Below are 129,609 nucleotides of genomic sequence, written 5' to 3' on the forward strand. Positions count from 1 at the left end.
TGCATAGTATCCGTGGTATTGCCCTAATGCTCACCGAGTCCTTGCTGTATCTTCAAAGTACCATACTGTGTATAACCTCATTTGATCCTTGAACTGACCTTCTACAGAAGATATTATTATTATTAACCCCATTTTACAGAGGAGAAAACTGAGGGCAACAGAGATTAAGGAATTTGCCCAATGTTACATAGATAGTGAGTGGTCATATCAGTCAAGGTGCTCGCCAGAAAAAGGTGGCATATTCAAATTAAGCAAATTGTGCAGAGTTGAATCAAGGAACTATTTAGAAGGATATGAGAAGGGTGTAGGAAAACTCCAAGGGCTAGTGCAGACCCCCTGGGCTGGTAGAAGTAGAGCACTATTACCTGCCCTAGTCCTGAAGGGAGGTGACGGGAACCCAGAGGTGAGGGCCATATGCAGAACAGGACCAGAGACCTTTGCTGCCACAGCCACCTGCTGGAAGGGGACCTGCGAATAACTAACCTGATCCCATTTCCCTCCTGTTCCTCTCTCCCCTCTGGGGCTCCCTATTGGCCAAAGCTGGAAGCCCGAAAACACACTGAAGCATCTCAGGCCCAGTCCTTGCAGCCTAACCTCCCTGGGGAGGATAGCAGGACGGAGAAAAGTGGAGGATGGAACTCCAGGGCCAACGGATGAAGCTGGGGTGGAGCTGGGATGCGAGTGTGGCAATCTTCCTGCAGAACCTGGCTTTTAATCTCTCACTGTAATAACAATGCCATCGTTATTGGAACAGGCTGCCCCCTTGATATGCAGGGACCTCCCCACCCAGAGGATCTTCCAGCAAAGAAGACTCAGCTACACCTTTAGCTAGAAGAGTCCCCAGATGGCCTCAAAGGTTCCAGTCCTAACTTTGATAATTTTCAACATTCTTCTGCAATCATTATATCATTATTGGAGCTTAGTTGCACCACAGGGAGGGATAAAGCCTCTCCCTTCTCCTATTATGCTCTTCTAAGGGATGCATTTCCTGTCTTGGTTCTCTTTCAGATTGCTTGAGATTGGTTACTGCATCTCAGTGTAGGGTGAGGGGTGGGGGAGATTCCTAATATAGAAAAGAAAAAAAAAAAAGTCCTACACCATTTTCCCATAAAAGGCTGTAAATAAGCCCATTCCCTCTCATGATGACAACAGAGGAGAAATGTTTCAATGTTCAAAGTTTATCAGAAGAAAGTGACCTAGAGAGAGAAATGGCAGTCAAGTGACCCAGGGGTTGCCCCCTCCAAAAGGGACTGCCATTTAGTAATGTCTGAGAAATCTAAATTCGACTTTTGTCCCCTGTATGCAATAACCAGTTCATCAGACATGCCCTTAAAGATTATTGATGTTCCCTAGAATTTAGGAATGAGAACCCCCCACCACCACCACCATCAGCTCATTAGGTGAGAAATACACTGCTGTGATTCTTTGCGAAGTCAGAACCACCCAGCGAACAAATTTGTGTTTTCAGGTTCCGTGCAGTTTGTTCTGGTACAGCACGTGTGGGTGCGGAGTTGCGCAGGCCTGTGTGTCAAAGCCCAGCTCCTCCCCACGTGGCACTGAGTGGGCCACCTCATCCCCTGGAGATGAAACTCCCTCATCTATGAAATGGAAACCATTCTTGCAGCTGCAAAAATTATGTCTATAAAGCAGATGTCACACGCTAAATGAACACACTGTCTGCCCCACACCTTCCTAAAGAGCCAAGGAATCATAAGCTGCACATCTGGATCCGTCTTTTAAAACTTTGGCCTGATAATTGGGGTGCCTTGGTGGCTCAGTCAGTTAAGTGTCTGACTTTGGCTCAGATCATGATCTCGGGGTCCTGGGATGAAGCCCTGTGTTATGTAGGGCTCCGGGCTCCAGGCGCAGTGGGAAGTTTGCTTGTCCCTCTCCCTCTGCCCCACCCCCTGCTCATGCTCCCTCTCTCTCTCTCTCAAGTAAATACATAAATAAATCTTTGTAAAAATTTTTAAAAAAATAAAGCTTTGGCCTGATAATTAAGACTACAAGACTAGACCCCTTTAGGCTAGGTGTGGTTTTTTTTTTTAAGATTTTATTTATTTATTTTAAAGAGAGAGAGAGAACGCGAATGTAGCGAAGAGGGGGCAGAGGAGAAGGGAGAGGGCAAGTGTGAGAATCCTAAGCAGGCTCCACGCTCAGCACAGAGCCCAACACCAGGCTCAGTCTCACAACCCTGAGATCATGACCTGAGCCAAACCAAGAGTCAGAGAAATCAAGAGTCAGACCGAGCCACCCAGGTGACCCAAAGGTTAGGTTTCTTTTTTTTTTTAAATATATATAAAATAGAGGGGATATTGGAGGCCCTTTCATCCAGACAACTAATGTGGGTATGCTAATTTTTCAAATAAGTGAGCTATTTTTAGGATGAATGAAAATTATTGTATAATGTTCCTATTTTAGAAGAATGATAGTATCCTCAACAGCGTTGTCCCTGAAGCCAAGAGCATTAGAGAGAGAAACTGGAGAAGCCTGACACGCACGACATTGAAAATGAAAAGGTTTTGGAAAGAGAGGGGGGCTTAGAGAGGTAACCGGTAGGAGGAGAATTTTCGCGTGGCAGAGAATGGCCCAGGTCAGCGTATTAAGAATGCTGAGGTGGGAGCGCCTGAGGGGCTCAGTCCGTTAAGGGTCTGACTCTTGATGTGTCGACGCAGGTCATGATCTCGGGGTCATGTGATTGAGCCCCGTGTCAGGCTTTGCACTGAACTCGGAGCCCGCTTAAGATTCTCGCTCTCCTTCTCCTTCTGCCCCTCCCCCTGCTTGCTCTCTCTCTTTGTCTCTAAAACAAGAAGTCGGAGGGGGTCACAGCAGGAGCAGGAGCTCCTCCTGAGATGGGAACCACTCATCTGTATTTGGAGCAATGAGTTTCGAGTTGAGCTCATCAATCCTCTTGCCATTTTGAATGAGCTTGAGTGGGTCACTTAACCCTCAGGACATCAGTGGGTGGTAATGAAGCCCCCCACCCACTGGGCTTGGCTGAGAACGCAGCGAGGTAACCTCACATAGAGCACTTCACACCGTTCCTGGCCCGCGGTGAAGCCACCATCATCTTCATAATGTCAGCCTCCTGGTTGCGGCCGCTCTCATCACTCAAAGGTGGTGAATAGTGGTGACCCTTCGGATCCCGCGACACAGTACAGCGACAGATGAGCCTTGCCTGCGATTCTGTTTGTCCCACTGCGGTCACTGAGGAGAGAATAAAGGAAATCAGCCATCTCCCCGGTATCTGGAGCAGTAAGACGCACGTTGAGTTCATTCACTCTTGTTAACACACATTAGCAGAAGAGGAGGGAGTTCTATTTTTACTTACTCTCTACGCTGATGAGAAAGAGATGTTACTTCATAGAAATCGCAATTCAGACTGAGAATTTGGTCTAAATATAATCCATTCTTGAGGCAGAAACCATCTCATTAAGTAGAAAGCTCGGGAAGACGAAAACGTTTGTTAGCTACACTTATGTCCTGATGAATTCTAATGCGAAGAGTGTGACTTCATTCCATGTTCTTAGTACAGATGAAAGAGGAAAGGAGACAATGGGGGAAAATGAACTGTGAGTTCTTGGTATATCATTCCTGTATGTCAGCACCTTCCACTATGTACTACGTACGACATGGCTTGAGGCTAAATGTCAGGGTTGGCACAAATTCTTTACGCCCACCATAAAAACTATAAAAATCTGAATTAGAATGCCTGTCTCTTTTTTAGTAGCTTGATCCTGTATAAAGTCGGAAGTATTTTTTGAGAGCGATTGCTGGTGTTTTAATTTCCTCCCCCTCCCCCCTCCCCGTTTCTTCTAATCATGGCAAAGAATGCCAGTTATGCATCTTTCCCTTTGTTCCGCTGGGACATTTTACAATATTCCGTAGTGACATCTTTCTGTTGGGCTAAGGGTGGAGCAAAAACTATTTATCTTCGGGGTGATTTCTCCACTTGACACCAGCTTACTGTGGTTAAATGCGAAATGATTTGGCTAAAGGACTCACTTAAGGACCCAAGTCAGGCTCTCGTGACCTCAGAAAATCCAATCATGGGATTTGTTCTCTATTCTCTATTTGCTTCTTTATGAAATTATATGATTATTCTAAGAGAGGCTTTGTACCAAATCCCAAAAGTATCTTTCTTATAAAGTTATTTTCCTTATTAAGAGAACAAGAGGTAGCAACCAGGTAATTTACTTCTAAATTGAGATTATAGATTCAGAAATCCTTTTTTTTTTTTATCAAAGGCTGAATTATGCCTTTGCATAAGATGCGTACATTAGAAGCATCCCAATTCACTTGGAGGTTTCATTTATTAGCACATGGATGGTGTTTTATTTCCAACACCCTGTTTCCCTTTGCAGATAGGGATTAATGACGTCCTTTCTTTCTTTTTTGTTTGGAATTACCTTTTCCTAGAAACCATAAATGCAGGAACACAGCCCTGGGGGTTTTTTTTCCCCCTCTGAGATGTCAATTTCTAATGTTATTCTTCACCCCAGAAAGCTATTCCCTAATTTTATCTACTGACTTTTTTTTTCTTTGTTGACAACACTTTCCCTCAAACCTAGTCCACAAGCCTCAGCATAAACACTCAGTGTATTGGAATACAAACGTGAAGTGAGCCCTAAAAAACTCAGCCATTGAGACAGTCTTCTTCAAATGCTGGGCCTCCACCGCACATCCGGGCAGGGCCCTGCCAGGGAAAGCAAGCCCTACTGCCAAGAAAAGCAAAGAGAAACCACAAATTGCTACTAAACCACTCCAAAATGTTCTCGTCTTTCCAACAGCCCTGAAAAGATAAACTTCCCCAAGCCCTAGGGATCCAAACTATTTCACTCAAAATTTTCACAGGATACTAAAGAAGGAGAAAAATATATGGCAGGCAGGAGCAAAATCCCAAAGCTAAGTGTCTCCCTTCTTTGCATCTTGCGTTGGCTGTCAGCCTTCTTTTATCTCCTCTCCATTTACGATCATTCTCTATTAGAACAATATGTGATTGTGTCAGAGCAATGCCACTCAAGGTCTTCCTGTCCAGGTTAGAAGTGCAGTGGGAAAACCCCAAGTCAAAGCCAAAGGCTACACTGGATGGGTTGATGACCTCATGAATAATTCCTAGTGCACATGTAGGAATTCACGGGGTTTGATACAGACAGGGGGATCCCGGCCGTGCCCGCTCACCTTGTCCCCTGAGCCTCCCGGGTGGCCAGGGACCATGGGACTCCATCTCCAGCTTCACACCATACGGTGGTCCTCCTCATGCTTTCCGATCTGCAGCCTTCCTGGTTTCTACAAGTGCCTCGAACCTGCCAGGAGGCCTGCTTCTCAACACCTTTGCACATGCTCTTCTCCCTATCTGGAATGCTCTTCTCTATGGCCCCACTCTCCAGCTGGTAGCTAACTCAGGGAGGAAGCTTTGACCTGACCCTCTAGATTAGATCAGCTTCCCTTGCTACACAGTCTTACAGCACGCCGTATTTTCCTTCCTAGTCCTTACCATGATTTCTCATTTCTGAAATCACACGACTGAGGGCAAACACTGAGCCTGTTTTGTCCACCTTTAGTATCTCAGTCCTTCGCACATAGTAAGCACTCTACTAATTTTTGTGGATGAATGAATGACAGGCAGGTAGAAAATCAATGAACTCACAATTTTTTATTGAATTCAGGATGGAAGAAATTGTATCGACTAATATTCGATATGGATGTAAATATGGAAGGCCCATTAAGTTTTGAGTAGGTGGCGAATTTGACAGCATGAAAATTCTGAAATCCCAAAGAACCATAAAGATTCATATTCAAACCCCACACCCATAACTTCAGAGGACAACATGTATAATGCTGGAAGGGGGTTGGTGGGATAGCTGCACGTTTCCTACCTGTCCGGCGGAGCCCGGTCCCTTTTAATAAATCCAGCCCCCCTATCCCACTCTGTCCCCCCCCCCCAACATACATACATACATGCAGATGGGAAATGTAGAAAAAAACACTGTAAGACCTAGAACTTCGTCTCAGAAATGTCCAGACACCTCCCACTTACACAATCCCATTGCTCCTTGCTCTCAGCCTTTCGGTTCTTCTAACCTGTGGTCCCGTTTATTTCTGTCCACCCTTTCCTGCAATCAACCCCACTCCACAGATTATCAAACTTATTTCCGCATGCTGGGATTCTAAGACTTCTCTTCTCCTCTTGGACCCTTGTAAGTTTTCTCCCAACTGGTTCCTAGATCTCTAATCTCCTGCTCTTGAAGAACAACAAAACGAAAACCATAACATCGGCCGATATTGACAGAGTGCAATGGGTCAGACACCGTCTTACATGCTGAATTCATGTACGCATTATCCTCATATCATGTCACTCCCATTTACAGAGGAGGAAACTGCAGGAGAGAGATGGAGCATCACGCTCAAGGTCACAGTGTGCAACTTGAGAGAGCTGGAGTTTGAGCTCAGGCTGCGTCTTCTAACCACCGCCTCTGTCTGTACAACCAGCCTGATGGGACTTTCTAGGATTCCACTTCTATCCTTTCCCTCCTGGAGACATCCCGTGAACTTGATATTTGCCAATGGGCAATAAGAAGCCAAATTATTAACACTAGCATTTGCAATCCACCACCAGCTGACTTCGCCTTGACTGCGCTTTTGCCTTGGCTGGCCAACCTCACCCGTCTCTGTAATAAAGGGCTCGTGTTGGGAAATAATTGGCCCTTCTCCAGGCCATCTCTCTCCAAGCTTGAACTTAGGTACTTGCCAAGTTCTTTCTGTACTTATAATATCCTACTTCCTTCCCATCCACCACTCCAAAGACTCAGCTGAAGTGCTAACTACCCTGTGAATGACGAGTTAAATGGAAATGTTGGCCTGTGTGGATTGCCCCTTCGTCCCAATCCCCGCTGGAGTTTATGTGAGAGAATACAGTGTGACTTGACTAGTCAGTTGACTAGTCAGTCCGCTTGATGTGTAAGCCTGACCACTCCTAGGGAAGGTGAGAGTCTTGCCTAAGTCATACAGACTTTACTTACATTTTATATATCAGGTAAATGTCATCATAGGGTATATAAAACTTAAGTAAGACCTATATGACTTAGGCAAGACTCTTACTTATATACATAGAAGTATATATATGTGTATATACATTTTTTTTTCCAATGACCTCCAGCCAAAGACCGCCAGAAACACACCAACAGTTAAGCAAGTCAGACTTAATTACTCTCTGAGAATGTATTTCAAAGAGTAATGTTCATAGGGAACTGTGGGGTATATTGCCAAAATAGAATTAGAAAGAATGTGTAGGATTTGAGCTTCTATCAGGTGATTTGGGGGAGGTTTCAAGGAAGCGGGGCTTTGTTCTGGATTGGGTCCTATCAGTAAGGGGAGGCAAATTCTATAACGGCTACCTTAATAAATCTTATCTAAAAGGAAAGAAGACCAGCTCAAGGCTAAACTGTAATTGGTAGAAGCAGTGGTCACACGTACTAACTGGAGGGAATATTTGGTATTTTTGTGGTTTGTATGGTGACCTTGCTTTTGTCTGTTCATAGACAAGATGATGTGGTCTTGTTGGTGTCTTGATCCATCACAGTCACAGATGATCTTGACCGATATTGGCATATTGTGAAATTAGTGACCTTCAACATGAGAACACCACAGCCTAGCTACGAGTGCCAGGCCAGCTCCTCAAGAACGCTCGATGTTGGGGGCTGCATGTGCATAAAAGACTAAAGAACTACTGTAAAAGGAATTAGAACCAAACTCTTCTGGCTGAAGCAGGAGTCTTCTCAGGCTTCCCCCAGACGCATTCTGAGTTTACAAACATTGGTCCGGCATTCATATTTCGTGACTTGCGATGGTTTTTTTCTAGGTCAACTTAGGGGAAGCTGGAACCAGAGTTCCCCTCCTTGTATGATTGCAGGGGAGAGCGGGCACAAGAGAAATTTACATGAGATTTGAAGAGGAGAGTGGAGCAGCTACCTCCATGCTCAGAAAGTTGGTGGCACACCAGTCGCCGTGACAGTTCATATACATTGTCACTGATCCCCCAGCTCACCTTGCTGGGGAGGGACAGCACCTGGGCCCACAGCTTCTCTGGCACCTGTTGGAAATCCTCTTCTGGCTTCTCTGAGTGTCCTGGATCAGGTGTGCATACAGCTACATGCAAGGGGTGTCAGCTTCTCCTGAAGGTCATTGAGATTGGGGACAGCAAGGGAACACGTGGGCTTCCCTTCATCCTCGGAGGTCTCAGCTTGTCCTTGGCTCTGCCAACTTCCCATCCAGCTTTCTGGCCCTATTGACTTCAGGTTCAACACCAGATGCAAAGGCAACAGCCTCCCACAGGCTTCCCTACCATTACCCACAATTGTATGTGGTCATTATAATCCCTTATTCTATAGGATTCATAGAAGTTCCGATTCTCAGAATAAACCCTGACTGGTGGACCACTCCAGATTCCCAGCTGAGAAAGAGATCTCTCATCCTTAGAGCTCCAACCTAGGATGTCAGGGCCATGTCATAAAGAGATGGATGACACTTCTATGGCACCAGATATGGCCAAGGGACAGGCTGCTGTCTGACTCTCGTCCTGACCTGGAGATTTAGGTCAGCATGGCTGGGTGCTTGTAGCCCATGAGAGCAGTGCTGGGATGGGAAGCTCTGGGGGGTGGGGTGGAAACGATCAACCAAGTACCATGAGGCAGGATCACCAGGATTTGGGGCCGGATTCAGCTTCTGAAGGGATCAAAGTCATAGCTGAAATGACATAAATGTGAACCAAATCTGAATGGTGGGGCAAGGATGGAAAATGACCCTGAGTAGGGATGCCAAGAAAGTAGGGCACTGATGGTCTGGGTGGGGGGTCAGGACAGAGTTAGAGAATAAGGTGTGCACGCGCGCGCACCCACGTGGGACATGTCCACAGAAGCACAGGCACAGGCTCTAGGGATCTGTGCCCAGCTGGACAGCCCTGTCCCTGCCAGGCACCGTAGGCACCAGCTACGAGCCACGTGCTACGCTCGGCGCTTCACATGGTATTTCACCAGGTCATCACAGCTACCACAAAAGACAGATTTTACTATGTCAACCTAACCGTTAGTGAAACTGAGGTAGAGAGATGTTAGGTGACTTGCCCAAGGTCACTTAGAAAAAGAAGTTGAAAAGCAGAAATTTAGGGGCACCTGGGTGGCTCGGTTGGGTAAGCGACTGCCTTCGGCTCAGGTCATGATCCCAGTGCCCTGGGATCGAGTCCCGCATCGGGCTCCCTGCTCAGCAGGGAGTCTGCTTCTCCCTCTCCCTCTGCCTGCCGCTCCCCCTGCTTGTGCGCTCTCTCTCTCTCTCTGTCAAAATAAATAAATAAAATCTTTCAAAAAAAAAAAAAGAAAGGGCGCCTGGGTGGCTCAGTTGGGTAAGCGACTGCCTTCGGCTCAGGGCATGATCCTGTTGTTCCAGGATCGAGTCCCGCGTCGGGCTCCCTGCTCAGCAGGGAGTTTGCTTCTCCCTCTCCCTCTGCCTGCCCCTCCCCCTGCTTGTGCTCTCTCTCTCTCTCTCTCTCTCTGTCAAAATAAATAAAATCTTTCAAAAAAAAAAAAAAGAAAGAAAAGCAAAAATTTGAATCTAGATCTCTTTGCTCAGATTTCCACTGTACCTCTCAAGATCCAAGTTTTCTAGGCTTAAAAAATAGACGGAAAAAAACTTTGAGCAACCTGGTCGAACTCAGTATTTGTCGAACCCAATGCCCCAGCCCCAGTTAAGGCCTCAGATGACTACAACCCCATGCCAACCTCAGTTCCCTAATTCCTGACCCACTGGAGCTAGGAGAAAATAAATACTGCCTGTTCTAACCCACAAGCATTAGATGTTTGTTACTCAGAAGTCGATAACTAATACATTGCTCTTAGATTAAGCCATGAGAAAAGAGGTGGGTACAGATTATGGAAAGCCCCAAGAAAGCCTGACAAAAAGATAAGGTACCAGAAACTGTCTTCTGGCTCTGGGGACGATGTAAAGACACAGAGTTGGTAAGGCAGTTTGGAAGACAAATGTATCCTAACCTCCTGTGTCGGATTAAAGACCCAGAGATCAAAATTCTCTCCAATAGGTTGAGAAGGAGTAATGTTCCTGTTTGGGTGTATAGGAGGTGAATGTCTTCCAGGCTTCCCTGTCCCAACCCTGGGCTCTCAGCCCTCATGAAGTACAGAAAAGCCCCCACAGTAGGAAGGGGAGGTCACAGAGAGTCTGGCTGGATGGCTGGCCGAGAAGACTCTCACTGGGGCAGTGAGACCCAAACCAGGGTCTCAAAGGGGGTCACCCCCACATCTCAGGAGTACCAGTGTCAGCCAGGGGTGAGGAGGAGCCCACACCAACAAGGAGGACTGCTGGGCCCCAGGGAAGCAGAGAGAACACAGCCCAAGTTTCAGTGGTTACAGCCATAGCACCTGAGGTCAATGTCAGCGGAACGGCCAGGAATGGGAAAGACCCACCACACACACCCAAAAAGCCAGCAGGCCGTCGGGAGTCCCAGTGTCTCCCCATGCTTAAAGTTCCCAGCCTCCCCAGCACCATCTGGGAAGGCAGGAGACTGGCCAGGAGAGTAGGGAAAAAAGGATAAAAGGGTGAGTAACCCCCACCCACAAAAGTGAATGTTACTGAAAAGATCGCTTCAGGGACTGGATTGAATTCATTTTTTTCCCTCCACTATCCAGTGGGAGCCAGGTGGGGCTTGAAAGGAAAATCCCCATCAGTTACAGAAAACTGGGAACCATATCTCAATCTAGTGTGAGTAAAGAGGTGATGACAATTCAGAAGCTATGAAAACATGTCATCGAGATTGACGGAGGTTCAAAGCTGAGTTTTGTGCTAGATCGAGGACGTGAGAACCAGAGGGGACACTGGAAATCATCTAATCCTTGGTATTTTCCTCTGTTTGTGCCTTATCTGATGGCCCCCCATGTCGCTCCTCCTCCAGCCCATAACCCAGCACATTCGGGGCTGGTATTGAAAAGATGGCATCAACTTTGCTGTACTCATTGTTTGGAAATGATAACTTGAGGAGCTATTCAAAGGGCTGTCACCAAGCCATTGCCCTGAGAAGCAGCATGCAGAAATCAGAGCCACAGCCCATTTGTTCTGTAGGTCAGAAGCCAACCCTCGTTTTATTAAAAGATGTACAGGGGATTGAGAAAGAAAAGGACCACACTTTACTGTGGCAATGTACACAAACGTCGAGGCCACATCCGAGCCCTGCTGTCCTGGGCTGTCCCACACGCAGCTTTCTGGAACGTGGTCTGGCCAGAGTCTTGGAAGAGACCTCATGAATCTCAGACTTCTTGGCCAAGCCTCTCTCGGCCAGAGCTGGCCATGACATTGACTGCAGGGCCGGTGGGCAAGGTCACCGGGCTGGTGGAATGGGGACCAAAGCTTTGCTCTTTGCATGGTCTCTTTGGCGGGGACTCGGTTCTCGCAAGCAGCCCTGGTATCTTCCGCATGGCCTCCACAGCCAGGGACACAGTGGCCTACCTGAAGGTGAGCTCTACTCACTCTCCACTGAGTTTCGATCCCGAAGTCAGAAGCCCTGGGCCGGCCAAATTCACAGGCAGAGTCAAGCTTCAGGCCCACGCGGCCTCGTGCAACACACGTACGGATGGGATGGGCGCCCGAACAGCATCTCAACGGGCCTGAGGCTCACTTCATGTTTCTCTCGATCCAGTCTTTAAAAGGCAGGACCTTGCTGAAGGCCGTGGAGAGGCTGTGGCTGCAGGTCTTGTCATAGCTCCAGCTGACCAGCCCCACCAGATGCCAGCGTGGCTCGGGGGACGCCCGTCCCGGGAACGACACGGCAGCGATGCCTCCCGTCTCTGCCGGGCAGATATCAGAGGGGGCAGCGGGGTCCCGGTTGGCACAGAACATGTTGTCTGTGACACTCACAGGGATGCCGTGCTCTTCGTGCTGCTCCTCACACAGCAGCGAGTCCACCACCCTGACCGCCCCCGAGCGCAGCGTGTCGTTCTTGAGGCCAGGGCTTCTCGCGTCGGCCAGCACGTTCCAGCCGGCCACAGTGATGCGCGACTCCTGGAAGGAGGCGCTCAGGTCCCGCGGGGCTGCGAGGCAGACGGGCTGGACGCGGGTGCTGATGCGAGCCTTGTCCAGGAGCTTCAGGATGGCGATGTCTGTGTCCAGCAGGATGGGGTCGTAGTTGGGATGCAGAATGACTGCAGAAATCTATGAATGCAAGAGACGGACAGCAGTGCTGAGCCATGACTGCACGGGGAATAAGAACAGGCAAGCCCCGCGGCTAAATAACCGGGGGAAAGTGTCTTGTAGACAGCTGCAGTGGTTTGGAGAGACTGCTTCAGGGGTCATAGAAAACAACCGCTTTCTTTGGGGGCTTGCGAAGTGAAATGCCCACTGCTGCCCAGCAGGTGGTGGTAACTAAGTGGGGTGGCAGACGGGGCTGCAGAGGATGATGGTGCCTACCCCATTCTAAAGTGGGGAGTGGCCCCTCTGCTCCAGTGACCACTGCCAGGCCAAGAGGGGGCCAGCTTTCTAACTTTGTCAGAGAACAGACTCCAGATCTGCATCTGAACCCCCTGATTTTTAAATGTTAGCAAATAACTGGTTAAAAAAATGTATGTTAGCACTACGCAGACACAAACCCCTAAAAGGCTACCAGACTGCAACCTCTGGCTCGCTGTACACGTCTCATTCATTGGGAAGCCAGTAAGACAGAGCCACACCCAGAATGTTCCACAAGACTTTTCCACAGTCTTTGCTCATTGTCCCAACCCTTGCTGGTCACTCTCTTTGATGGGGGCCTCTAGGAGCTTACATGTGTGATACATTCTAACATTTTTATGTACACGTTCTATTACTTCAACTGTATTTGGGCACATTTCCTAAGGGCTTCTCTTGTGTCAAACTAACCATGATATGCTGGTCTGTCTCTTCCACTAGCCTGTGGATTCTTCAGGGCAAAGACCATGCCTTATTCAGTTCTGTATCTCTTCCCTGTGAATGGCATACTGTGGGAGCTCAACAATGAATGGATAGATGGACAGATGGATGGACAGATAGACAGAGAGGTGGGTGGGTAGGTGGATGGAAGAGAGGGAGGGAGGGAGATAGACAGAAGAATATTATAGATTGATTAGGAGTATCTTGGATAAAACCTTTCTAAGTCCTCGAAGCCTACCTCATACAATGCTCTAAACATAATAGGTGATTAACTTTTGATGACCACAGTGATAGATGATATTTATTATAATCTTATTTTGAAAACAAAAGGGAAAAAGACTCTGTAGTCTTTTTTCCTTTCTAGTCTCTATATGAAATACTGGACGCCTGCTCCCTGGCCAGGCTCTGCCAGGTTCCGGGCTGGGAACTAACATGCCAAGGTGTCAGGACTGACAGCCACTGCCCTCCCGGTGCCTGGAGTTTGCTGAGCCAACACCTGGTTTCCAGGTTACAGCCCTCTCTCACCCGCAAGCTCTGGATGGTCTTCTCATCTCGGTCATCATCCCGGTAGAATTTCCCCAGGACAACTTTGAGGTCTGCTGTCTTGATCATGGTGACCCTCCCCAGGTCAGTTACGCAGTGGGCAGCCACCACCACGGTGCGCTCATTCACCAGGGCGCCGCTGCAGACCAGGAACCACGTGTCCTTGTGCGGGCTGCCACCATGCACCCCGCTGGCCCTCCTGTAGATGGCCGCCTGCCACGGCCAGTGCAGCCCCTGGCTCTTCGGACCAGTGACATTCTCAGTTTTCCCGCAGACTGTGGAGAAAGCACCAGCTCAGTCAGATAAACTCAAACTTTCCCATACAAAGGGGAATGTGTGGCTCAACCAAGAGAACACACATCTGGAAAGGTGAGCCCCACGGGTGTGATGACCACTAAGCATCTAAGATGTTTTCCTTTTCCCATTAAATAGTAATCAACCATCTTGACATGGTTGGCTATCAAGTCTGGGGTTAAGATGGAAGGCTTGGGATCCCAGGCACTTTCTATCAATAGGACTTTGGACAAATTGCCAAATCTCTTAAAGCCTCAGTCCTCTTGCCTGCAAAATGGGTCTTGTAATCACATTTGTCTCATAGCGTTCTTAACGAGACTGGATAATGATCTATGTAAACAGTCAGACTCATAATATCGTGACTATCGTTATAAACTTGACCACAAAGAATTAAGCCATACTGTTCTCCTTTGACAAAGAGGGTGGGGAAGGTAGAATTTAGCATGTGCCAGGCTCTTTTCCAGATACTTTCACATATTACCTCAGTAATCATCACCATAATCTCATGGCTACTTAATACCTCATCACCTAATCAATAACTACCTATTCAATACCATGGGATGATAAGCATGAAAACGGGCTCAGACAGGGTATCCAAGATGGCATAAGTAGAAGCCTTCTGGTATCGTTAATCCTTCCCCTACTTGGTGCTTAATGATGGTTCTCTCCCTTTCCTCCAAGTGAACATGACAAGAGTTATCCACAAGGAGGGGTGCCTGGCTGGCTCAGTTGGTTAAATGTTAAATGCCTTCAGCTCAGGTCACGATCTTGGGGTGCTGGGATCGAGCCCCACAACGGTCTCCCTGCTCAGCGAGGAGCCTGCTTCTCCCTCTGCCTCTCCCCTGCATGTGCGCACGCACTCTCTCTCTCTCAGATAAATACATAAAATCTTCTAAAAAATAAATAAAAAATAAAGAATTATCCACAAGGAAGAATGCCCCTCTCCAAAAAAATTCATCGAAGACCTAATGAGTTAGTTTCTCCCGAGTTAGAAGTTTAAGGCAAAGGAAGGAAGCTCCAACTGTGGAATATGAGACAGAACCAAGCTAGGGAATTAGCTGGAGGCCCCCTGGACAAGGACCCTTTCCCAAAGAGTCTTCAACTGGGTCGATGGCTTTTCACAAGCAGCCACGGAAGCCGGACGCCACGCCCGCCGCCGGGCAAGGCCCGACTCACTGGGGACGCAGGACGGGGCTCGCCCACTCCACTTCCCGGTCCGCAGGCACGTCCTGCGGCTGCTGCCCAGGCGGCGGTAGAAAGGCGAGATGCACTCATACTGGAGCTGGGTGTGCAGATGCTGGAACCCGGGGGGCAGGTCTCCAAAGGGAAGGGCTGGCTTCTTGGTGGGGGCGCCCTGCAGCTTTTGCTTGCTCAAGGAGGCCGAGTAGAGCTGGTGTAATGGCGTCTCCCTGCATGGGGGCCCAGAGAGAGTCATTGTGGCCCCTGTGGTCCATGTGCCCACCCCCACGTAGACATTTGGTCACAGCAGGAAAAAACATGGCTGTCTCCTTCTCTGTGTGTCTCTCTCCCATTTGCCCCTTCCCACCCCCCCAACCATGCGCATGCGCACGCGCGCACACACACGCACACACACTTCCCCTCTACCACCGAGCAAATTCTCTTGCACGCCTCAACCTTCATTCTGTTCCTCCGTTTCCATTTCTGGCATGCCTCCGGCTGCCTACGATTTTAACCAGAGGATAATATCTGGCATAATAGCTGCTATCCAAGGGACTGCTACCCAGTCCATGCGCACAGAGAGAAATTAACTGTGAAATTAAACAGGAAAGGAAGTTCCTCTGAAGACCAGCATCTTTTTTCCTCCAAACATTATAATGGGGCAATATCAGGAACTGACTTGAACTAAACCATGTGGATACAGTAGCTGGATTTCGCAATCAGCGTCTGTAATTAGCACACCTCAGAGAATAGGACCTTCTCAGGGCACACTGATTGGCAGAAATACAGAGCAGTGTGTGTAAATGTGAAAAGGCCTTTTAAATGAGTCCTAGAAGCTGAAGCCCCCCAGAGACCACTTGGGGATTCTTGGGGGAAGATGTACACACGTTGGACAACCTGCGTTCATTTTAATCAGCACATAACAACCACTAACTGAGAAGTCAGAATTCCTCTAGGAAACGGTGTGTTCGTCTCTGTTTAATGAATGGGAAAAGGAAGGCTGGAGGGGGAAGTGGGAGTAGAGAAGGGCACACAGGAAGCTAAGATGGTACCCAAGGCAGCACTGAGCAATTACGACTCCCAACCTGGTGTCTCTACTGTGCCATCCGATGTCATCCGAAGAAATCTCTTTCATGTGTCTGTATAGCGCTTCCCTCAGAGCAAATGTTCCATTCACATTGATTTCATTCAGTGAATCTTTAGCTCATGTTTAGAACAAGGTCTGTCGTTCAAGGAGCTTCCTAACTGGCAAACCAGCTCATCTTCTGGTCCATCTGTTGAAAGACTACAGTGCCTTCTGGGGTCCTTGGGTGACTGGGCTGCTGGAGATAGGTATATCCATATTCCAGCAGCCTATCTTCCAGAAAGATCCTTAAAACCAAGTGTTAGTCTTGCCTTTTCATCCACATGAGCCACCTGGCACCTTGTCACCTAACCTTCCATTATAATTGCCTTAAAAATGCAAAGCCCAGGGGTCTTTTTTAGTAGTTCAGGGGCTCCTCTACAAGATGTTTTGTTGGAAAGAACAGGTTCATCCCACTTAGTGGAGAGTCCAGCTCCAGGCAGATCATAAAGATCAGGAAAAGATGGAATCTGTATTTCACTGTCACTGTTCCCAAGGAAATGCCTTGCCTGAAACGGGAAAGACAGAGATAGAAGGAAATATCCAGAGCAAAGGTGAGAGATTGATGGCTATCCTGCTTTCGGAGTATTTGAGGTCACTTGGCTGGGGTCAGTTCTAATCACTGGGATTCGTTGTTACGGGTCCCGAAGGCGATAGCTGCCGCTAACCGCTGCTCATTTGCGTGAGTGGTTGGCTAAAGCCTTTACATGGGGCTAGGCTGCAGCTTCGCGCATACGGGAGCAGACCCTGAAGACGCTGAAGACTCTGAAGATCCTGGATTTGCATCCTGGATCCACATTTTGCAATGTGACCTGGGGCGAGTTAATTAATTTCTCCGAGCCTCACTTTACCCATCCATAATAAAACTGGTAATAAAACCGACCAGAAAACGCTAATAATAGTAATACCTACCTCAGAGGTTGTAGGAAAGATTAAACGAGCTAACAGCGTGGAAAGCACTCAGAAGAGTAACTGGCACATGGCGAACACTCAATAAATGCTAGCTAGCTCTGTGTGCTGCATCTAATCCGTACAGCAATCCCCAGACTGGCGTTTTTAGGATTGCCCTTACTTTTCAAAGGAGGAGACTAAAGGCTTAGCAGTTTAGCAACCTGCCCAAGAATACAGTGCTTAAGAAAGACTGAACTCGGTCTCGAGCCATTATTTGTCAATCTTGTTCATTCATTCATTCACTGTTTGGGATGGTTGTTTTGGGTGGGGGGGTGCCTCCCCTGCAGCAAGCATTGCTCTTGGTCCCAGAACTTGAGCATGAACGAAACAGAAAATGTTCAGGTAACTTTTATTTTTGAAGGGTTAGGTAGAGACAGAAATTGAACAACAACAACAACAACAAAAACCTAGGTAGGATGACAGGTAGGGCTGGAGCTAAGCTGACATCTGAGGCACAGAAAATGCAGGAGAGCAAAGAAGTCAGCTCTGCAGTCAGGGTTGAGGTGGGGTTATTATTCTTCTTTTAATTGATCGACTCTTTGAGGTTGATGATGGCTTTGTTTTTATGTAAAGTGTAAAAGGAGAAAACATTAACCAGTACTATAACATTTGGGGGGGTTCTTTTTTTTTTTATGTTCAGCTAGCCAACATATAGTACATCGTTAGGTGTTTTTGTTTTTTTTTTTAAGATTTTATTTATTTGACAGAGAGATAGAGCCTATGAACACAAGCAGGGGGAGTGGCAGAGGGAGAGAGAGAAGCAGGCTCCCCACTGAGCAGGGAGCCTGACGGGGGCTCAATCCCAGGACCCTGGGATCAAGACCCGAGCCGAAGGCAGACGCTTAACTGACTGAGCCACCCAGGCGCCCCTAGTACATCGTTAGTTTTGGATGTAGTGTCCAACGATTCATCAGTTGCATCCCTCAGCAGATGAATGGATAAAGAAGATGGGGGGTGGTTCTTATTTTCCAAAGGATGGTCAGGGAAGGTCTCTCTGCCAGGTAAAAATTGAGCAGGGAGCAGACGGCAGCATGGCTTTAAACCTCACGGAAACGCAGCAGAAGCAGGGTCCAGACAGAAGGGCCAAGGCTCTGATGCAGCACTTTGGGGGGAGGGGGCGGGGACAAGCTGGGCAGCCCGTGGGCCAGAGTGGAGGGGAAGAGGAGAATGGTATGAGATGAAGTGAGAACAGTTTCTCCTACAAAACGAGGAGAGAAGAAGCAGAACCGGGCCGATTCTCTGCCCACCGGTGGTCCCCACCTCTGTCTTCCCAGGAGGAAGGCCAGGCAGGCATATCTGAGGGCTCCCATCCCTCACCGGGGCTGGTCATTTATCTCTAGTTCCTGGGTGCCAGTGGCCTGCCTCATCTGGTTGATTACCACCAAGAACATCTTGGTTGCATGGTTGCCAAAGCTGGTTGCATGTGGCAGGAAGGCCACCTCCCTAGAAGCTGCCCTAGGCAACACACAGCAATTTCAGGAAGACTCAAGTATTAAAATCCAGTTCCTCAAAGGTCATCTTCAAGTCTCAAGATCCACCAACCACCTACTTTCCCACGATCCCATGAATTGTGTCCATGTTCCAGCAGTTGCTACCTCTTGGCCAAAGGCAGCTGGCTCATCAGCCTCCCTCTAACAGGCCCTATTCTTTCATGAGCAGTCAGCATTGAGTGTCCCTAAAAAACCCCAGACTGTCTTTGGCCAAACACAAGTGGGGAAAAGGGGCGGGAAGGGACACACGCATTCCCCTTGAAAGCAGAGCTCAGGTGTTTCGACCTCACCTTGACTGAAACTGCATGGGAAGAACTCTGCGTCTCACCAAGTCTGAGATCTTTGGTTCTCGGCAGGCTAGAATGAAGGAGAAAAGAGGGCATCAGCTTTTCCCATATTAACTGCTCATGTTCATTCAGTTCAGATTCATCCCTGACCACCCTTTCTGGACACCCCGCAGAGGTCTGAGAGAGGAGGTATGTATGCCAGCCAAGTTTGGACAGCTCCCGAGCAAAAGAGCATGCTGCCTTTCATCGAAATTGACAACCCCCTCTGAAGAACCCCCATGGAGGACGCACCTCTGAAAAACCACTCCACCCAGGTGATGTGAAACCCTGGCAGTCATTAGACTGGGACTCTCTGTTCCCACAAGTATCATCAGTGAACTTGATGGAACGTGGAGTCACAGTCAAAAATGAAGGTTCTAAAATACATCCCAACACAGGGAACTACAAGGCTCTCATTTAAGACCAGATGGGCAGTGTCAACCATGGGTAAGTCTTGCGTAGCTGCTTCCTCTAGTTCCTTCCTCTGAAACCGAGGCTCTTAATGATTATTTGAAGGCACCTCAAAGCCCAGGCTTAATTTTGCTGAAGTGGCTTTTTCTTCACTTTCCCAATCAAGCAGCCAACATTCATCTAATTAGTAAACTAGAGAACTTTGGTTGTTATTAATTTGTAAGAGAAGAGTTGACAAAAATCTCCAAGGACATATGAAACACTGTTTCCATACTTAATGAAATCAAGAATCAGAGTCTGTGCTGGTGGGGATGAAGGTCGCTTCTGGCTAAAGTCTAAAGTGATTTATTCCTTTCACAAACCGTTCTCTTTTATTTCTTTTCCCATGAGTTGGGTTGTTGACAAACACCCAGAAGGGAAAGTGGAGGATTAAGGCAATTATCTGGGTAATCTAGGCCAAGGACATGCTTTTCTTCCTAGGAAACAGCCAGATAATTGTGACCTGCCCCTAAAATACAGGGGCTGTTGACCTGGTTCAGTAAAAAACTACGCATCCCCACTGCCAAGGCGTAAGTTTCAAGCTTCTCTATACAACGTTCCATGTTTCCTGGTCCCAAACCAACCTTTTCAATCTACTTTCCAGATTCCCAGTTGGCCCCACTTTGAGTTTACCATGATCCTTTCACTTCTGCCTATACTCCTTGTCTTGTTTTCCTTTGTCTTATGATGGGAATATCATCCCAACTGCTCTGCACCTCTTGCAAACTCTTCCCAGCTTCCCAGATTGGCTCGGCTCCTACCTGCTGCCTACAACTGTCCCTATTTCAAGCAATATTGATTGCTCCTTTCTCTCAACATACACTGCTCATCCATTTCCTCTAACTCTGCCTTGAATGCTGGAGGTCTTGCTATCTTATTAAGATGTTTTCCATTATGTTAACATCTTAAACCTCCCACCACACAGGCTGGCAGGGATAGTGTGTCTATTTTGTTCTTTTATTTCCTGCACCAACTTCCTATTTCATAGAGAGTAGATAAATGTAGCTACATTGGAGCCCATTGACTGCCTCAATTTTGTTGTTGGGTTTACATATATAAAACCCAGCCCTGTCATCTCCCCTAAACTGCTCTGATAACTTTGTAACTCTTCTTGATCACAGTGAGAAGCTGTGATTAGGATAAGCAGGTCCTCTGGAGGTCCGAAAAAGAAGCATATGTTTTCAGGGATGGCCTTCCACCTAGGAGTGATAGATGGTTCCAGTGAGAACCTAAGAGGGAAAGGCATTTTTTCAGGGGCTCACACACATGTAGGGAGCTACCAAAAAGTCCAGCCACTCCATCTATTTCTGTGGAAATATACTTCACAAATACTCGTCAGTTACCTTTTAGGCAGATGGGCTGTTTCCCCGACCACTCTCCATTCTGCTGGCAAGTTCTCTTCTCATTGCCACTAAGAACGTATGAGCTATTACAAAAGAAGGACACGATGGTGCCAATTTTTGCATAGCGCCCGTTGATAAGCCCCGGGCCTCCTGTTACTTTCTTGTACCCATTGACTGGGCCCCCAGGGTCTGAGCAGTTACTTTCTTCAAGGACTAAAAGAAAATAAAAGGGGGGAGGGGAAGAGCAATTAAAAGTGTGAAGCATTCCATTTTAGAACCGGATCTTTTCATGTTTCACTGAATTAAAAATGCAGCGATGTGGAGCCTGCTAACGATGGTGCCCACAGGACTCAGCAAGAGAAAACTCATAACAGAAAATGCATGTGTGAGACATGTCCTCCCCTTGCTTTAACGATCTGTTCTTAAATTGGGAAGTATTTCATTCCCCCATATAAATAAATTTGACACCACAACTGGCTCTCCTGTGACCTTGTTCATTTCTTTCTCAAGCTGTGGGAGCTGGGCAGGCCTGGACAACACGAACATTGCACCTAGATTTTATGATCAGTACACAGGGATGATTATTTCCCAATGTCGTATTATCTCCTTCATTCCCTAAAGCTTAGGCAATTAAACAAGAGTCTTCAGTTTCCTATTTGTGCTGTACCCAGAAAGCAGAACTTACTAGAAACAAGGCTGCATATATGAAATGAATTTAAGATTTTATATTTCATCTGCAGGGACATGAGTGTGCTGAGATGTATAGTTCGAAAATACTAGAAGATGATAGAAATTCAGAGATACAAAGAAGTTCCCCTGATCTCCAAAAACATGCTTTCCATCTAAACATTTAACAATATCCATTGCAAAGGCATTTCTTTTTTTGAAAGAAAAAAAGATTTATTTGAGAGAGAGAGAGGGTGCACACGCATACAAGTGGAAGGGGCAGAGAGAGAGGGAGAATCTGAAGCAAACCCCCTGTTGAGCATGGAGCCTGATTCAGGGCTTGATCCCACGACCCTGAGGTCATGACCTGAGATCGTGACCTGAGCTGAAATCAAGACTCAGAACTGAGCCACCCAGGTGCCCCACCCCCAAGGCATTTCTATTCTCTAACTCGTGTGGAACAGCTATGCAAAGTAAAAGTGGCAACACCAACTATTCTGAGCACTGAACAGATATTAGACAAATCCTGGAAAGATTCTATCAGATAACATATTTTTCTCAAATGGTTTACAGCACAATGGTGAATATTACTCGCCTAAGGACACAGAGTAGGGCCCCTGAGGAATTCAACCTTTAATTACTGCGTTTGGGTACCAACTGCTCTGTAAGCCTTCCTGGTCTCTTTTTAATCATTTCTTCTAAGATACAGTCTCATCCCTATGAAACAGTCCCCAAGCAATGGGATCATGCATCTGACATGCTTTTCTTCCCGTAACTGTCCCGATTACCTTTTAAGCAACTTGCATGCTTGCCTCCAGGCAAGAAAAGAATCTCCATTCATATAACACTTCTAAAATATTTGAGAACCGACAATTAGTAAATTTCCCTATGTGCAATTTGGCAAGGTTGCTAATATTAGCCAAATTACTCGTTTGTCTACTCTAAGATTGCCCATAGACCATGTGGCAGATGATTTCAATGATATTCTGTATGCTTTTGGGCTACTTACTATAAGCAGTTTCCATGGCGGGGGACTCCAAAATCCCATTTTAATTGTAAAAAAATGGACCTCACTGAGGGAGTCTTTCAAAATACCAACATGGCATAGGGAGGGCAATGCACCTTTTGAAACATCAAGTGTACTGAGAAAGCCCCCTGGAAAGTACTTGCATTTCCAGGAATGCCTCTATGATGGGGGAGGGGGGCAGGCAGAGAAAGCATTCCATGTTGCGTCAGTGATGGGATACCTTTTTTTTTTTTTTAAGATTTATTTATTTTAGAGAGAGAGAAAATGAGTGCATGAGCAGGAGGAGGGGCAGAAGGAGAAGGAGAGAGAGAGACCCTCAAACAGACTCCATGCTGATCACAGAGCCCGATACAGGGCTCGATCTCATGACCCTGAGATCATGACTTGTCGCAAAACCAAGAGTTGGTTGCTTAACTAACTGAGCCATCCAGGTGCCCCAGGACTACCTTCTTATAGTAGAGGCTCACTTAATGCTAAACATGTAGCCCAGAAACAACCAGCAGGAGCCCACAGCTGCAATTATCTCAAAAACACGGTGTGTCATACCTGCAAGTTTTAGAAAATGGAATTCACTGCCAACATAAAAATCAGGAGATTGCTCACAAAAATCTGTTTTACCAGCTTCTGACAAAATTCAGATCTGGAAACCCTGGGCTGTATTACCACACGGCAACAATCAACTGGTATTGTGAAGTAGCTGTCTGCTTCGGGGCGGGGGTGGGGGGAGCTGCATGCTTCCCTTGGCCACAGCCCCTGCCCGCTGCCTGACCCTGGTAGGGCTAGACTCCGTGGTCAGTTAGCCTATCAAAGAGCTATGCTTTGTGCAATGCAAGCACAGTTCCTCCTTCATTTTGAGTTTTGCTTGCTAGAGCTCATGGCCAAGAAAAATTCTGGTGATACTTAAGACCAGTCCTAGAATATTAAAAGAAAATGAACAACACTCCAGCCACATCAGCTTCAGCAAAAGGTAAGCAATCCCTTCTACTGTGAGCCTGAGAGGTGGGTTTTCCTCTTTTTGGAAGTAAGGACTTCCGTGGTGCACCAGGCTCCTGCCCCATGATTTCCTAAGTGCAGGATTCTCATGGATCCTATTTCTAACTACATTTAACGTGGGTTTAATCAGCAGGAATGCTGGAGAGTTCTTGAGCCTTTGGAGGTAACAAAGCTTTAGGACAATTCCGGTTATCTGTGTTTCTCCCTGAGGAGGCTTTAAAAGGAAACTTAAAGAGAAACTGAGTCAGGATGTATAAACAAGTCTGCCCAAGGCTGGGGAATTCTGCCATATTTCTAGAATTCTTAGATGCCTACTCTTTTATAATGAGACATGTCTGAACTCAGGTCACACGTGTATGTTTCAAGTAGCACATCTTTACTTCCAACTCTCAGAGAAGCTATAATTAAATCAACAGTACACCTTAAACTTGATGAGATCTTAGAATGGAGAACTGTTATTTGATTTTAAGTTATTGCTCATGGATGGTCACCACGATAGAGCTTCCTAGTGCCGAATGATGCTTACGAGTTAGGGTCTAATGGAACTTAAGACTGTATGGCTGGGGGTGTCTGGCTGGCTCAATGGGACTCTTAAGCTTGGGGTTATAAATTCGAGCCCCACATTAAGTGTAGAGATTACTTAAAAACAAAATCTTAAAAAAAAAAAACTATATGGCTAAAATTCAAGAGAAACACAGGCAATAGAAACAGATTTAAGAAGGATTCAGATGCTGTAGTTGAAAATAAATATGGCAAGCATGCTCAAGGAAATAAAACAGAAAACTGAGAGCTTCAGTAGAAGACTGGAAACCTTAGAAACTAACCAAAGGAGCAATCTAGAACTAAAACGTGACAATGGGAGAAACGTAAAGCTCAGTGGGTGAGTTTAATAGCAAATCAGATACAGCTCACGTGTGTTAATAAACTGAAACATTACTTACAAGAAAGAATTCAGAATGAAGCCCAAGAGTCAAAAAAGTGGAAAATGTAAAGAAACAGTGAGAAGCTTAATAAAGGCATGTACCTGACGTCCCTGGAGAAAAGAAACGGAGTAAAATTAGCATATAGAGATAATGGCTGAAAAAGTCCCCAAAACTGATAAAAGACATCCCCCTACAGATTCACAAAGTCCCCAAACAGATAAATATAAAGAAAACCACACACAGACCTAATACACAAAACTGCTAAAAGCCAAAATCAGAGAAAAAAATTTTAAGCAGCCAAAAGCAGAGAAAAATGGACAGGAGAAACATACTCTAAGATAATTATAGTCATATCTCTGGCTTGTAACATCAAAAATGATTTTTGTCTCTATATACTTTTTTCCCCCATGTTTGGTAATCAGAAAATGTAACCATAAAAATTTTTGTTGTTTATTCTTTTTGTGGTTGTTCGTTATTTTCATTTTTTAAAGTAGCAGGCAAAATGGTTTGGGTCCTCCCTGCTCAGCCTATAAACCTAGCATTCAGGCTGCCATGCCCTGTTTGATGCTCCCATACCCTCCACTCCCTGTACATCTCATTACCGACTTGCATAATCATAGAGTAATCCAACTTCCCTCGAGCTCAGATTGAAATGATCTTTGTCACCAGACTCTGGGGGAGAAAGAACAGCTTTCAGAATCAGAAGATACAGGTTCAAATAATTATTTGGTTCCCCAGTGTCCAGAGTAAGTACACAGTAGGTCCTCAATAAATATTTGTTAGTAGATGGAAGGGATAAAGGTTAAAATTTATTCATTCTTCCACTTAATGAACCGGAGCATGGGAAAATTATATAATTCTCCAAACCTTGCTTTTCTGGTCTGTAAAACGGGATAATAGCACTTATCTGGCTGGGCTGGTTTTGAGGAATAATTTACATAACACATAGTCTCCTTTTCCCGTTTGCCTTTATTTACAAAGCACCCAACTTCTTTTAAAAACCAATTTCTCAGGGCGCCTGGGTGGCTCAGTGTGAGGTGTCCAACTCTTAATTTCGGCTCAGGTCACGATCTTGGGATCCTGGGATCGAGCCCCGCATTGGGCTCCCCATTCAGCACTGAATCTGCTTGAGGATTCTCTTTCCCTCTCCCTCTGCCCGCCCTTCCTCCCCCCCACCCCCGCCCCCCGCCCCGGGCTCGCTCTCTCTCTAAAATAAAAATAAATAAACCTTAAAAAAAATCAATTCCCCAAATTCATACACCTTAAAAAAAAACCCACAAGGAAATCTAAAGTCTTATTATTAGGTCTATTTGGATATAAAACAAATATTACACTCTATTTTCTTGGTAATGTCTATGCATGATGGGCCTCCAGACCAGGATTCAGTGTGTTGACTCAGACTTCTGAGTATCAGCCATGGTCTCTGTACACTCATCTCTTTTAATCCTGCAAAATGAAGCCTTAAAATTGTATTCTTGTATCAAACATCCACTGGGCATCATTCCCCCTTCCCTCTCATTTATTTCCCGTACTTGCCAAAGCTGTACACTCTCCTAGCATGCTTTTGAATAGAATTCTAAGACTTCCTCCACCCGCCTCTTTCTCTCCCAGTTTAGACATCGACCTGTTGGGTCCATAGACCATCTGCATCTCATCAGAGCATGCTCCCCGGGGTTACATTTCAAAAACTACCTCTTTATTTCCCCTGTGGTTTCTCTTTTTAGAATCCTTTGTGTCTCCCCATTGAACAGATCCTTGATTCGTTTCTATTTGATTTTTCAAGGGCTTCATGCTTCCTTTCTCCTCAGTGGGATGGATGTTTTCACACAAAGCCAAGTGAGAATGTAAAACATCTGCACCCCTGGCTGAAGGAGCATCAGGGCTCCTGCTTTGCTAAGTAAAATATTCCAGGATTAATAATAAATAGCACATTGCCCTGGTCCTTTTGGGACTCAGCCTGGGGACATAAACACACTAAGTTTAGCATGCCCTTACATGCCATTTCACAAACAGAAACAGTACTTGGGGGTGCATTCCTGTTTCAGATAAACATTTAAAGAAAGGCTCGCTAGCCTTGTCTTCTTTTTTTTCTCACGGCAACAGGATGAGGTGGTTCCCTGTGATGCCACTTTACTGAAGGATAGATGGTGGCTTTGAGACGGCCCTTGTAGTGAATGCTATTGGTGCCCCACCCAGGTCCCCTCATATCCTTTTACCAGATCAGCTTCTACACATGAAGCTGGCACCTGCCACCTTCAGAGGACTGCCCTTGGGCATGGACACCACCTTGCCTATATGAAGAGCTGAAAAATGCCAAGATTTTTGTCCCCTTGTGCCCACTCCAGGGTTGCCCATAGACAATGACTGCAAGGTGTATAAATAGCTCAACTCCTATTCCTCAGGGCATCATTTACACTCCCCAGCACCCCACAGGATCGGGCTGAGTCTGGGAGTTGAGCTGAAATCACTCTTGCTTGGTTTCCTCCTCTTTCCCATCTTGCTTCCCCAACTCCCGTACTGGTTGATCTTGGGAGTACCTTCTTTAATAAATCATTTGAGCCCAAATGCTTGGCTCAGTGACTGGTTTGGGGGAAAAACTAAGGACAGCTCTATTTTCTTAGCCCTGGGCTTCAGGGCCCTTCATGCCTCCCCATGGTGGCACTCCTCAGAGGTGACAAGATGCCAGAGGGGCGGCCTTCTCAGCCCTGGGCATGAAGCCCTGCATGCCTTTCAGCTCCTGGCAGATCTTGGGGAGGATGACTGGCAGGGCATCTAGAGAGGTCGGATCTCATCAGAAGGGCCTCCAGCCTCCACAGCTGCTCTGGCTGCAGGTCAGCCCCACACCAGCAGAGCCGTTTTACCCTAAGGGTTCAGGTGCTCTGAGACAATGGGCTTCTCCACGCTAACCAGTGTGGATCCCGAATCTATCATGTGAAGAGTCGGTGCTGTCTGTGTAAAGCCAGCAACCGTTTTACAACCTGAAGGTACAGAGGAGGCCCCAACAAGGACAGACTGAATTTCTCACAAGTCCGAAGTATGGGTCTTAGACTTGCATTGAAACTGACTTAAAGCAAATAAAGTTACATCTTTCTCTCCCCTGACTGGTACACTAAGATCCATGCTGGACAGAAGGTAGGTGAGGTGACCAGGTCCAGAAGGTCTACAGGAAATGGACATGATAATGGAGACATCAGAGAATATGTCAAGATAATGTGGAGACATTTCTAGGAAACATGATTATTCAGTGCACACAAATAACACCATTTTTTGTGCCCTCTGGTCAGTCAATTATATTGACTATGACAAAAGGAAGTCCACACTCTTCATTCCTAATTTAGGAAGCGGACCCCCCTCCCCCTCCCCTTAATAATCACAAAACTCGGGAGCGGGGGAGATCCCAGCTGTGGCAAGTAAAAAGATCCCTTCTTCCATCACATTACTATCCACCAGTGTATCCTTGCTCACAAAAATACCTTTTTACGGATAAATGTAGAATTTCAATATGATACACCAAACACCCATGAATATCTGTCTTTTCCTTTTGCTTTAGTCTCGAAGCTGCAAGTTCAAATTAGAAGACAAGATCTATAAAAAGCCCCTAGGAGGTGGAGAATCCAATCACTGCTTTGCCTATTGGAAGTCCGGCATGCCTCTCTGTACAGAACGACTGGGGGAGGGCCGTGCACTACGGATTTCATGGCCTGATTTTCTTGCACTGTATACTAAGTGAGTGCTTCCTCAGCAGAGTAAGGCACTGGAAGATGTTTTCCAGAAGCTTTAACATAGCAATGTTCTTATTTAAACCCAGAAACAGAAGTGATGTCAGTTAACGTTTATTGTACTAAAGTACTTGAGATACCTCAAGGCACCCCCCAGCCTCGCTAAAGCACTTATTTAAAAAAAAAAAAATGGTTGGGAGACTTCCAAGTACCTATTCCCCAGGTCAGATTTTTACCAAAAAAAAAAAATTCAGAGGAGTGTATATACACAGTATATATATTGTTACATATTTTTTCTTTTTTTTCTTACTAGCACCAATTTATCCTAAGTGACTAGTGTCTTTCTTAACTTTGCTTCTAAAATTACATCAGAACATAGGACCCTAACCAAGGAATAAAAGCAAAGGTAGTCATGGGGGCCTTGAATGAATCTGAAAGGGGAATGGGGTCTCCGCACACACTAGCCAACCCCAGCAACAAAGACCTCATCAGGCAGAGCTGATTGAACTGGGTCGCTACCACCTAGCCTGCTGTGTTATCTGAAAGAAAACGTGCTCCTCTGGAGGGGGGAAGCTGCGTGAAATGGAACCAGGTACTAATTTAGATGCTTCTAAGAATAACCGCTGGGCATTTGCTGGGATGTCTTATCACATTTGTGTTCTCCTTGTGGTACTTTAACCAGGACCCATGTTGAAATTAATGCGGTATGACCAGTCCATCAAGGGCACGATTACGAAAGATGAGACCATTAGTGAAGGCCCAGGGATATTTCCTTAGGTTGGGACCACCCACTTTCTAACCCCTGTCAGAAAAATGCTAGGTTTTTGCTCAAATCCTTTAGAAGATTCCAAGTCTTTTAGGAAATACTACAGAGTTTGCTCAAATCCTTTAGAAGATTCAAAGTCTTTTAGGAAATACTACAGGCTCTCTTCACAAACACCACTGGGGTCTCCACTCACTTCCACCACCCCACCCAATAAAGAGCTGGGCTGGTTCTCATGCACACACACTTTGTGTGTGTGTGTGTGTGTGAGAGAGAGAGAGAGAGAGAGAGCTCATGAGAGAGAGATATCAATTCTTGGGTCTAACACTGGATCTTTTAAAATCAATAGTACAGGGACACCTGGGTGGCTCAGTCGGTTAAGCGTCTGCCTTCGGCTCAGGTCATGATCCCAGGGTCCTGGGATCGAGTCCCGCATCGGGCTCCCTGCTCCGTGGGGAGCCTGCTTCTCCCTCTGCCTCTGTCTCTCTCTCTGTCTCTCATGAATAAATAAAAAAAATAAAATAAAATAAAATCAACAGTACAATCATATTTTGAGCATCCTTCAGACAATGCAATCCTGAAATATGTTATTCAGCATTGATCAAAGGCTTACCTAATATTGTAAAGAAACAAGCAAATGCTGATAGAGCTGACCTGAGCTCCAGTCCTCTATTAAGTTAGCCTCTCAAAGAAATATTTTCATGAGGTATTTTAAGCTGAGTTCTCCCAGAAGCAGGCTGTGAGACAGAGATTTGAATGCCAGTGGTTTATTTAGGTGGTGGTCCCAGGAAGGACAAACTGTAGTTAGACAGGGAAGTTCCCATTATCAAGACAGTCACCACTGGGGGCCACTGATGCTCAATGCCATTGGGAAACTCTGAGAGTGCAGAACCTGCCTCTGTCTTATCTTACCTAAGGGTCAAGGGGTATGATGAATGCAATGACCAAATGCAATCAATCATTTGTTGAAGGATGATGGGATTAACGTTAATTTCTCAGCACCTCCTGTCTGCCCATATATATGAACCAGTGGGCTTTGGGAGCCCAAGAAAACCCTTAAGCAGAGTTGCAGGAGTGTGGGTTGGAAGCCAGTGGGTCAGCATACATATTAATGGTGTAAGCTTAAAAAAGCCCAGCTACCTTTTTTTTCCAGGGGAGGTGGAAGGATCTAGTTTTTAGAAATATTTGGTATAAAAAGAGATTAAATCTGTCATTTACAAGACAGAAGTAGATACATTTCCCCAGCACCCATCTTTAGATAAGGAGAAAAAAAGGAGAGAGGATGTAACAAAATGGGTAATATTTGCACCTCCAAATGAACTTGTGTTCACTTTCACTTAATATACAATTAGGGCCACACCATCTAAGGCATTTCTCTGTTTGCCTTTGCTGCCAGAGAACTCAGAATCAGAGACAATTGAGGCTGATCATTTTACCAGATGCAAATGTGGACGCTCCATTTCACTCTCTCGTCCCCTCTAATGTTCTCTTTCATTCATTCTTACCCTGCTTCTAAATCATTTTGATTCCTTGTAATTACTATTATTTATACCTTGCTTGCCTTCAGAAATGGTTTGATATAATTTACAAAACTGCACATCAAAAAACATACATTTCTTTTCTCGAAATGTATATGAATGAAATATATTTGTAGTAGCTAGACAGCCCCGGTTAAAAAAAACTAAGCCAGGGTACTACTTTGTCTCTTTAATAAGAGCTGAATTTCAGAGGTGCAAGATTATCTGAGAATGTCGGCAAAGAAAACAGATCCAAAGTCAACACAATTCGTGACCCCCTTACCTAGCTGGTCTTGGGGGTTGGGTGATGGAGGCATGTTGGTCTCAATTCTTAGTATACTCTTGGTATCCACCCATTCTCACTTGTCACCAAAATCAAGGAAACAGTTTGTGACAGAATTTCCATTCTGTTTGGAAAAGGCTTTAACTTTCCCACTGGGCCTTTGTTCATTCTGGAAACCTGAATGAACATGAGAGCAACACCCAGAGACAAGCACTGGCTGGGCCCTCCTCTCTTCTTCATTTCTCCTGTTCAGCTTATATTTGAGTGTAGTGTCTTTGGGTCAAACCCATCATCTTTTACCTCCATAAAGGTCTCCCCCAACCAGGCATAATGACACCAACTGGATTCCCCACCGCAAACCCTTTTTATCTCTTTCCAGCCAATGGAACTCTGTCCCCCTGAAGTTTTTCAGCCCTCTGTGGGTGCGAATGAGACAGTATCCATGCGAAATTATGCTTGGATGGCACACACTGCTATTTATTCATCTGGCAGCAATTTGGAGGCTGAGGCTTACAATTAGCTATTTGATCTTAATCAGTATTGTCCTTGGCTCCTGGTACACTGTGTCTTTCGGATACCATTTTTCCGGTGTTTGGATGGCCTACTTAGACAGCAGACACTGCCTGTGTCTAAGAGACAGGTCAACTTTGAAAAATGTTCAGAAAGTACTGGCCATTTTACTTTTGTTCAAAATCAACCTGACACGTCCTTATTTGGTGGAGTAAATGAGTAACCTACGTAAGGGGTAGAAACTTAGCTACCCTCCACCTGGTGGACCTGCTCGGTGACAGTCTTCTCGAGGCTTCCCCAAATCTCAGGTTTCTGAGTCAGCTACTGGGAATGAGGTGGGAGGTGGATAACAGTGCCTTCTGGGGAAAATGTCCCTGAGCAGTGTTTATAGTCAATTTTTCAAAATATAAGAAATACTCAGCATGGAAATCACCCAAACTAGGCAGTTCTGTTCCATTTAGCCTTGGGGATGAAGAGAATGAGCTGTCGAGCACATCTGAGTCCTAAAAGACTTTGCCCACTTAGTAATGCTCATTGCCACCGTCACCATCTCCAAAGGCTTTCCTACAGGAAGTTGTGGCCAGAAACCCTGTGGTATGTGACACTCTCCTCTGCACTTGAGAAAGGCTAAGACTGGAGTTGTTTTATGGTTCTGCCAAATAGGAGGGAAAAAATATACCAGTAGTTTATTTAGGTGGTGGTCCCAGGAAGGACAAACTGTAGTTAGACAGGGAAGTTCCCATTATCGCCCTGCCTTATTGCCCCAGTTCCTCGTACCTAACAGACACTCAAAAATGTTTGGCTATATGGGTCTGTAAAGTGACAAGGATCACAGTACCTACCCCGTGGGGACACTGAGACAATGAAATGAGACAAGGTCAAGTAAAGCACATAGCCTGGCCCATACTGAGAACAGAGATGGTAGAGACTACTGTTGTGGTTTTTAATACCTGGATGCCAGTGGAAAGGTCTTATGTTTTGTAGAGAGGAAGATTTTATCATCTGAAGCAGGGTGAGGGAGAGGTAGTGAATGCCCCACGAGGCAGGAGCCTTTAGAGAAAAGTGAGGGGGGCCTCTAGCTTCTGTCAAGGGGCTGGTGACGGTCTCCAGGCCCATAGAGGCAGGGATGTTTGTTCCCACCAGAAGTTAATTCTGCTTTGCTCTCACGTTCTCCCACTCTTCGCATCCTCCAGTCTCTTCCCTCGGTGACAGGCAGCCCACCCCCCCTCTAATGGATTACCTCTTAACCCAGAACCAAAATAAAATCTGCCTCCTGCATTAAGTCCTGCCTCAGTGACCTCATCTGCCAAAGCAAAAGCCAAGAGGGCCCTGTCAGGGGCAGGCTAGTGGAAGGAATTCTTAGTAAAACGATGGTGGGTCTGGCCCTCTCCACCCTGATGGGTGCCCCATCCTGAGCTCTTGGAGACAGTCAGGCTGGAAAGTTGACCGTGTGCCCTCACCTGTCCTCTTATTATCTACTGGAATGATGTCCATAATGAAAAGGATTGCTGACTCGCAAAACGCACCCCTAATATGCCAGCCACCAAGCATCTGACCCTGAATGGGGTATAGCAACGCTTTGGTTAGGAGGCCAGAGGCCAATGCTTTGGTTAAGAAGCCCATGGAGCCCATCAGGGTTAATGCTAAAATGTGACTTCATCTACACAGACTCAGGTTCATCCAACAAGGAATGATTCAAATGAAAAGGAAATGTTTCCCATGAATTATAAAACAAACAAACAAATACCTTGATAACTATATAAAGGCAGCTTTTCCTGTGTTCAGTAATAGTTTTTGCTTTTCAGGTATTAATCTAAAGGGGATGGCATTCCTCTAAATACACCAAAAAGGACGTCAGAGATTCATTACCATGTCAGGAAGGGAAATAGAGGGGAGGCTCAGGTGTAAGGAGGTGTATGAGAAGGCAGCAGTCCATTAGCTCACGGTCTTCTTGGGCCTCCTCCAATTTCTGAAGGCTCTGGGCTATCAAGTACGTGTGGGTACCAACTATGGGTTCCTCAGGACTCTTCCATGGAATTATCCCTCTACTGCTCAAGCCATCTCAAGCCAGACTGCTCATTCTCTTTATTGCCATGTCCCTCTAATAAAACATCTAAGTGATGGTCTGGAGCACCAGTCTCCTACATGACCCCCCGGGGACTGACATACAGCCTACCCCATGTTAAACGAGTGACTTCTGAAAAACCCCATGAGAAAAAGGGAGACTGACCCCTAACATGATGCTTGGGTAACCTACCCTGGAGCTTCCAAATCCAGTTCCTCCCGGGCATTACTCCATTCATCATTTCTCACAGCCTCATTTCTGGGCTGCCCTGGTTACAAAGGCTCCCCATCCATCATGCCCAGTGTGGGTGTCTTCTGGGATTTAGGATTCCTCTATGACAATGACATTGGCAGTGACTACTTGCCCTGTTAAAACCAGATCCTTCTGCCTGTACCTAAGTGCAGCGGTAAGCAATACTTAGTATCGGCAATGATTTGCAAAAAGCAGTTCACAGAGGAAACTTAGAAAGTTGAGGGGAGAATTCTCCTAAACCCTGGAACCCCAAGACAGGTGTGTCATAATCATCCAGTTTGTAGAAACTGGTGCTGTTCTCCCAGCCCCTTATCTGGAACATCCCCTACTTTCTGCCAAACTTTTAAATGGCCATAGCAGGGGAGGCAAAAGAGGGTATTATGCGAAATGAAATAAGACCGAGAAAGACAAATACCACACGGTATATACACTCATATGTGGAATCTAAAAAAAACAAATGACTAAACAAAAAAACCCAAAAAGCAGAAACAGACCTATAAACACAAAGAACAAACGGGTGGTGGCCAGAGGGAAGGAGGTGGGGGATGGGCTAAATGGGCAAAGGGGAGTGGGAGACACAGGCTTCCAGTTAGGGAATGGCTAAGTCACAGGGATGAAAGGCACAACACAGGGAATACAGCCAATGACACTGTAGTAGCCTCGTACGGAGACAGATGGCAGCTACAGTGGGGTGAGCCTCCCATAGCCTACACAGAAACTGAATCACTACGTCGCACGCCTGAAACTAATGTAACATCGGGTGTCAACTATGCTCAAATAAGAAAATTAAAAAAAAAAAAAATGGCTCCTATGATTCAACTCAGTGCCTTATGTGGATTATTTCATTCCATTCCCCACAAACGCTCTGAGAAATACGTGGTATTATTTTTCTGAACTTTATAAATGGGGAAACCGAGGCTCATTGGAGTGAAACGGGCTGCTCAAGGTCATTCGGCTGGTAAATGGTAGGCTAAGAGTCAAACCAAGGTCTTTGTGCCCAGAGAGCCCAAGCTCTTCACCCCAGGATGTACCATCTCACTATGGACAAAGGGGGCCCCGTCTTCCATAAATTAAGGCTAAGCCCCGCCCTTGGAACTGGGTAAAAGCCAGTCCACAATTCCATGTTTACGATGTCTCCCTCCCCTGAGAGGTCTTGGGACAATCTGCACGCAGCCCACCATAGCCCAGCATCTTCCGTCTATGACAGGAGAGGTGAGCATGACCCACTGGCGGGCTTGGCACATTCCCACTGCATCAGTGTTACTGTTTCCATGAAAACCCCAAAGTGCCTAATCACTTATTCTGATGAGAAATGCGGTTGCCCCTTTGAAGCTAAAGTATAAAGCGTGCCTCTCATCTGGGGCTCTTTCTTCCCAGTCCTTGGGACAGGCTAGTGGGAAACCTTCTCGTGCTCCAAACCCCAAACGAATCCGGATTCCCCAGTGTTCTTTAATTGGTGGAAGCTGATTTGTTTTGTTCAAAGCGCGTCAGAGCCCGCAGTGTGAGCATTGTGCCCCAAGATTTAGCCCGTTTCATCGTCCTTCATTAGGATGCAGGGGAAAGCCCGGGCATCGATAACTGGGCCAGGGAAACAAAGGCAACATGGAAACTGGAGCGAGGCGATGAATCCCTTGCTCTCCACTTGTACAAAACAAGATTCCCACCATTTACTCAAGAACTTATTTTGTCCTTGTGCCCCATACAAAGAAACAGGAAACTTCAGAGGAGGAAAAAAAAGTTGGGGGGGGGAAACTCGTGGTTTCTTACACGGTGGCCCAGGGAGGTTGGGGCCACTGAGGGTGCTGGCAGGAGGCAAGCTTGACCCCAGAGCTCCCCATGTTTTGCTCTCAGAGGAGGTCACCTGGGACCAGGGGAAAGTTGCTCCTCCTTAGGAAACAGCCGGAGGAGAGATCTGGGGTAGCAGCAATACAGACTGCATGGGGACCTTCAGCCTCTTGACGTGGGGAAAGAGCCCAGCCTGTATGGGTCGCTTCTTCCTCTTCCTTTGCTACCCCAGGAAGTCCGGGAGCCAGACCTTTCCTCAGAAAATGGAAAATAAATCCATTTTCAATTTGACAAGAAGAGACCCTCGTCTCTCAAATGTGAGTTCTGATACTTATTTTGAGGACTGGTGATTATAACGGCTCATCTTGTAAACTGGTGAAACATTTTGGGGACCATTTTGGCAATACCTCTCCAAAGTTTAAATCTAGGATGCTTTGAACTAACAGTTCAACATCTAGGAATTTCTCTTACGAAAGTACCTCTAACATATGAATCAAGAAATCGGTGTTAGGGGCGCCTGGGTGGCTCAGTTGGTTGAGCGACTGCCTTCGGCTCAGGTCATGATCCTGGAGTCCCGGGATCGAGTCCCGCATCGGGCTCCCTGCTCGGCGGGGAGTCTGCTTCTCCCTCTGACCCTCCTCCCTCTCATGCTCTCTGTCTCTCATTCTCTCTCTCTCAAATAAAAAAAAAAAAAAAGAAATCGGTGTTAGGATATTCATCTCTGCCCTCTTTATAATAATAAATTAAGTATATGGTATCAAGTCCATCTTAAGGGATTAGATGAACATATATGATGGTATATACATCCCTACAAGGGAATACTAAGAAAATCACTTGTTTTTAATGAGGTAAACCAACATGAGCTGGCCTGGGGAAAACGTCCATGATGCAGGCACTGAAAACCACAAGTTAAAAAATTGCATGTATACTTTAATCCACTTTTGTTTGAAACAGGGTTTCTCAACTTGGGCATGGCTGACAGTTGGGCCAGATCACTCTCGGTCTGAGTCTGCCTGGTGCCCTGCACAATGTTGAGCAGCATCTCAGGCCTCCACCCACTAGATGCCACTGACAGCCTCCCCCCTGCAATTAGGACAATTAACAATGTTTCCAGATGTTTCCAAAGGCTCCTGAGGGCGGGAGTGGGGGCCAAAATCACCCTCAACTGAGAATCACTGGTTTAAAATAGTGATTTATCGGGGTGCCTGGGTGGCTTAGTCGTTAAGCATCTGCCTTCAGCTCAGGTCATGATCCCGGAGTCCTGGGATTGAGCCCCACATAGGGCTCCCTGCTCAGCGGGAAGCCTGCTTCTCCCTCTCCCACTCCCCCTGCTTGTTTTCCCTCTCTCGCTGTCTCTCTGTCAAATAAATAAATATTTAAAAAAATAAAAAAATACTGATTTATCAACAACTTAGGTTTGCACATCATAGGAAAAAAGTCCAGAAGGACCACAGTAACAGTGATTCCACTGGGAACCAGCATGGGTCAGGGAAAATAATATTCTCTTTTTATTTGATACACTGCTGGACAATTTGATTATTTTTACAAGTATATCTTTCTTCTGTAAGTAAGCAGAAAATCTATTTCTATTCCAGTCCCACTCACATTCTTAAATATATACCAAGAAAAGAATGAGAATAGCTTAAATCAAGAGACAGGGAATCGGGATTCTCTTTGGAAAAGAGTGACAGGCAGATTTTACCTGGGAAGGAAAGTCCTTTGAGAGGACTAGGCAATGGGACAATAGGACACGATGACATGACCAGAGCTTATCAATTGTTCATCTGTCGAGAACTGTGTCTGGGAAACTGAATAATATGGGAACTGTGGAATTCTAGCCTCGAATTTTGAAGTTGATGGAGACCAGTGCCTTGTGCTCTCTGCTTCAAATCCTTTATCTGCTAAAAGAAACATCCCTCCACATTCCCACAAAGATTTAGGGAGGACAGACCACTAAAGCAGTATCTATGAAGTGGTTTCCCCTCATCAGATTTGGTGCAACTTAAATAAAAGATGGAATTCTCATTCATATTTGATTTGGTGCTTTTAAAGCGATTTTGTAAAACAAACGCCTAGTTCAATTTGGGCATTTCAAGGTTTACAGAATCCCAGAATACTTGAGCTTCTTGTTCATTTTGAAGCAATTTCCTCCAGGGATATTTTTCCAGTTCAGTGGTATACTCATGAGGAAAACAATAAAGTAAATCTCCCCCCCCCTTTTTGTTTTTCTAGCTAATAGGCTACTCTAGAAAACCACTAAGGTTTGTTCGGAAATTACAAGGTAAACTGTCACAGCCAATTTTTGTAATGCTTCCCTCATTGAGTTAGTTGGAACTCCTGCTGAATTTCCTAGAAGAAAAAACAAATCTAAATCTTACAAAAAATAATAAAACATTTGGTCCCCCACACGAATGCCAACAAATAATGTATCAGATATCCACCACCAATACTTTCACCTAGTTACAACAACAAGATACTGAGGAAATTGGGGGTTTTGAATGACGTTTTAAAAAGTGGCTAGAGAGAATTTTCTTGTCCTTCTATGCTGGTGTTCTGAGACCAGAAGTGATTTGAGACAGTTCGTGACTCAAGTTATGAATCAATTCATAATGACACATTTTACATTCTTTTTCATTATATATATTTGTTTTGTTTTGCTTTGTTTTCTAGATAGAATGACAATGCTGAAAAGTCCATGTTTGGCTTGTAAGCAACTCATTAATATTCTAGTCACAACTTTTGATCAATTTCTCTCCCCCCCGAACCCCCATCCCTGCCCCTGCCCTGATTTGACCCAGCTTCTTAAAGCATTTTGGCTTATTTGGTGATATTTTACTTCTCTCCAATTTCACCTTGTTTTTCAAAGCTCTAGTTATTGTGCAATTAGTTAGTTCATCAAGAAATTAAGCTCCCCCCCCCCTCTTTTTTCTCCCTCTGAATTTAAAAGGTAAAGCTCAGGATTTGCCATTGTTAAGATTCCAGATTCACTCTATACACACATTTTTAAAACAAAGAAAAGCAGCATTTCTCTTCTCTGCCTTGCACACAATACAGCAGGTTCAAACGAGACGGGAACCATGAAGCAGAACATCTTTTTCTAAGCATCCAGCATAACCACGCTTCGGTCACCTGTGCCAACCCAAAGCAAGGGATGCTTTCAGCAGAATGCTGTGTCACACTCGAGGACACACTGTTGACACCATGGCTTCTGTCTGCCTTGTTTACAAGGAAAACTCATGAAATTGATTGAAGAATGGACGAACTTTATAGAATGCTATCAGACCAGGGCTCGTTATAGGATGACCCCAAAGTACCTACGCCTGATAGTTACAAGTGGTTGTAGCAGATGCTGCTGGTGATCTGCCCTCAGATGCCTTTTCACCGCTTCTGTGGGCCCCTTGCCTTCCCCATCCCCCAGTCTACATTGTTTTGCTTCTATTGGCCTGCACCTGAGATCTCTTTGACTATTCAAGGGCTACTGGAACCACTCGGCCCACATGCATAGAAAATCAGCCATGTTCTCCTACTTGCCCAGGGCAGCCCCTGGCCAATGGCTGATTGCAGGGGGGCCATGAAAGCCCAGCTGCCTTGCTATAAAGTCAGGACCCACCCAGAGATGTAATTCACATGCCAGATTCCATTGAGGCTGGATTTTGCCTGAAATCACACCTTTGCTTGGCTTCCCTGCCTTCCCAGCCCAGCTTCCCCACTCCCTTGCCAGCTTCTCTGGGACCATGTTCTAATACATCACCTGCACCCACACTCGCCACTCAGGATCTGCTGGGCAGAAACCCTACCTAGGCTCTTATCTGTCCTCCTTTGCCTTTCCCCCAAATTCTGAATCTTCTCATTCTTCTGTACATCTCATTCCGTGCTGATAGCTGTAGTTCATGACACCTGTTTCCGGTCTCAAATTTCTGTTAGGACACATGTCACACACAAGCCTTGGTTACCAGAGACCCCTGAGAAATGACTTCTGGTCACGGTGTTGAGTTCCCCTGTGCCAAAGGCTTCAGACCATACAACAACATCCTGGAGTCTATGAATGCTACCCTGGAGCAGAACTCCAAAATTCAGATCTTACCACGGACAGGGAGTTCAGACTGAGAGCCACGGGAGGCTCTATGATGGCAGCTTTCTACTGTTGGCCCTTCTTCCATGTTTTTGAGCTCTGGATATTATTTGAGGCCATCGAAGGCTTATCTTTTTGAGGGGTACTTGCAGCAGGTGAGGTCTGGAAATGTCAACGGGAAGACCTGGGTGGTTCCAGATATCCTGACTCAGAGGCTGCCCAGCCCTGAGAACCACTCGATGGGATTGTCCATATTGCGTGCCACCCTGGACAGACCATCCTAAACATCAAGGAACAACAGACTTCACAAGTTCCCAGAGCCCTCTCCACACCAGCCCCACAGACACCCTAACTCCCACTCCAGAGGCATACTCACAGTTTTCACAGCGCTGCCCAGTGTAGCCTGCCAGGCAGGCGCATTTGTAAGATCCGGTTTTGTCAAGGAGGCAAGTGCCATCATGGAAACAGGGAGAAGAGGAACACGCTGTAAGAGAAAAGGCAATTTCCCTCAGTGTCACTGCATGGTGAGGCAATCTCTTCAAGCCTGGAGCCTTGATCAGAGTCTTGCTTGCCTCTTAAAGTCTTCTTCTTGCAATACTTTTACTTTTTTTATTGGATTCCTGCAACCATTGTTTGAGAATGCCTAAAACAGGTACATATCTGTTGTTATGTGATATTTTCAAAGGCTCCATAAGTATGCTCCTATGGTCTGAAGAGCCTAAGGCCAACACAAAGAGGTATAACACATGATTAGGGCAGAAGCATGCCTTTACCCCTCCTATAGGGACTCCAAGGGAGGGAGGCAGCCTCCGGGAACTTTTGATCATCTTTTTTCAAGAAAGCATCCTGGGTATGGAGGGAAATGAACTGGAAGATCATCATGACACCGTTGAAGATGTACTTGAGAATTTCCCAACATGCATTCCGTAAACATTAGTCCCTCGAGATGTTGATGTGTTCAACTAAGAAAGAGTTGTGGGCTTAAATGTGGTGGGGAAGTGCTACTCGTATTAAATGATAATTAACCAGATTTCTTTACTGCAAAACTTCTCAGAATGTTCCACGTCATAATTTGCACTGCATATTTCTCAGAACGCACATTAATGCCTGGCCTTTCCCAAGCTCATCTGACCTCAGAGCCTGCGTCTTTACAGAAGACTATTTTTCTACAGAGAACAACTTTGGGAAACAGTGGTCTGCGTGCTAACCACTAACCCCACATTCATTTACCCTGATATGGAAATACACCGCCTGGCCCAGGTCCACAAGCCCGTACTGAGTGCTCGTCCTGCGTGAGGCACCGGAGTCGGACATTCTGCTTACCAAGTCAGAGCTTTCGGACAAAAAATATACAAGGACTATCGCCTGAAGCATAATAGATTTGGTGTTAGGAAAGAGCAGAAAGTGTCCTAAGACGCTCCAGCGGGGGCAAAGTCACAACCCACTGGACGAAGAGAAAAGGTTTAGCAGAGGACAATGAATGGGATACAAACCCTGAGGACTGGGATTGGATGGGCAGATGTGGAGGAGCTGACCTTAGCCTGAGGAAAAAACCTGAGTACAAGCACACAAACCGGAGAACTGGAAGGCTGCTATCTACTTGACAACACAGACCAGCATTTCCCAGAGTTCTCTGGTGGGGGTCAAGGAGCCCCCTTCCGAGGAGGAAGAGGCCCTCCTGGTCCTTCCCCCAGTCCCAGGGTCACGGGCTGGTGAGCCACTGCTGCTTCTCCCGGGCTTCCCTGACAGCCAGCCCTGCTGACTTCCAGAAGACCCCCACACCTGTCTCAAGTGTGACCCTACCCAGCCTTGGCTGGCCCTATAGTCCCAAGGGCAAGGACCAGCCACAAGCTGACCACACCACAGCACAGCAACCCAGCCTCCAGAACCCCCAGACCCCCACATCCTCGGAAGGGAGCGGGCACACAGATGAGCAGTAACTGCGGAGAGCTCCCGTGAGACAGTCTAAGGGAAGGGCAGGTGGGGGGGGGGGGAGTGTGTGTGCCAATCTTGCCGAAAGGACAAGGCTGCAGAAGGATGACCCCCCACCCCCACCGCCACCACCACCTTTCCTGAGGCTTTTGTATCATACCTTCCATAGGAAGCCATAGCGATCAAAATTCACTACAACGCTTACTTGAGTATTTTTAAAAAAACAGAACTTGAAGCCTGAGCTTGGTTTGGAAAGCCGGATGCAGTCCAATCTCAGAACAGTGAGAGCTGAGGGTCCTTCCCTAGGATTGCGCATTTTGCTCATTTTGGTCCCATCGTACTTCCCGATATGAACAGGGCAGGAGTTCAAGTCAGGCTTAGAGTTACTCACAAAGTAAGTGGCATTTACCACTGAGTGAAACACTTTTAATGCCTATTTTGCAGATGCCAGAAGGAGGCCCAGGGCACACCTGCGGTTGGGCAGCTACTGAGTGCGTCCTATGTACCAGACACGGTGCTAAGTTCATCTGTTTCATCTCCCAGAACCTCCTTAGTGGAGCAGGATCTACGCTTTTTTCCTTATTCACTGATTAGGAAACTGACGCCCAGAGAAGTAGGAGAATTTACCCCAGGTCACACGGCTTCGTCTGCCCGAGCTCCAAAGCTAATGCTCTTAACCATCAGAGGCCCCCTGGAGGTGAGCCGTAGAACCAACGGCTTTGTGACCTTGGGCAAAGGGCTCGGCCTCCCTCTGCTCCGGCATCTGTACAAGGGCATCCATCATAGCTACGCTCCTGGTGAACATTTCTGAAGTATACCTTGCCATCTCTTTCTTCCTTCTCAGTGTGCAGGTTGCTTCCAAGAACCCAGCTCAGTGGGTTTTAATCAGGCTGAGCAGGGAGAAGGGGAGGAGCACAGAACGGAGAGGTCTGCCAGGAGTGCAGCCATAAAATACTACATTTGTCTCCGTGGCCGTTACCTGTGATCTCCTCAAAGATGGCACGGAAGCCGTCGAAATTCTTGGAGCTATCTGAATGGAAGAGGATATGGAGGGAAGAGCCCGTGCTCCGGATGGGAGCTGGCCGCTCATTGCCGCAGAAGCGCTTGATGATCTGGTCGCTGCTGCTGTCCCCATCACGGATCTCCACATAGTCATACTGGCACATGTAGTCGAACTCCAGGCTCAGCATGACGAACCTATGGGTAGAGAGGGGGACAGCAGGCAACAGGTGGGCCCCGGACCCTCGTGCGATCCCTGAGCGAGTTCAAGGCCAGATGATGAACAGGTCTCGGAAGAGCGGTGCCACTGGTCTGATCTGACAGAAAAAGGGTCCTGGACAATGTGAGGTCAGAAGAATTTCTTTTAGCCGAGGGGTACGTGTGTACTTGCATGCCCAGGCGGAGGGAGTCCCTATTCGTTCAGAGCATCTCTGCACATGCTGGCCTCTCTTCCAGGGGCACTTTCCACCCAAGCGGCATGGCTGGCTCCTTCCTATCCTCGGGCCTCACCTGAAATATTCTCTCCTCAAAGAGGTTTCCTTGACAACTCTTTCTAAAGGAGACCCCCTGTTCTCTTCATAATGGGTATATAAATTTAATTTATCTTCTTTATCTTCTTGATTTTGTGAGAGAGAGAGAGAGAGAGTGTGTGTGTGTGTGGTGTGTGTGTATGTGTCTGCAGGCACATGTGTACATGCCTATCTCCTTCACTAGGTAAATTTCTTGAGTGTAGGAGAGAACATCTGTCTTCTTCCACCATTGTTTGCATAGGGCCTAACACAGTGCCTGGCATACAGAGATGCCAAGCAAATACTGGTGAATAGATGGCTGAATGGATACAACAGTAAAATTTTACAACTGGAGGATGGAAAAAGGACATATGTCTTACAAAACTCAATAAAAGAACAAAATCTCTGCACATTCCTCTGTTTGATGGAAGGATGAGAAGGCAATGATCTTCTGGGTAGCACTAATTCTTGCCCTACAGAGTAGAAAAGGTAGCACTGTATCAGAATTTCAGAACTAGGGGAGATCTGATAAATCTGTGATTGCCTAGAAGGGTCTTGGGTTTGGAAATACGTGAATACATCAGATCCAAAAAGCAGAAGATGACCCCCAGCATCCAATTCCAAGGGACAGGATAGGAGGCAGCCACATCCAGACAAAGAGAGGAAAAGCCACTTTTCAGATAATTTCAAAGGGAATGCCTGGGTGTCAAGGTCACAGAATGTACATCTGTATCTTCTCCCTCATGTTTTGGAGAAGAATTAGGGAATAGGCAGAAGAGCTCACAACTGCCACCTGAAATGCTGGGACAAGGGCCTATTTCTACCACTTTGGGTAAAAAGTTCAAGTGCCAGGATTAAACACTAGACCATAGTGACAATCAATATATTTTGAATACACTTAAGGGTCTTCCTAAAAAGAAACCTTTTAACTAGCATTTTACAAAACATTTATCACAAAACCTTTTGTAAGGGAGTATAAGTCGCATTAATCATGCTTCGTGAAATGTGGTCTAACATCTAAGGACCTGACTTCTCATCCAGATGCCACTGTTAGCTCACTCTGGGCTCTGGCAGATCCATCCTTTCTCTGGATGTTAGTATCTCTGTCTGAAAAGGGAGGAGCGGGGACAAGGCCACCACCCAACAGAGACCACAGTTTTCTTCTGAAACCAAAATATGAGATATTGCAAGTTGTATTTATATCCATACCTTCGTTTGTACATGTACTTAACATAGATCCACGGCAGGCCTGCTCTGTGGTGGGCGCTGTTCTAGGTGCTGAAAGCACAGCAGTGACCCAACCCGATCCACCCAAGTAGTGCCAGCCCTAACAGGAAGGAGTTCTGATCTGGGGGATGAACAATAAGCAAGGAAACCAGAAGACAAGGTAATTTCATAGAGTATTAAGTGCTGTGAAGAAAATAAACCAGATAAGAGCATAAAAAATGACTGGGGAGGATAAGGTTTTTATACAACGTGGTCAAGGAAGACCTCTCTGTGGACTTGATATCTGGGCAGACACTTACATGATAAAATAGAGCCAGCCATGTGAAGGTCATGAGGAAGAGAGGTCCAGGCAGGGGGCTCTGTAAGTGCAAAGGCCCTGAAGCAGGAATGAGTTTGGCGTATTTGAAGACCTGAAAGAAGATCAGGGATGCTGCAAAATGGAGTGTAAAGGGGAGAGTGGTATGAACTGAGGTCAGCCAGGAAAGCAGGAGCCAGATCCTGCATGGTGAGGGGGTCTAGATTTTATTCCAAGCCTGATAGGAATGAGCAGAAGGTTTCAACAACAGAATTATGACTGGATTTAGGATTTTAAAGGATCACTCTTGTCACAGAGGAGAGAAGACAGCAGAACTGGCAAGAGTGGAAACATGGAATCCAGTTAGGAGGCCATGAGAGAATCAAGGTGAGAGATGATGGTGGTAAAAGGAGAGTAGTGGCATCAGAGTCAGAAGTGGATGCACTTGAGATTATTTTACACGTAAGAAGATAGATTTTGTGGGAGATGGAAAGATAGAAGGGGGGGCACCAGGAATGACCACTCACATTTTGGTCTGAACATTGTACATGTGCATTAGTGTTTCTGTTGTTGTTATTATTATTATAACCGGCCAGCAGGTCCTGGTTTGACTGGAGGAAAAGAAATCTATATATTTCCAAGCCTCCCTAGGGGCCTCTCCTAGGCATGTGTTGTGCTTGTCCAATCACTCCACCATTTTGGATTTTTGTTTTGGGAGAGATTTCCTTTGCATCCTGGATCTTGGAAAAGCTCCTCAGAAGCCCCTAAGGGGACCACTGGTCTGGTCCCTAAGGTGCTGAAATAATATGTGGCATTTAACACCTGCCCTTATCATCCCTGGCAGACACCACCTGAAGCCCCTTAAGCAGAATGGTGTGGCCCATCAGGTGTTCCTTATGTTAACCTCCTTCTAGAAAAGTCCAATTAATGAGCCTCACTCCCAACCCCAGATCCTCAAGGAATGAGGAAATCAGCCACTGAGGGCCAGCTTTTGTGAGGAGAAGTGAGAAGGGGACCTGTTTTACTGGATCCTTCCAAGGCAGAGTGCTATATGTTGCCCCTCCTAGAGGACAGAGAGCCATCTGAGGAGCCAACTGGAATGTGGAAACCTCCATTAATCCATCCAGAAAATACTTATTGAAAACCTGTGCCCTCGAAGATTAGAGATTTCCATCACTGCCAACCTGCTTATTGGGCAGAAAGGAAAGAACTAAGTGGACAATGTCCCTAGAAATCCCAGAGGTGAGTGGGCCACACCGCTTCCCTAGAGAGGAAAAGGAGAGGTATTTGCCAGGAGAGAGGAGATATACTGGAGGCAAGGAGAAGTTCTTTCAACATTTATTCATGCAACAAATATCTATCAAGCTCCTATGGTGTGTACTGCACCATCAAACATCTCAGCATGATGACATTTCGGCTGTTCCTGGCACGAAGATGCAGCAGTGAACAGTTCTCACAGAACAGGACTCTCTTGTGTTGTTTATCGAGAGTTACAATAAAACTGGGTCTGTTCTTTGTACTATGACATAAATTAAATATTTGTGAGGACCTCAAAGCTCCATAAGAAGAAATGGCTTATCTTCCACACCAGGGAGAAAATTGGTTTATTTGTTATGGGGTGGTAGTTGTTTTCTGAGAACATTAGTGAAAGGAGCTGATGAGCACACACCCCAATCTGCAGTATAAATTCCTTGAAGATTGGATCTGTGCCTTTTATTTCTTCCCTTTCCTCCTGTAGAACCCAGTCACTGGGTGAATAGGAAGACTTGGTAAAGATTTGTGGGTGGATAGATTGCTATCAGTATTTTGCTTTGTTGGTATTAACCTTGAGTCAAAATTACCTAAGCCCACCCTCCCCTCCATTGTAGGGCAGTGAATGACAAATATATAATTGGCTATAGTTTTCCCATGGAATCGCCAAGAGGTCAAAAAAAAGGGGGGGCTCAGTGTACATTTCCTGCTTTTTTTTTTTTTTAAAGATATATCCATTTATTTGAGAGAGAGAGAGAGAGCACAAATCCGTGAGTGCACGAGCACATGCAGGGGAGGGGCACAGAGAGAGGGAGAGAGAGAAACTCAAGGAGACTCTGTGCCAAGCAGGGAGCCCAACGGCAGGGCTCTATCTCATGACCCTGAGATCGGACCTGAGCCAAAACCAAAAGTTAGACACTTTCACCAACCGTACCACCCAGGCACTCCACATTACCTGCTTTTAAGAATAAACTGCTGATGGTTAGCCTGTGGTCACTAGGATCCAGGGCCCTCAGTCCTCTTACTGTGTTTTCTTATAACCCCAAACTCTCTAATTCTGACCCAAGGCCCTTACCTTAGCTGGATGATGAACCCAGGCTTGGCATGAATGGTCCATTCACAATGAGCATTTAGAGGGTAGCTCTCCAACAAAATCTGACCCTTGGAGGCTCGCAGAACCTGGCCACATCCTGGGAAGAGAAGATTGGGGCATGGAAATGGGAGTCAAAAGGAAAGAGATGGTAGAAGGTCTCAAAGAGCCTTTGAACTCAACCCACACCCCTGAGAACAGAGTGGAGAAGGAAATTACTTTCTCAAGCACCTGACAATATGCTAGGCAATTTGCATAGGTTAATTCACTTAATCCTCCCAACAGCTTGAAAAAAAAGGGAAGTAATATCATTCCAGTTTTCCAGCTGGGAAAATGCATAACAAGAGAGTTAAAGAAATAGCTTGTCTAGCCACTAAGTGACAACGGAGCAGAGATTCAAACCTGTGTCTGAATTGAAAGTCCAAGCCACTCTATCATCCTGCCTCTCCAAGACTGCCATATGCCAACCTGCTGACTCCGCCCTAAAAGGCTTTGGAAGTAGACACTGCGGTCTTTGTCTGAAGCCTCAAACTGCATAAGACCCCTGGTCTGTGTGCCCTAAAGGTCCTCTACCCCACAAATATGACCCCAAAGCAACTCTTTCCTGACCCCTTTCCATCCAGTTAGAAAATTTGTGTCAATTTGTTCTATATGTAATTATGTAATAAATGTGTCCCTGATGCATGACACCAAAAAGGGAAATGATCTCCAACCATTTGGACTGGATTACTGGTTTTCTGGGGGTTTTTTTCCCTAGCTCCCAACCCCTTTTTTCCAAACAAATTCTTTTGAATGCCACCAATCAAAAAAACATGCACCCAAGAAGTTCTCCTGCTTGAGGTGTGGGGGTCCAAAGCCCTCTTCCCTTGCTATCACCTTGGTTTCCCCGAGTTACCTCCAAAGAATTGTCAAGAAAACCACTGGACTGAGTCATCATTAACTTACATCGTATTTCCTAGTGTTAAGATAAGCACAGGTGTGTAAAATGCATCCTAGTTTTACAAAAGGGTTTGGGGGGAAATGTCTCAAATTGGTTTTAAAGAAAAAAAATTATCTGGGTCATATAAATAAATGATATCTCCTACCAGAACTGCCAAACTATAATCCTTTGGCTGAATGTGGCTCACTGCCTGTTTTTGTGCATAAAGTTTTATTGGAACAGAGCCATGCCCATTCTTAATGCCTTTTCTATGGTTGCTTTCCAGCTACAGAGGCAGAGTTGAACGGTTCTGACAGGAGACAGCAGGGCCCACGAAAATATTTACTATCTGCTCCTCCACAGAAAAAGTTTACAGAAATCCAGTTTGACCTCTGTACAGAGGTCTGTACAGAAATCCAGTTTGACCTCATAAAGTTTAGATATGTAGTTATAGTCAGTAACCCCCCAAAAGTATAAATTCTCATTGTTTAAAAGAAAAGTATTAACATCAGTTGCTACTGCCCCATAGCCGGATGATGGTGGTGATCTTTCTACAACGTTAGTAAAAGAGCTCAAACTCCGCTTTTGACAAGCTGTGAGGTCTGAGGCTTGTTACTTTTGTGGAAACCACTGGTGGGTTGGTTGCGCAAGTCCTCTCTTCATTTGGATTTTTATTGCTGCTGTCCTGGTCTGCCAATGGGAAGCACCATCCACCACTTTCCACCGGGGTTTCTTGTCTTGCTTGGCCTCGCTCTGCCATCCCTCTCTGCAATCCATTTCCCCAGTATTTGATTCTCCACACAGCAGCCAAAGCCACCTCTTAAATAAATAAATCAGATCACATTACTCTCTCGATTCAACCCTCCAAAGGCTTCCCACTACGCAAACACCTTCCTATAACGTCCATGGCTCTGCCTCACTGAGGGCCCAGGCCCACCCCCACTCATCTGCCTCCTCACACAGCCCCAGCCACACCGGCCTCCTTTCCGTTCCCAACTCAGGGCCTTACCCTTGCTGTTCCCTTAGCCTGGAAGGTTTGACTTCTTCCACATCTCCTTTCTTTGGGAATTAAGTTCAACTGCCCTTTCTTCAAAGAGGCCTCCCTTGACCACCCAGCTACAGTGGACCTTTGTGTCTCTGTAGTAACTGTCCTCACTCTATTTTTTCTTTTCTCCATAACACATATCACTAATTGAAATTATCTAGCTTATTTGCTTACTCTCTTTAGAGGAGCTGGGACCTTTTTTAGCTTGTACACCTAGAATGGAACCTGGCATGTAGCAGGTGCTCAGTAAATAGCTGTTGAATGAATGAATGATGATATTATCAGCCAGGCCAGGCACTGGCTGAAAGATTTACAAACGTCCTCTCATTTAATGCTCATGAGAAAACTCGGAGAACAACATTCATCTCCCCATTTCCCAGAGATGGAACACTAAGGATTGTAAGAATTTAGTGACTTCCTCAAGGCCAGATGGCCAGGAGGTCAAGACTGTAAGTGACTGTTTTAGCTGTAAAGCACTGGTTAAGAATGGAGACTTCAGGGGTGCCTGGGTGGCTCAGTCATTAAGCGTCCTGCCTTTGGCTCAGGTCATGATCCCAGGGTCCTGGGATCGAGCCCCACATCAGGCTCCCTGTTCAGCAGAAGCCTGCTTCTCCCTCTCCCACTCCCCCTGCTTGTGTTCCCTCTCACACTGTGTCTCTCTCTGTCAAATAAATAAATAAAATCTTAAAAAAAAAAAAAAAAAAAGGAATGGAGACTTCAGAGCCCCACTGCCCTTGGTTTGAGACTCAGCTTTATCTTCACCGGCTGTGTGCTTTGGGCAAGTTACTTCCTCTCTCGGAACCACAGGAAACCTGAGTCAAATGGGAATAAAGCTGACACCTACTTCATATGATTTTGTGAGGCCTGAATCAGATTATGGGTGGAAAGCCCTTAGCAGAGACATCAGTAAATGTTAACTCTTGCTGGTTGATGGCAGAGCAGGGATTTGAACTTGGATCTGTCCAGTACCAATGCTGGGTCTTGGCTGGTACACTCAACTGTCTTGGGGGCTTACTGATCCAGCCCTGTCCCATACCATTTTGAAGCAGTAGGATTCTTCCACCCCACCGGAGAGACACATTGAATCTCCCCGCCTTCCCCATCCCGGTCCCATTTTCTGAAATGCACGTTCCTTCTTCCTGCACACCTCACACGCCATCGCCCTCATCCACCCATCTGCTGGCTACGGAAGTGATCTTTGGGTGTGAGAGACAAAAAAAGAAATCTTCCTGCACAGCCTCCACCCTTTGGGGACTGGCAGCTTCCCAGCCTGCAAGGTGTTAAATCCCAGCTCCCACTGCAAACCTCCTGCAGGGACCCCAAGTTAGAACCAGCAGCAAATGCTGCCAGTCTGCTTCCCTGCAAATGGAAACTGGTCTCAGACAGTAGGGAAACTGGACCTCTCCTCATGTCCTGGGGGAACTGGTGCCCATCCCTGTCAGGTCCCCTTGGCAGGACCATTCAGGCTTTAGCCAGACCCAGGATCTCATGCGGCCTCTGGAGAGGTTAGGGCCACCATTCCCATCCAGGTGCTGGCCCCTGGCCATGTGAGATGCTAGACCCCTTGTTCCGGGGCTGTCCTTCAGAAGTAGCCAGGATTCCAAATCACATGCCACAGCTCAGTTCTTCACGATGTTTTCCTTCTCACTCTAGGTGGGGAAGGGAAGAATTGGCCCCAAGATGGTGGACAAGTTCCAACCAACCAGACACAAAGAGGCCACTTCTCAGAAATGTGCTTGGGGGAAGGGTATAAGGCACCAGGAAGAGAAGGAAGGAGCCCTACTCCCTTCCCACGTCAAGGGGCTCCTTCAGCTCCCTGTCCACTCTTGTCTCTTCTCGGGGAGCTGGCGGGTCCGGGTGCAGGGCAGACTAAGTGCACCTCTCTGTCTAGGACAGAACAGTGAACACAGATGAGTGTCCCCGCCAAGGAAGTACTGGTGGCCAACCAAGCAGGTGGTCCTGAGTCTGAAAGACCAGAGCAGGCAATGGGCCCAGAAACGTGCTCAGATTCCCTGACAATGTCTTGCTGCGGGGGAAGTGGGGTGTGTGTGTGTATATGTGTGTAGGGGGTTTTGCCAGGGAAGCCAGACTCTCCCCTGGGCTCTCAAATCCTGGACTCATCTCCAGCCCTACCACCCCCCGACCCTTCTCTGTTGCTACAAGCCAACATAGGAGAGGCAGCTAGACAGACCCTGCTTCTGCAGAGCCGAAGGGAAATCTCCATTAATTTCTAAACTGGCAAGAGAGCTGGAAGGTTCCCAACAAAAATGAACACCCCAGCATTCAGACAAAAGTCTCGCTATCTCCAGCATGGGGGATGGGGAGGGAAGAGCAAGAGACAGACACAACACACTTTAGAGACGTGGTTGGGTTTTGTTTTTTTTTTAAACTTTCCTCTTAGGGGTGTTGAGGGGGAAGGACTAAAGAAAGCAAGCATTCAGACACAGAGACATTTGCATTTCCTTCCCTCCTTCAGAGATGACTTGGAAGCAAGACTCATAATGATTAAGGGGCAGTTCGTGAAGCCAGGCTGGGTCCACACTGCCATTCAGCCTTTTACTAGCTGTGTGACCCCAGACAAGTTCTCCAGATTCTCTAGACCCAGGCTTCCTCACTGGAAATGAGAATAATACTAGTACCTTCCACCATGTTGCTGTTTTCTTTTTTCTTGTAAGGATTAAATGAGATATTTATGTAAAGCAACTAGCACAGTACCAGATACATAAAATGCTCAATAAATGGTAACTAATGGTGTTATTTCTCTTGAGTCTTGTCTGGATCTGAGACACTATTTTGGTACAAGACTCATGGCAGACATCCCATGTTCTGACCTGCTGCTCCACGGCTCCTAGGACAGTATGTGAAGGCACTTAGAACAATGCCTGGTTCATTATAAGTGCTAAGAGATGGCTTTTATCAGGGGCTCAGGTCTTAACCTGGAACAGTCACATGTCCAGGAATAATTCCATGGCTCACCCTATGATATGGCCTATAATCCCAATTAATTTGATACTTGACAGTGATTGTTTTTTTAATTGTTTGCCTCCCCCATGATGTGAGAGCAGAGACCTTGTCTGTCTTATTCATCCCTTTACAGGCATGGAGCAGGTGTTCAGTTAATTGTTAACTGAATGACTATGCCAGATAAAATCAAACATCTCCCTGCTCAGTCAAACCATTTTTAAAGCCCCTCCTCTTTGTCTCAAGTGGTCTGTCCACTCAGGTGAAATAACTGGCCAGCAAGAAACAGCATCTACCACTTTGCTGCAGAAAATCTGTCCTCCCCAAAGTCATCAGAATCTTCGCAAAAACAGCAGAGAGATAATGGAGCCAATGCAACTCAAAAGGGGCTTGGGTAGCACAGAGCATTCTGATTTCTTCATAAAAAAGGATTTCAGTCCTTTTTCCCTGAGCTTCAGTTTGGTTGATTTCTATTAAATCTGTGTTTAAGTTCCCTAATCCTTTCTTCCATTGTGACCAATAGGCTGTGAATCCCCTCCAATGAATATCTTAAGATCTCAGATAGTATAGTTTTCAGTTCTGGAATTTCCATTTGGTTCTTTTTAATACTTTCCAAATCTATCCTGAAATTTCTCATCTCTTCTTCCATTATACCTTTTCCTATAGAACCTTTAGTATATTTATTTTAGTTATTTTATTTTTTTAAGTAAGCTCTACACCCAACATGGGGCTCAAACTCATGACCCTAAGATCAAGGGTTACATGCCGTACCAACTGAGCCCTATTTTAAAGTTTTTTAAAAAATTCCTCGTCTGAAAATTCCAATATTTGATCATGCATGGTTATCTCTTCTGATTGATTTTTTCTCTTGACTGGAGATTATATTCTCTTGCTTCTTCACAACAGAAAATATATTTTTCTCTTTTGATTGGTAATATCCTTTCCTCCATTAGGCGGGGAGGATGAGGACTGATCATTTAGATCCAATCAGAAATTAACCTAGGATGAAGCAAGACCGAAGCTGATTCCTCTAGAGGGGTCTTGAAATTCAAGTATCAGAAACCTAACAAAATCCATCTTTGATTTTCAACAATCTCTGAAATCCCCACCCAACTTCCTATGCCTCCATAATTGTACGACTGGGAAACGGTGAGTTTTAGAGGCTTTGAAATCACCAAGTTTTTGAAGCTGCAAAATGACAACATCCCAAGATCTTCTGCTTTCCAGCCTTGCCCTAGTCTCTGCTTGCTCAGCACAAACTTATTGAAGGGAATGCTTGGTAGAAAGGAATGTCTTTACTCTGGGGTCTCCTTCAGATGTAAGTTCAGCCAGCCACCCACAGATGATCACAAGCCTGGCTAGCCCTGCCTCCTTCTCTGGTTGATCCCGCCCTTCACTGCCCTGCCCCCAGCCTCATAGCTGGCCCCTGGTGTGAAGCCTCCTGGATCACTACACAGGAAGAACTTACTCCTCTGGAGTTTAGATTTTTTTAGATTTTGTGTTCACAGATACTTGATGGTTTAAAGAAAACTGAATTTTCCTTGGTTTGTCAAGTGATTTCTTGCTGTTTGAGCAGCTAGGAAGGTCTTTTTCATGTTCTCCTACACCTTAGCCAGGAACTGAGCAATGATTAAGGAGTTCTTTGACAACATTAAATCCTCTGCAAAGGCTCAGACATGAATTCCCTGCAGTCAGAGCTTCAGCTATATAAACTATTTTATATATATATAAATACATATAATACGTATATATATAATGTATATAATTTTCATATAATTTTATATGAAATGTAAAATGTTATTTACCATACAATCCTTGTTCTGGGAAGATTACCTCCCCATGTCCAGTATATACTATCTTGTCCCTAGGGAATTCTACTTTATTATTTTTCCTCTCTGGCCCTACATTGATTTTCTTCTCAAAGAAGAAAAAGAAAAGGAAGAGCTCACTTCATGGCTCTGAGTTAGTAGTAATAAGAATAGTGGCCACCATTTATTGAGCATTTACTATGAACCAGGCTCCATATTAAGGGATTTACAGACCGTGCTTCATTTAACCCTCACAAAGATCCACAGAGGACCACCATTATTATCCCATTCTGTAAATGAGGAAACTGAGATTTATAAAGATTGAGTAACTTTGCCCAAAGTCACAGAGGGAATAAGAGATTCAAATCCAGATCCTACTGGTTCCAAACCCAGCAGTTAACCACCATATAATAGTCCCCAATTTGGATCCACATGGGCCTCGTTCCTTTCCTGGAAGTGTCAGGACACATAAGTCCAGGACAAGATGAGCCAGTTTTCAGTGACTCCTCCCAGATGATTCTATGGTTCCCTAGGAAGACAGCTCCATACATCAGTAACACACAGCTTTGTGGGCCTTTCGCTCTTATCTCTCTCTCTTTAAAATTTGCTCTTGATCATTCCCCATTATGGCTCAAGGACCAGCCTACACAATCCTCTCTGATATTCTAGCCCCACATTTTTAGGTATGGCTCATGGCCAGCCCCTCTGCTCTATCCAAAATATGGCTAAGAAGATAAAATATATTAAAGGTCTATAATTTCTCCCCATAAATCCTCTCTCATCTGGGTTGACTTGCTAACCTTCCAACCCCTAAATTCTCCATAGTCTCTAAGTCTGGGTCACTGAAATGTGAGCTGGAAGTGTGGCATCCTGGGTATCTCTTAGGCCCTCTCATTGCTCATCTCATTTTGGTGGCTAAAACACAGCCTGAGGGCCACGTTGAATAAGCTCCACTCTGAAGCTCAGTGGACTGGTTCCACTTAAGACATCAACTTTCCATTTATGAAGCTTTGGGAAGAAGCCTTGATTTTGACTTTAAATATCAGTGCCTCTCATAGCCAGCATCCAGATCCCAGTTCCTAAATACTATTCCGCACAAAAGGAACCAGGATTCATAGAGAAATGGCTGGTTCTAGGACCTGGACACAATCAAGGTGAACTTGAAACATTTCAGGGGGAGGGGAGCAGAGGGAAAGCAAGCAATTGCCTAAAGAATGATGCTGTAGAGCTGGCTTGAAGGGTAATTCTGGGACCATTTGAGCATCAAAAAGAAAAATGATGATAACATTACAAAATGTAGAAAAAAAATTTAAATTCATGAGTTCATAGTGCCATAAAAGAGAGAGAAAGTCAGATGTGAGAAAATGATTATTGGTGGATCCAGGTGAAGTGCCTATGAATGTACTGTTCTTTCAAATCTTTGTAAATATAACATTTTTCAAAATAAAAAGTTGGGGGAAGGAAGAAAGAATCAGCTCCTTTCCGAAGCCTGGATATTCTGAACTTACTAAACCAATCTTCCTTGGGCAAGAGGACGTGAATAAAGTCCTCTCCTGGGCTCAGTGACCTCCGGCCCTTCTCCTCTTATCTTGGGTAATACAACCTGCCAATGGTTAAAAATGAATCAATCACACAAGGGGTTCTAAGACTGTCGTAAGTTAGGCTAATGCTAATTATCACAAAGATTTGTCAAGGACAGTGAGCAAATACAGGGGCTCTAATATTTGCTCAGTACTGAAAGCTCTATAATTAAATATAAAATAGTCTGATCCTCTCTGGCATTTGCCTGTCGCTTCTGCTTCCCAGGTTCTATATGGCACCCAAGAAAAAATGCCAGGGCTCGACAGATGCTACTCAGCAGGAAGCCGTCCTTCAGGATTAAATAGCCAGAAAGGATCACTTGAGTGCCATCTACCGGCTAAAAGCTTGCACTGCCTCAGCCGGGAACAGGCCGCCAAGTGTTCAGCATCCTATTAACAGAGGCAGGCGGCACAGGGTGCAGCCTCAGGCAGGCATTCAACAAACGGGGAAATGAATTACTTCCTCCTTTGATTTCCCCTCACATTTATTCAATGCCAATATGAGGTGCAGGTGATCAGAACCTAATCCCATCATACTGATTGATGTCTTCGTATGGTCCAGCCCTGTTTCCACAGATGGACTGTAAACTCGGTGAGGGCTCATTGTTCTCCCTGATGACCAACCCATAAGAAATGCCCCATAAATGCTTATGGCTGGGATCAAATAACACACAGTGTGTGCAAAGAGGCTTTCAGAACAAGCATAGTGAAACTGAACAAGCGTAACCGAACCAACACAGAATGAGAGAGGAATCTGACAATTATTCTGTTTGTTTCATAGCACTGACCACATTCCAATTTTTTTTTTTTTTTTTTTTTGGTCTCTCCTCTCTAAATTGCAAGCTCCAGAATTGCAGGGACCACGTCTGTCTTGCCCATCATTGTACGTCCAGCACCTAGGAGCATCATTCAAGAAATATGTTTTGAATGGATGGGTAGAAAAAGGAATAATGCTCTCTGCTCTCTTTCCTAGGGACAATGACCAGTTGCCTTGAGCCAGTTCTGCTATCCTCAAGAAAACCTTGATTCTAGATATGGACACCATCTCTATCCAACCAGTCAGACTCCATATACAGCCAACTTTTACCCAGAGGCCAAACCCAAGACTCAACCAATGGGTGTTACTGGGAAAGGCACATGTACAAGATTTCCCTGGGCGACTGCTATCCTCTGTCTTGTTACTACTTGCTTTAGCACTCTCCTACAGGCGAATATTCTTCCCTTTCAATGCCCTGTCCCCCTCCTCCTTGGGATGGGGTATACTTCCCTACTTGACTGATCTGGGGCTCGGCCAGTTCGTCGATATGATGTGAGCAGAGGCCTTAAATGTGCCTGTGTGTTTGGCTTGCCCCTAGTGTTTTTGCAACCCCCCCTGAGAAGAATATGTCCCAAGGAGTTGCTCTTCTTTGGGCTAAGCCCTGAAGCTGGAGTGCAACACAGGCTAACCCAGCTGAAATCAGCTGAACCCCAACCAACCCACAGACCCATGATAAAGGAAAATAAACAGTTGTCCTTTTGAGATGGGTTTGTTACACAGAAGAAAAACGACTGGTATAGATGAGCACATTATCACCCCTACTCCCGAAAGCTTTCACTTGGAAATTCTGTCCTATGACCATAACACTCCTCCTGCCTCCATGTTCAACTACTTTATTACCACTCCGCCTACTTTTCCATCCCACTGACACCGCTAGTCCTCTCCCTTCTCCAGGCTCTTTCTGGTTTCATGTCCTCTCCAATCGGGACAACCATGTCTCAGCCAACTCTGGGATCCACCAAATGACTGGTTTTATTCACCTCTGCTCCCATGCTGCTAGAGAGCACTGCCCCACTGGCCAGGCGGCATCACCTCTACAGGAAATCCAGCCTCCACTGGATCCTCAGTCTTGCTTGGACAAGCTTTAATTTATCATGAGCTGGTGCCTCTCCTTGGTCCTCCCGTGGCCGTCCCAAACCTCTGGTATTCTCAAGTGGCAGCCATACGTCCACTCTTGCTCTCAGCAGAGATTTCGCTTCCCACTGGGGGCCCCACCAGCGGAGGTAGGATGCTACCGTGGTTAAGAACAAGCCGTCTCAAATCACAGACACTTCGGCATCTTCCTGTTTTACCCACAGATGAGCAAAGGCACAGCTCCACCATCAGCCCCTTCTGCAACTTTTCCTGTCCCTGCCTCTCCAGGATTAGCTGTTCTCCGGTCTCTAGTCTGGAGCACTCAGCCATACCCTAGTTCCCAGCCTTTCCATGGCTTCTCAGTGCACTTAGAATAACACCTAAACGCTTTACCGACTTTCCCTGCTTCCAAGGTCATGGGTGAGCCGATGCCAGCAGATGGCTCCACCCCCTACCACAACCCCGTTCACTCAGACCGAAAAAGAGCCACCTCCCACATCCAAAGGGGAAAAAACCCCAAAGTTATCTCCTATACCACGAAGGTCAATGTGAAATCTAAAACTGTGCATTATATCTCTAGTTATGTCTTTCTTAAACTTTCACTGAAAGTAGTTTTATTTCTGGACCACCCACCAGCTTGGCAATTAAGGAGCATATAGAATAATAATGACATATTTATTGCATTAGTTGAGCTTTTACTACATGCCAGACAAAGCATTAAGTGCTTCACAGGCATTATCTCACCGAATTCTTGAAACAACCCTACGAGGTAGCATTATTCCCACTGTAAAGAAAAGGAAATGAAGCTGAGCAAGGTTAAATGACTTGGCCAAGCGCACAATGCTAGTGACTGGCAAAAGTATAAAACCCAGGTGTGTCGGGGCACCTGGGTGGCTCAGTCGTTAAGCGTCTGCCTTCGGCTCAGGTCATGATCCTGGAGTCCTGGGATCGAGTCCCATATCAGGCTCCCTGCTCTGCAGGGAGTCTGCTTCTCCCTCTGCCTGCCGCTCCCCCTGCTTGTGTTCCCTCTCTCGCTGTGTGTGTCTCTCTCTCTCTGTCAAATAAATAAAAAAATCTTTAAAAAAACCCCAAAAAACCCAGGTGTGCAGCATTCCAGAGCTTGGACTCTTGATCCTTATGCTATACCATCTCCCGGAACAGCTGCCAAAGGAAGACCAGGGTTAAATCCCACAGCTAACCTACCTAGAAGATCATCTACCAACTACTAAATTAAGTTTTCTAGAACCCGCCGAAAATGACTTTGAAGTTTTAGAGCTGCAACCAAGACCAACACTTTAAAAAATTATCTGTATTCTGGATAATTTAACTCCCAGGTTCATCTGAAAATACCAATACACCCCTTCTCCTCCAGGTAGAGCTCAGGTCCTTGGCTGCAGACCACACAGCTCATCCTTTGCCTGAAACTCTCGAAACTCATGGCATTTTGCTACAGGTTGGATCAGGCAAAGAATACCAATAGTACTCCATCTTCCATCTCTGCAAACTGGAAATATCATTCATAAGAGGGAATTTGCTCAGACTGTCAGCTCATCCTGGTTGCTTCTGATTCAAACAGGGAGCATGTAACATAGGCTTAACAAAATAACAGTTTGTACATTGCTCCAGATCCAGACTCTCAGAGGGATACTCACCGTTGGGGCACTGCGGAGGGGAGTTTGAAACTGAGAGGTTAGATTTCCACTCTATATTCAGAGGATTACTGAAACTCAGAGGGGAACCCTAATAAAGATTAAGTAATTCTTAGAGAAGAAGTCGAACCCAGAAAGAATCCCTTTTCTGGGATAAGTAGCATGCTGACAATTTGATGTGGGTTCCAGGAATTGAACTCAGGAGTCCAGAAATTTACCAATAGAAATTCAGATTGAAAACACACTCCAGGACTTAGCATATTTAAAGCCTTATTCATTGCTTGCTGACCACTGCTAATACACAACTGCTTCTGAAATGGACACGAGGCATGCTGTGTGCAGAATGTCTTGGCTGCAATTAGGAGAAAGGAAAAGATTTAAGAGCAGACATAAACCTCCTGTCGCCAATTCCAAACAGATGTCCACAATCCACACCCAGCAGATGGAAACACGTCTTTGTTTTTTATAGTCTTACCTAGAAAGCCCTCTGGCCAAAGCTTTCCAGAACTCAGATTCCAACCAGCTAAACCTCAGTCTGTTGCAAGCTGAGCCTTGAAAGCAGCATGCACCAGAGGGGGGAGCTGCCTTGGGGTCTACTTACGCATGCAGTCTCCTCCGTACCAGCCCGCGCGGCACTCTGCACAGTAGACCCCCTTCACGTAGAAGTCATCCAGCGTGCCCCCCCACGAGCCATTTCGGCAGGTCTTGCAGTTTTCAAAGATGGTACAACCTGAAACATGTCCCAGCACAAGGATGTTAGATTATGCACTTGCAGGTTCTGATGGGCGGCATGTGAGAGCCACTGGACCTTCTCAGGGCCTCACCTCCACCGAGGGCCTCTGCCCCTAGAAAGGTGCCAGAGCCCTTGGGAAAAAATGCTCATTCCTAGGAAAATGCCAGAGTCACCAGAATTCGCAGCGAGGAGTCTAGGAGGATGGTCTGAACCATCTTCCAAGTCAGCGGCTGATGTTCCACATGCTTATCATGGAATATTGAGAAAATTCAGACAAGCAAAGAGCATGAAATTAAAAATACCTAGAGGTCCATCACCTGGGAACAACCACTGGTAACACACTCTCTCTGTGTATACAGAAAAACAATTTTTTAAAAATTAGACTTATCCTATATACTGTACATTCTGTTTTTGTCACTTACTTTTTCAGGTCCTAATAGAGAGTATCTTCCTGTTCCATCAAATATTCTTCCATGTCCTATACTTCTATAACCAAAGTATGCCATTGGAAACAACCCTAATGCCTAATAACGGGCTTACCCTGGAAAGTGCCGGGCTACCCCCACTAGCAGGCCACACCAGAGAGGGTTGAGTGGTTCCCAGGTAATGGTCATTTTTATAACATGGTCTCTTGGGTGGGGGGGAGGCACTGATGAAAGAGATAATCCAATCCCACTTATCAAAATGGAAAGCTACGTTCTGGCTCTGCCATTGTCCAGCTGTGTTTCCTTAAGCAAACTGCTTAAGGTCTCTGTGCCCCAATGTCATCATCTGTAAAAAAAACGGTTAAAAATTGTACCTGCCTCTTAAGGTTGTTTTAAAAATTAAATTAACATATATAAAGGGCCTGGCACATAGTACATACACCCCAAATATGAACTATGATTCTTATTCTGTGTTCTCATACCTCCACTTGGCTTATCCCTACTATTGCATATGTCATGCTCAATCTTAACTGCCTATTATCTGTTTTCCTATAACAGAATGAAGTCAGGAACTGCATCTTGTTCAACAATATATCCCCAGCACTTAATATAATATCTGCAACATAGCGAGCGCTCAATAAACACTATTTGAGTGAATGAATAAATGGACATATGGATGGATGGATGAACTGCTAATCCGGGCTTCTCAACCTTTTGAAATAACTGGCATTTCCTTGAGCTGATAGCACACTTCTTTGATTTTGGCTGAAATTACGTTTTCCTTGGCCCATAGTGTATACATGCAGCATATGACTGTGTGGTTTCTGGAGGACAGAGACTCATAGTCCTCTCCTTGCACACCACCCTGACGTGGCTTCCCTGTCCCAGTGCTTCTTCCCACCAGAGAAGAGATGCTAACATGATTCATCAGATTCCAGTAAGTCATATGTGGCCCACAACTGGGTCCCAGCGGAGTCACTATGCTTTCTAAAGGCCATCTTCACCCCCGTGCCACTTTCCCCTCTTTGGTTCCCTATCCACTGTGCCACTGAGGAGGCAAAAGGACTCAGAACGTGCACCCAGTGACCCTGCCAACCTTCTCTCTCAGCCCGGTAACTTCAAAGACTTTAGGTCCCAAGCCACAAAAACCAGCCAGGTGATGAAGGTGAACAAGGCTATCACGAAAATACACTCAGGAGCTCACAGCATTGCCACAAAAGCCAGAGGACCGAGTTCAGAGCTACGTAGCCTAGAACCACATGAAAATACACAGGAAACTGGGTCCACAGAGGGCCCCAGGTCTGCTGGAGACCACTGACGTCACTACTGACATCCCCACCACGGTGCCCCAGATGTTGGTCTGCCTGCAACCACCACCACCGGCAGAGATGCTTGGTTGTCTACCATGATGAGCGAAATAACAGAAATTCTAAAACCATGCCGAGATCCCATTTCTCACCCTTGAGGTTGGCAAAAATCCACAATGATTTGTGTTGCAACACTTTGGAGAAACGGCGCCCTCATACCCAGCTGCTGCGAATGCTAAGTGCGAGGGAGACAAGGCAAAGTTGGCAAGGTGACATATGTACCTCTCTTGGACTCAGCAATCTCTCTCCCAGGGACCTACCCCAAAGAACACTGCAAAAATATGAAATGATGTATGTCTAAGGCAATTCGCTATAGTATTATTTGTAAGAGCAAAAGGCTGGAAACAATCCAAATACTCATATACTATAGCAATCCACACAATGCAGTTATATACAACTGTAAAAATAAATGAAAAAAAAAAAGGCTCTATACTGTCAGAGAGTGATCTCCAGCAGATATTGTTAAGAGAAAAAAAGCAAGATAGTTAGCAGTGTTTATTGTAGGCTATCTTTTGTGCAAGAAGGGGAAAGATATATAAATGTATATACAAACGTATATTTGCTTATGTTGTCATATATAGAAAAGAGATGGAAACAACAAATCTATCTATATATCAAGTAGGTGATATAACACCACAGACAAAAGGACAACATCGGTTGGCTTTAAAACATAGAATTTTGACTATACATATTGAGTGGGATATATATAGTCTAAGGTCAATAAAAACCATAATCATCAGTGGTCTTATTAGTATTAATGGTGCTATTACAAACAAAATTAGCGCTATTGCTATTTTGTGCAATTATATTATGCCATAAGACAGAGCAATAAGTGATCAGGTTAGTATTGTTAGGAAACAGGCTGTCCACCATGATGGAAAAGACATACAAATACAAAATCAACAAAGTTAATTAAACAACGCTGGAATATTATTACGTTTGAACTTGAGTATAGACTCATTTTTTTTTTAAATGCCTATTTCCTAGCCCCATCCACTTTAAATAAATAAATAAATAATAGCCCTAGTAAAACGATGACAGTCCAGTAACAAGGAACACGTTAGATGCCCAGAGTGTGGCCTCAGATCAGAATTCCTTAGAGAAATGGCCGATTCCAGGCCTGGGGCAGAAGATACACAAGAAGAGCCTGAAACATCTCGTCACGTAGGAAATCAAGGAAGTTTTCAAACACTAGTGTGGTCTTGTCTGAAGAAGACAGGACACAGAGGGGTCTCCAGGGTCCTGAGATGGGGGGGAATGCATGCATGAAAATGGATCATGACTGCAATGGATTAAACCACATAAATAAAAGTACCTAAATTCATAATCTCACACACACACACACACACACACATACACACACACTCTTCGATCACCAAAAGGGACTGTTAGGGTATCAGCTCACTATTTTGAAAATTAGAAAAAGAAAAGAAGCCTTTAGGCAGCCTTCCCTTTCAGGGTAACCAGCTCTTCACTACTTAGATCCAAAGATCATTCCCAGCACCGCTCAAGGGGGTGATAGCGGGTGCCTCCTGGATGACCTAACAGGAAGCTATTGGGTGCAGTTGAGGCAGGTGGTGGACTGCCTTCTGTACAATGCAGTAAGAAGCACAAACACCACCTCTGGAGTTCTCTTACTTATCATATCATAAAACCAAAGCCCTGCTCTCACCCCAACGGGGACCGCTAGGCTTTTGAAAATATTGAAAATAGTTCAAAGACTTTAATACAACTGCCAAGGACCCCTAGTCGGGAGATCCTGGTTAAGCTCTCAAAATGACCCTATAAAATTTGGAGGTATTCCTCCACTATGTCCCTACAAAGCACACTCACCATCAGGGAATTGGGGCAGTGGGATTTCTTTTAAATCAAATATACAAAGGCTATATACTGAGGTCACTCCAATTTTCAAATTCAGCATTGCTTGCTCTCTTCTAAGAAAGAAGATGGTTTAAAAGTATCATTTGTTTACTTGAGTCCCATTTGCTTTCCACTTCTATAGCTTCCCACAAAAGAAAGTTCCTGGCAGTTACATGGGTCATTCTGTGTGTTTGTAAAAAAGGGGAAAGGCAGAAATGAGAGAAATTCCCCCAAATACACTTCTGACATCCTTTCGGTCTTCAGCCTAAGGGAAGTGTGTTGGAAACTCTGTGTCCTCCTTTTGATCCGGCCTAACAGGGAAAGGTAAGACTCCCCTGGAAAAAGTCAGATATGCCAGGCAGCAGGTAGGAAAGTACCTAGAAATTGTTCAATGACTTGCTAATCATGCTGGAAACATCTTCAGTCTGAGGCTCAGTGTCCACACAGGCCTCCAGACAGATAGGCACTTCAGTGAAAAAGGACAATCACTGTCCCCTAGATGGTGGGGACAGAGAGCAAAGGAATGCACACTGTGGCCTGGGAAGGTCCCGCTTCACCCTCAGATGCTCTCCTATTACTGGGACCAACTCCTCAAAGTCCAACTCTGAGCCAGAGCATCATGCTTGATTTCTGCTCTTCCTTTCCCCATGCAGCCAATCTCAAATTGTTGTCAATTCCACTCTCTTGCATATCTCTGAAATCCTTCCACCTCTCTCCATCCACAGGGCTTCCTCATTCATTAAGGTCCCCGTGATCCCCTCCTGCCTTCTGTCCTGCCCTTCCTCCAATCCTTTCTCCATACTGCAGCCACAGAGAAAATCAGCTCTCATGTCTTTACACAAAGATCTCTGATGTTGCTAAAATAGCTTCAGGAGATGGCCTGAAGTCATCGCACAGCTTGCAAAGCCTTTCAGGGTCTGGCCCTATTCTCTCCCTGAGATTGTTCTAATATTTTCTCTTTGTCTCTCTATCACTCTCCACGTTTCTCATCACACACACACACACACACACACACACACACACACACACACCCTTCGGCCAGACCAAGGAACTTGCAATTCCCAAAACCCGATGCTTTCTCTCACCACAGGGCCTTAGCACATGCTCTCTTCTATGGCTTGATCTCTCTACCAGATCCCCTCCACCCTGTTCAGTTTGCTGCTTCCATCTTCGGCACACATATCGCCTCCTCCAGGAAGTCTCCACCGCCCCCATAGCCATCCACGCTCCCATGGTACCTCATGCTTCTCTCTCACAGAGCTCACCGCACCGTATTGCAGCAGCCTGCTTACTTCTCCATCTCCCCGGCCAGGCTGCAAGCTTGGGAAATGCAGGGAATGTGTCTTTTATTTAAATCATTGTATTCCCAGTATCTGATAGGGTCCATAGGAGCTGCTGAGTCTTTTGTTAAATGAATGAGTGAGCGGATGAATTCACAGCCTTATTAGGGTAATGGTGACAGGGTCCTAATTCTTCTACTCCCTTTGCCTGAAGTTAGAACAGTCAGGATTATGCCGCTTTTAATATCATGGCGTCGTAGCTTCTGATCCCTGCCTGCCCAGAGGTAAGTGTGCAGCCTCTTCTCGTTCACGACCTCAGAAAACGTGAAGGCAGCCTGAGGCCCCCATTCCACACTCACCTGGGTGAATGAGGCAGGAGTCACACTCATTCTCCTCGTTCCTGCAGCAAGGGATGGTGTAACCCACTACTTCCTTCTTTCCGGGGCAGACGCACTCAATCTGATCGTATTCACAGCACTCCCGACACATGATATTCCACTCGGCTCCAGGGCAGGCTTCATTAATGACTGTGTACTCTGAAATGGGAACCAGCAGCTGAAGACAGAGGAAGGGGTCAGACCCATAAGTACTCTGTAGCCACAAAGCAACCTTGCCTTACAAATGCATCGTCCTGCCCAAATGAGAGAGAAGGCCATGGGACTTCTTTCTAGGCCGGTGTCTCCAAAGTAGGGTGGCCTAACCTGAAGGGTGTTCAAAACCATCCACTGGGGCACAGATGAAATTCTGTTAAAAATAGTTTCATTTTTATTTTTTAAATTAAAAAAAAAACAAGGAAAAGAACTCATGTTTTATCAATATATAATCTAAGTGGATATGCACATAAATAATTTATAAACAAGCATACATTTCTTGAGGGTCTATGTTCATTTCTATTTTTGCTGGAGTATATCAGGCTACTGCTTCCAGCTACATGGGTCATGCATTGCACAACTCCAAGAGGAACCATCCAACTAAACGACTGTCCAGCACAGCCCAGGCACTGGGGCCACCAAACAAGTTTGGGGAACACTCTCTAGACTAGGCCATTCAAGTTCAAGGCTAATTGCCAAATAGAGACCATGTCATTTCCTCCAAACTTGGCTCCTCAATTTCGCAGCATGCCATTTTTATCGTATCTTCAAAGCTAAAACCAACAGAAAAGACAAAAAGTATCTTAATTAGTATGTTTGGGAGAATTTCAGTGCTTTACCAGGGTGAACTCATTGGCAGAACTTCATTCAGTCCCCAAATACAACTGAGTGTTCTTTCCCATGAGAAAAAAAAAAGAAGTATTCCTTTCTGGGTAGGACTTCTGTCTGTCTTTCTTTTTTAAAACATACCTTAAGTAAATGAAAAAGAAAAACCATCTGGTAAAATCTATAAGAGGAATCAGTCGGCGGCTGCCCAGGGGAACCCAGTCCAAGAAACAGACTGAGCTTTGATTTGCTCTTCTTTCTTCCCCACTCTCCATGTCTAAAAGTTTTGCACAAAGACGATGATTGAAGAAGAAATAGGTCAGCTGTGAGGGAGAAAGTGCATCTGCTCTTGTGTGAAGCCTTCCCTTAAAACCCTGGGCAGGGATCCCCCAACATGCTTTGCAGGTCCACATAAACCCATGGTAGCATCTGCAGTGGCTTCTAACCTCTCGAATTTCACCGTTTAGCTTTCTATTTTCCTCCTGTAGATTTGGAAGTCTGACACTGGGTTGATCATCCTTAATCTGCCAGGTAGAACCATCTAGAAAAACCATCACCATCTCCTGTCAGCCTCAGGTCATAAGAACATTCTAGCATCAAAGAAAGGAACCACTTGCAGAATAAGGGACAGTTCCTTAAATGGAATAAATTTAGCTGTATGAAAAATGCTCTTATTTCTTTTCCCACAAACTTTGGCAGACCAGCCAAGATCCTCACACTGGCATTTGGGAATGATTAGGACAGATTATTGTGACAGTGTCACTAGTGAAGTTCTCTTTCCCCCACTACTCTGTGGGGCCCTGCAGGACAGACACCAGGACAGACTTAGCTGAGCTTCCTATGTTTCTGATATCAGCCGGATGACATGAATGACGTCTAAAATGTACAAAAGAACTTAATGGTTAAAAGTGAGAAAGGGCAGGAGAAAACACAAGGGTAAATCTCCATTGTATTTTGCAATCAATCCTTAGAAATGACACTTAAACATGAACAACAAAAGAAAAACAGGTAAGTTGGACTTTATCACACTTTAAAAATATTGTGCAGTAAAGGACATTATCAAGGAAGTAAAAAGACAGTCTACAAAATGGGAGATTTGTAGATTAATAAATATGGGTTTAATATCAAATTAAGTATTTGATATGGGTTTAATATCAAATTAAATATTTGATATGGGTTTAATATCAAAAATACATAGAGAACTCCTACAACTCAACCACAAAAAGACAAACAACCCAAGTTTTTAAGTAGGCAAGTAGCATGAATAGGTATTTCTCCAAAGAAGATAAACAAATGGCCAATAAGCTCGTAAGATGGCTGACGTCATAAGTCACTGGGGAAATGCAAATCAAAACCATGAAGAGATACCACCTCCCAGGACTCCAATGGCTATAAGAAAGGAAAATAACAAGAGTTGGCAAAGATGCAGAGCAGCTGCAACCCTCATGTATTGCTGGTGGGAATGGAAACTGACTGATGCAGGTGCTGTGGAAACCGGTGTGGTGGTTCCTTCAAAGGGAAACCTAGGGGCGCCTGGGTGGCTCAGTCGGCTGAGCATCCATCTGACTCTTGGTTTTGACTCTGATCATGATCTCAGGGTCATGAGATCAAGCCTTGCATTGGACAGCACTCTCAGAGGGGAGTCTGCTTGAGGATTCTCTCTCTCCCTCTCCCCTCGCCCCTCCCCAGCTCACAGGTGCACATGTGCTCTCTCTCTAGAATAAATAAATCTTTACCAAAAAAGGAAGGTAAACATAGAAATACCGTATGTCCTAGCAATTCTACTCCCATGTATATACCCCAAAAATTAAAAACAGGGACTCGAACGGATACTTGTATGCCAATGGTCATTGCAGCACTATTCCTAATAGCCAAAATGTGGAAAGAGCCCAAGTGTCCATCAAGAGATAAGTGAATAAACAAGATGTGGTCTATGATACAATGTTACTCAAGAGTGGGGGATATTACTCAGCCGTGAAAAAGAATGGGATACCGCTACATGCTACAGTATGGATGAACCATGAAAACACGCCAAGTGCTATGCTACGTGAAAGAAGCCAGTCACGAAAGAACAAAGATTGTCTTGAAAAAGTTTTGGAAATAGTGGTGAGGCTTCACAACACTGGGAATGTAATTAATGCCACTGAGCTGTATACTTTAAATGGTTCATATGGCAAATTTCACATTACATATATTTTGCCACAGTTGTTTTTTGTTTTTTTTTTTAACATAAAGAAAAGTGAGAGACAACAAAATGCTTAGAGGCTCAGGCACTGGGGTCAGACAGACCTGGGGTTGGAATGTCGCCTCTGCTACTTACTGAGGGTAAGAACTTGGCCGAGTTACTTTACTCACTCAGCCTCCGTTTACCATCCAGTAAAATGAGTACATTTTCTCCAACTCAGGGGCCTGCTTAAAGGACTAAATCAGGTCATGTCCATAAAGAGCTTAACACAGTGCCTGGTATGTAATAAGCATTCAATAACTAGTAGCTTATAAAGGAAAAGAGCACAGAACACCCACATTTCTCAAGGGTCTTATTTTTTAAATGTATAGCACATCAGTTTCTTACTTAAAATGTTTGTGTTGGTTCCCATTGCATTCGGAACAAAGCCCAACTGCTCCCTCTGCTGAGAACCCCTCACTCCCTATCCCTCCAACCCCTTTCTTGACTACGGTCTCCCACCTTCTACAAGTTTCTCAAAACCACCAAGCTCTTGCCCACCTCAAGGCCTTCACATTCGCTTTTCCCACTGCCTCTATTTCATCCTTTAGGGCTTATTGTAAATGACACCTGCTCAGAGAGGTCTTCACTGACTTTCTCACCCAAAGTACATACCCCCGCCTACCCCTCCACGCTAATCTCTACCACAGTAACCCAGTCGTTCCCTTGCATAGCCCCTACCACAATTTATACTCACTTTCCATGCTTCCACTTACTTGCTTATTGTCTATGTCCCTTATAGGACCATAAGCTAGTAGGAACCACATCTAACTTGTTCACGGCCATAGGGAAGGGTCTGGCACACAAGAGGCGCTCTATAAATACGTGTTGGATGAACCCGCCTTAATGCTAGACCTACGCTACCCTCTATTCAATAGTCAAATATTTCCATTCAGTAGGTCTGGCTTGGAACTACAAGCCAGGGGAGCTGGCTTCACCCCATAATTTCCTAATATCAGAGCTGGGGCACTTTCCATCCATAGAGAATTACTTGGAATAGATGGTCCAGTTTGCCTGTCTTGGGCCCAAATCCCTTGTCTCCAGCCCCCAGCTTGTCCAGCAAACATGCCTGTGGGGTGTGGCTCATGTCTTACCCCTCTCTCTGTTCACCTTAGGGCAAGCACTACATCCTTCTAGGTTTTCTAAGAATTTAGAAACACTAATAACTCCCGGGAGGGCAATGATAGGATAAAAGTAATTTGCAACTTTTATAAGACTTTATATTTAAATGTAGAAGGCCAAGTAAGGTCTGCTCTACTCCCACAGAGAGCGAAGTCTATCTCCCCCTAAGCAGCAGGCTTGTTCACCTCTGGCCCAGCCGTGGAATATTCTGGGTCTCCTTTTTACCCAGGAATTAATTCCCTAAAATGCCTTCATTGGCATTTCTTTTAACGTCAATGAGCAAGCTCCCCTCTGCCCTCCCAAGCCCATTATATTAACTTTATAGGTAAGGTCCAGGGCATTGTATCATCTTAGCCAAAGGGAATGATCCCCGAAAGCCCATTCTGTCTGGCAGTTCAGCCACCTGGCTCCTTTTCAAGGATTCTGTGTGTGACATACAGAACAATGGGCCCTCCCAAAGATGCCCACATCCTAACCCCTCCAAACTATGAAAGTACTGCCTGATATGGCAAAATGGATTTTACAGATGTAACCAATTTAAGGATCTTGAGATGGGAGAAGTATGCTGGATCATCCAGGTGGGCCCAACGTCATCGAAAGGACCGCTATAAAAGGGAGGTAAGGCGGTCAGAGTCAGAAAAGGAGATGTAACAGCAGAAGGAGAGACCGGACTGATGTGCTCTGAAGATGGAGGGAGGGACCACAAGCCAAGGAACGCAGACAGCTTCTGGAAGCCAGAAAAGGCAAGAAGACAGATTCCCTCCTGGAACCTCCAGAAGGAATGCAGGCCAACTGATACTTTGATTTTAGCCTTAAAAGACTCCTTTCAAACTTCCGACCTCCAACACTAGAAGAAAGAAATGTGTGCTGTTTTAAGTTACTAATAAGTCTGTGGTAATTTGTTACAACCCCCATTGAGAATTTGTGTCTTCTCAAAAAAAAAAGGTTGATCCACAGCAAGTCATTTAACCACTGAGTTTCCCCACTGAGCTCAGGGCCAAGAGTATGGGTGAAATGATGAATCCACTCTTCCGTTGCACAAGTATTTACCAAGTATCCTCGTGCCCCAGTAGGAGGCTGGGTGCTGGGATATGATGGAGAGAAAAACAGACACTGTCCCCAGCCTCATGGAAGTCACGTCTTTACAGAGCTGGCGGCTTTGGGCAAACAGACTCTGCAAATACACAAGCACCAACCGTGATAAGGAAAATGTAGGATGCTGAGAACAAATGGATGGTCATAAAGGGGCATTAGCACCAAATCTACAGGACTCACGGGCTCAGGCGGATTTAAATCAAATCACAGGTAGACACCTGTGGAAGTGCTAAGAGGAAGGAATGGTTTTAATGGTTTTGTGACTCGAGCCTGTCCGCTCTGGTCTGGCAAGTCCATCACCCTTCTTTCTCCCCGGCTTTAACAGAGACAAGAAAGTGCTCCCAAAATATATGTATAAGAAATTAATGGGTAAGTGAAATGTTCTGTAAGAAATATTTAAAGTTGACCACCTGAAGAGATTTAAAAGTGCAGTAAGCAGACAAAAGCAATCTCCTAGACTTTTTTTTCCTCCATTTATTAGAATTATCTTTGCAGAAAGGGCATATTGGTCATTTGGCTTTAGCTGCACAGATTTCAGGGAATCTCAATATGGCGCCAAAGGCCGGTTCCAGAAACTAGCATTGGGAGAAGCCCCAAGAGCAGAAGTTACTGAATGTTGTCATGTGTGTATACAAATGCACGTTAGCATTTGTGTAACTAAAGTGCTTTTATATTGTTCATGCAATTGAATCTTCAACAGGACCCAGTGAAATCGGTAACATATTTTCTTTTAAGTTAAAAGGATGTAGCCCTACTTCCTCACTTTACCAGTGAGGAAAAGCACTAGGTAGGAGAAGTAAAGAGAAATGTCAAAGCTTTTCTAGGGAATTAATTCTGGGAGGAAGAGAGGTCAGTGGATTGTGGGCCTAGGGAGCAGGTGAACAAACCTGCAGCTCAGGGGGAAACAGGCCAGGACAACCCCCAGCTTGACCAGCTACTGGAGGTGAGCACATCTTACTTTGCTTTCCACATTTAGAAACAAAGCCTAATAAAAGCAACCAAGGCGTCCCATCAGTGCTTCCCAGGAAAAAAGCACAAAGAAAACGCCCATGACAAAATCAAGCTCAGAGAGCTCTGGGCACCGTGCACATTTATTCATCCCGAGCTCTTCGGCTGGATAAAATTTTGTTTTCTTTAATGAAACACGACACATTTTAACATAAAAGATTTCTTATGAGAGCTTCAAAAATAAAATCATAAATAAAGGAATAAAAACTATTCAGGAATAACGTTAATATTTTGCTGTCCATCTTTCCAGTTGTCTTATTTCAATGGACATATATATCCACATGTAGATACTGACACATGTGGACACATAGTCTTCTTCCCCAAACTGGTAACATATAATGTTCGGTGTTAGAAACTGCTTTTTTTTTTCTTTTCTCAGATCAAGGATGTCTTCTCTTGACACTGCATAGTCTTCAAAAGTGCTTTTAAATTGCTGCATAATTATCCCATGTGTGCAGGTGCCCACCCCTCTCTTTTTTAAATCAGGGCCAGTGAAAGTAAGAGAGTCACAAAGGACTTTGGTATCCTGAGCTTAGCCCAAGTGGGCCCCTCAGCTGCCCAGGCAGAAGCCATCCCGGTGTCTCCTAACCAGGGTGGAGAGTCCAGTTATATTGGTCCCGCTTTGCTTCTTCCAGAACTCGCTTTGGAAAACGGAAGGCACTTCACCTCCTGGTCCTGCTTTAACAACAGGAATACAGAAGCAATGATGGCCAGGCTGATGAGCTGGCGCAGGCTCAGCTTTCAGAGAGGCGATCGAATGAATGAATGGGTGAAAGAAAGCCGCTGACGTCATCGTCACCATCCTCCTGTTGCAGGGTTCCTTAGCAGCCTGACAGTCTGCCTGGAGGCTCTCCAGCACTGATCTCTCTCTCTCTCCTGCTGACCAGGTGGGATACAAGGAATCCCTCAAACAGCAGGTACTCGCCTCCACAGAATGCCGGGGGAGGGGGGCGGCGGCAACTGTGTCCCCCGAAGCGTAGTCTCCAAGTGCCAGGTGCTTAACACCAGATTTTAAGGAAACATGTTGACACCGATGGCCGTTAAGGTCCATCTGAAAAACTTCAGAGGATTCTTCGGGAAAACAGGGGTCAGCCTATTCCTTACATGATTGAAACATCAGTTGTCAGATTAAAGGCCCAGGCCGAGACCACCCCAGAAGGTGGCAAAGAAAGGCACTTTCATCCTGTGCCCACTTCTCTTTGATGTTGGAACCCCTCTTTCTGTCCACCAAAACCTCCAAGTCCTCCCAGCTAACCACGTGTAATTAACATTTCTACCGAGTCTTTACCATCCGGCATTCTATAAACCTTCTGAGACCAGAGGGAGGAAAAAAGATGTTTGCCTCAACAGGGAAATCCGATTAGACAGCTTGGGCCCCTCAGTCCCAGCCCCCCTCCTCTGGTGAGATCTGCACTCCCCAGACTGAGGACAGCTCCGCAGCCCACAGCTTTCCTGACTGCCCAGGGTCTGGCCACCTGCTCACGGGATCACGGTCGATGACAAGCAAACCCCAGGCAGGCAGGACTGTGAGTCAGGGAATAGGGAATGCTTGCTGACTCCATGTCTCCTCCTAAGCCTTTGAGAACCATCCTGTCAGCCCGAGACCCTCAGTCCCAGCCTGGCTGGATTCCCCACCTCAGTGACCTCAGGCTGCCCCCTCTCACAGCTCCTCTTGTTAATGAGATAATGATAGCTGTGGAGTCAAGCTTTTCATCACCCCCTTTGGGTACCAGGAGTGATAAAACTTTTATGGAGTCCATAGAAATCTGGTTTTTAGGTATGCATACAATGGGGAGGGACAGGGAGGCAAAAGTGTTTGTCACTTGATTTCCCTGCTCACCCTTTATTAAGCACGCTGCTCTACACTGTGGCTCTTCCTTCATACTTCTAGGCACCCTGGGTCCTGGCACCCCCAGGGAAAACTTCCAAGCCCTGGGCCCATATCCGCTCATTGAATCCTCACAGCCAGCCTTCAAAGTCAGTCTGATTTTCTTCATTTAACACATGAGGAAACTGAGGAACAGACAGGGTAAATACACTGCCCCAGGTGGCACCATTTTCAGGTGAAAGAAGAAAGATCAGAACCCACCTCTTTCTAGGGCCAGAGTCTCATTCCTTCCAACATGCTATCTTGATTCTAGAGAGTTCACGTCTCTGGCTTTGCAGCGATAAGAATGCAGCATTGACGAGATGGACACATTTGGGAATCAGACCACCCAAATGTTAATCCTGAGCCTGTCCCTCTTGTATGCTGCTGGACAACTGTAGTAGACGAGACGCCTTAGCCCGAAGCCTCAAGGGATAGGTGTACAGTTGATGGGGCTGTTAACGTCATTGCGACTGAAGAAGGCAATGAGCAGAAAGGGCTTTGAAAGAAAAATTGCAGATTTATCAAGACATTACCATTTTTCTCTGCAGGATACAAAGCCATCCCATCTTGGGCTGAGGGACCGATGGCTAAGGGAGTGAAGGGGCTGAGTAATAATGTCTTCTCCTGAGGCCCACACATACGTGGCATTTTTAGGCAATATGCTCATATTGAAATCAGGGCATTCTGAGCTCCTCCCCTTGCTTCTAGATCCCTAATATCCCCTCTTCAGACACCTATTTAAATAGGACATAGTTTACTTCCTGCTGCTTCTCTTCTAGAAATAGAAATTCTACATCCATAGTCAAAGGGAACAAAACCTAAACTCGCATTTGGCAGAGCCCACAGTTGCCATTATCCTCAACAACTGTGGCGCTGGAAATCCTTGAAGGACAGCTGCTTCTGGGTTATTTCAATTGTTGGAATATGAGCTGACTGGATCTTATTTTTTTAGTAGAATTGGCTACTACGAAAAAAATTTAATAATGCGTCTAAAAGTACTTGGCAATAGAATTCAGCCAATATGACATCAACTGAAGCATTAGAATGGCTAAGTTAAAAACAATAAAACTTAAGCTATCCCCTAGAAATCCAATGTGGATTTCCCTGGACCCAAGAATTCTACAAACTATCCCCTCCCCCCCAGCCCCCAGTCTTCCACACTTCCAAACCCGTCTTTCTGAATCAGAGCATGTCAAGGCCACACAGGAGTCTTGGTCGGCCACATCTACCTCTTTGCCAATAGCTTCCAGAGTTAGTGTTCTTGACTTCATGTCCACGGTCAATGATGCCAGGCAGAAGGCAGATTTTCCTTCTACCAGAGCCAGATGACCAAAGCATAGGTCGAGTGTGGACGGATGCTAAGTGCGGATGATGCGTTTATGATGGTATGTCCGGTTCACTAAACCCTAAGCTGGCAGCAGCTCTGGGCAGGCTAACCCTCATCATAGTTACCTCCCCCAGCTCTGCAGGCTAGAATCACATGAAGGGCAACTTTATGCCTGAGGATTCCTGCCTGGCTCCACCCTTGAATCACGACAGGGGGTCAGGAGCAACATCTCCTGTTTGGGACGCGAGGCCACTGACCCAGAATCACCTACTCTGAAAAACCCCTGACCTCTCGACCTCTCAGTCCCTGCAAGAAACAACCGCTCACTCGCCCTGTTTCAAACACGGAGAAACTAAGGCACCACATGAAGAAGACACTTCCCCTAAGGTTGTAAAGTGGATGCATGATAAAACCAAGGGAAGGAAGCAAGTCTCAGAGAGAGAAACTTATGTTGACTCTTTAGGGAAGTTTTTTCTGACAGAGCCACCGATGAATAACATAGGAGGCAAAGAGGGCCTCAAGAGGACCTTGTAAGTCCCTTCCTACTACAGACAGAACGCCCAGTATTTCCTTTCGATTCCCTGTGAAACGTGTGCTAGTGGGAAGAACAGAAGGCACAGAAGGAGACATCTCTAATTTCCTGAGCATTCTTTTTTTGCAAGATGCGTCACTAAGCATTTCAAGTCAATTCTCATTTAACCCCTGCAATGAACCCAAAAGACACTATTATCTTCAGTCTACAAGTTGAAAAGTGGGAAGGCTACATGAAAGAAGTTAAGGAACTCGCCCAAGAAAAGCAGCCATAAACGACAGATTCAAACCCTGGGCCATATTTCAAACCACAATACTGTACACCCCACATATATACATATTCATACAGACACACACATCCCACATCTCTACTCTTCTGCGTACGTGTGTATTTAAACACGGACACATCCATACCAAAGATGAATCCCACAATTATGGCAAGTGAGGCCTGAATCTTCGCTGAGGTCATGGGTGACTCGAGTCCACTTAGGTAGGATACCCCTTGAAGGAACAACTGGTTTTATGCCTCACCCATTGCCACTGTAGTTACCCAGTCTGAAACAAGTCAGAGCAGAGAAAGGAGGCAGGCAGTGCTAGGGCCAAGGGAGAAGCCGTGTTGCATGACAACAAGAACGATATTTAGCTAAGGCAGGAACAAAGAAGTTCCCAGAAACAGCAAGCAACGGGTTGATGAGCAGCTCAAAGTCACGTGCTGTCTCTATGGGATACGGCCCCAGCCTAAAGAGCCCAGATCACTTCAGGGTGTGCAAATCAGAGCCCCGGTGACTGGGCTATCCCAGAGCCGGCAAATAACAGGGTTGGAGACAAGCCTCCGGGTGTGTGGTGAGGCAGGTGGAGTGGAGAAGAGACGGTAGTTGGGGATGAATGGTCCTGGGCCCCCGGGGATTAGAAGGATGCTCAGACAGTCCCCTCGTTTGGGAAGGGGAGACTGTGTGACTGTCACCAAGGATACGATCTAGCTGGGAAGTCAGGCCACAGCCCTATGGCCCCCGGGTATGCCGCGTTACAGTGGCCGTGCATTCATCAGATTCCATTTGTCCAATGATCCCAGACCGACCGCATTACTGTCAGCAACCTGAAGATGAGAAATGAGTTTTCTCAATGAATCATGCAGGTCAGTGCTGGCGAGGACGTTTCTCAACATGAACGGGGCATCTCCAAGCTCTTTCACCCTCTTGAGGAGCACTAAGCAGCTAGGGCATCAGACTTCCTGCCAGGCGCTCAGCAGAAGTCTGAAGAGAAGCTCATGTTTCACGGACTTTCAAATTCCCTCCTTCCCCTATCCTAACGGTGAGGTATTCTTCAATGTTGCATTCATTATGGGCAAGAGAGCAGAGTTTTCCAAACTATATTCCAGGGAGTACTAATTCCCCTGGATTGTATAAGGTATGATGTGGAAAGAGGTTCTGTGCTTAACCTTATAAAATGCTAATCACAGCTTTCTTTATACGGGGCTTTGCAATATCTATAAATGCTTTGTGCATAGCCAATCTCCACATCCCCCAGACTCTGTTCAACCTAGGTTTTGGCTGTTTATTTTTGCTGAAGCTCTTCCAGCATTAGAATTCCATGAAACCCACTTTGGAAAACACCAGACTGGACCATCAACTCTTTCAACGGATTGCCAGTGCCTTAAGGAAAAGGGCTCTGTCTTATTCACCATGGCATCTGCAAGCACCGAGGATCATGTCCAGCACCTGGTGGGTGCATGAGCAAGTTTGCTGAATAAATACCTGAACGTGGACACAGGAAGCACGTGTGATTTCCAGGGAAAGGTGAGCGCAAAAAGAGTGATGTTAGAAACGTCTCTTGCTGGGACACTGTGGGAGTCTCGATCCTGTGGTATGAAGAATCCATTGGGTCCATTCCTGGTGAATATTCTGGTTTCTTGCAGTTAGTAGTTCATTTCCACAAAGACTTGGGATGCTCGCTTGTTCTGTTCCATCAGTGGGCTGGACCAGGGGAGCTGGGTTTGCCCAGAAGGGAGAATCAGGCAGTCATCCACCCACTGGGAGGCAGAAAGCCAGACCAAGAAGTCCTGCAACAAAGTTTCTTTACTGGCAGCCAAGCCCCGCCCCCCCTTCTCACATCCAGGTGAGCCAAGGGCGTGTGGGAAAATAGGGGAGGAGACATGACCAGCTAGAAGCTAAGCTCAGGCAACTTGTCCTGGATCATCTCGGGCGTGTTGCACTGTTGATCCTGAGGTAAGATCCCAGCATCAGGGGGATTCATTGATCACCTGCAAAGGGATCCTATGAAGTAAGTGAAGGGGGGACTCTGAAAAACACAAACACTTCAGTTCCCCAGAGTCTTCAAATGATTCATTTGATTTGAAGCAAACTGGGCCAGCATCCCCTCCATTTAGTAGTTTTCCATTAAACTGGCTGGAAATTTTTTTTTAACCAAGCACGAATTCAGCTTATGAGGACAATTGCTGTGTCTCCCCATGAGCTAACGTTGCCTGAATGTGTTCCTCACTCCGTTCTGGCGGCAGCCCCGGTTTTCCAATCACCAAACCAACAGACCAGACTTCTACTCACACGGATACTTGCTGCCAAACCACTAACTCCGCCCTCTGAAGGAGCCAGGACCTCAGAGAGGATGGTGATAAAGACGCCCACCCTGCAGGAATAAGGGCACGTGTCTAAATGCAGAGGCAGGAGAGTGACAGAAATAGGCATCCTCTTGTGCTGCCCAGCCGATGGGGGCACTTCTCTTACCTGCTTGGCAGGTAGCCATTAGGTCCTCATTCAAGGTTGAAATGAATTGGTTAAAACCCATCTTAATTTTACTGGAAGGGGATCGTGTCTCCATCCCCTGCTATATCCATCAACTGCGTTATGCCAAAATAAGAAGGGAAGAAACGCTTTCCTTTATTCATTCCAGGCCTGCTTCTCCCATTCCACAGCCTGTTTACACATTGATGATCTTGACAGAAAAAATCCATAAAGGAGCTAAGCTACAAAGTGTTAGGGCTGGACTTGAAACACGGATCATCTTTAATTCTGTCACTTTGCAGACACATGAGTCTAATTATAAAAGCTGACGATGAGACAGAGAAATTCTCACTTCCTATGCTGAATCAGAGTAAGACACGTGATCCTGGGGACAGCTATCCCAGAAACTGGTTAGAGTTTTGGTCTGCTCAGCGCCTCCTTTAGGACATTTAGAGTGTCCAAGAGATAACCAGATTTCCCAACTAACGCCATGCTCCTTTATGATTCAGCCAGAATACAGCCAGCCGATCTACCATAGTTGGACCCAGCGCTTACTGTGACAGTGTTACGGAGTGTTTCAGGGCGTGTGTTATGGAGTCAGACTGACTGGGTTCAAGACACGGATATCCAGCCATGTGACCTGGGCAAGCACTCTGCCTGAGTTCCTCCACGTGTGATTAAATAAATTAAATGTAAAGCACATAGGACAGTGCCTGGTATTTACCATAAATTCCACAAATTATTTGGGTGGCCAAACTTGCAGTTAGATCCCTTATCTATGATAGGATGGGAGGCCGTTTGGTGCTTCTGTCATCGAGGGTGAAGACTTTGAGGTATAACCCCTACCCACTCTTCTTCTTCAACCCACAGAGAATTATACCCAAGAAAAAATGGGCTCTGTGTCTGTCTCACATATAATTGCACCCAAGACAAAATGAGAGGAGTGGAACTGAGTGGGGAGTAGTAGAAGTCCCTTTGATTAAGAGAGTAGAATATCTCCAGCCAACTCTAATTCTCTGCCTTCCTTGGGTGGTTTTGTTTACAGGTAGCAGGTTTGCTTTTTCCTACATTTTCACTTCTTTCTCTCTACATAAACCTAACACTTTGGCACAGATCTTATGATGGCTGACAAACAGAATTCCTTAAACGCAGACCAGGCTTGGAATCTGCTAGACTTTCTGCCACTGATCTGGTAGTTTTCAATGCTCCAGCTGGCCTTGGGGTCCTCTACTCCGTGGAGTTCAGGAACTGGAAAATGTAAACACTGCCTTTCCCTCACCTTTAAAACAAAAAAAGAGGAGAGGGAGCTGGGCTCTTGTGACTTTCCCATATCCCAGAGTGAGGGTAACAAGTCCTCCCCCGTGTGGGGGGAAGGGGAGCACAAACTTTCCCCCTTTATCACTGAAATGGCACCTCCCCCAACCCGCACATATCCCAAATTGATTGCAGCTTCTAGAGCTGGTCTCAGGAGAGGCAGGTAGAGAAGTTTCTCTTGCATGGGGATTGGCCGCCCCTAGCGGGGGAGGTGGAAATAATTTCTCACTTAAGACCAGTCATTAGATTCCCCCAGACACCATTCTCTTGGCCATTTCTGTCTAGCCATCTAGACATCTAGTAACCCAGATATAAGTGACTTTAAATCAAACCTTCAGTCCACACCAGTGGTATTCCAAAGCCCTCCCTAAGACTTCGGGATATTTCTGAGACACGCCCATGCCCAAAGGTGCTTTGTCCCCCAGCTTATTGACCCAGACACAATACCCAGCCTCATCCTCTGTTCCCACCAAAAGCTCATGCTCAAGGACACTTACGGGAATAAAACATTTTACCAAAGAGTGGGTGGTCACAGAGGTTCTACGTGTTCTACAAAACCCACAAGTTAATATATATTTACGTTCCTTCTTTTAAAAGTTCTGTCAAGCTACTCAACCCCCGCTCTCGTTTTTCCCCATTCAGCACTCAGCCCCCCACCTTCTGGATTTCACTCGCCCTTTCCACCCCACCCTCTCCAGAATGGCAGTCAAAATCTCAAATGCCAGTAGGGAGTGGCTGGTAACATACGTGTGGGTTGAAAAGGTGGGGTGTCTGGCCACAGAGAGGGCCAGCCTACCTCAAAGCATTCAGGTTCAAAACATTTGCAGGCGTTTTGACCCAAAGACTGCCAGACCTTCAGCTCCAGTCCTCCTTCTTTGCCACAGCCACCCAAGACAGCGCAACGGTGAAACTGGAGCTGGCAAGGACCGTCCCCTACCACGCGTGTCGTGAAGCTGCACCAAGCAGACATGTGCATCAGCATGATCGATCTATCTGTTCGATGTGTGGGTTTAAGTCAGCCAGGTACCAGGTGAGCTTGAGCTCAGGAATTAGACCGTCTGGGCTCACCCCACGCTCATCTGCCTTTGTATTCTTTTTTTTTTTTTAATCATTATTGCAGCAAAATATAAGTAATGCAAAATTTACCATTTTAATCACTTTTAAGTGTTCCATTCAGTCTCTCTTGCAATCAACACCAACATTCATCTCCAGAACTTTGTCATCTCATAGTGAAACTCTACACCCACTAAGCCCTCACTCCTCCCAGCCCGTCTCCCCCCGCCCCTGCTGGCCACTGTTCTACTTTCTCGATGAATCTCACTGCTCTATATACCTTACATAAGTAAAATCATACGGTATTCATTCGTCCTTTGTGTCTGGCTTCTTTTACTTAGCATATGTCTTCAAATTCATCCCTCTTGTAGCCTGAACTTTACTCCTTTTTAAGGTTAAGATTCCAGTATATGTATACACCACATATTGTTTATCCATTGATGGACATTTTGGGTTGTGTCTCCTTTTTGGCTATTGGGAATAATCCTGCAACGGACACTGGTGTACAAAATCTATGTTCAAGTTCCTGCTTTCAGTTTTTTTGTGAATATACCCAGAAGTGGAATTGCTAGGTCAAGTGTTTAATTTTGGGGGGAAACCATGCCTGTGTATCCTTGAACACGTCACAGAACCTCTCTAAACCCCATTTGTAAAAGGAGGATAGTAAGAGCCCTACCTTATCAGCATGGTCTGAGAATTCATACATGTCCATGTACAGCATTTGGCTCACAGACTGGGCACATCATCCATGTTCAGAGATGTTTCATCTCATAGTCCTCTGAAATTAAGGTACTCAAACTAAATGATCTCCAAAGTCACTCCCAGCTCCGAAAATCCATGATCCCACCATCAAATTATTTTCCTGGTAGAGAAGCCAAAGCTCTCAGAGTATAGATCAGGGGAACACGGTCTTCATGGTCCCCACAAAAATCCACCCTAGCCAAGATGGCCCAGTTTTCATAGCTCTCTCCTTGGCATTTGCTAACACATCCCATTCTCAACCAACATGGAAATTTTTCTTGCCACTCCGCTCCTTCCCCCTTGCTTGCTTCCCACATTCCCTTTCTCGGCCGACTGCTCCTGCCACTGAATAGCTGGGCTTCAAATTATCTTCCCCGGTTGCCTCTCTGTTTGTTCCCCACAAGCTAATGCCTGTTGGAGGCAACACTCGCTTCCATGTTAAGGTTTCATTCCCCGGAGCCACATATTTTAAATGAGTTTTTCCTCTTCAGCAGGATCCTGCTGGCAGGGCTCCTGCTATTTAGTGAAGTCAGTGGAGTCGGGTTTCTCCGCCCCCCATGCTGTTTATGTTGGGTTATCACTTGGCCTCATGTTTGCATTCTCATCCTCCAACACGAGTCCCGTGCTGATGAGCAACAACCTCCTATACCATCCCACTGGATGTTTATGTTTCATCAAAACCCCTCTTTGTACAAAAGCAATGAGATGAAATCTGCTTTCAGGCTTTTCTAGACCCGGCCAGATTCAGCATTCCAGACGGGAGTGGACTCACTCACTACTTGAAGAAATATTTTCCTTCTCGACTCTCTTCCTCCATCTCCTCCTCTGAAAGTGAACTTTCAACAACCAAAATATCCTCACTAGACAGATGAAGTTGCTGGAAGTTGCCCCCCGGTTCGGTCAGCAGCTTGACTGCCAAGAAACCAGACATCCTTCCTTCAAAGCTTTTCCGTAGCAAAAGGTAAAAGATTCTCAGGTCAGGAGTAAACGTTTGTTTTTTTTTCCAGATCCTGGGCAAGAAGGAAGGGGCAGCTGGGCTTTGTTCTTTAACTTGTATGAGCTTAAGCCATCTCACCTGCCTTGTTACAAAAAAAAAAAGGAAGCAGGGGAGCATTGACGTAGTCAGGAGGAAGCTAAGTTGTTGGAACCCTGGTGCTCTGGGAAGGAACCGGCCTCCCCTGGAGTTGGGCTAGGGCCACCATGCCCTGCAGGGGCAGAGATGGAGCAGGGAGGAATCCTAATATAAAGTCCTCGAACTACCCCTAGGTGAGGGTCTGTACTTATGGATTATCAAGGCCACTCATGGGGGCTCCTTCTTCCTTCATTATTTATTGTCTTTCGGCTACTCCAGATGCCACTGAGGCAAAATTCAAATGAAACACTCCAGTTTGAGAGAGAGAAGATTTCACCTGGGGCCAGTGGGCTGTAGGTAGATGGAAAGTATTGACCAAAATGGGTTTGTTGGGCTTTTTTCCCCCAGGTATCTTGGCTTTTTGTTCATCATGAAGCGCTGTGCCTATGGTCAAGTCCCCCATCCACACAGTAGGCTGCTGATTTCATGCCCTCACCACCCCACTTACCCTGTTTCATTCTGGGACACTCACCAGCTACCTGCAGCCACAGAGTATGCACCTCTCTAGAACACAGGTGACAAGTAACCAGCAAGGTGACAGGTGACCAGCCCGGAAGGTGAGGAGCAAATGCTCACACACTCTCTGCTCCTATCAAAGCTGCCCTGTTTTGTCACATCTGTACATGTCAGCCTGTCCTTCCCTCTTGAGGTCCCACCTACCTCCTGACACCTTGCCCCGCTGGAGCTGCATAAATAAGGACAAAGGCTCTTAAGAAGTCCCTGCTTCCTTGCCTGCCAGCGAGCAATGACAAGACAAGCCTGCCATCCCCTCACTGGGCCAAGAGGCCCCCAAGAGCTCTGGGTCGCATTTCAGCCTCCCTCGCCATGGGAGCCCATTTGACACGGGGTTTGCGGCTCAGAAAATGATAGTGAAAAACACACAAGCCAGGGCTCTTTCTAAACAAACACTGTGTGTCCCCAGAAACGGCTTGCACTTTTAACCTTGGTTTTCTCTTCTTCTTTCTCATTCTTATCAGGAAGGAAGTGCATATATGCTGAGTGGGTAAATCTCCCATGCTGGGGCTCTGTTCTGAAGGGTGTGACAAGCAACATTTCATCAAGCAACATTCACCAGTGGGGGGGTGGGGGGAACACCCTTGCTGCAAGCCTTGCTCTTGATTGGTCTCTCTCCTTCCCGCTTCACCTCTGAGGGGGCTCTTTCCAGGGGAAACTTCTCCCTTTTGCCAGTCAGAGTGGGTGAGTCAGACTGGATAGATATCCGGAGGTACGTCTGTGCTTTACAAAGATAAAACGAAAACCAGCAAAGTAAACTAGAACTGGTACACCCCTTCCTGAGGCAGTTCAGTCCCACAAGTTGGGATGATAAAACGGTGTCACATTCTCAGGGAGGACAAGACGCTCCAGCACCACCAGCCAAGCCCCTAAGATTAGACAAGACTAGAAGCAGCGCTGGCCATCCCCCGCCCAGCACCATCCCTTGGGGCTCCCCAGGCATGCTCCCCACCATACCGAGGAGGGAAATACCTCTGGGGGGCTCCTAAACGCTACTCACGGTACCTCTAGGCAAAGATGAGATGAGAAGGAGCTGCAGGAAAGTGAGCCCCAACTGCGTCCAGCAGCCCAGCTCCATCGTTCCCAAGCCTGTGCCCGATGAGCGACTGCTACGGAGGGACGGCGGGAGGCCGGTGGCAGGCGGCTCTTACAGGGACCTCCCCAAGCCCCAGCTGAACGGGAGCTCGGGTTTCAGCTCGCCAGGCTCTCCCATCCTCATCCGAGGGGAACCACCTTCAGCCAGAGCGACGTCAGCCCAAACCTCTCCTCTCCGCTGCCTTAACCCTTGCGGGGCCCGGGAGGTGTGGCCAGGCGGGGAGGCTCCGGGCTGGGGCTGGAAGGGACTCGGAGGCGCAGGAGGCCAGCCGCGTGGGAGCAGGGGAGCGGGCAGCACCCTGGATGGGGGCAGAGGTAGGCGGGGCTGTGGCGCCGCTGAGGTGAGGCCTGAAACCCACCCCCACCCCCGCCCGGAGAGGAGTCCTGCCCGGATGGCACACTCTGAGTCTGATTAAGAGCATGGTTGGGGGGGGGGTTGGGGGGGAAGGGAGCCAGCCCTCCTCCTCTTCCACCTCTATCCCCAAGCTCCCCTCCCCACTCAGCATCTGCTCCAGGTGATCACAATTTGGAAAACTTATCCTTTGCATCTGTAGGCATCTTCCCATGATACCCATCACGGTGTGTTCAGCAGCATAAATAGATCTTGTACACATGCCAGGCAGGGTATTGGGCTCAGGCATAAAAGAACATACAGGACACTGCCTCGGTTGTGACAGTGGCAGTCTGGGCACAGGTGATGAGGGAGCAGAAGGCTGGCTGAAGACAAAGCACAAGCTGACGCCCTACAACATCCCCCCACCCCCTACTCCTGGGTGGGACACGTGTGACATTCCTCAGGCACTCCTGGCTGCCGTAAAGGAAAAACAAATGGTTATCTGATAGAGCTCACAGTCTTGCAGGACATGAGTCTCCCTCAGTTTACAAATGTCTCAGCAATTTACAAGGACAAAACATTTCTGTAAATGACCTAGTTTCCAGAAGGGAATGTAGATACAATTAAATGTCCTTATAATCTGCAGCCCATTGACGGATACTTGAAGCGGGCAGTGTCATGTTTCTCCAGGAAGCTCCCAACTATCTTACTGTTAATGCCTAGAAGGAAAAACCTTAACTTGACAATGGCAAGGCCTCTGGTATCCTGTGAGTCTTCTCGAACATACCTAAATCCTTTTGAAACCTCCCTTTTCCTTACCTCCCCCAACTCCCAAGTATAGAATCAGCCACCCCTCCCAGCCCCAGGGCAGCAGCTCTTTCTGCCCACGGGTCCTGATCCCCATGTTTTAATAAACCACCATTTTGCACAAAAGATGTCTCAAGAATTCTTTCTTGGTCGTCAGCTCCGGACTGCACCCTACTGAACCTCACTTATATTCTGGAATCTTGAATAAGGAGAAAGAATGCTTTATAAGGTAACAGCCAATTTGTTTTAATCAATTTCTCTGAGCCAGGCATCTAAGTACCCTACATGTATCAACTCACTTATTCCTATAATAAATCTATCGTCTCCATTTTACAGATAGGGAAACTGAGTCACTGAATATTCAATAGTTCATCCAAGGTCACAATGTGAGTAAGTGCTAGAGCCAGGGTTTGAACCCAGGTCCAAGGGCTATCGTCTTAGCCACCAGTCTCTACCACCTCTTAGGATGCTGTGAATATGGCATTTAACCACATGTACACATACAATAGATGGTATTACCCACATAATATGAATGCAGAAACAGATTCAGAGATGAAGTAACTTGCTCAAGGTCCCTCAGCTGGAAATGGCAGAGCAGAATTCACACCCAGGTCTAACTCAGGGAAGTGCTGGGGCTTCAGCCCATGCTTGGTCGCAGTTTGTACAGTCCGATGAAGAACAAAAGTTGGGAGAAGTGGGTGATATTCAGGCCCAGGGCAGTGGGAGGTTTACCTAAACTGGGGAAGCTTCACCTGGAGCCTGAGAGAGAGATAGGATCTCAATCCAGGGAAGGGTGTGAGGAGGCCTTTTTAAGGGGAAGGACTGAATTTGGCCAGGGCCACTGGGAAATGATGAGTATTTACCTGTGTATATTACAATTTAATATTTATTCTTGTCCCCAAAGGATCCATGGCAACGTATACCATTAAAATGCATTTTAAACAGTTTTGATAAAAATGTAAGTATCAGAACAAAAGCTAATGCAAGAGGATAGACAATATGTATAGTTTGGATGCAGCAGAGAGAGGAAAAGAGGAAGCAAGTGGTTATGGTGTTTGGATTTCATTCTGTAGTGAATGAGGAGCTCTAGTGGTTTAGGAGCAGGGGGTCCTGGGCCCAAAGCAAAGTTCTAAGAAGAAAAGTCACATTGGCATCCAGACCGAGGGATGGAGGAGGCCAAGACTGGCACCAAGAGCATCCCTGACCGTTGACAGATGCCTGGAGTCACAGTAAGCAATGGAGTGGAAGGGGAAAATGATGGGAGAAACTTAGGGAAGGTAGAACCGCCAGGGCTCAGGACAGACTGGATAGACAGGGGCCTGGCACAGGTGCTCTTCTCAGAGAAATTCCTAAATCCCAGCCATGCCTCTGGGGCCCATCACAGCAAAGTGATGGTGAGTAAGAACTCGGCAGTCGGTGACCCGTGTTCAAAACCTTGATTCACCACTTTCTGACTCAATGACTGTGAGATCACACAAAATATATGCTGGTCTCTGCCTCCAGTTGCTGGAACAGAACTCCTGACACCCTTGTACTTTCTGGGTGATACGAGTGTCTTTTGTCCTAATCAGGCAACTCGGGGTGGGCTCCTGGATTCCATTCGCTATCCCTGTGATGAAGTTTTAGAATATAAGTGAGGTTCAGTAGGGTGCAGTCCGGATGGTGGCTGGTCATTAGAACGTTCAAGAAGCTTGGAATTGTCAGCCTCAGCCCCACCCCCATTCTCTTGAGAAGGGAGAGGGCTGAAAATGGGGTTAATGGTGAGTAATGCCTCCATGAGGAAGCCTCCATAAAAATCCCAGTAGTATAAGGTTTGGAGAGCTTCCAGGTTGGGGAACACATCCATGTACCAGTGGGATGATGCACCCCAACTCCACGGGGGCAGAAGCTTGGGACTCTCTCAGACCTCCCCTACCTATCTCTTCATCTGGCTGTTCATTTGTATCCTTCGTCACCTCCTTTAATAAACTGGTAGGGGCGCCTGGGTGGTTCAGCCGTTAAGCATCTGCCTTCGGTGGTCGTGATCCCAGGGTCCTGGGCTCCCTGCTCAGCGGGAGGCCCGCTTCTCCCTCTCCCACTCCTCCTGCTTGTGTTCCCTCTCTTGCTGCATCTTTCTCTGTCAAATAAATAAATAAAATCTTTAAAATAATAATAATAATAAACTGGTAAATGTGAGAGATTCCCTGAGTCCTGTGAGCCCCTCAAGCAAGTCATTGAATCCAAGGGGGAGGAAGTCATGGGACCCTCCATATTGTAGCCAAATGGGACAGGACTTGTGGGTAACTTGGGGACCTAGTACTTAATTAAGTTGGTGTCTGAAGTGGGGGGAAGTCTCATGGGACTGAGCCCTTGATCTGTGGGATGTGATGCTCTCTCCAGGTACTGTCAGAATTGAATACAATTATAGGACACCCAGCTGGTGTTAAAGACTTGCTTGGTGGGGGAAAAAAATCACACATATCAGAAGTGTCCAAAGTGAGTGTGGTAGAAGTATGAGAGTATGGGATACACCCAGGAAAAGGAAAGGCAGGGTTTTGGGGTTTTTTTCCCAGTACAATGACCTAAACCAAGCTAACTAACGTTCTGAATCTCAGTTTTCTCATCTGTAAATGGAAATAATCATGAAATTTTGAGACAGGAGAATTTAAGGAGACTGTGTACATAATAAGGCCCAGAGGACACTGCCTAGCTCATACTAAATGCTCAATAAATATTAATTATTATCTGTATTATGGGCCTGAGTCTGACACCAAGGAAATCCTATGGTGTAGGCCTTCTTCCTCACCCTCAACTTCCCTATCCAGGCCAAATCTGATTAAAATAAGCACAAGAATAGCCTTTAAAAGGTGAGGAAATACCATAAGGCAGCATATCTAAGGGGTGGAGGGCAGAGGTAAGAAGAGGGGAGGTTCACTTTGTAACTGGTCAACAAGCCCATGTCCTTTGGTGATGGGACTGGAGAGGATGTGACTTAGTTTCCAAATACTGTTGGTCTTAGAGCCTCTCAGGAGTCTGCTCCCACCATCAGCTGACATTACCACTTCCTTCTTCTCTCATCTCCATCCCCCCCACACACACATACACTCAACCACTTATCAACACAGATCACCCAGCAGGCTCATCCCTACAGCAACTGTACCGCACCAGGGTGGGACTCTAGGTGATGAACCTAAAGAAGTCCCTAGTGCCAAGTCTTTGCTCCTCCAGGCCCTCACTCCTTTTTCTGGAATGCCCACAGCAGTATAACTATTCCCTGCTAATTTGTTGTCTAATTTGGGTTTGTGAATTTCTTCGGGCTACAGAGTCCGGAAAGGAATTCTCAAAAAGAAGCAGGACATATTTCTCTGGGGAACTCAAAGCCTTGATCCAATGTTACCTTGTTGAACTTCACAATAAACCCAGGTTCACAGAGGGAGGGGGAGCCATGACTAGGACACAGAAAAGTCAGTCATTTGCCCGAGGCCATATGGCACTCCACAAATTTCCATTTTCCTATACAAGTTTAGTTTCCTCTCTTCCCATTATAGTCAACTCAATTTTTCATATCAATAGAGTTCAGTGTTGTTCTAAATCAGGAGTTCTTAACCTAGATCCCATGGGGTCTCTTGGGAGGGAGTTTTGGAGGGTCTTCAAACCTCCCCAAATTATATGCAAAATTCTGTATATGCATTTTTTGGAGTAAGAGGGAGCCATAGCCTTCTTCAAAGTCTCAAGAGGATCTGCAAACTCCCAACTTATTTTAGAATCCCTGGTGTTCGTAAGTCGACATTGAAAAGTTGACAAAGTATTTGTTGGATTTGGGGAACGTGGTTTGGTATGCACAATTATTGTGTCTAGGCTACAAACTGCACAGTGGATATTTGAAGGACCGGCCCTCCCCCTGACTTTCCCCCCTATTTCTGCCTTAAAAGCACTTGCTTTGGACCACACTGCCTCCCTCCTGGTGAATCGAGCTGGAGCACTTACTACCTGCATATACCTGGGCAGGTTGTCTCACCCATGGTGGTCTCAGTCTCCTCATCTGTTAAGTGGAAAGAATAATGCAGCCTGCCCCCAGAGGGTTGGAGTCAAGCGCTCAGAACAGTGCCTAAAATACACCAAGCACTCAGTAAAAGTTAGCTATTTTTATTACCGTTAGCTCCCTGTCCTGCCCTTATCTTGGACACCCACTTCTGGCTGAAATAAATCACCAGAAAGGCGGGGGTGAAAAAGGCAAAGTGCCATGCTGGGAAGTGGGGGATGATACCTGGAATTAAGAATTATCTACTTATAATCAGCACTCGGAAATCAACAATTGGCTGTAGTAGATGGAGTCAAGCTACCCATTTAATTACAAGTCACAATACCCACTAATTTTCACTTGAAAGGATGAGGCACTCTAGCAAAACCTGTCCCTTTTTCTGTGCCACCAGGGAGGCTGGTTGCATGTGAATACACAGGAAGAAGCAGCAGGGAAGGCTGTCTTGTGCATGCCAATAGCTCCCCAGGCTCCAAGCTCTAACTTCAGATCAGCAGCGGAGCGTAGCCATACTGCCAGGAAAGGCAGAGAAAAGACAGCTAGGGTAGAATGGTCTGCAAACCTGAGAGAAACATCTCAGCCTAACGGGTCATTAAGTTTGGTTTTCATCAGCTGCGCAGAACACAAAGTTCAAGTCAACCAGGGCCAGAGACCGGAGAGGGGTAGGTCTGCGGGAAAGACAAAGGGCCCTTCCACCGGAGAGCCTGCTAGAACTTGCCCACCCTGGAAGTCTCCAGCCCTAATGAATCCCGGCTGTTCACCTACACAAGGAGCAATAATGTTCTGTCTCCAGGTCTGGCCCGGCTCCACTCTGTTTCCCTGGGGGAGCCAGGCTCGGGGGTAGTTCTTTCTTTGTGGTTCTTTCTCTGGCCACATTCTTCCTGGCACAGATTCTGACCACAGGGGTGCTGGGGCGGCTCAGTCGGTTAAGCGGCGACTCTTGGTTTCAGCTCAGGTCATGATCTCTGGGGTCCTGGGATCAAGCCCCACACATCCGGTATGGATCAAGGCTGTACTACTCCCGGCTAGGTGAAATTGGGCAAGTTCTCCAGCCCCTCGGAGCCGCAGTTTTCTCTCATCTGTGAAAAAAGCTAACTCATCATCTTGGTGAGAAGATTAAAATGAGGCTGGCGTACATAATGGTAGCTCAATCGATGTGGCCTATTATAACTATGTATGGACATCTAACCTTAAGAGTTTTCAAAAAATCCTCCCTTCAGATGTTCACCTGAAATTAAACAGCTATCATTTTCCTCAGGTCTCATGATGTAAGTCAGGTTATGTTCCTGAATTTGAAACAAATTCATGTCTGAAAAAATAGATTGCCTTGTACATTTATGCTGCTAGTTGGAGGTCTAGGGACAGAGTGTGCCCCTTGTGTGAAGACAAGTTGAGAGGCCTGTCCTGAATGGACCCTGTGCAGGTGTTAAAGGAAAATTATCCTGACACTTGTCAAAGACGGTGAGGAAGCCTTTACTCAAGAGACCGGGGCAGTGGAGCCTTGCAGTAGGGGAGAGACCGGGCTCAACTCTGAATATAACAAGGAAAAGTTTGGATTTATAGCCAAGGCACAGGGTAGGGATCAGTGGATGGAGAATTACCAAGAGGAAACTCAAGGGAAAGGGGAGGATTCTGGCAAAACGATTTCACAGGATTCTTGCCGAAAGCAGGCCAGGCTGATCAGATTTCTATGATGGGAGATTCTCACTAAATTGGGATTCTTGCTCTTGAGGATAAGGCCCAAGGATGGGGTCTAGTAAAAAAAAAAAAAAAAAAAAAAAAAAAAGCTTAGAGAAGCCTGACTCAAGTTTGGTTAAGGAGAGAGTCTTTGTCAGGGGACCCAGAAAAACCTGAGGGAGGGGGGTCCCTTGCATTGAATGTCTGGTTCAATCTTGCTATATTTTTCACTGGGATAAGTAGGATTTGTAATGTAAAGCAACTTGACTTCTTTCATGGAAGGAAGCCAAGGAGGAAACACAAATACTTACCCAGATAAAAATCATTTGCTCACTTATTCAGTTCAATTTATTGCATGTCTGCTATGTGCCCATCCTCATTTCAGGTCCTTGGAATATGGCTCTGAATAAAACCTGTGTGGTCCCTCACCTTGTGGATTTATAAACCAGAAAGCAATGAGACATTGAGCAAATGTGAAGAGCAACATGTGTGAGGACAGAACATTTTAGAAGCATGTAACTGGCAGGGGCAGAGGGGAATCTTGTCTGAGGGTCAGAAACGTTTCCCTGAGGACATGACATTGAGCTTCAGACCTAAAGAAAAATAGAGGGCAGGAAGAGTAGAGGACAAGGGCTGAAGAGGACCACGTAATAGAGAGGGTGGGGATGCAGGCCGGCCTTGAAAACCATGAACTTTTTTCTCTGGGTAATGGGAACCAGTTTGAGGACCAGTGACTGGATCAGATTTGTACATCAGACTCAGCTCTCTACCTACATCCTGCACCAGTGGGAGACGTGAGAGGCACCGTGGAAGTCAACCAGATGGGACCCATGATTCTGATGTATATGAGAATAACTGCGAGAGAGCCGTCAAAGATGACTTCCTGCTGATGATCATGTGGATATGGGGGTGTGCATGGGGGTGTGCTGGAGGAGCCTCCTCATTCTCACTCTCCAGTCACTTGCTCTGGGAGAAGCCAGCTGCCATGCTGTGTGAGCAGCCCTCTGGAGAGTCTCACATGGAAAGGAACCCAACCTTCCTGGCAACAGTGGCGTGAATGAGCTTGGAAGCAGACTATGCAGCCCTCCCGATGGCCGCAGCCCCAGCCAGCAAGCTGACTGCAACCTCAGGAGAGCCCTCCGTGCCAGAGCCACCCAGCGGAGCAGCTCCCAGCCTCGTGACCCCCAGACAGTGGATGAGATAATAAATCGTGGAGTCTTACGCTGCTAAATTTGTTACACAACAGTCAATTACGTATACAAGAGGTTTCGGAATTAGGCAATCCATCTGTATGGCCGTACACCTGCAGCCAAGGGGAAACTGCTGGCCAGCCCGAGCTTCAGTGAGAGATGTCCACGGAATGAGATGGTCACAGAGGTTTTTAGCTGCACAGAATAACAAGCCCAGTGCACACGGCTTAAACAATAGGTCGTAACCTTGTCCAGCAATAAGTCCCACAGGTGGGGTGGCTTCAGAGTTATTTAATTCTGTGACTCAACAACAATGTTTAATACCTAGGGCTGAATTACCAGACAATGCGTACGGCTTGCAAGCATTTATACAAAATCCCAGAACACATAAAAATAGCATGTACTGCTTAGGAATACAAATATATATCATTAAACTGCTAGAACATACAGAGAAGTGACATACGCTACCGTCAAAATAGCTGAAAATGGAAGGCGTCACAAAATACGGGGTATATGATTTTAGCTAAAAAATAAAGGAAGCGAAGGACAAATCTGAAGCAATTGAAGCAAAATGTTAACATCCATTTATCTTTGGGGAGAATCCATAGGTATCTGTTATTTTCTGTTTTTCATATGTTTGAATTGTTGATAAGTGTATCTCTATTTTATAGTGCTAAGAAGAAGGAGCAATAGGGAGATGTATGAGGGGGACCCAGGAAAATATTTTCTGATGGACAGAGAAGACAAGCATTTATTCTTCAATCTAGGAAAACATGTTGAGTGTCTCCCGTGTGTCGGCCACATTCTAGGCAACAGGGATAGCTTGTGAGCAAGACAGAATGATTCCTGTTTTCATGGAACTTCCATACAACTGGGCAAAGACATAACCAACAAAGAAGGAAAAATCAGAGGGCCAGAGTGCCATGCTAGAAATGAAATGGAGAAGTACAGTAGAGTGACTGCAGAAGGAACTTTAGTTTGCAGAATCAGAGCAAGCCTCCCTGAGAAAGTGACATTTCAACTGAGCCCGAAGTAAAGTGCCGTGGGAGCATCTGAGGAAAGGGCATGCCAGGCAGAGGAAACAGCTGGTGCAAAGGCCCTGAGTGGGAATGAGCTGAGCGTGCTTGAGGAACACAAAGAAAGCCAGGGTAGCTGGTACACAAGGATACAACCCACACTTAAACAAAACGTGGTAGGAAAGGGGCCAGGAGAAAATGTTGGTATGATCAAGTGAAGCTTGATAAACAATGTCACATTACCTTCTGGGCATCAAAAATCCTTTGAGAATTTAGTGAAAAGCTAGAGGTCCTAGGAAAATATACACATATTGATTCTCGCTTAATTTGGGGATATGTGTGGAGCCTCCGAAGCCTATCCCAAAATGACCTAATTCTTGAATTTGAACTGAAGCAATGCTATTCCCAGACAGCCTTCAGTCCATTAGGGTAGGGGATCTAGCCATTTCTACCCAATGCAGGATATCTCTGTAGGTAATATTTGCACTAGCTCTCCCTACTGGGCTGGCCAAAAAGTCCCGAGAGCTGTGTCAATCTGAGACTCTCATCCAGGTCCTACCCAAGGAAGCTGTATCTACTCAACCTTCGTTTCCTCTTGCCTTTCAGTTTCAGACCTGCAGAGCAGGCTAAGGCTCTCCCGGCCTATTCTATGTACCCCCCCCCCATTTATTTTTCACAGGACTTACCACCAATAATTTGTCTTACACTTCTAACTCTGCTTGGCATCAGCTTCTTAGAGAACCAACCAACACAACTGGTACCAGGAAGGATCAAAAAGAAGAGGTGGTAAGGTGGGCTGTGGGTCCCAGATCGCTCACCACGCAGCTGGCAAGGAAGACTCCACTCCAAATGGTATCTGGGGTACGGATAATTCCTGGCATAAGGTGGCAATCCAAATGCTAAAAATTTCACAGGTGTTTACTTAAAGGAACATCCTGGTGGAGGAGAATGCTTTGGCTGGGATGATGATTCAGGCCTTTGAACATTATGGGGGAGTAACACATTTAAGGACAATGGGAAGAGCTGGTTACTGAGCTGAACTGATGCCCTACAGAAGGATAAGGAGAAACTAAGGGCAATTAAAAACTTAAAAACTACATATGAAAGACAGTGGTCCCCTTCGGTAGCTCCTGCAGGAGAGTGGACACAGCTGAGGGGCAGACTCAGGTTCTGATATTTATAGTCACCAAGCTTCAAAGAGAGTTGAATGCTTAGTCAAAGCTCATCTACTGTGCTAACATCCATGCCCTGGCCGGAAAAACATGAACTCCTAAACATAAGACTGAGTCATCTGGATGGATACTCCCAAACACTCCCCTGAATCCTCCAAGCCTATGGAGATGGCTCACCTATCCCTAAGAAGAGCTAGAACTCCCTCCTGTGAGAAGATACAGCATAGGCCTTCCCACCACAAGAGAACAGGTGTCTTCCTCACGACCTTGCCCCCAGACCTGCCCTGACAGCCTGATCAATAACCAGGTGTAAATCCCAGTTTAGGAAGTGATGGGTCTGATAAAGAAAGAAAAAGGCAGATCCCAGTGGAGCAGCAGGAATTCATTAGCATGTAGCCACAGGAGTCAGGGGAGTACCCACGGGATTGGATTTTGGGGGTGCTCGATGGAGGAGAACAGAACATAGGAAAAGATGTGCCAAAGTTCATTTACTTGGGGGTACTCTTCAGGGCCGTGGGATTTAATGCCCTGGCAAGAAGCCCTGGCTAGGGGCAAACCTGCTGCTAGGTGACTCTTAGAAACCTGGAGAAAATATTAGCCCATGATGACCAAAGTGGTAATGCCTGAGATACCATAGGAAGATAGTAGAATTAAACAGCTCAGGGTATGAGCCATGTTGGATCGGATATATTAGATGAAGAGAAAAGACCCATTAGAGATGTTGTTCAATGGAAGGACTAAGGGAACACACTGTTCACCAAGGCCACTAGGAGCGTACTGATGGGACAGGTGCTGGCATCACCGTGGGGGTTTCCACTACCGTCTAGGGCTGGCTCTAGGAAATAGGTCGCAGAACCTAGCTTACTGATAGCAATGAGAATGATGAGGCCCCAAAGCAATACAGTCCAGGTGATGGTGCTGAATCGCCAGAAAGGAGGCAGCCCCCAAATTACCATCACAACTAACAAAATTAAAGGGGCAGCCAGGGGGACTGACCCACAAGAATTTGTGGAGATGCAGAATGTGGTATCCCTAGGGACAAAGCAGACAGGCAGATGAGGGTGCTACTTAATACAATCAAAAAAAGCAAGAATGGAGGGGCACCTGGGTGGCTCAGTTGGTTAAGCATCTGACTCTTGGTTTTGGCTCAGGTCATGACCTCAGGGTTGTGGGATCGAGCCCTGCGTCCAGCTCCATGCTCAGTGGGGAGTCTGCTTGAGATTCTCTCTTTCCCTCTACCTCTGCCCCTCCCTCTGTGCATTCTCTCTCCCTCTCTCTCTTTAATAAATAAATAAATCTTAAAAAAAAAAAAAAAAGAATGGATGAGCAGGAAGCTGAGGGTAGTTGCCCCAACAGGAAGTCATGAACCTTGTTCAAATCCTGGACCTGAGCCAGTTCTCATGCCCAGAACCTACTGGCTACAGAGGTGGATGGTTCCCTAAAAGGAAGTACATCAGGGGCGCCTGGGTGGCTCAGTTGGTTAAGTGCCTGCCTTCAGCTCAGGTGGTGATCTCAGTGTCCTGGGATTGAGCCTCGAGTCAGGCTCCCTGCTCAGTGGGAAGCCTGCTTCTCCCTCTCCCTCTGCTCCTCTCTCTCTCTCTCTCTCAAATAAATAAATAATGTTTAAAAAAAAAAATGAAGTACATCAGCAATACCATGGCAAGTAGCTACTATAATGATCCCCTTGATCTTTCCCTAAAAAGCCAGATAAGCATTTACTCAGATGACTGTGGACTGAGGAAAGGGAAATACCCATACATTTTGAGCATTATTGGACACAGTCTGAGATGACATCAATACCTGGAGATCTGAAATGTCATCATGGCCACCGGTCTGGGGCATACAGAAGCAAGTTAATAAAGTGAATCCTGGCCAAAAGCCAGCTTACAGTGCATCCAGTAGGTCCATGGATCCAGCCAGTGATCATTTTCCTGGTCTCCAAATATATAAAGATTGATATGCTCAGCTATTAAACACATACATGGGATCACTGGCCCATCGTAATAGAAAAACCAAGTAAAAGCCTCTGAAACTGCCTTCCTCTCCCTAAGATAGTGAATCAAAAACAGTATCACATTCTGGGAGGGCGGGGGATGGCGGAGATTAGCACCAGCCTTAAAGATCTTAATGGTTGCAGTAGTGCAATCTTTCTCACATCTCCCTATTTCAATTTAATTCACCAGTCAGGTCGCTCCAGAAGCCAGATGGACACTGTAGAATGACTACAGATGATCACATACTCAGCCAAGAACTAGTTCCAACAATGATTGTCTTGTTAGTCAAGGTATCTTTACCAGAGCCAATGAACGCAGAACTTGGGTAAATGGTATGCAGCCAATGAGTTCTTTTCTATCTCGATCAGAGAAGAGAATCAGAAACAATTTGCACTCACGTAAAAGAGACAATAATATGCATTTACCGTACTGTCCTGGGTTTAGGCTAATTTCCTGCTGTCACAACATAGTCAGAAGAAGTCTGGGCCATCTGGACATCTCGCAGAATTATCACACTGATCTATTACCTTAATGACAGAGCAGAGAGAGTACAAGATGGCTAGCACAATGGAGGCCTTGATAAAGTACCTCACTTCAATCGGTGAGAGAGAAGTCCTATGAAGATGCAGGGGTATAGCACATGGGTAAAGTTTTCAGGGGTCCAGAGATCAGGGGCATGCTGAGAAATACTGTCCAAACTAAAAGGCAAATTGCTGCAATTTTCATCCCCTACCACCCAGAATGAGGTACAGGGTCTGTCAGGCTTCTTTGGGTTGGGTTCTGGAGGCCGTACATTACACATCCAGCAATACTCCTCGAGTCCGTCTGCCAGGAAATCTGAAAGGTAGCCAGCTTTGCATGGGGCCTGGAGCAAGAAGGGGATCTGAAGACCATAATACAGGTAGCTCTGTCACTTGGAGTGTGTGATCCGCCAGACCATCTGGTGTTGGAGGTGTTGCCGGTGGGAAAAAACGCAGTAGGGATCTCACATCAAGCCCCAGTGGGAGAATCACAACATAGGCCCCCGGGGTTCTGGACCAAGGCCATTTCATCTATAGCATTTGCGTTTTGAGGCACAGATCCAAGAGTGTTACTGAGCCCTGGTGGATAGGAGATATTTGACTCAGGGGATCAAGTGACCAGGAGTATGGAACTGCCCACTATAAGCTGAGTTCTGTCGGACCCTCCACGTCCTAAAGTTACACAGGCCCATAGCTGGCCATCCTAAGATGGAAATGGGACATCCAGAATGGATCCCAAGCAGGGCCAAAGGTTTTCCAGACTGCTGTGCGACCCCATGGTTGCCCTATGGCCAGATGGTTAAGGGAGGGTTCCCAATGTCCAAGCTTGGTTTACAGATGGGACATTGTGGGATTTAAGTACAAGCTGAAAACAGACAGTGGGTATGTCACAGCCACCACGGAGTGGCCTCGAACAATAAGACTGAGGGAAAATCTTTCTTTCCAACGGGAGAAGCTTTGAGTGGCGCGCCTGCTTTGTGTGAAGGAGAAGTGGCCAGAAGTGAGAACATATATAGACTCGCGGACAGTGGCAAATGGCTTCACCGGCTAATGAGGAGCCTGAAATCGAAGGGACTGAATGACTGGATCCCAGCAGGTGTGGAACAGCGGCCTGCGGATGGGCATATGGGAGCAGGCACCAAGTATGACCATAAAATGTGACCGTGGTGGACAAGAAAGCAGCCACGTGGAAAAGGCATTGAACATTCAAGTAGAAAAAAACGACTCCACCAGTTCACGTTAACCGGTTCTTGTCACCTGAGCACGATGGGCACGTGAACAGAACGGCCATGGTAGTGGACACAGAGGTCACACAACAAAGCAGCCCAGGTGGCTGCTTACCAAAGCCAGTCTGACTACTGCCACCTCCTGGTGTCCAGCCTCTTAGCTCACAAGCCCCCGCGTTGAGCACCTGATACGGGGCTCTTCTGATCCAGCAGGGGTGGGACAGGGACCTGAGATTCTGCATTTCTAACAAGGACCCACATCGTGCCGGTGATCCCAATGATGCTGAGTATCTGAGGTACTAAGTCTGAGGAGTAAGGACTTAGAGGAGAAGTTGCCTCCACTAAGGTCACAGACTTGGCGAGACTACTGACAGAGCGACAAGTTCTGTCAAGGGCTGTGAAGGAGAGTCAAGAAGCGTTCAGCAGGGACCACCTTTCCCCTGTGGCAGGAGCAGGTGGGCGGCTGACCCTTGAGAGCTGTAACCACGACCTCAGCCGGACTTGACTGAGAGGGATTTCAAACCATGCTTCCTGCAAATGAAGGGGTTGTTCTTTGCTAAGCAGCTTGGAGGTGCACGGCACGGATCCTGCTGCATCTTGAGGAATTTAGTAACGAAGTCTTCTCTTCCCTCTGCGCTGCTGGCTGGACCATGAGCCCTAAACTTCCAATCCTGGGTGTCCATCAGCTGCACCAGAATTATAATCAGGGAAAGCGGGCTATTCTCCAAGGGAGTTAGAGGTTGGGAGGGACCTGCTGGGGGCTCACCATAAATCCAAGTCCATGCATGCCTCCCAGGGGCTCTGCAAAACCGCTTTACCCCTTCTCCTTCACAGTGGGCCTCCCAGAGCCTCAGGACAGGCGTAAGTCAGGCTGGACCAGGGCTACATGGACACCGAGCTCCTCAAGGATGTCCCCCTGGGTGGACTGGGCCCATTTACCTGTGATTTGGCTCCAGGCCCTTTTTTTTTTCTTATCATATTTCATTGGAAAATCTGATCTCATTTAAGGTTTGTGTTTCCAACTGTGTGTCTGGGCAGGTGACCCGTGAAATGCAGCCAGGGAAATGTAAACAGTTAATGAAATCAAACAAGGTCCACACTTTCCACGATATTTCATGCCTCCAACAGGTCTGTCTCTCCTATTTCCTCCACTCTGCTCTTCCTCTTGGGTACAGCCCAGGTCTGGTCTCCATCACCAGGGCAAGCACCTCAGGGAAACACAGGTGTCTGAAGTCATTAGAAATTCAAATCCACCTGCTGGGCCACGTGCAACAAAGAAGGGCAACTCGGGGTCAGCTAGGACACGATGGGTGAGGGGCGGCTGTCTGGCCACGAGCCCAGAGGGACCCATAAATCATGCCGGTTTCCAGAGGCCAGGAGCTGTAATGGGGGTCAGGTGAGAGGCCCACCTGCAGCCGGGCGGCTCTGGATGCTGTTAAACAGTGGCCCCCAAAGGTCTCGAAAGCGGGTGTCTGTGGTTCCTTACACTCTGGAAGCAATTAATGGCTCATGCCTTCCCTTTCTCTGTGTGTCTCCTCGTACATCTCCCCTTCCTCTCCTCTCCTCCTCCCCTTCCTCTCCATCTCTCTTCTCCCTTTCTTCCCTTCTGTTGCCCCCTCTCCTCTTCTCCCCTCTCCCTCTGTCTGCAGCAGAGCAAGGCTCGGGAACGCAACCGTGAGGCCAGACTGGGAGGTCACTTATCTAGGCAAAGGGGATTTTTCAGCACGTGGCCAATGCACATCAGGCCCTCTGAGACTCCGGGAACCCTGCCTGGAGGAGCGTGGGAAACGGCCCACCCCATCGCCGTTTTACACCTGCTCACCTTTCTCCATGGACCTCCCCTCCCTGGCCTCCCCCAGGCCTGCCATTTCCGCTGCTGCTGCTGTGGACCTTCCACTCCCTTCTCTGACCCCTCTGCTGTGCTGACTCCCAGGGCCCACTTCCTCTAAGTCAGCACAAGCCTTGAGACCACAGGAATGACCCTGAGGGCAGGCCTTCCCGAGTCCAGTGCATGCCATCAGGGGAGACGACTCGGGCGTGCTGGCTTTCTTCTGTCCCTCCAGTCACACAACACGGAGGCCCCAGCCCAGAGGCCTGCTTGCCTCCTGGCATCAGCCCACCCCTCAAGTGTCAGTGGTCTTGAGGAAGAAACAGTGGTAAACAGAAGCTCCCCACACTCCCTCAGGCAGCAAGAGACAGTGAGGCTCGAACCCAGATCTCCACAACACGCCTGTCTCCTGGGCTCCCCTTCCTCATCGCTTCGTGAGGGGTGGGACTGGATGACCTCTAGGTCTATTTTAGCCTCTAGCTTCGGGGATTTATTCTACACAAATGGGAGTTTCTCAAGCCTCTCTGCTCTGGGGCTAGAAGCAGGTCCCCTATTACAGCCGTTGCCCCACATCCCCAGCTCCTCGCTCCACAGGACCCTAGAGAAAGGACATCAGCCCACAAGATCACAGCCTCGTGTCCCCTAGTGCCCCCGGACGTGTCTTCCAGGGGCTCCCGCACCAAGCGATAAGCACAGACACACAATGCATCCAGTCACAGCGGTTGGGTTTTTCCTTCCTCCCCCCGCCACTCACCTTCGCTACCCACATCAAAAGCCCCCTGAGAGCACACGAGGTGGCCTCTGAGCTGCTGTTGATGCTAGTTCAATGCCAATGTCCACACAAGGGGGCAACCTGCCACTGTTCCCACAGCTGCCGGCCCTCCAAGTGCCGACGGGTTCCAGGCCTCTCTGAAGGGAGCTGACTGGTCCCTCCCCCACTCAGAGTTACACGGGGTCACCCAGACCTCCAAAAGGCCCTGGGGGTCAGGGACCCTGAGGGTCACAGAGTCTATTGTAAAAACAGTTCCTCATTCTTTTCCTTGGAAGCTTCCTTTCTACAGGACCCAGACATAGTCTGTGTCTGACTACATGGCGTCCTCCCATTCATCTCCTCTTCCTCCAGCGAGGGGTGGGAGAGCCTTTCTGCAGATCACCTCCTGGTAGTCTCCCCACCACACCTACAGACAAGTCTGAAATCTGTGTTAGGCTCAGCCGACACATCCCCATTGCCCCCCACCCCAAAATGTACACGTCCACATATCTCTCTGATTCTGTGATTTCCATTCACACCATCTTAGCAAATAAATCAAAGGAGTGTGAATGTGTGTGACGGTAAGGGTATGTGTGAGAATGGGTGTGTGAGAATGTGAGTGTGTATGTGTGAGTAAAAGGCAGTGTATGGGTGTGTATGTGAGTCTGTGTGTATGAGTGTGTATGAGTGAAAGTGTGTATGAGAGTGTGTATAAAAGTGAGTGTGTGGGTAGGTGTGACTATGTATGTATGAGTGAGAGAGTAAATGAGTGTATGGGTAGGAGTGTGAGTGTCAGAGCGTGTGTGAGCGTGAGTGAGTATATGTGGGTGTGTATGTGGGTATGGGGGTGTGTATGTGTGTATGGGTGAGAGTGTGTGAGTTTGTGAGTGAGTGGCCAGTGAGAGTGTTTGCAACTGGTTGTATAAGTGTGAGTAAAAGTGTGTGTGTGGGTATGGGTGAGTCTGTGAGTGTGCATGAACATGTCTGGGTGAGAGCGAGTGGTCAGTGAGAATGTGTGTGAGCGTGTGTGTTGAGTGTGTGTGTGAGCGTGCATGTTCTAAGTTAGGAAGGGACGAAAAGCTCTGCTCCAAGTGGCTCATCCAGTGGGCCAAACCGCAAGATTGGCTAAAAACAGAGAATTCTCTTCTCCAACTCTCCCCTGAATGTATTCTAGAGGCAGGACTTGATCTCAAGAAAACCTGTGACAAAGAGGAGCACGGGTGACTTCTAAAACTCTGTACTTGCTGACAAATAAGAATCAAATTGGTGAGGGAATGAAATAGCATCCTGTAAAGAAAAAGGGCTTTCTTGTGGTTCACACAGGGGGCCTGGAAGCAAAAATATAGGCTAGATGCTCATTCTGGAAAATCAGCATGGTTCTATTTTTAGAACTAATGAAACCAGCCTTGTATGAGGACAAGGTACAAAACGGCTCTTTTTCTCCTGCTAGGGAGAGGGATTAAAAAGTGGTTCTGAAGACTATGGCCCCAGGATTCTGAGTGAGGAAACCTGGAATGTCGGCCTGACTTCGTGGTCTGTGGTCCCTGCTGGCCACCCACAGAGGGCCCGGCAGACCATCCGCTCCAGCAAGTATCAATTAATGAATGACTCGATTTGTGACTCGATTATTACCAATACAGTGCACGTGACCAAAAGACCAGACCTAGTCTGGGGTATCTGGGAGGGCTTCCTGGAGGCATGCTGGCTGAGCTATAAAGGAGGGAGAGGAACCGCTGAGATGGGTTCTAGGTGGAAAGGGCAACACTGGCCAGGGCAGGCTGGGCAGGGACAGGGGACGTGTGAGGAGCGAGGCCAGTGGGAACTGGAGCCCAGAGAGCAAGAGCCAGTGAGGCCGGGGAGGTACACGGCTCCCCGTGAACCATGTGAAGGCCTTCTGTCCTTGTTGTAGATAGCAGCCAGTGGGAGGTTGTGGTGAGGTTCCAACATGGTGTCCACGGACCCCCACGCCCAGGCAGTCACGCCTGTGCACATGTAGTCCCCTCTTCCCGTGCACCTGCTTTGGTCAGTGTGACCTACCACACACAGGACGAGTGACGCTATATCACTTCTGAGGTCAGGTTACAAAAGACTCTGCTGTCGGCATTCTCTCCTGGATCACTCGTTCTGGGGGAAGTCATGAGCCACCCTGTGGGGAACCTCACCAGGGCAAGGAACTCAGAGGCCTCTGGCCAAAAGCCACATAAGTGAGGGGCAGGCAGATTCCCCAGGCCAGCCAAGCGTCTGGTTGACGGCAGGCCTGGTCTGCACCACAGCTGTAACCTCATGGGAGGCCCCGAGCCAGAACCATACACCTCAGCTGCTCCCAGATCCGTAATCCTCAGAAAATGTGTCATGCACAAGCAACATGCTTGTTGCCTTAAGATGCCATGTTTTGGGGTCATTTGTTACGCAGCAACAGGTAACTAATACATAAGCATAGCAATAGAGTTAGATTTACTAACTGCATGGCTTTGAACAAGTCACTCAACCTCTCTGGGCGTAAGTTTCTTTCTCCACCTATAAAATGGAGGGAACGACTGAGCAATAGGGTATTGGCACAGGAGATGTGGAGGTGATCAAAGTAGGTCACAGCCCCTGAATAAAGGCAGACCAGTGGCTGTAGTGGGAACACAGAGTGATTCAGCTCAGAAGCAGGTGGGAGGGGGCAAGGGTAAGGGCCTACCATTCACTGGGCACTCACCCTATGGCGGGCACTATGCATGCATTGTTACCTCATGTAATCCTCCTAGCTGGCCTGAGTGGGGTGCTAGATTACCCCCATTTTACAGAAAAGAAAGTGAGGCACAGAGACATTAAGTCAATGGCAATCCCATCCTTTCATGCTTCTGAAAGTCGTGAAAATGTTGTCTGGGCCTCGAAATAGCTGCTATAAAAGCCGAGTCAGAAACCGCTCGTCCTTCTGCCATCACCTTGATTGCTCCCCACACCGCCCCCATCCGCATCCCCTCGAAAATCATCCCAGCCAGACAATCCTCTCAAAATGACCCTATCTATCTCCTGGTTACAACTGTCAAGTTTCCAACCCCACTTGCCTTGGAGTCTGGGGCGGGGGGCGGGGGGGCAGCAAAAATGCCCGTGAGATTTGGTGTCGGTGGTAGAAGCCAACAAGCAACCACACAGCTGCTCTCCACGTCATCCACTCCCCTGGAAATGCAGCCGCTGACGGTTTCCCCAGACTCAACGGAATTTGGGGTCTTTGTTCCCGTGTCTAGAAGCACAACAACCTGCCAATTCTGGTAACAGGCTCTATGAAGACGCTCTTGGCTTTCCCCATTGCTTCTGGCACAAGAACTACCGAAGGCTTCTTTATTTTTTAGTTTTTAAGTCTCATTTTTCAGAGGAGATAAATCAACTGTAAAAGTATGTTATGAAAACCACCTTGGCAAGCAAGGTCTCCTGGAGAGGAGCAGGGGTTGCTTTATTTTCCATGATCTCAGTGTAAAACAAACAGATTTGTCCTTTTAAGATGTTCTTGTGAGGTCATCAGGATCACAGTGATTGAAACCATGGCCCTTGGCTGACTTGAGTCCAGAGCATGATCTAATCAGGCCTGGAATTCTCAAAGAAGAAAGAAAACAAAAAGAAAAAAAGAAGAAGAAGACGGAAAGAAAAGAAAAGGAAAAGGAAAAAAAAAAAAACTGGCCTAGAAATGAGGGTTTCAAAGTAATCTCAATGCAAGGAAGTTTTCCCTTTCCGCTGAAGCCTCCTGGGACTCCTGCAAAGGCAGCCTCGTTCTCCACATCTTTTAAAGGTTCTTTTGTTCTGCTAAGAGGGAGTGAGGGTGAGGTTAGGTCTGGGCTTCATCCTTAGGTCTTCATCCTTCTCCCGATGGGCTCAGACCTTTCTCGTTCAGTGGCTCTGCTCTGAAATGTGAGTAGCTGCGCGACCCCGCACAAAGCACGTAACCCACCCGAGCCCGTTTCCTCGCCTGTAGAACTGCACACAGAACTCACATGGAGACATCAGGATTATTTCTGTGAAAATTCAAGAGGTGATTGCTACCAATAAGGCGATTAGCACATTGCCGGGCACTTCCGTCCGAGTCCTTCCGTAGCAAAGCAGGCTAGCGACCAAGGGTGTCAGAACCACAGCTGGAGAGGCCACGTCTGCCAGCACCGTTGGCTAGCCATGGGCAAACCACCAGGATCTCTTCAAGCCAGTTTCCTTGTCTGCAAAAGGGGATGACAGTGGTGTGTATCTGCCACCTCGTAGGCGTGTCATGAGGGCATAAGGAAATGCTACTTAGAACAGTGCCCAGCACACAGTAAGTGGAGGTTATTGCCACTATGACTGAAAACGATCACAGTGACAATCAGAGTTACTTTCACTAATATGACTTCCCACGTAGTATGTAGAGTTCTTTGATCACTAAGCAAAGCAAATCACCTCTGGGGAAAAAGAACAGAAAACGTAATGGATAGCTCCAAGATAGCAGAACGAAAGGACAAGGAGAACGATCAAGCTTTGGAAGGAAGCAGGAAGGAGTCAGGGGAGCCCCCGGGGAAGTGCGAGGAACGAATGATGCTATCCTCAAAGTGTTGTCAGCGTGAGTCAGCCCCATCATCTCAGAGTGAGGAGGGTTTACATCTTCACATCCCATCCAAGACCAAATCCAGCCGGGAGGGGTAATAATTCAAAGGAAAACCTAGATATTATCAGAAGTGTGAGGCTGGGATCCTGGACAAGCAGAAATAAATGATGCCAATTACCGTGGTGACCACTGTTGCTACGAATATTAACATTTATAATAATAGTTGTAGTTGTTGCTGATACTATTGATCCTTTAAGACATGGCAAAGCCAATCAAAATGATGGTATCAGTGCATATCTAGACCTGAACTCGTGGATACTGGGATTCCTAGACCAACAGACTAGCCGTTAGATTAGTACCATTTTTATTCCTTTTTTGTTTTTTTTTTAAATATTTTATATTAAAGAGAGAGCGAGCGAGCACAAGCAGGAGGAGCAGAGAGAGAAAGAGAATCTCAAGTAGACTCCACGCTGAGCACAGAGCCCAATGTGGGGCTCGATCCCAGAACCCTTAGATCATGACCTGAGCCGAAACCAAGAGTCAGACGCTTAACCGACTGAGCCACCCAGGTGCCCCTATTCCTTTTTTGAAAAAATTTTTTCCAAAATGCTTTTTTTTATCTTTTGGAAAAATAATAATTTTCTCATAATAAAGTGAAAACCATCATTTCTTGTCTATGTATTTATTTATTCATTTATTTTTTTTGAAAGTTGATTACTATTATTATTATTTTAGTAATTTCTATACCCAACATGGGGCTGGAACCCATGACCCCAAGATCAAGAGCCGCACGCCCTTCTGACTAAGCCAGCCAGGCGCCCCCCCTGTCTATATATTTAAATGTCTGATTCTGTGCACTTGACCTATTTTATTTCACTAACTGTATTGCCAGGTTGGCTCAGCAGAAATAATTAACCATTGTTAAATAAAGTCTAATGGAAACAATAAAAATTAATGTTGAAGGCATAATAATTCTTTTATAATTGCTAATGATCAATACCAAGCTTTGATAGTTTTTAATTTTGCATTAGAGCTTCTTTACGTAGTGAATTGGTCGTTCAGTTCTCCAGGACATTAAATCCATGCCTGCAATTTGGAAGGTCTGCCCCTGTGAGGCATTTGTGGTAAAGCAGAAGACACAGACACTCACTGGGACACCTCCTGTTTGCTGAATTCTAGTGATTCGATGCATAGGACATCCAGATGCAGTCACAGCATTTAAAAATTCTTTGGGATAATGTGCTGCTTCTTGAAATAGCTTCACTTTCAGAAACTGAGCTGCTGTTAGACTCTTTAGTTTAATCCATTTAGGGCTTGTATTTGAAAGCATTGTTTGTTTTCTGTCTTCATGGAGAGCCCAGTCTCTATGGAAAGGCAACCCAATATGTCTGGGTTAGAGTTCTATCACAACTGCTGGGACGAGTGGGCTTCTCCCATCAGCTGTCACTTGGTTCTCTGAGCCAATCTCTGGAGCTCAGTTTCAGCTGTTCCAGAACACCACTGCCTATCCCTGAGGCTCAAATATTTTGAGCGCGACATATCGCTCTTCTCATTATGAAAAGTGTGTTGTGAGCTCTTTTTCCTGTAGGGGTGATGAGTTTTACTGACCTTTCTCTCCACCACTGACGTTTCTGCTGTGCCCAGCAAAACATATCTGTGATACTGGAGTAAGGGGACAGAGTTCTTTGCAGAGCTACCTTGCCCAGGAGGGCTCACTCCTCACCCCACCACGCTAGACGGCATGAGCTGCCTTGATCATACCCAACACACCCGAAGGAAGATGGAAGTGGGAGGGGACTGTGTCCACCCATAGAAAAAGACCACACAGGCCACCAGAACGTACATAATCATCTAGAGACCAATGGACATACCTCTGGCAGGAAAGCTATGGAGAGCCTTATTTTATAATGGCATTGAAACCACGTATTAAAGGAAAAATTCCCAGAAGAATTCTCTCCCCATCTTCCTTGGGGATGCATGCTTGGTCCTTTGGTACTGAAGTACTTCATACTTGGTACTCGGACCTCCGTTGGACTCAAATCCTGTCTAAAACCTGAGGGCACAGGGACAGGAAATGGGGCTACAGGCTCTAGAGATAAACTTTTCTATTTAGTGATTTTGCAAGAATTTTCACCCTGTACTTTTCTCCTTGCTTTTGTACATCTCCTCTCACAAGCAAGTGTTAGTTAGACAGCTAGCTGATCATCTAACTCACACTGAAGTGGCTGAGCACGAAGAAAGAACCGGAAGGCAAGGGCAATGCATAACTGGAAGGCTTAATGATAAGAAAAATAACCAGTCGGGCACCTGGGTGGCTCAGTTGGTTAAGCGACTGCCTTCGGCTCAGGTCATGATCCTGGAGTCCTAGGATCGAGTCCCGCATCGGGCTCTCTGCTCGGCGGGGAGCCTGCTTCTCCCTCTGGCCCTCCCCCCTCTCATGTTCTCTCTGTCTCTCTCATTCTGTCTCAAATAAATAAAATCTTAAAAAAAAAAAAAAAAGAAAAAGAAAAATAACCAGTCAGTGCTCATAGGTGGGCACTAACTCTGTGCCAAGCATCATAAATGCTTGACTTGGGCAGATTCATAACCATCTTCAGGGTAGGTTCTATTAACTTCCCCATACAGAGGAGAAAACTGATAAGGCTCAAAGAGGCTATGATTTGTCCAAGGTAAGCCCAGCAAAAAAACTGTCAGAGCTGACATTCTGCCTAGTGTCTCTGAGATGCGATGCTAAGAGAGCTGTCTTCTCTGATATCCACCTGGGCAGTTTTAAAACTACAGATGTCTGGACTCTTCCCGTGCTAATACAATCAGAATCTCAGAGGTGGGGAACCAGGCTTTTTTTTTTTTTTTTTAAAAAGGCCCCAGAAGCTGATTCTATCTTGCAGCCACGGTTGAGAACCACTGAGACAGGACAGACCACTGCTCAGGGAGGAGACCCAAATCAGGTGCTCTTCCTTTCTTCAAAGTTTACAGCAAGACCCTCCAGCAACCGGAGCTCCTTCGCTACTCCTCCGCTGGGTCCCAGGCCAGAGAGAAGCGGCTGCCTTAGCCACGCTGAGTTAAGGGAAAGTGTCAGGCCAGCGCTGGAAACGTCCTGGGCTCCCCTGCCAAGAAGCCAACAGATTTATCTCAGTGTTGGCCCCGGGAGGTCAAGAGAAGATCAGAGGAGAGTCAGAAGGGAAACAAAAGGGTACAGGAAGAAATATGCATGACAGGTCTGGAAGCCATGGCGGTGCGGGGAGATCAGCTGCAGGGGGGAGGCCCTGGTTCCTGGAAGGGAAGGGGATGGCGGGGAGCTTTGGAGCCGGGCATTCGTCTGGGAGCCAGGAGCACCAGAACTGTGGCCTCTCCCAGCCTCCCGGGCCTCAGAGAATCAGAGAATCCTGAGGTAACACCCGGGGGCGGAAGGCTTCTCTCCTCATGGACAATGAGACTTGTGTGTCTAGGTTTCCTTAAGTAATCCCACATCTGGACAGTCTCCTATGGGCCCTCCCTGGATGAAGCCTCTGTTCCACCCCCATTCCCTTCTCAGGGGGCTAAAGTGGTCTTTCTCAACCGCAGAGCAGGTTAATCCGTGTTCACATTCCTTGCAAGCCCCCTACTGCACCAAAAGAAATGCAAACGCATGCTGGCTTTGACTTGACCTGGGCCTTTGCACAGACTCTGTCTTCTCCGTGAAGCCCTCTCCCCATTCTGCTTTTTACTCATCCTTCAGGGCTCAGGTTAGATACTGCTTCCTCCAGGAAGCCCTCTGTGATTCTCCCAGTACTGTGCCTCTTTTAGCTCTTATACTGGATTAGAAATGCTTGTTTATTAATCAGCCTCCCTTTAGATATAAACTCCATCGAAGCAGGAAATATTACTATGGTATTTCCAGCATCTGGCACAGGGAAAAATGTCCCCAGCTTTGGGGGGAAAGAACACCTACAAAGAATAACTTGAGAATGCCACCCCCCCCAATATACATCTCCTTCACTGGCAGAAACATCTTTTTGTCCTTTAGAACAATCTTTGTCCCCCACCCCCAGCTTTACTGAGGTATAACTGACAAATAATATTGTGGATATTTGAAGTGTACAACACGATGATTTGATATACATAGACACTGAGAAAGGACTGCCCCAGAGTTAATTAACACATCTATCACCTCACATTTTATCTTTGTGTGTGTGAGAGAGAGAACACCTAAGTTCTACTCTCTTAGCAAATTTCAATTATATAGCACAGCCTTATTAACTATGGTCACCATGTTATACACCAGACCCTCAGACCTTATTCATCTTGTAACTGAAAGTTTGTCCCCTTCTACCAACTCCTCCCTGTTTCTCCCACCCCCTGGCCCCTTTCTATGAGTTCAACAATTTTGTTTTTAAGATTCCACATATAAATGATACCATGCATTATTTGTCTTTCTGTCTGGCTTATTTCACTTAGGATAATGCCTTCCAGGTTCACCAATATTGTCGCAAATGACAGAATTTCCTTCCTTTTTAAAGTCACATAATAAATAGTCCATTATATATCTCACATCTTCTTTATCCATTCATCTGTCAAGAGGACACTCAGATTGTCTCTGAACCTTGGCTACTTTGAATAACGCTCCTACGAATGTGGGAGGGCAGATATCTCCTTGAGGTAATGATTTTGTAGAACATTCTAAAATTAGAGGTCCTGGTTTGACTTGGGGACACTGAAGCATCTTCAGAGAGATCATAAACACAGTCTTCAAAGGACTAGAAAAGTCACAGAAGGACAAGGAAGATGAGGAGGCCTCCAGTTTCTCCGGGGGCCAGCCTCTTGACCTTGCTCCCTAACAGCCTATCCCACTCCACTCGGCCACTGGAAGGATCTTTCCAGCCTTGGCTGAGCATGCGCCCCTCTGCAAATGTAAGTACATTTACTACTCCACTGTGAGTAAGAAGCAGTGTGCGCTGAAGCCTGAGGCCTATTCCAGGAGCTTATAACGTCCTCCAGGCACTCACATTCCACAGCCCTCAGCTCGCTGGTGATCCTGCACCCTGGGGGTTTCAGCCCACCGGGAACCTTGTCTCCTCTGGGCTTCCGATGGAGGACCGTATCCATCACTCGTCAAGCCACGGCAAAGCACGAGGGTCACCCGAGCACCAGTGGTCAAACCTGGCAGGTTCTGCCCAGGGATTCCTGCACTTCTTTTCCCTTCCTACAGTGTGACCCTCCTGGATCACTCTGCTTTACATGTAATCAATCTCTGGATTTGAAGTCAAAGGACTCCGACTTGAGACCACGTGGTCATAGAAACGTCACAATTCCGAAGCTTGCTCTCTCCATCTGTCCAGTGAAACTGCACTTGCCCCATATGACTGGCGTGGGGAGGCAGGTTAGTGCCCCGGGACATAGCAGGCACTTGGGCAGTGTGCATACTGCATGCAGGTGCCCAGGTGAGGGGACAGGCAGGGGCCAGAATCCAGCCCAGCTTCTACTGACCACGCCATGGGCCCACAGCTGTATCTGCCCAGAGGGAGCATCTTTCAGGAATTTACAGGAATGGGCCCTAAAAACGGTCCTGGCAGGGCCTGGCACACGTTAGGTCTTCATAAACATTAACTGAATCTTAAATTCTTGGCTATGCACACAGGGAGAAAATAAAAGCTATTGTTACTAAAATAGTAATAATCTAAGCACACTTTCCCAGGAGTGGCAATATAGCAGAGTAGCTAAAAATAAAAGCTTTGGAGCTCGACTAGGGTTTGAGCCCCAATTCTGCAGCTAATGATGCTGAATGACCATAAGCAAGATGCATAACCTCTCTGAGTTTCAGTTTTATCATCTGCAAAAGGGGAATAACTTGGGAGGACTAATGGGGACTACCATAATTACTATCTCCTGAATAACTCATGTTTCAAGTGTTCTGAGACCTAGTTTTATGAGGAAGGAGACCCCAGATCACCAGAGGGAATTAAACAGTGATTATTATAATTGGTATTTATTAAAGTCCTAATGTATTCTAGGCTCTGGAGGGCTTGTACCATCTATTGAGAATTTTTTGCTTGCCAGATAATGTGCTAAGCACTTCATACACATGACTTCATCCCTAACCACAATCACCCTAAAAGGCAGATACTATGATTATCTGATCAAGGGGAACTTACATACTAGTTAAGAAAGCAATGAATTAATGCTTGAGACTATCTGAGTAAACACGAAAAAAGATTGCATTTCAGAAGAAAATAAGTACAAGGATATACTTTGAACAAGGTGGTGGCTAGGAATTGGAGATCATTGTTGGAGGCAACCGACATATCCCTCTTTAGAGAATTTGGTATAAATATATAATGAAGTATTATATAGTCATCAAAAAGATCATAGTTTACAGGTAGGAATAGGGCTAGGTCTCAAAAACCATGTTAAATGAAAAAAGTAAGAAATAGGATGGGATTTAGAACACAACAGCATAAGACAGTATGTGCCAAACTGTGGGGCACTCACTATAGGGCTTTACTCATCAAAGAAGGCACCCTGGCCCTGGGAGCATCCACCATGGACACTGGGGGAAGCCCTGGGTTCCAGATGTGGCCACTCAACATGCACTGGAAGCAACAGTGACTAAAACATGGGACCTGCCCTCAAGGAGCCCGCAGCCCAGGGTGGTTTCCATGAATGAGAAAGTTCTGCTAGAAAATTCTCTATGCTGCATGGAAGCTTCTCTCCCACACTGTCTCTCTGGGTTGGTAGACTGATTTTTCTCTCCCGGATGTGCCCTCATAAAGCAGAGGCAATAAAGGCCTGGTCAGAGTGGAGAGTGGTATCAGCTGAACACTGGGCTAGCCATTCTGTAGAAGCTAATTAGCCAACAGAACACTTGCCTCAATAATTTGCATCCGTTCCTGATTGCTGAATTAGGAGGGGCTGCCTGGCGTAAGGAAGAATAGGCTCCGGGTTCTGTTCCATCATTTTGACTACCCCCACCCGCCATATAAGGTCCTGCACAGTGCAACCTTATTATTATTATTATTATTATTATTATTATTATTATTATTGTTGTTGTTATTATTATTATTATTATTGATAAGAATATCCTAGATCTGCAAACACTGGGAGAACTTGAAGGAAAAATAGCCCAAGACTGGACCAGAACGTCAGCTAGGACCTCGGCCAGCCCCTGTCCAGCTCTAAGGCCCTGCTGGCTGCTAACAATGTATATTTGGTTGCCAAACTCCTCACATCTTAGTAAAACATGTAGCAAATGAATTCTCCAAGATGGCCCAGGACCTCTACTAAACCCCAGCACTGGGGACGCCAATACTCACAGGGCGTTCTCACGGAATCCTCAGTCCCTCGGAGCTAATGGTCATTTGACCCTCATCTGCCACCCTCCAAAGTTTGGTCAAACAGTGAAACAAAGTGCTATGCTGTGGCAATAACTGTCCAGTATCTCTTCCCAGGGGACACCCGGGACTCTGAGCCTGTGCCAGACTGGTTAGGATTTACCCATGAGCTTCGGTGTGCGGCTTTAGAAAGAATGGGGGACTCCATGATATACAGCAAAGCCGAATTTCATTTTTATTATTTTTTAAGATTTTATGGATTTGACAGAGAGAGACACAGCGAGAGAGAGAACACAAGCAGGGGGAGTGGGAGAGGGAGAAGCAGGCTTCCAGCCGAGCAGGGAGCCCGATGCGGGGCTCGATCCCAGGACCCCGGGATCATGACCTGAGCCAAAGGCAGACGCTTAACCGACTGAGCCGCCCAGGTGCCCCTACAAAGCTAAGGGGTCAGCATGGATTTATTTGAAAGGGTGAAGCAAACAGGGAGAGGCCACCAGCGAGAAATCAGAGATGTGCTAGGATTGGGGTATGGAGGGGTTCCAGGCAGTGAAGTGCCCCCCTCCCCCCGGACATCCTTATCTTCCCATGGGAGTGACGAGGAAGACGTTAAGGTCCTTGAGCACTGTACGGCACATAAAGACTACTCGGTTAACCCCCAACTCAGTGACACCCTGATTGCACTGCAACAGAACCCCGCTTCTCCTGCGAACTCGGGTTTTCACATATTGTATTTGTCACGAAGTCAGAGCAGGAAGAGCAAATCACCCCCACAGACTCCACCCCATTTTTCAGATGGGAAAACAGTCCCAGGGAGAGAAAGTAACTTGCCCAAGGTCAGGGACATCCTGGAAGAAGCCTGAGGAATTTGGAGAGAAGTTGCTGTCTTCCTTTGTTTGGTCTTGGGACTGATTACCCCTCCCAAAAGAACAGGTCATGACTCTCACTGGCCTCAACATCCCATTTAATGGAATATGAGCGTTGGCTGATGTAAAAGGTCATTCAGATCAGTCCTTTGATTTCACGAATGGGGAAAGAGAGACTATTCACCTCCCCATCATTCTAGTTATGAACATCTATCCAACACTTCTCCAATTAGCCAAATCCTTTCAGGGCCCCAGCACCACACAGCAGCCCCAGGACAACTTCTGTAGGTGGGTGACCATCCACATGGTGAAGCACGACTTTCTAATGACAGAGAGGCATGGGCTTCGAGAGCATCGCAATGGCCAAGATGTGAAAATGCTACCCTAGGGTCAAGGCTGCTGAAGATAACAAAACGTTCTACTTATCTGGAAATTCACATGTCACTTTTGGGGAGCAATTCCATCACCAGGCTTGGCTTTTGTCCTCTCCCTCCCATTTTGGACATGGGTCAGAAATCCAAGCTCCCATTATTCTTTGTCTTTTTCCTCCCCCTGCTCTAATCTGTCTGTTATTAAGGTCACCGCTGACCAGAAGGTCACCCCCATAACCTCCCACAGTGATTCCCCAACTCTGACACTTATTTTTTGAACTCTGTTTCAGCTCTACCTTGGCCCATGGGCTGTCAGCCAACCACCCCCCAACCTGCATTGCTCCTAATTTCAACCCTTGCAGGGGCTCCCTGAGCCCAGCCCCTCCACTCAATCACCACATTCAAAACCTCTGAGCCTCAGAAGGGAGGCTTTCTATTAAAATGTAAAATGTGTGGGCCTTCTGAATCAGCAATCACACTTCTGGGAATACTGACTTAAGGACACAAGGATATATGTCAAAGAATTACTCATTTCAACATCACTTATGATATCAAAAACCCACCTAAATAACAATCTATAGAAGAATAGTTACACAAATTATGGCAGGGTCCCACATAGCATACAAAATGTTATGCAGCTGTTCAAGAAATGTGTCAACTGTCATGCTAATGAAAAAGCCCAGTTTAGGACTATAAATGAGGAGATGTGTATGTGTAACAGATTACCAGATGGGACTTTCCAATTGCCTTTGAATTCCACTAAGGCCCAAAGCTGAGAACAACCAGGGGAAAAGGCCCCACACATTCGAAGGAGAAGTTCTAGACACATCCACACAGGTCTTACCATGAGGTAGCCAAAGAGGTCTTCCACTTTCAATCCCACTCACCCACCTCCAAGTCATATAAGAAGAGACTGAGATGCCAGAGAGAAAAATCTGGGAATTCACAAGAGTAGAGAACAGTTCTATTTCTCCTCCCTCACCCTTCAGACCGAGGGAGATGCTCCCCAAGAGAACCACCCATGCAATCTTGGTTTGTCTGCTGGGAGGAAAGGTTACACCTCACCCTTCAGCCAATGTGTCCAGGGACCAACTCGCAAGCCCACCACCAGTGCTACCTAAGAAGAGCGACAAAGAGTTCTGGAAGAATCTGAAATGTAGCCCACAGAATTTTGAGCGATGCAGACAGGGAGACAGAATGCCTACCTCTAGCCTGGAGAAGTACAAAGGTGGGAGGCTGACCAGAGCTACCTGTGACAGGGCAGCAGCAGAACCCCCTGTACCTCCAAGCATGTCCCCAAGGCATGAGTTTTCCTACGGGCTGCATCACAGCCTCCCCTAATATCACCAGGGCCCAGACCAAGAGTACAAATGGAGGCCCACATACCCTATGTCTAAATATTTCTAAAGTATGAATTGAGCTAAATAAAACATGTTCTAGGGGCACCTGGGTGGCTCAGTTGTTAAGTGTCTGCCTTTGGCTCAGGTCATGATCCCGGGGTCCTGGGATCGAGCCCCAAATCGGGCTCCTTGCTCAGCAGGAAGCCTGCTTCTCCCTCTCCCACCTCCCCTGCTTGTGTTCTCTCTCTCGCTGTGTCTCTCTCTGTCAAATAAATAAATAAAATCTTTAAAAAAAAAATGTTCTATCATCCTACCTTGACAATTGTAATTCCATAATCACTCGGCAAACCGGATTCAAAGAGAGGACTCTCACGATCCTTGGGGTTCGCTCCCTCCATTTCCTGCCACCACGTTCCCACTCCAGCACACGCACACATGAGTACCATCCACATTCCCAGCAAGCAGCACCCCTGGGCCATTCCTCGGGCCTCGAGATGTACACACCTGCAGTGAAGCCCAGATGGACCTGAGAAAGAAACCCGCAAACATCTTGGAAGCAGGTCTGAGGCCTTGTAGGCAGGGAGTTTCAGGGTCCCATTACCCAAATGAGTACTAGAAGAACTGCCTGAGCTCCAGGTAGGAACATCCTCATGGATCTGCTGATTTCCCACCCAGCTGAAGAGCTACAGAGAGAGAGAAGGGCAAGCGGGGGGGTCCCCAAAAGAGTGGGGTGCCGGGCTGGTACCCTTTTTACTCAAGTCTGGGGGCAGTACTGGGCCAAAAGAACCCTATGGAAGAGAATGGGGCTAGGAGGCAAGTAGACTCCAGGGTGTACCCCAGGGGTAGGGCTCAAGTCTGGGGAGCAATAAACTCATCAAATGGTATAAAGGAGATTAGATTCCCTATGGGGTGGGAGTCATGGGGTCTCCAAAGAGCCAGCATTTGGGCTCTGCCAAACAGATTACAACAGTGCCAATCAAATAAGATGGCACCTCTCTAATTCCCTCTTGCCCACACTGAGGGAGCCCAAAGCCACAGAGCACAGCGGGGTGTAAGAAGTTTGATAGAACAGATCATATCACTGCCATCCCTCCTTCCCCATCAGGTCAGCACTATGCTGGGGTCGGGTGTCGTGGTGGGGGTGGTAGGGACAGAAACCAAACAAGATGAGATTCAAGTTTTCATTTCTACTGGGCTGGACTTTTTAACACCTGCTGGCAGTCCGAAAGCTAGGAGGCCATCTGAGATGCCTTCAAGAGATTGAGAAGGGATCTCATTAGAGTACACTTGAAGTAAGAAGTCAGGGGGGGTGCCTGGGTGGCTCAGTTGGTTAAGCGACTGCCTTCAGCTCAGGTCATGATCCCGGAGTCCTGGGATCGAGTCCCACATCGGGCTCCCGGCTCGGCGGGGAGCCTGCTTCTCCCTCTGACCCTCTCCCCTCTCATGCTGTTTCTCTGTCTCTCTTTCTCTCAAATAAATAAATAAATAAATCTTAAAAAAAAAAAAAGTCAGGGGGAGGGGAGGAACCTTACCGCCTACTGACTGCAGCCCACCAAGCCTAGCCCACTCAGTAACCACCCCACTCCAAGCCCCCATCCGTTAGCAACACAGAGTAGGGGTTACCCCAGAAGAGGATGGATGACACAGGGGAGGGGAAACTTTGACTTTCCAATTCCAACGTTCTGAGTCACTTTTGTTTAAAACACTTTCTAGAAAGGCGTACGAGGTTCTGAATGACATATAATTGCCTCCACTTGCCCGATAAGGCACTCAGCTAATCTCTCCGACTGGGGAGTTAAAAATCAGGCCAAACACGAGCTCTAGCTCGGTCGGGTATTACTTATTTCCCTTCCTGGTGTTGCCACGAGGCCCGGCTTCGTGACTTTCCTCGGCGGGGAAAGAAGTTGTTTATTGTTCCAGCTGTTGCCATAACAGGCAGTGTCTCCCCGTCACTGTCTAGTGCTGCCCAGACGTGACACCACAATACACATTCCAGACCCGCAATCCCAGGCACTCAGGCCAGGAGGAAATGGACTTGCGCTGTGGCAAAATCCGCCGAAGAGGCCAGCCCTGCTCAGGAGTCTGCATCCCAGGGTTTTCAACCACCGCATCCGTGAGCGGGGGAGAATGGATGGAGCCTGTCTCTGGACCAGCAGGATGGGATCCTGAGGAATTTCAGCCAATCTCACGACCTCCCATCCTCCCTCACCCACTCCTTTGGTCCCAGCCAGCAGAACAGACCCCATCTCATAAAAGCCACAGAAAGAAGAAATCAGAAACTGCAGACCAGTTCTTTGAGAGCCTGCCCCTAGGGAGACTGACACAGGCAGCAGGACACGAAGAATCAGGACAATCCTTCAATCCTCATCGAAGACCTCTGCTGTGTGGATATCACCAAGCCTCCCAAACTTGGTGGATGGTGGCTCTCTCATTTATCATTCAAAAAGAATAGTAAATAAACAGGCAGCCAGCATGCATACTACGCCAAGGATTCTTTGGGGCTGTGTGTGTCTACTGGCCAACTTACCCTGATTTAGTTTTTGTTGAATTATTTCTCTCCATCCTATGACTCATCTCTTTTGATTCTTGTCTCCTCTCTGTCCCACTTACCACACACTGAACACCCCATTCCTTCAGCCCCTCCAAGTAGTGCTAACTTGTGTAGAAGACTTTTACTGAAGGTTGTAAGCAACAGAATTACAGCAGAGCAAAATATAAGAATTGGATTATTTTAATCTCATGTGCTTGTATGTACACAGAACACCCCTGGAAAGGTACATTACACAGAGGACCTGGAGTCAGGGGTGGTAGGGAGACTCCCACTTATCCAACAAATTCTGATTGAGCACCTCATATGCACTAAGCATTGTTCTAGGTACTTGGGATACATCAGGGAACAAAAAGACAGAAATCACTGTCCTTGTGGATTTTTTATTTGGTCAAGGAAGGCAAAGAAAACACACACACACACACACACACACATATCTCAATGATTTAGTATAATAAAAATGATGAGTTGGGGTCCCTGGGTGGCTCAGTCAGTAAACGTCCTACTCTTGATTTTGGCTCGGGTCATGATCTCAGGGTCATGGGATCAGATCCTGCACTGGGCTCCACACTGGGCACAGAGCCTGCTTTGGATTCTCTCTCTTCCTCTCTCTCTGCCCCCCTCCCACTAAAAAAATGATGTGCTATGAAAAACAGAGCAAATAGAGCAGGTAAGGGAGCTCAGAGTGCAGGGCAGGAGAGCTACAGTTTAAACTGGTGGACAAGAAGGCCTCAGTGAGAAGGTAGCATTCAAGCAAAGGCTTGCAAGAGGTGAAGAGTCATGAGGATCCATGGAAGAGCATGGCGGGACAGGGAACAGCCAGTGCAAAGGCCACGAGGTAGGAGCACGCATGGTGTGTTAGAGAAAGAGCAAGGGGGCCAGTGTGGCTGGAGCAGAGTGAACAAGAGGGAGAAGGGGAGGACAGGGGTCAGAAAGAAGGACCTAAAAAGCCATGATCAGGACTTTGGGTTTTCTCTGAGTAGGATGGGGGGGCCTGGGATGGGCATGAACTACAGGGAGACAAGCCATAGCATGGAGCCCAGTTAGAAGGCAGTTGTGGCCATTGAGAACAGAATGAGATGCTGGCTCCCATCAACCTGGTAGCAGATTCTGGACGTCTTTTTTTTAGACACACTTTATTTTTTAGAGCAGTTTTAGGTTCACAGCAAAACTGAGTGAGAAGTACAAAGAGTGCCCATCAACCCTCTGCCCCCACACACGTACGACCTACCTCTCTGTCAATATCCTATACCCCATGGGTATGCTTGTTATCACTGATGAACCTGCACTTACCCATCATTATCACTCAAAGCCCAGAGTCTACATTAGGGTTCATTCTTGGTCTTGTACATCTCATGATACACATTTTTGACAAATATATAACAACACGTATCCACCACTGTAGCATCATACATCATAGTTTCACTGCCCTAAACCCCTGTGATCTGCCTACTCATCCCTCTCTCTCCCCCAACCCCTGGCAACCAGTGATATTTTTACTGTCTCCATAGTTTTGAATTTCCAGAATGCTGTATTGTTGGAATCATACAGTATGTGGCCTTTCCAGATTGGCTTCTCTCACTTCATAATATTCATTATGTTTTCTCCATATCTTTTCATGATTTGATAGCTCATTTATTTTTAGTGCTGAATAATGTTCCATTGTCTGGATGTACCACAGTTTATTTATCCATTTGCCTACTAAAGGACATCTTGGTTGCTTCCAAGTTTTGGCCACTATGAATAAAGCAGCTATAAGCATCCATGTGCTCATTTGTGGGTGAACACAAGATTTTTAAAATTCATTTGGGTAAATACTAAGGAACATTCCGGATTTATTTTGGTATCAGAATTTCCTAATGGATTAGGGTGTGTAAGAAAAATAGAGAAGGGGAAAGACCTTGGATAAAGCAGTTTGCGGGAAGAATCCAAAAGTTCAATCTTGAACATGTCAACGGAGGAGGTTCATTAAATACCAAAGTAGAGAAAACAAGTAAGCAGTTATTATACTAGCCTGGAGTCCACGAGAGACTTTTGGTTGGGACATTAAGTGGGGAGTCAACGGTACAGAGATTAACTTAAAGCCAATTCTGGCTTTAAGTTAATCTTAAAGTGAGTGAGTACAGAGAAGAATATCAAGGACTGAGCCCTAGGGCCCTCCATTCATATCAAGAGGAAGACAAGAAGAGAGGAATCACAAGAACAACCAGTGAACAGGAGAAAAACCAAGAGAATGGGATGCTCCAGAAGGCCACTGAAGAAACTGTATCAAGGAGAAGGGAGGGATCAGCTGTGCAGATGCCAGGGACAGGTCTGTTAAAATGAGAACTGAAAACTAACCATGGATTCTGCAACATGGAGGTCAGCAATCTGACCTTGAACAAGAACTGTTTTGTAGCAGAGACAAAAGAAGGACTGGGGTAGATTTAAGACATGCAATGATATCAGTGGGATGATATCATTCCCCGGGAAGGGAAAATCGATTCTGGGGAGGTGGAAAAAGCCTTGTTCTTGTTATGTCCAGAGCACAGATAAACACATAGTACATAAACAACTACACATCAGGATGTCTGTGGTATCAACAAGTCATGGGTGAGAGGAGGCGGTTTAAAAAACGTCCAAAAAGACTCATGGAGGAGGGGGGAACAATAATGAAAAAAGCAAGCGTGAGAAACACTAGTTCAGGAGAAAATGTGAGGAAAAGCCTCACAGGCAGAGAAGATAAACAATACTCCAGTGAGTTTTGCCGAAAAAGGGGTCACAGAAATGGGAGAGCAAGGGTGGCCAAAGTGGGGTTAAGTAAAGTGCCTCTGAAATATTTAATAATGATAACATACATGTGGTGCTTATAATGTGTTATTAGAGGCCAGACACTATTCTTGACCCTTGACACATACAGTAGTTGGAGAAAAATCAGTTCTTCCCCTCAACAACCCTAGGAGTGGGTCATCATCATCCTAGGTCTGTAGTTGGGGAAATGGAAGCATGGGGGTGGCAGGGAACTCACCTGCCCAGAATCGTGCAGCCAGCAAGGGTCGGATCTGAGATTTATAAAAAGGCAGTCTGGCTCCTGAATCAACGTTTTAGATCTATCATAGGTCCTCTTATGTTGTTTGACTTTGTTCTCTATATTTCCTACACAATCACACATTGTCAAAAACGAATATTTGGGGCACCTGGGTGACTCAGTCGTTAAGCGTCTGCCTTCGGCTCAGGTCATGATCCTGGAGTCCCTGGATCGAGTCCCTCATTGGGCTCCCTGCTCGGCAGGGAGTCTGCTTCTCCCTCTGACCCTCCCCCCTCTCATGTGCTCTCTCTCTCTCATTCTCGCTCTCAAATAAATAAATAAAATCTTTAAAAAAAAACAAAAACAAAAACAAAAACAAAAACCGAATATTTGGCATTTCTCCCCTAAAACCTATCAGTCGTTCTCTCTTATGGACTGTCTAGGGTGTGTGCCTGTCTCCTTCATCTTTGGGTCCTTCTCTCTCTGGATACCTTCGTCATTCTGCTTCAGCTTCCAAACCCTAATTCTTATGTCTTTATCTCCAGAGCAATTCACACTTGCCCATCAAAATTCAGCCAGGAAGGGGGGGAGGGGGTCTTACCTTCCTCAATCCGAAAAGTCCATCAAGACTCCAGGTGATTTCCTTCGAAAAAGTTGCCCACTTCTAAAGGGGAATTTAAATACAGTGAAATTAAAAACAGGAATTAGTGCCTCCCCTGGAATACAGAAAGACAGCCAGCTATTTTATTTGTTGGATTATCATTTTTCCCACTACACAAGAATCTCCACTCACCCCCCATCCCCTGCCCCCCCTCCCCGTGGCATTTCCTCCCACAGACAATGGCTTTATTAACATAACCCAAAAGCAGTTTGGGGAAAATTCATGTTAAAAAAAAAAATATCCTTTGCCCTACTTAGAAGACTTTTTCAGAGAAAACTATATTTGAAGATGTTAACCTTAAAAATAAAACTGCCAGTTATTTTACCAGCAAAAGATGGGTTTATTCAGGACAACAGATAATTGCAGCCCAAGACAAGACAAGTTAGGGGAAAAGCACTGGCATGTCTGCAGAACAAAGCACACAAAGTTCTTTATTTATAGAGGAAAGGGGTAAGTCGAGAGGGGCTGTTGTAAACAAAAAACCCATTGGAGTAAACTGGGAGTTGGGAGTATAGTGGCTTTTCATTGGCTGAGTTGTGACTGTTTCTCATTGGCTGGGCTGTTGCCAGGGCAGGAGGAGAGACTTTCTTCCTGGAAAGAACCGCGGTGGTAGTAAAGTAGTATCCAGGGCAAGGTCCCTATCTTCCTGTTGGGTCTACAGGCGATGAGAAGTGGTAGGGCATGGGCAACCCCCCTGCCGGCCTCCCAACTCCATTGAGTGAGGTCTCCCCTTATTATTTTTCACAAAGACTACATTATTTGCACAATTGTCTTAATTCTTCACTTAACAGGTTTATACCAAGTCAGAGGCAAAATGATTTAATTCTGTAGATGAGCCCAGTAAGAATATACCTGTCCATGACAAATTATTTTAATTGGGGCCCACAAAATATTCCAGAATAGAGACATACTTCATATTTCTCCTCATTGTCCAACTCTTAACCACTGAACATAAATACACCCACTCACCTTTCCAAAGACAAACATCAACTTCAAGGGCAGTACAGTCATCCTATAAGGAGAAGGAGAAATATTTTATTTTTCCCTACAATTCCCTATTTATAAGTCCTTCCTGTTACTATGCAGAAAATATTTTATTTTTCCCTACAATTCCCTATTTATAAGTCCTTCCTGTTACTATGCAGAATGTCACTTCCTGTCCCCTTTACTCCCAACCCTCACCCTTTCAAATTCTGCCCCTCTGGTAGCAATATGCCCCTAAGTTACCTCCCCCTTGGCTCCAGCCTGAGCTTAGAGTAGCCACATGTAAAGAGAATGTTCAATTCCTGGCCCAGGGCCGTTCTCATCCTGAAGGATAGCTAAAGGGGCTAGTTTCATCTGGATTATGGAATGTCTTGTGCTTTAACTGCACATTTTCCCCCTTGTCCCTGCTCAAGAATCATAAATGAATAGGAATATGCAGGAATGATATTACTTTACAGATAGTCCTGAACCCACTCTCATGTCTCAACCTGAATCATTATTAGCTCATAACCACATTTGTGATGGACGGCAAATTACTCGGAACCTATCTGGCCACTTAATGCAGGTACATGGCAATTCTTTGGTTGAGATCTACTGAAACAGACTAGAAAGAAGGGAAGTACACAGACCAGAGCAAGAGGTTCAGTGAGTCCAAGTGATGAAAAATGGGCATGAGACAGGAAGTAATATGGCTAAGAGTCTGAGAAACACAGCCAAACAGAGGAGGTCTGAAACCTGTCCTTGAGGAACTTTACGACTTTAGAGAAGACGTAAAACCTTTTTTGACCCTGGGAGCACCTGGGTGGCTCAAGCAGCTCAAGTCATGATCCTAGCGTCCTGGGATCGAGTCCTGCATCCAGCTCCCTGCTCAGCAGGGAGCCTGTTTCTCCCTCTCCAGCTCCGCCCCCTGCTTGTGTTCCCTCTCAACAAAAAAACTTTTTGGACCCTGGGTGCTCTTTTTGAGAAAGGGATAATAATCATACGTGCCTAATAGCATTGCTCTGAAAAATTACAAGTGACAATACCAGTAAAAGAGTAAACAAAAGGCAAGGCCACATGGACCTGGCTCCATCCAATGATGCACAAACCATGGAGTCGCAATCCTATGGGAGGGAAAAGAGGAGGCTGCGCTGAAAGTTTTGCAAAATAGTTTCCATATTATTGATAAAGAAAACATTTCAATCCATTTGCACATTGCACAGATGTTTTAATTTTTCAAATATGTAACTGGTTTTGCAATAATGTGAAGCTCTTGCTTAGGCTTTATTTATATGATGGGAAACCAATGTTTTGAGACAATAAAATGGTCCATATATCATTGCATGTTATCTAGATGAGCCATTTGAAAGTATTCAGCTTTGAAATCTGTCCCAGATCCCAGCTATTTTGACTAAGTGTTTTGAAGTTAAATAGGGTGAAACTTACCCAGAAATCTTAGGACTCAGATAAATAGGTTTCTAAAGAGTTTTAAGTTGTTTGGATTAAAAACAATTTAATTTTTAGATAGTATAAAAATGTTACAAAAATATTTTGCCTAAGTGGTCTGGTTTTAAAAAACAAGTTTGAAACCAAACAGCTTTGCCCTGTCTTAAAAAACCACTTATATGTTATGAAAACCACATGAAATGGGTCCCAAATCAAATAATTTTAAGGAAACCATTCCAAAACCAGTATTTTGACAAACTTTCCAAATTTAACTGTTGATGGCAATGACTCTCAAAATTCCAGAGAAACCAGATGTAACTTTCATGCTTTCAAACTTTACAAAATGTCTTATTTTTTCCACTCCTAGTTTATTTTAGCTATTTGCCTAGAAGACTCAAAACAATGAATGTAAGTATAGTTTAGCCACTAAAAACATGCAGAGAAGAAAGGTACCACAGTGGGAAGAAGAAAGGACCTGTCTTTGAGTGAAGCCCAGATTTTGATTCCTTTTCTACCATCTATTATCTATGGTATCTTGGCACCATCCTTACCCTTTCTGTCTTAGATTGGTTTCTGCCACAAAGGAGAGCATGGGCAAGGGCTTTTATGCAAGCATGCAGGTATTTGGGGAAATGACCAAGGAAAAAGATTGGGAACTGGAAGAAGTACAGCAGGAAAAGAGGGAAAGCCATCACCAGGGGTATCTAGAGTTAGCCACCACTGTGATCAACTGGGTCCCATAGTACAGGGACCTTCTGGGGGCCATGTTGAAAGCCCAAGGGACAAAAGAGGGGACGGTTCTCACTGGGCTCCCCTGTCCATCACTCCACCATCCTCTTGCAGATCATGCATGTGTGAGTGCCAGGTGGGTCCCTGCAGACTTCCCAAGCAGTTGGGAAGTCCTGAGGCAGTGAAGGGGATCCGAACATGCCACCTTAAGATAGGCTCTTTTGGCATGAGGATTATTTTAAGCTGAAAGCAACTGAGAATCAAAAGAGGCAGAAAGAAACCTTGTCGGGATTTCCCTTATCTTGCTAAAAGCAGCAACTTCTGGGAAATGAGGCTGCCGTGAGTTCCCTCTCAGGGGAGTGTCACGGCCATTAAGAAAACAGAAAGACCACTTGCACCTGCATAAACAAACATCACAAACTTTCTTATCTTCTGCTCATTCTCCTAAAAACCTATTTGTCTTTCCTAAAGAAATCTATTTGTCCTTCCCATTGAAGAACTCTTCTCCCCCCTTCCCTTTCCCCTACTAAATTAGGTATGTAATCCTCTAACTTTAACCATTTCATGAGCTAGCTACTTCTTTGGTTAACTTCCACATGCAAATAACACCTTTTCTTCTGTTGATCTGTCTTTGTCAGTTTAACTGCAGGCCTCCAGAAGAAGAACCTAAGAGGGCAGAGTAAAAGTTCTTCCTCCCCAACAGCAGAAAACAAGAGAAGCGAGGTACAGTCTGGACAAGGGGTGGTCAGGCAGGTTACACCTATGTCGGGTAGGTCCAGCAACGACTGGACTAAATGGTGGGCAGCCCAGAGGACATGAGCACAAGAGGGGTCCAATGCAGTTTCCTCATCTAGATAACGGGGTTTAAAAAAAAAGCATTACAGGGGTTTCATTGGTGGAGCCTATGCTTCAACATCTGCTACTCCTTGAATTAAAACCCCCTCTCTCCTTATCTGCCTGGTGAGCAATTCCTCATCATCGAATTCCTTATCTCTGTACTTTTTCTAGACCTAAAGTAAAGGAGGCTCCCTTCTCCTCTCCTTGCCTTCCTCTAGGTCCCTGAAAGCCACTTCTGTCCTTCTCTCCTTCCCTCACCTCATCACCACCACCAGCACCACCACCAATTCCTACACTCTTCTAACATGAAGGGGTAGCTCACCCGAATGTCAAGATTAGGAAAGACTCTCTTTTTCAGGCTAGCCTGATGCTTCCTCCTTCCCCAAGGTAAGCACATCAGGGTCAGGGCCCAGGGCCTCCCTTCTTAAGATCAGTCCTGAGACTGGGCAAGATGAGGCCGCCTTTGCCTCCCCTGAAGATGGTGGGAGGGAAGCAAGAACAACTGACCCCAGCCACAAGTCCAAACCACAGTCTCTCATACCATGTCACCAGCTCATAGATCTGATGTGCTGGTCCCTATATGAGGCCTCAGTCTATTTGGTCCCTCTGTTACAACACAAGCTCTACCAGAGCAGGAATTTTTATCTTGTTCACTGATATACCCCAAATGCCTGGATCAGAGCTTGGCACATAGGAGGGTCTCCATGTTTGTTTAATGAATTAATGAATCCACAGGGGAAAGGGGCATGATGAGCATTCCAAAAAACCCTCAATCATCCCCTCCAGACAGCAATGGGCTCTCCGTTGTGCTCCCTTAGCACCTCCCAGTATAGCACTTAACACATTATAATGATTTGATATGAAATCCAGCCCTCATGTTTGGCTTGGAGCTTCCCAAGGGCAGAGATTTTATCTTCTATTTATCTTTGTCTCTCAAAGGCCCAGCAGCACAGGGACTGACTCCTAGAAGGTGCTCAAAAATGACAGCTGGATGGATGACAAAGATAAGGAATGCAATAATGTTACATTTTAATTGTCTTTTACTTCTAATGCCAAATATTCTTTTGCTTTAAAGTTAGAACATCTAACTAACGAACCACTTCCAAGCTTGTTTGAGAACTCTGAACAGAAATGGAAAAAAAACAAGATAAGTCAAAAGGGAAAGCCCAATGGGTAAATGTAGACAGTAACTCTTGGCTCCTCAGCATCTGTTTTTGAAATCCAAGGAGCATGAGTGAGTCAAGGGGAAGGGTGTAAAGTTCTCTGAGGATTTGTTAACATTGTTAACAATATTACAATGCCAAAAAGGAAAAAAGGGACTCAAGGAAATAAGGACAGAAGCTGTTAAAACTGTAAAGAAATAGGGGCACCTGGGTGGCTTAGATCATGATCCCAAGGTCCTGGAATTGAGCCCTGCGTCGGGCTCCCTGCTCAGCGGGAAGCCTGCTTCTCCCTCTCCCACTACCCCATGCTTGTGTTCCCTCTCTCACTGTCTCTATCTCTGTCAAATAAATAAATAAAATCTTAAAAAAAAAAAAAACTGTAAAGAACAGAGGCACCTGGGTGGCTCAGTCAGTTGAGTGTCCCATTCTTGATTTCGGCTCATCAAGATCTCAGGGTCATGAGATCGAGCCCCACGTTGGGCTCTGTGCTGAGTGTGGAGCCTGCTTAAGAGTCTTTCTCCTTCTGCCCCTCCCCCACCCACTCACCCTCTCTCTCTGTCAAAAAAAAAAAAAACTGTAAAGAAATATAAGGATGGCAAATATACAGCACCTGTGACAAATAATTGCCCCCCTCCATGTGCCCTCACCCCTCCCCTTCACTCTGCCATCCTTGGTAAACATCACTGATCAATTAGATAGAGCATGTGTTTCCATCAAGGAAAAGTCCTTCCCAACCAAGATGGCAGAAGAACTCAAATTAATGGTTATTCCTGGCTGAGATCAAGAGTTCTTAAACCTAGATGAACTTCAGACTCACCTGGCCTCTTCATCACCTCAAGCCGCCATAACAAAATGCCACAGACTGGAGGGTTTAACCAACGCACATTTATCTCTCACAGTTCTGGAGACTGGGAAGTCCCAGATCGAGGTGCTGGCCAGGGACATTTCATTTGGAGATGTCTTCTCTTGGCTTACAGGTGGAAAGCTCTCTGGTGTCCCTTCTTAGAAGGGCACAAATCGCACCCTCATGACCTCATCTAAAGCTAAATGTTGCCGCACAAATGCCCCATCTCCAGATCCCATCACATTGGGGGTTATGGCTTCAACATAGGAATGTAGGGAGGGCCTAATTCAGTCCATAGCATCTGGGCAGACATTCAGAGTCCTGAGCCACCCCTTGGGGAATCCCAATTGAGTGCGCTGGAGGGGGAGCACAGGAATCTGAGTGCTTAAAAGTCTTCCTGTGAGGAGTATTTTACCACTGGCATGGTTTACAATTGCAGGAGCATGGTGATAATAAAGAACAGACTAAAAATTTAAATTTTTTAATTTTGTGCATCAAAAGACACTGTCAACAGAGTAAAAAGGCAACCAACAGAAGGGAAGAAAATATTCGCAAATACAGAATATATGGACAACACCTAAAACTCAACAATGGAAACACGAACAACCCGAATCAAAAATGGGCAAAGGGCTTGAATGGATATTTCTCTAAGGAAGACATGCAGATGGCCAACATGTGTATGAAAAGATGCCCACATCACTCATTAGGGAAAAGAAAAACAAACCACAATGAGACACCACCATTAGAACTGCTACAATTAAGCGGGGGGGGTGGGGAACCCCAGGAAACAGCAAGTGTTGGTGAGGATGTGGAGTAACTGGAACCCTCGTGCACTGTTGGTGGGAATGTAAAATGGTGCAGCCACTATGGAAAATAATATGGCAGTTCCTCAAAAAATTAAAAATATAATTACTATATGGTATAGCAATTTCATTTCTGGGTATTTACCTCAAAATAACTGAAAGCAGCGCCTCAAAGAGTTGTTTGTACACCCCTGTTCATAGCAACACTATGTACTATGGCTATCATATGGAAGCAACTCCAAATGTCCAGATGAATGGAGAGGCCAAATGTGATAAATACATACAACGGAGTATTATCCAGTCTTCAAAAGGAAGAAAATTCTAGCATATTCTGCAACATGGATGAACTTTGAGGACATTATAGTAAGTGAAGTAAGCCAGACACAAAAAGACAAGTACTTACATCATGTACTTAGGGTAGTCAAATCATAGAGACATAAAGTAGAATGATGGCTGCCAGGGCCCCGAGGAGGAGGGAATGGGGAGTTACTGTTTAGTGGGTACAGAGTTTCAGTTTTACAAGACGAAAAGAATTCTGGAGATGGATGGTGGTGATGCTTGCACAACATTATGAATGTATTTAATACTATTGAACTGTACACTTCAAAATGGTTAAGATAGTAAATTTTATGTTTGGTGTATTTTACCACAATACAAAACTGAGTTTGAGAAGTCTAGTTTTCTTTAAGTCAAATAAAGCATATTCAACGATATTGCCTTGGATCTCCAATATGATTTTCTCACTTACATATCAATATCCTTTCTTTTTTCCTTTTTTATATGAACTTCTGACTTTATTTTTTTTTTAAGATTTTACTTATTTATTTGAGGGAGAAAGAATGAGAGAGAGAGCATGAGAGGGAGGGGGATCAGAGGGAGAAGCAGACTCCCTGGGACTCCAGGATCATGACCTGAGCTGAAGGCAGTCGCCTAACCAACTGAGCCACCCAGGTGCCCCTACACTTCTGACTTTAAAATAGCTTTAGATTTACAAAGAATTGCAAAGATAGTGTAGAGAGTGCTCATATACCCCCACAGTATGGTATACTGGTTACAGTTAATGACCTAATATTGATATATAATTAACTAAAGTCCATACTAAAGTATGGATCCAGATTTCCTTAGTTTTCCCTAATATCCTTTTGTTGTTGTTGTTGTTGTTCCAAGATCCTGTCCAGGACAGCATATCACTTTTAGTCATGTCTCTTTAGGTTCCTCTTGACTGTGAAAGATTCTTAGACTTTCCTTGTTTTTGATGACTAACTTTATTATTCAGTTATAATTTCCAATATGGTAAACATCAATAGATATAACCCCATATAAACAAAAGCTCTTCAGAAATCTCAATAAATGTTAACACTATAAAGAGGTCTTAATGGGCACCTGGGTGGCTCAGTTGGTTAAGCGACTGCCTTCGGCTCAGGTCATGATCCTGGAGTCCCTGGATCGAGTCCCGCATCGGGCTCCCTGCTCGGCGGGGAGTCTGCTTCTCCCTCTGACCCTCCCGACCCTCCCCCCTCTCGTGTTCTCTCTCTCTCAGTCTCTTTCTCAAATAAATAAATAAAATCTTAAAAAATAAATAAATAAATAAAAAATAAAGAGGTCTTAAGACCAAAATGTTTGAGAGACACTGATCTAGCCAAGAGGTATTTTTTTTCAACATCTACTGTGTGCCAAATGGTGGAGACTTTATAACCACAGCGGGTGTATATTGTCCTTAAGCAGCTCACCTGGAGAGGAAGAAGTGTTGAATTATATTAGATAGTCACTGTAGATTTATTTGTCTGAACACTGAAATGGGGGTGACTCTGGGAACACAGAGCAGGTGCGGCCCTTCACTCCGATGATGTGTCACTGTCTCTCTGAGACCGCCCCTGACTCCCTAAGTGGAATATCAAAGGGGAAGGCAAAACCACACAGGGCTAGAAGGCAGGAAAGGCAGCCCAGGCTGAGAGCATTCCATATTCACACAACCAGAGGCCAGAGAGAGGAGCTATGCTCCAGGGGTGTTTAACGTGGCTCGTGTGCAGACCACACAGAATTCATGAACAGGGAGGTTGGATGCCTGAAATAACAGAGAATAAATACATGTTGCAAAATCTCTCCATGTTTTCCTATTAGCAGATGATAGTAGTTAACGTCTCCTTGTCACAGAGGAAATGGGCACTAATGACTCAGCAGAGGTGCCTCATTGAAAGAGAAGTGGCGCCATGAAATCTTTGTCAGGATCTTCAAACGAAATCCACAAACACTTCACCTTGCAACATCAGTTTTGTTCCGTGGTGAGTAGTTTTTGTACTTTTATATTCAAACAAACACATATAATATGGCCTAGAACACACAACGCATGTGAACTCCTGTGACACAGCATAGAACTTAAGGACACTCTCTGTTTGCAACAGACTGCTTGGGGACCCATGGCACATTTATAAGATTCAGTTATTATTAAGAATTGGGTGGGGAAAAAAAAAAAAAGGAATTGGGTGGAGAAGTTTGCCTAGCACAATTTGAATGCCAGCCAATCATCTGTCGTCTGCAAATGCCCATCAAGCCCTATAAAGGATATCCTTGGAAGGGTCCTTGTAGCTTCTCACCCTTCTATATCCTTCTTCCATTAGTCTCTCAAGCCAAGTTTTTTTTTTTTT

General features: G+C 46.2%; 1 protein-coding gene and 1 long non-coding RNA gene across 5 annotated transcripts; both read right to left on the bottom strand.

The window, feature by feature from the left end:
• Positions 1-11,112: 11,112 nt before the first annotated feature.
• PAMR1 (peptidase domain containing associated with muscle regeneration 1) lies at positions 11,113-120,177 on the bottom strand. Of its 4 annotated transcripts, XM_035012571.1 has the most exons (12): positions 82,907-82,978; positions 80,192-80,293; positions 64,397-64,573; positions 58,974-59,102; positions 46,505-46,619; positions 42,128-42,345; positions 39,593-39,700; positions 20,642-20,854; positions 18,813-18,879; positions 14,956-15,188; positions 13,468-13,760; positions 11,113-12,210 (listed from the first exon to the last, which is right to left on the bottom strand). In XM_035012571.1, exons 3-12 carry the CDS (start codon positions 64,524-64,526, stop codon positions 11,674-11,676), a joined length of 2,043 nt encoding a protein of 680 aa, XP_034868462.1. In that variant the 5' UTR covers positions 64,527-64,573; positions 80,192-80,293; positions 82,907-82,978; the 3' UTR covers positions 11,113-11,673. The 4 variants fall into 4 exon arrangements, with proteins under 4 accessions (XP_034868462.1, XP_034868463.1, XP_034868460.1 ...); XM_035012572.1 differs by lacking the exons at positions 80,192-80,293; positions 82,907-82,978 and adding an exon at positions 120,120-120,177; XM_035012569.1 differs by lacking the exon at positions 80,192-80,293 and having other exon boundaries at positions 82,907-83,295.
• LOC118015767 lies at positions 74,547-78,567 on the bottom strand. The gene is made up of 2 exons (XR_004680697.1): positions 76,165-78,567; positions 74,547-75,506 (listed from the first exon to the last, which is right to left on the bottom strand). It is a non-coding gene; the product is annotated as an uncharacterized LOC118015767 (long non-coding RNA).
• Positions 120,178-129,609: the final 9,432 nt, after the last annotated feature.

The sequence above is a fragment of the Mirounga leonina genome, unplaced genomic scaffold (genome assembly GCF_011800145.1).
Source record: "Mirounga leonina isolate KUSES-001 unplaced genomic scaffold, KU_Mleo_1.0 Mir_166, whole genome shotgun sequence".
In the NCBI taxonomy this organism is placed as follows: Eukaryota; Metazoa; Chordata; class Mammalia; order Carnivora; family Phocidae; genus Mirounga; species Mirounga leonina.

What these genes read in the sequence shown, in the direction of transcription:
- PAMR1 (XM_035012569.1), bottom strand. Translation starts at nt 82,979, where the DNA reads ATGGAGCTGGGCTGCTGGACGCAGTTGGGGCTCACTTTCCTGCAGCTC. An exon ending in CATCTCATCTTTGCCTAGAG is followed by an intron (nt 64,574 to 82,906) that starts GTACCGTGAGTA and finishes TTCCCATTTCAG; the next exon opens with AGTACACAGTCATTAATGAA. An exon ending in AGACCATCCAGAGCTTGCGG is followed by an intron (nt 12,211 to 13,467) that starts GTGAGAGAGGGC and finishes TTGCATTCATAG; the next exon opens with ATTTCTGCAGTCATTCTGCA.